The 121,896-nt window shown below is 45.2% G+C and overlaps 3 protein-coding genes across 5 annotated transcripts; all 3 read right to left on the reverse strand.

Moving 5' to 3' along the window:
• Window positions 1-11,505: 11,505 nt before the first annotated feature.
• RRAGC (Ras related GTP binding C) lies at window positions 11,506-51,431 on the reverse strand. The gene is made up of 7 exons (XM_033957046.1): window positions 50,898-51,431; window positions 22,658-22,861; window positions 21,855-22,054; window positions 16,414-16,528; window positions 15,844-15,986; window positions 14,156-14,304; window positions 11,506-13,643 (listed from the first exon to the last, which is right to left on the reverse strand). The coding sequence occupies exons 1-7, from the start codon at window positions 51,222-51,224 to the stop codon at window positions 13,489-13,491; spliced, it is 1,293 nt and encodes a 430-aa protein (XP_033812937.1). The 5' UTR covers window positions 51,225-51,431; the 3' UTR covers window positions 11,506-13,488.
• Window positions 51,432-53,891: 2,460 nt separating this feature from the next.
• On the reverse strand, window positions 53,892-78,271 carry MYCBP (MYC binding protein). Its single transcript, XM_033956187.1, has 5 exons — window positions 78,126-78,271; window positions 68,606-68,678; window positions 60,274-60,322; window positions 56,655-56,784; window positions 53,892-55,307 (listed from the first exon to the last, which is right to left on the reverse strand). Exons 1-5 carry the CDS (start codon window positions 78,138-78,140, stop codon window positions 55,263-55,265), a joined length of 312 nt encoding a protein of 103 aa, XP_033812078.1. The 5' UTR covers window positions 78,141-78,271; the 3' UTR covers window positions 53,892-55,262.
• A 4,694-nt stretch (window positions 78,272-82,965) lies between these two features.
• On the reverse strand, window positions 82,966-120,826 carry RHBDL2 (rhomboid like 2). Of its 3 annotated transcripts, none has more exons than XM_033956184.1 (8): window positions 120,640-120,826; window positions 101,004-101,249; window positions 100,240-100,388; window positions 90,843-90,955; window positions 88,952-89,052; window positions 88,606-88,666; window positions 87,050-87,111; window positions 82,966-83,184 (listed from the first exon to the last, which is right to left on the reverse strand). In XM_033956184.1, the coding sequence occupies exons 2-8, from the start codon at window positions 101,217-101,219 to the stop codon at window positions 83,005-83,007; spliced, it is 882 nt and encodes a 293-aa protein (XP_033812075.1). In that variant the 5' UTR covers window positions 101,220-101,249; window positions 120,640-120,826; the 3' UTR covers window positions 82,966-83,004. The 3 variants fall into 3 exon arrangements, with proteins under 3 accessions (XP_033812075.1, XP_033812074.1, XP_033812076.1); XM_033956183.1 differs by having other exon boundaries at window positions 101,004-101,253; window positions 120,640-120,825; XM_033956185.1 differs by having other exon boundaries at window positions 83,047-83,184; window positions 86,956-87,111; window positions 101,004-101,253.
• Window positions 120,827-121,896: the final 1,070 nt, after the last annotated feature.

The following is a 121,896-nucleotide window of genomic DNA, read 5'->3' on the forward strand; positions in this document are numbered from 1 at the left end:
GAGAGGTTTCAAAAATGGTGAAAGAAAGCCAAGCGTGCTTAAGAGGGAAGCAGAGTAAAGATGTCAAGTTATCCCTGTCATCTTCTCAGCAGCATGAAGATACATGCAAAAAACACAATTTGAAGTGTCTGTATACAAATGGTAGAAGTCTAAAAAAAATAAAGTAGGAGAGTTAAGTATACAGTATAGCACTGAATGATGAGGAAGATATAATAGGCATCTCAGAGACCTGGTGGAAGGAAGACAATCAATTATATCACAATGATAGAGTAGATCAAATTGGGGAGGGGGAGGTTTTTGTGCTATATGTTAAAAAGAGAGTTGAATCAAACAAAATAAACATTCTGTACAACACATATAGCAGTATGGCATCCATATGGATAGAAATTCCATATGTGAAGGGAAGGAATATACGGGTAGGGTTATACTACCGTCCCCCGGGATCAACAGTATAATCATGGGCGATTTCAACCACCCCAACATTGACTGGATAAATGTTACCTCAGTGAGTGCTAGGGAGGTAAAAATTTGTATGCTTTAGTGTTTGAGTCTTAGCAATTAATGAAATGTAATAAGAATATGCAATAACCTGTTGTCCTAAGTAGGATAATTGATTATTTAAATTAAGACTATAAGTAAAGGAAATGAGCTAGGGGTGAGTGACATGATTTAAATCAAATCTTTCTGGACTAGCGATTTAAATTGATTTGATTTAAATCAAATCCACTCTGTCTTCAACTGAAATGTCCTTTATGGCACTATTAAATCTTTGCGTTTTCAAGTGCAGATGGTATAACAGAGGAAGATATGAAAGTTTTGTTTTTTGAGGGGTTGTTTTTTTAAAGAACTTATCTTTTCTACTGAAAGGCCTGTAGCAGTAGCTCTCATCCCAGCCCTTGGGGCAAGTCTAATCAGTCTGGTTTCTGGCATAACTATGATAAATATGCATTTGACATATTTGTGTATATTCATTGTGTACATCCTGAAAAGTCAATTGGCCAGGCAGCCTGCGATTACTGGACTGAGAACACTGATTTGGGAGAAGGAAAAAAAAAGGTAGAAAAATAAAGTTTCTTTGGCTGAGAGACTTCCTTATGCAAACACGAGCAGTAGGTAACTGCTGAAGGCAATATTTTTAGCCTTCTCTACCTTGAAATTCAAGGTCGGTTCGCTTAGAAAAATATACATAATAAAATAGGACACATAAAAACAAATACTTCAAAAGCATTCCATAACAAGAGCTCTATCAGCTAAAAAAAAAAAAAAAATCATAAGCCTACAGCATAGTCAAATACAATAACCCCAGATTTTATAAGCTGGGCATCCAAATTTCTGACTAGAGAGCAAATTTGGACAAGTAATTTATCGAATGCCAGTTGCGTGTCTAACTTACTTCCCCACCCCCCTTTTTACAAAGGCAGCGGGTACAAGTGGATTAATTTTTCACTCCATCAAAAATTACAAAGACAAGGGGACACTCAATGAAGTTACAGGGGAATACTTTTTAAAACCAAATAGGAGGAAATATTTTTTCACTTAGAGAATAGTTAAGCTCTGGAACATTTTTCCTGCCCTCGGTTTTCTATCCGATAACCAATTCCTAATCCACAACTGAACTTTCCCACCTATCCCATGACTCTTTAATTTTCTCAGGATCCTCTCATAAGGAACTTTATCAAAAGCTTTCTGAAAATCTAGATACACTATATCAACTGGCTCACCTTTAGCCACATATGTATTCACACCTTCAAACAAGTCCAGCAAATTGGTGAGGCAAGATCTCCCTCGGCTGAACCCATGCTGACTCCGTCTCATTAAATCATGTTTGCCTACGTGTTCCACAATTTTATTTTTTATAATTGTTTCTACCATTTTGCCCTGCACTGAAGTCAGGCTTACTGGTCTGTAATTTCCTGGATCTCCCCTGGAACCCTTTCTAAAAAAAAATCGCATAATGTTTCCTCAGGGGGAGAATCATGAGACATCTCAATTCCTTGAAGGAATAAATGCACATCAGCAGGCCTCTTTCAATGGAAAGAAGTCTCTGAACAAGAGGTCATGGGAGGTTGATGAAGGGGTAGACTTGGTTGTAAAATGTATATGTTTCCTTAATGGAAACTACACTTTTCCCTCCGTATTCGCTTGGGATGCGGGCAGACCATAGGCGTGAATATGGAAAAGCCGCAAATAACGTTTTAGAAAAAGCCTTCCGTTTTTATTATTGGAACCGCGAATAACTTTTCTACACCGATTTCTGGGCAGGCAAGCAAGCAGCGATTTCTGGGCAGGCATGCTGGGAAGAAGCCTTTCTCTCTATGGATGCTGGGAAGTAGCGTTTTTCTCTGTGCACATTGGGAAGCATGGAAGCAGCGAATCTGTGGGAGAAAGCATGGTAGCAGCGATTTTCAGAGTGAATGGTAAGCGATATACTTTATCGATACAGTAAAAGGAAAAATAACTTTAATGATGATGTAATTTTTGGAGGCGGAGTCAGTTTCTGAAAAATCGCGAATAAGTGAATCTGCAGATACGGAAACCGCGGATACGGAGGAAGAAGTGTAGATATATCAACCATCTGTCACCACTGTTTCCAATGGAAAAATATTTTTTTAAAGACTAGATAGAATGAGGGCAGATAAAGAGGCAGAGCCCATTGATAAACCTGCCAAGTTAAAAGCATCAACAATCCAATCAACATCCCCTAGTCAATACTCCCTCCGAGGACTGACCAGGTGCATGCAAATATTTTTTCATGCGAGTGACAAGTTCTGGAAAATTTGTTGGTTTTTAGATCTGAAAGTATTTTTGTGAGCAACTATATAAAATCTGCGAGCGATGCTCCCAGAATGTATGAGTGATTGCTCACATTCTCCGCTTAGAGGGAACATAGCCCCCGGTGACACAAACAGAATAAAAATCAAACTTACTACTAACCAAGGCAATTTCAACTATTTCTGAAATGCAGTCAGATGGGTATATTTTGAAAGACATCCTTTGTGTGTAGGGTTTAAAAAAAAAAAAAAAGCTTTCCTATCCTCTGTAGTTACTTCCAAGTTTATTTAAAAATTTGTTATACCGCTTATCGTAATTCTAAGCGGTGTACAAGTATCATAAAAAAAGGAATTACATATACAATTATAAACAAAGTATGTAAGAGAGACTAACTGATGTACAATACACAAGAGGGTTAGGGGAGAACTCCATTAAATCAATAGGAAAGTAAGCCAGGTAAGGATGGAACAGTAGGAAATAGGGATCCTGTCTGAAGAAGTTTAATTGAGGTGACTTTTAAGTTTCAAAGGCGTCTCTAAATAGAAAGGATTTCAATTTTAACTTGAAATGATCGAGTAGGGGTTCTTCTCTCTAATGTAGATTGGGATAAAGTTCCAGAGTGAAGGGGCAGTTACAGAGAAATTGTCCGCTTATCAGGAAGGTTTCATAAAAATTTGATTAATTGCAAATCAAAATTCTAAGTGATATGCAATAATATTAAAAACAGGGAATTACAAGTTTAAAATAATCAACAAAGCCAAAACACTTAGATCCTCTTTTACTAAGTTGCGTTAAGGATAACATGCACATGTTAGCATTTATCACTCGCAAAAAAGCATAGCGCACCTTAGAAAAAGAGGGGGTTAGATAAAAATAGACGAACGAGAAACAAAAGGGAGAGATGAACTACAATAAGGTCAGAAAAGAGAACAAAGAAGGAAAAAACAAAAACAAAAGGGGAGTGGAGAGGAATCAGTCAAAGCTGCCTTTACGAATTCCAGGATGGGTATCGGTATCAGTGCTCAAAAGCATCTCTATATAAGAAACATTTTAAAGCTCCTTTAAATTTATCTAAGTTAAATTCCTCTGAGATGGGGGGGGGGCTGGAAGCTCCAGATAAGGGGAGAATTAGCAGCAAACAATGTTGTATGGCAAGTACAAAAAGTCTTAAGGGAGGGGACAAAGAGTAAATTTTGGAAGGAAGATCTAAGAGTTCTAGAGGGCTACCAACCAGATTCATGTTAAGGGCTGGTCTGGTCCACTGCATGTAGGGATTTGTAGGCTTGCTTGGATTTGTAGGCTTGCTTTTCATATGAAATGTAATGAGAACTACAAGTCCCTGCATGCAATGAGATAAACCCAGAACTGGATCAGAAAAGTCTGGCGCCAGCTGGCAACTTTTATCTGTATATAGAGCGAAAACTAGGTCTCAGATCTAACTTGATTACAAGGTATGACCCTCAGGGGCAAAATATAGCATTTTAGAGGAAATCTATTTATCCACTAACAAGTCAAGAAAGAGGTCCTCAAAGGAAGCAGCATGACCGAAAGTAAATCTTGCCTCAAGTCTGCTACATTTTTTGGAAGGCATGAATAAAGATGTGGATAAAGGGAAGCCGGTTGATATAATATATGCAGATTTTCAGAGAGCCGAGAAATTTAAAAAAAAAAACAACCACCATGGGATAGGATGCAATGCCTTACGATCAATCAGGAACATTAAAAGAAACAGAGGGTAGGGTTACACGGCCGATTTTCTCAAAGGAGGAATATGAATAGTAGAGTACCCCAAGGATCCATAGTAGATTGCTGCTCTAACAATTTATAAATGGTCTGAAAATGGGGAAAACAGCTGATCAAATTTTCCAATGAGAGCAAATTATTCAAAGTTGTTAAAATGCTTGCAAATTGTGAGAAACTGACAGTGAACAGACAAATTGATAGTGGAGAACCGGTGGATATTGTATACTTGGACTTTCAAAAAGCGTTCAACAAGGTTCCACATGTAAGACTTCTCAGGAAATTACAAGGCCATAGAATAGAGAGAGATATACTAAGATGGATAGACAGATGGCTAGAGAACAGAGAACAGAGAGTGAGCATAAATGGGAAGTTCTTAGAATGGGAAAAAGTGACTAGCGGTGTATCCCAGGGCTCGATACTTGGGCCCATCTTATTTAATATTTTCATCAAGGACCTAGAAGAGGAAACATCCAGTGAAATCATCAAGTTTGCAAATGACAAAGCTATGCCGGGCAATCAGATCGCAGAAGGACAGCGAGGAACACCAGAGCGACTTGAATCAATTGGAGAAGTGGGCAGATAAATGGCAGATTAATTTTAATGTGGAAAAATGCAAAGTGATGCATTTAGACAGAAAAAATAAAGATCACAAGTATAGTATGTCAGGTGTAACTCTGGGAAAGACCGAACAGGAAAAGGACCTGGGTGTACTGATAGAAGGGACCCTGAAACCGTCGGCGCAATGTGTGGCGGCGAAGAAAGCAAATAGAATGCTAGGCATGATAAAGAAGGGAATTACGAATAGATCAGAGAAAGTTATAATACCGCTCTACAGAGCCATGGCCAGACCGCACCTGGAATACTGCGTCCAGCATTGGTCTCCATACCTAAAGGATATAAAACTGCTAGAGAGGGTGCAGAGACGAGCAACGAAGCTAGTGAAAGGTATGGAGAACATGGACTATGAGGAACAACTTAGGAGACTGGGGTTGTTCTCCCTTGAGAAGAGAAGACTTCGAGGGGATCTGATCGAGACTTTCAAAATACTGAAAGGATTCGACAAAATGGAGCAGGGAAAGCAGTTATTTACAATGTCCAATGTGACACGGACAAGAGAATATAGACTGAAGCTTAGGGGGGACAGGTCCAGGACGAATATCAGGAAGTTCTGTTTTACGCAGCGAGTGGTGGACGCTAGTGCTGCCCGATTCACAATTCGAATCGATTCACCAATTCGAATCGATTCAATAAAAAAAATTTTTAATAAAAATTGGCCTCCCGATTCAATGACTGACCCTTCCCTCCATGCCTTCCTAAATCAGGAGCGGCAGCACTGCCTCTTGCTGGATGTCCACTTCTGCTGCCGCTCCTGCTTTAGGGGGCGAGGGTCAGTCAGGAAGTGCTGCATAGGCCTTTTCAGCGTCCTCCGGCTTCCCTCCCTGTATTACCTTTAGCTAATAAAGCAACCTGTTTTGATCAAGTGACCAGTGCCGGTTTCAACATTTAAGTCCCCCTTTTATTGCGCTGTTTCACTTTCATTTTCATAGCGCTCAGCCGAACATGCTGGTTCAGTTCTGCTCAAGGTAAGGACGCCTTCCCTGTATTATCTACCGGTCTCCCATCTTTTATTTCTTGACTTGGTTACCTTACTTTTTTCTTTTCAGCGTTATTGCCATTAAACAGTATTTTTCAACTGAGGTTTTTATATTTTCTGTGATGTCCCAGTGTATAGTTTTAACTTCTCTGGTTAACTTGGGCTTCTTTATCTGTTCCGGTACTGGTACCATTTTCTAATCAGTCTAACTCATTGTTCTGTCTGGTTTGTTTTCCCGATGGTTGAGTTGTTTTTTTAGGTTTTGCTTTTGGCTCCGTTCCCACTATGGGACCATCTTTCTTTCATTATACTCACTGCTTCATTTGGTCCATTTAGCTTTCCTTCCGCCTTAACGTATAATTGTACAAGTTACTCTGTTGTGCTCTGCTGGTCGTTTAATATTATGTTTTCCACAGACTGTATGGATATTTCATCTGGTCTTGTGTTATATACACTTCAGATTCCTTTTTAACACCATGTACATTTGTGTTTTTCAATTATGTATTAACATATTTTTTAACATATGGATTTATCTCATATTTCATATCATTTAATGTTGACCATTGATTTTAGCATTGAGTTTGCTACACTTTACTGGTTAGATGCTATAAAAGGGGTGAAGAGGCTATAAAATAAACCCATCAGGATATTTGGGGGGGGAAAAAAAAACACCCAATTCGGCAGGAAAATCGATTCAATAGGCTGAATTGAATCGAATCGAAAATTTTTTTCCTGAATTGGGCAGCACTAGTGGACACCTGGAATGCTCTCCCAGAGGAAGTAATTGCAGAATCCATCGTTCTAGGATTTAAGGGTAAACTAGGAAGTACTTTTTCACTCAAAGGGTGGTGGATATGTGGAACGCACTTCCAGAAGCTGTGATAGGCCAGAACAAGTTACATGGCTTCAAAGAAGGTTTGGATAGGTTCCTAGAGAACAAGGGAATTGAGGGGTACAGATAAGAATTAAGGATAGGGATAGGAGTAGAGATAGACTATAAAAATAGTCAAGGACCACTGCTCAGGCAATGGGCCTGATGGGCCGCCGCGGGAGCGGACCGCTGGGCGAGATGGATCTCTGGTCTGACTCAGCGGAGGCAACTTCTTATGTTCTTAACTAGATGCACATCTCCTTAAGAGTGGCATAGAGTGATACGGGTAAGGGTAAATTAGATGCACATCTCCCTTGAGAAGCATACAGTGATATGGGGACTAAAACTATGCCAGGGTACACCTGGCGGGGCCTCCGCGTGTGCGGATCACCGGACTTGATGGACCCAGGGTCTGATCCGGAGATGGCAATTCTTATGTTCTTATGACCCTGCAAGAGTGGGAAACTGAACATCCAGATGACAAATTAAACTTAACACGGAGCAAGTGCAAAGTGATGCATGCAGGGAAAAATATCCAAAAATTATAGTTCCACATTAAGGGCTCCTTTTTCGAAGGTGCGTTAGGGCCTTAACGCGTGGAATAGCACGTGCTAAAATGCCCCGCGAGCAGGCGGTAGTTTTTCGGCCAGCACACGCTAATCCGGTACGTGCGCTAAAAATGCTAGCACACCTTTGTAAAAGGAGCCCTAAGAGTTACCACCCGAGAAAGATCTAGATGTCGCTGTGGACAACACACTGAAATCTTTTGCAACAAAAAAAGCAAACGTCGAAAAGACATCAAAAACTATCACAATGCCTTTGCGTGGCTTCACAATACAAATGCACCTCATGTACTAAGTACAATACTGGTCGCTGCATCTCAAGAGATGGATTTAGGAATTAGGGAAGGGTGGCCAGAACAATTAAGGGGATCTAAGGATTCCCATATGACAAAAGGCTAAAGTTGTTGGAGCTCTTCTGCTTGAGAGGGGGGGGGGGCACGATAAAGGTCTACAAAATGCTGAATGGAGCAGAAGAAGCAAAACACTAATCAATTGCATTATTGATTGTTGCAGTTGTCAGAGACTCGCCGTATCTGATAGGTAGAACCAATAAGAACATAAGAACATAAGCGTTGCCTCTGCCGGGTCAGACCAGGGGTCCATCGTGCCCGGCAGTCCGCTCCCGCGGCGGCCCCCCAGGTCCATGACCTGAAAGTGTTCCCTACCTAACCTAAAATATCCATACCCTATTCGCTCAATGTCCTGTAAGGTAAACCTCTATCTGTACCCTGTTATTCCCTTTGCTTCCAGGAAATCATCCAGTCCCTTTTTGAACCCCAGAATTGTACTCTGTCCTATCACCTCTCCGGGAAGCGCGTTCCAGGTGTCCACCACCCTCTGAGTGAAGAAGAACCTCCTTGCATTCGTTATGAATCTGTCTTCTCTCAGTTTTTCTGAATGACCTCTTGTTTTAGTTGTCCCTGCTAGTCTAAAGAATCTGTCCCTCTCCACCTTCTCTATGCCTTTCATGATTTTATAAGTTTCTATCATGTCCCCTCTCAGTCTCCGCTTCTCCAGGGTAAAGAGCCCCAGCCTGTCCAACCGTTCGGCATATGAAAGGTTCTCCATACCCTTTATCATCCTCGTTGCCCTCCTCTGGACCCTCTCGAGTATTGCCATGTCCTTCTTGAGGTATGGCGACCAGTATTGGACGCAGTATTCCAGATGTGGGCGCACCATTGCTCGATACAGTGGCAGGATAACTTCTTTTGTTCTGGTAGTGATACCTTTTTTGATAATGCCCAACATTCTGTTTGCTTTTTTTGAGGCCGCTACACATTGTGCCACCTGCTTCATTGTGTTATCCACCAATACCCCCAGATCTTTTTCTTGGCTGCTTCCCCCGAGTACCCTCCCTCCCATCGTATAGCTGTACATGGAGTTCCCCTTCCCTATGTGCAATACCTTACATTTCTCCACATTGAAGCTCATCTGGCATTTTTTTGCCCACTCACTCAGTTTGTTCAGGTCGCTCTGCAGTTCTTTGCATTCCTCAACAGTTCTGGCCCTGCTGGAGAGTTTTGTGTCATCCGCGAACTTGATAACTTCGCACTTTGTCCCCGTTTCTAGATCATTAATAAATATATTGAACAGCAATGGTCCCAGCACTGACCCTTGCGGAACACCACTTGTGACCCCTATCCAGTCAGAGTAGTGCCCCTTTACTCCTACCCTCTGTTTCCTGTCCGCCAGCCAATTTTTGATCCATCTGTACACGTTCCCTTCCACCCCGTGACTCCACAGTCATCATGCTGTGGCTTTCTTCAGGGTATGGGAGGGAAAAAAAAGTTTGGCCAAAAGGTACATTTGGGGAAAGCTAAACCTTATCCCTGGGACAATCAAGTAATTGCGACCTGGATTGGCCACTGCTGGAAACATGATACTTGACGAGATGGTGATTCATGTTCTAGGTGGGTGAAGTCTGGAGCAGGGCTTCCCAAATTTATCATGGCGATCTCACAGCAAGTTTGGTTTTCACTCAATGAATAGTTAAGCTCAGGAACTCATTGCCAGAGGACGTGATTACAGTGGTTGGCATATCGGAGTTTAAAACGGTTTGGACAAGTTTCTGGAGGAAAAGTCTAGAGTTTGCTATCGAGACAGATGTGGGGAAGCCACTGCTTCCCTGTGATTTGTAACATGGAATGTTGCTATTTGGGTTTCTGCCAGGTACTTGTGATCTGGACTGGCCACAGTAGGAAAAATGATCATGGATTTTATATACTGCCATTCTGTGCGAACAACCAACGTAGTTAACATATATTATATGCAAGTACTTTACAGGATACTGGGCTAGATGGACTATTGACAAGACCCAGTATGGCTATTCTTATGCTCAGGAAATGCACAACAAAACCAATTTGTAGGGACATTAAACCCAATTTAAGCACACTAGTCTCATGCATACTCATCTGTGAATATCCCAGAATAGACTGAGGAACTCCTGGGTTTGGAACCTTTTCTGCATTTTGGTTAAGGTGGCAAGAAATAGCACAAGACCAGGAATTCATCTACACCAAACTTTCTCGAGCCGGGGCACACTAAAGGTAGTGGCCACGGCTTGAGGCACTCGGAAGTGGGCGGACGTCACCGTGATGACATCATGCATATTGGCGACATCATCACGTTGACGTCCACGCATGTGCAGAGGCTCTCCAGATGGGCCCTGAGACGCCAGTAGGGGGCACCAGCAGGGAAGAGGGCCGGAGAGGAGAGGCATGGCGCCAGCTGATTGCCTACAACTAGTTTCTCAACTAGTTCAAGCTAAGTACCCTCTAAGTCTAACGAGTATCAACCGAGTACCCCAACCACAGACCTCCCTAGGCCCACTCAGATCCCATCCCCTTTACTAATTGTAATGCAATTTTTTCCATTCGTTTTTCATATAATGCTGTACATTTAGAATTTATACAGCACATATAATTCTCAAAACTGACACATTTCAATCACCATATTGAAAATAAAACCATTTTACCTACCAGCGATCCTCTGCAGGCTGCTGTAATTAGCTTTAAAAAGGTGAGACTGGGAGGCCAGGGGGGAAGTTGGAGGACACTAGAGAGAAGGGGGAAGCATGCAGGCCTTCGGTGAATCAGACAGCGCTGGCGCCGCACTGTGAATTGAAGTCAGCTGGCAGACGCCTTCCTCCTCAGTGTGCTGCGGCACACTTGGAATCTCAGGAGGCACACGAGTGTGCCCTGACACACAGTTTGAGATACACTGATGTACACAGAAATTCCATCATTGCCTTACAAGCACAACCTCATATAAACACACCTTTGAGGTTTTCACCCTTGTTGTTGACATCAACTCCTGGATTGTAGCATCTTCATTTATACAAATTTATATCCCAGCACCTAATCAGTTCTTCTCTTATCTGCCACGTTAATCACTGTCATCTGATTGATCTCAGCTCCTGATTGCACAGTATTCAGAGTCTGTTTAAATTGCAGAATGCCAGCAGCAGACGCTTCTCCATGCTATTAATAGCCTATGATACTACTCAAAACAGTTGGAAAGATGGCCAGCACATCTTGGGAGTTCGGCGGGCTGAGTCACTAAGCTTCCGCAGTTAGATGGGAAATAACTAAAAATGATTGTTGCTGTTTTCCGGGTCTCACCGTGGCTGAAATGTTGGTTCTACCTACCCAGATGCAGCAAGACCCGGAAAACAGCAAACAATTATGACGCCAGCTGCGGTATCCTAAGAGAACAAAAATTTAAATGAAAATTTATGTTGTTTCAGTAAAGAGATAAAAATACTTACCTTGCGATGCAAACAAGAGTCCCTCCCATCTCAGTCACTGATAAGAGTCCTTTCTTCACTTCTGGAGTCTCGGCCCCATGTCATATTTTAATGCAAGATCACCTGCAGTTTGCTATTGGTCTTACCTTACCCATACTATGAAATCGAAATAATGGGTCTCTCCATTTGCACATTCCTTGTGTAAACACACACCACGTGAGTAAATAAATTTATTGGTTCCCCTTATTATACACAGTTCAGTGAAAGAAAAGTCTATAAATATAAAAGCATCAGCTTAGTTTTTTTTTTCTCTTGTGGCTATCGTTGTGGTCCAGGTAATTACCGATGCAATCATAACTGAATAAATCAGTGGCAAACAGCTGCAGAGAACGCTCAAGAGGCAGTCCCACTGGCAAGTGGAGCCAGCACTATATACACACACACATTTTGCAGTGGTACCTCTGCACTTAAGTGGGGTGATGACTGTTGAATATACAGGTGCTTATATCTTTAAAAGTTGAAGCAGTGAAGTGTTAGAGATATCCTCCCCTTTCACAAGATTGATAAAGTTAGAAAGCAGGATTTAAAGGAAAAAAAATGCATTTGGAATAAGAATCACAGAGTATCTAGTGGTCAAAATAATTCCAAGTTTGTATCGCTTACAAAACATTACATTAAAGTGGAAGGCAGAAACAAAACCAAACTCCCAATGTATGAAGAAACCACTGCATTAAGGCATCATAAATACAGAAAAAAAACATACAGGCAGCCAACACGGCAATGGCGTACAATGGCTGCTGTGTGACTTCCAATGAGTCTGCAGTGCTACTCAAACATTCCTGGAACTTTTCCAATAATTTGGCATCTATCTGTCACATGGGATAGGGATCACTGGCAGGTTGGGCTGGAAGAAAAAGATTTCACTTTCTTCAACACGGCTTTGCTAAAGACTTATGGACAAGACTTTTCTGAGGCGGGGGTGGCTGTATGATGAGATCATGAACTAAGAAATCCCTAATTGACATTGTTAAAGAACTAAAAAAAAATTCTAGACAAAAAAACACAAAAATCCTTAAGTAGCACCTTTTATGAGAGGGCAACTTGCAAAAACGCACTTTTTTAAAAGTACACTGCCTGCCACAATAGCCAGGTACACTAAGATTCTAAATGTACAGCATTTTGAACCTTTCTACCTTTGAGTGGAATAGCGTTATTTATTGTGGGACAAGGATAGAAGATTTTGACTACAGTGGGATATGATGCCTCAAAACCCATCTTTTCTAGAGAAAATTAACTTTTTTCTTCTTATTTATTCCCTTTTCCTAAGAGGAGTGTACCACATTACTGCTGCTCCCCATCCATGTGAAACAGTACAAACATTTCTTTCCCTTTTTATGCTTAAACTTTATCTCCAAAGTCTTAAAACCAAACATTCTGCCTTCCCTCAACGAAGAGGACAGCAAGGTTCAGTGGTGCTGCATCCTGCACGCTCGTTATTGAACGTGGGTGATGTTATCACAAAAAAGTTAACAGCTTAGTTATCGCTGGCCATCTGCAACCTGTGTTTGCCCTACTGCACGGTAAAGAATGAAAACATTTAACAGGAATTGCCTTGGAATGCTTTCTAGAGGGAGAAGAAAGGAACGGGCCTCGGTACCAACCTTATGTACAAGGTTGTGAGTTCATATCAACTGCAACAAATACAAAAACAAAAAAAACACACCCACTAAATTTCTCTTTAAAGGTAAAGAGTTAAAATGCAAGCATAACAGATACTTTCCAGACCAAGCAAATTAAAAAAATTATTTTGATGCGATATGAAACAGTATTTCACATTATGCTCAGTCTATAAGCCATGCCTTACTTTCTTCCCTTGCTGCCGCAACCAGAACAGATGCTTTTTGGTCATTTTTCAAGTCAGACCTATGACCTTAAGAGATGATCATCGTAGGAGAAGAAAAGGGAAAGCTTATATTCTCCAAGCATTCTCAGTTTACAGACTATGGGCTTCCAGTGTCTTCAGATGTTTCATGTGTATGAGACCAGTTGGTCAACTTTGACTGTTGCGTCTATACTGCAAGTACTACGGACTGCAGCCAACAGCAGGTAAGCTGCATAAAACTGTCACAAAGTTGAGTTTGTCACTACAGCTCCGGCTTTGGGTTAAAAAGACAGTCGGTCAGTGAGAATAATTGTCTGGCTAAACCACATTAGCCGGTGTGCCGTTCAGAGTCACTGCATTCAGGTTCGGGGTGCTTGCTTGGTGGTGACTGAAGGTTCTGTGGGAAACGACACCGACTTCAAAAACTTCATGAATGGCTTTGCGGAAACAATGGAAGTTATAATCTATCAAACCTGTGCAAGAAAAAAACAAAACACAAAAAAACCACTCACACACCCCAAAGACATTTGTATACAATAAAATAAGAATAAGCTTTAAGTGGGGAGGGGTAGGAAAGGTTTTGAATAGGGTGACAACCTAGATCAGGGATAGGCAATTCCGGTCCTCGAGAGCCGGAGCCAGGTCAGGTTTTCAGGATCTCCACAATAAATACGCATGAGATAGATTTGCATCTCAAGGAGGCAGTGCATGCAAATCCATCTCATACAGATTCATGATGGAAAACCTGACCTGGCTCTGGTTCTCGCGGACCGGAATTGTCTACCCCTGATCTAGATGAAGAAGCCATTAAACAACTGAGATGCAGCTGCTCTTTTCAATAGCATTCTTGCAGCTCATCAAGAAATCAATATTCAACACCAGCAATGATAATGAGCAAACAAAGAGAGAGTTTTAAAAGGTGTCTATGTTTCTCTTAAAATCTGATCTACTATTAACACTATTCCAGTGCAAACAATGCAGTTACCTTTACGTTCAAAGCTTTCTTCCCTAAGGATGCAGACCAGTGCAAGAAATTTTGTCACCTCCTTTAAATAGAGGACTGTTGTATTGTTCAACTTAATGATTGCCATGGACTCCTTGTCGTAGGCGCTGCCGCTGCCGTCTTCCTTTAAGCTATGTAAGAAAAAGAAAGAAAAGTTTTTACATTCCTACAGAAGTCTGATAACCTTTAGGTATGCGTTGTTTTAGTGAAACAGACATCCTTTGAAAAAAGTGTCTGTCCATTTTTCTTGGAAGCTCACAATAAGTCAGGAGGATAAAAAAAAATAAAAAATTAGCTTTTCTTCCAGTTCTAGTTGCCATATTCAGATATGTTCAAGCCTTTAAACAAACTAGTTTTCCTTTACAGTGAGCTGAAAGCCAAATGCAGTTCCTGGATCCAGCCAACTACAAGCTAACAGCAACAATTTACAGCCCCCTCCAAAAATAAAGGTCCATTTTTGTTTCAACACCTATTGACCGTCTCAAAATTGCATTTTTCATCCAGGTTCCTTCTGCAGTGTGGCACAACTATAATGGCAAGGCTAGGCAAAGCAGGGTGGAAAGGAATGCAACTCTGTAACCCCCCCCCCTTCAAGGCATTTGTGAAAGCTCCCAGCATCATAGTCCCAGATGGGGGGCAAATATTGAGCAAGCTGGAAACCAGAAAAAAAAAAAAAAAAAAAAAGGAGCAATGCCAGGAGCTTTGCAGGTATCTGGGGTTTATTATTAAAGGTTAATATTTGTAGGGCACTGCAAGTGGGAGCAGAACGTTACAACTGTATTTATTTATATTTCTTCATATACCGCCCATTAATTGTCTAAGCGGTTTGCATTCAGGTACTCAGACATTTGTCCCTCTCTGTCCTGGTGGACTCACAATCTATCTAATATACCTGAGGCAATGGAGGATTAAGTGACTTACCCAGGGTCACAAGGAACAGCATGGGGCTTGAACCCACAACTTCAGGGTGCTGAGGCTTTAGCTGTAACCAGTAGGCCATGTTTATAAACTAACCCCTTCCCTTTTTTTTTTTTTTTACAAAGCCATGTTAGGTTTTTTGGTTTTTTTTTAATCGTCGGCAACAGTGGTACTAGTCCAACGTTCAAAGAATTCCTACGAGCATCAGAGCTAATACCACCGCGGCTGGCAATAAAAAAGCCCAACGCGGCTTCATAAAGGGGGGAGGGGGGGTAAGTTTGAACAAACCCTAATGAAGTCTGAAAACGAAACTCGAATCTAAGTTTTTGACACTATATTCTATTCTTCAATGCAAGGCTCTAGAGGGTCAGTGGTTCTGTCTATTCATACTCTTGATTTTCCCTCTCTCCTTAAAGGATGACAAAGGGATGGTTTCCCGCTGTTATCTGTGGAGACAGTGACAAATTCTGTCACCGTGTCATTCTCTACATTACTCACCATTGTAAAGCACTGTTTCTACCCTCCCCCTTCCACCTCTTGCACAATAGAGACCCAACCTTATATATGCGTACATATACTGAACAACGATCATTACAGAAAATAAACTAAAGATATCTGTAGGCCCAGTGGTTACATCTGCCACCTTGCACGCTCCCTACTTAGGGGTCCACAATTTCTAAGCACTTGTTGCCATCTTATGCGTGTGTAAATAAAGAGAGTTTCCTTACCCTCCAAACATTTGGTCTACTCACCCATATATACACGATACATCAATTACAACATCTATCATATCGCAACATAATTCATAGGACTGCATATCCACTGGTGAGCTATCCGTCGCTATGTAGATTTTGCTGACGACATCAAAAAGGAAAGCTTTTTCAATACCCGAATTCTACCAACCAAAACAAAAGGAGCAGAAGGAGAGGGTCAAATAGCATATGTTGAATACATCAAACTAAGTTATCTTGCATGCTGAGATCGAGTCACAGTAGACAAAGTCTCAAAACATCCAAATATCCCATGGTATTTCAAACTAGTTCTGCTTCATTCTGTCTTGCTTTGAATTTTTATGTGGTGCTGTGGAGTAACGCAAGTGCTGGGATCTCAAGAGGGGCCAACATTCATTCTTTAACTCTGAACGAATGAAAAGGCAAAGCCACGGGCTCTCCGTGTAAACCTCGATCTAAACACACACAAGGATTCAAATCAAACATATTAGCCTCTCCACTAATAACTAATACCATCATGGTACACTGATCCAGAAGCGAACTGAAAAAAAACGAAAAAAAACAAAACAGCTGTTTAATCACCACACTTACTGAAATAAATATGTTGAGCAGATTTTCCAATGTCGGAAGCTGTGGGATGAGCTTCTGTACTACTTTGCTGAATGCTTCAAATATTGAGTGGTCATAGATACTAGTCAGATAAAAGCTGAAAGATAAAAGGGTGTACTTTTAATAATGGCTGCATCAAGGTCAAATTTTCAGGTTCCATCGTTCATCATCAAATATGAAAAATTAAGAAGTACACTTCTCCCTCCGTATTCGCTGTGATAGGGAATTAACAGACCCACGAATACAGAAAAACCGCACATAACTTTTTCATATGTTATTCACTTTTTTTTTGTTTTTTTTTAATTAAAACCATCGTGAATAGGATGAAAGCGCAAATAACATGGTGGGAGACCCAGCCTGTTACTGAAGGAGAGGCAAAACATGGTGAAGAAAGTGCCGGGAATCGGCGGTTTTCTCTGTAAACGCTTGGAATCAGCGATTTCTCTATGCAAGCCGACGGAATTTGGGGAGGGAGGAGCCAGCAAGCTAAAACCCGCAAATAATCGAAACCACGATTGCTGAAATTGCGAATGAGGAGGGAGAAGTGTACCCAATTATAGTCCTCAGCGACTAAGAACTAAATCTGAACAGCTACTAAGAGCGTTTTTGCTTTCGTTATAAAAAGCAAAGTGTTTTAAGAGAGTGTTTTCAAATGCTTGGGGTTTGATTTGAGCTGGCCTATGTGGGCTGGGTTTAAAAAAGGTTTAGGACATGCTTCTGGAGAAAAGTCCATAAAAAAACAAAACAAAACAGCAACACACTTAAGCTAGACCTTGGGAAAGCCACTGCTTATCCCTGGGTCAGCAGCATAGAATGTTGCTACTTTTTGGGATCCCACCAGGTGCCTGTGACTTGGATTGGCTAGATGGACCTTTGGTCTGACTCAGTATGGAAATTCTTAAGACAGCAAGGGCTCCTTTTACGAAGGTGCGCTAGCGTTTTGAGCACGCGCTAGCCAAAAAACTACCACCTGCTCAAGGGGCGGTGGTAGCGGCTAGCACGCGCAGCATTTTAGCGCGCGCTATTCCACGCGTTAAGGCCCTAACGCACTTTCATAAAAGGAGCCCCAAATATACAGAAGTAATATGATCACCAGAACTGCCGCGCCACACAGTTTCTTCCGTTGTTCTAATATTTTAAAAGTAATTTTTATTCATTTGGCCTCAGAGCCGCCACTCCCGCCCTTGGAACAAACTTTGTTCACGCGGGACGCTTTACGTGTGCGTGACCTCACCGGCCTTTTACTTTTTACTATTCAACATCTCAATCACTTTGTGAATAATTTTACTTAACATTGTCCAAAGAATTTTTATTTATATATCTTATTCCCCCATAATTTTAGGGTCCAATCATTATATTTATATCACTTTCCACTTATCTTATTAATGACTTGGGAGGGCTGGATCCGACATGTTTGGCCATAGCTGTTACGAGGATCCCACCAGAGTCACCGTCGTCACCCGACTCGCTACAATTTAAGCTCACGTAAAGCTTCCCACATGAACAAAGGGCGGTGGAGTGGTGGCTCCGAGGCCAAATAAATAAAAATTACTTTAAAAATAAGAAGCTGTGTGTAGCGGCAGTTCTGGTGATCATATTACTTCTGTATATTTGATGTCGGGTTGCTGGAAAATCTGTAGTTAAAAAGGACCATCTTTAATATTGAATTCATAAGACATGACACATCAGCTATCAGTTTCTGAAAGTCAGCAAAACCCCTTTTCCAACTTCTGTCAGCCAACCTCAAAATCATTCTAGGTTCAAAAGCACAACGGGAATTTCTTCAGTCTGCAACAATTCTGTTTTTTAAAATATGTTTTGATGCATACAGACCAAGACACAGTGACCATTACCAGTGATTTAATAGGTCAGAAAACCAAATCCATAATGGCACTTCATGAACCCTACCACAGGTTCTTCAAAGTACAGAAGGCAGACAAGGCTTGAGTTTTGTGTCTAGTATTATATGTGTATATATCTAGGACGATGGATTTAGTATAAAAGTGTGCCTATAAGTAGGATAACTTATGTGCATATAAGTAGGATGATCGATTATGGCATAAAAATGCTGGTATTAACACATCACAGAAGCTCTTTGTAACTCTGCACTGTAACACCTCTACAGAATCTCATGTATTGTAACATACATTTATTTATTTTTATGGTTTTATATCCCATCTTCCCAGGGGAGTTCAGAATGGGTTACAAGTTTACATACATACATAAAGTGTTTTTATACAAGATGTTGGCAAGCCTGGCATGGCAGGACATTGTCTGACAGAGATGGCAAAAGAGTCAACAAAGCATGGCAAAACCCAACATAACATGGTATAGTGAGATTATAGTATGACAAGCATTGTATGACAAAATATAGCATGGCAAACATAGCATGACAAAAATTGTATTACAAGCAAGGTCGACATAGCTTGGCAACCATAGTATTATATATACAAAACATGGCATGGCAAACATAGCATGGTATATATATTTTACAAGTGTGGCTAACCTAGTATGACATGACAGTATGGTATGTTACAAGGTAGAACCTAGCGTGGTAGACATGGGATGGCAAACACTGTGTAATGGGCATAGCATGAGAATGTAGCACAGTAGACGTAGTGTGGTAATCATGGCATGAAAGATACAATGTATAGTATAGTAGAATGAGAAAGGTGACCGTATGACGAAATGTGGCAAACCATTGTCTGACAAAGCGTGGTGTGGTTGAACTTAGTATATAGTAGACAGAACAGTGGGATCTTGCACAGTGGAGGCTGCATATTATACCACAGGAAGCGACTTGGTAGGGTAGAGCATTATATGATAGGTAATATAAAGTGCAACAGTTAACGGTATGGTGGGCAAAGCGCATCAGCATTTGAGACTCGTGACAGCGAAGGGCTGGTACTCTTCTTTGTAAGGTTTGGAAATTTGGGTAGGTACATTCTCAAGGGAAGAGATGAGTTTTTATTGCCTTCTTGAAGTTCAGTATACCTTCTAATAATCATGCAAAGAAATGCAGAGTAATGCATTTGGGGATTAATAATCGGAAGGTACCGTATATGCTGGGAGGTGAGAAGCCGATATGCACGGACGGGGAGAGGGACCTTGGGGTGATCGTGTCCGAAGATCTAAAGGCGAAAAAACAATGTGACAAGGCAGTGGGCTGCTGCCAGAAGGATGCTGGGCTTTATAAAGAGAGAGGCGTAGCCAGTAGAAGGAAGAAGGTGTTGATGCCCCTGTACAGGTCATTGGTAAGGCCCCACTTGGAGTATTGTGTTCAGTTTTGGAGACCGTATCTGGCGAAGGATGTAAGAAGACTTGAAGCGGTCCAGAGGAGGGTGACAAAAATGATAGGAGGCTTGTGCCAGAAGACGTATGAGGAGAGACTGGAAGCCCTGAATATGTATACCCTAGAGGAAAGGAGGGACAGGGGAGATATGATTCAGATGTTCAAATACTTGAAAGATATTAACATAGAACAAAATCTTTTCCAGAGAAAGGAAAATGGTAAAACCAGAGGACATAATTTGAGGTTGAGGGGTGGTAGATTCAAGAACAATGTTAGGAAATTCTACTTTACGGAGAGGGTGGTGGAGAGGAAAACGGTGACTGAGTTCAAAGAAGCGTGGGATGAACACAGAGGATCTAGAATCAGAAAATAATATAATATTGAACCAAGGCCAGTATATGGCCGTTTGCGGGAGGATTGGCTGGAGAGGACTTCAATGGCTGGGAGGTTTAGATGGGATGGAGTAGGTTTTAACGGAGATTTCGGCAGTTGGAACCCAAGCACAGTACCGGGTAGAACTTTGTATTCTTGCCCAGAAATAGCTAAGAAAAAACTTAAAAAATTTTAATTGAATCAGGTTGGGCAGACTGGATGGACCATTCAGATCTTTATCTGCCGTCATCTACTATGTTACTATGTGGGTAAGTAGCTTGTTCCAGAGGTGCGTGTAGGTAGTGCGTGTAAGATCTTTTCCAGGCACTCTCAAGGCTGAGGGAAAGTCCCAAGGGCGTGCGTAATCGTTTTTCTTCTTGCAAGCGGAGTGATCATTTTGGGGTGTAGGTTAGTAATTTTGTTTGCCATATAGGCTGGTACCATGTCATGGAAGAGTTTATAGGCCATTACTAGGCCTTGTTTATCAATCCACAGCCAGAGGGTAGCGCAGGGGTGATCAGGTCTCGTATGTGAAGATTTTTCAGGAGTCAGATGGCGGTGTTTTGTATTCGTTTTAGTCGATGGGCGTTTTTTTTGTAGTGAGCCCATTTAGGAGCATGTTGCAATAGCCCATATGAGGACAAAAACATATAGTAGCTGAGCGAAGTCCATTGTCTGATTTTTCATAGCTGCCAGAGGTAATAGAACGAGATGGACACTACTTGGAAGATATGGTTAGAGAGCGAAAGGTCGCGGTCGATGATCACCCTAAGGCTGTATTATTTTGTCTTTGGTCGTTAGAGTGGCAAATTCCCAGGAGATCGACGGACGTGTAAGTTTGGGGTCATATCTTCTTATCCAGAGGGGTTCGGTTTTTGCCACATTTAGTTGCAGCTTGTTTTGGGTCATCAAGCTTTTTATTTCTGAGAGGCAGTTGTGTAGTTTGGAGCGTCTCGGTTTAAGCCTAGCGGTAGGTACATTTGTATGTCGTCAGGAAACGAGTGGATCTTTATTTGGTATTTTGAGGCAATGTCTTATCACCAGTCTGATATAGAGGCTGAAAGCCAAAGAGGATAGGAGGACGCCCTGCGATACTCCATTTTTTTTATTGGTTTAGGTCGCAATAGAGTAATTTAAGTAGGACACTTTGGATACTATGGCTCAGGAACAAAGAAAACCATTGGAGCGCTTGATCATTTATTCCAATGGCTGAGAGTCTGGCAAGGTCAATGGTATCGAAGGCGGCACTGAGGTCTAGAAGGACCAGTAGCCCATCGTTTTCTTTGTCTAGTATGTTCCTGAATCCAGATTGTTGTGGGAAGAGGGCGTTCTGTCTGTTGACAAAGGCCAGGAGTTACGATAATACAGTCTTATCAAGGATCTTGGAGATGAAGAGAAGGTTGAAGACTGAACTGTAGTTGCTGGATTCATTCAGATCCAGTGTAATTTTTTTTTTTTAAGACCTCTACAGAAGCTCATATATTGTTAACACCTCACAGAAACTCTTTGTAACTCTGTATTGTAACACCTCTACAGAAGCTCGTGCAAACTGCTCTGAATTGATTCCCCAGTCATTAGTAGCAGTATAGCATCTTTCAATAAACATAAACAAAAGGGTGCCTATTCCAACACAAAGATCGTTAACACCATGACATGCGTCTTCTGAGGTTTCACAAGATTAAAATCAAGGTAATATACAACTAAAGGCTATGAAAAAAAATGTACTCTTGTTTCTAGATGCACAATGGACATCACTCACCTAAGGTGGAGTTTTTCTAATCCAGCATCTGCAAGATCATCGTTCGCCCTCTGATGAATGTCCCTTTGGGTCTCTATTTTATGATCATCTGACAAGCCATCAACTTTGTGAATGAAAACCTCAAAGTTCATGTCAGGGTTTACTTTGTAGGCTTTAGAAACGGTTATGTGAAGTCTCGTCAATGCTTCCATGTAGTCATCCTGGGAAAGTGCATCATTAGGACATACAAATATTGGAATAAGCATCCCATCCCCCATTAATCTTAAAAGTAGTTACAACTGCTTGAATGAAACCTGGTTTAGACATTGCCTGTGACATACAGGGCTGTGATTTAGTCTTATTTCAATCCAAAATAAACTACTTAAGTTAAGCACTATTTCTGGACTAGCCAGTGGCTAACATAGTAAAATAATTAGGTAGTTGTTACATTCTTTGCTTATTCGACTTTCCCCAGAAGGCTTCTCTCTAAAAAAGCAACATACTTATTGATAGACGAGAGATTTAGGCCACCCAATCTTCAGAAGCCCACTGAAATTAAGCAGCCATATCATTGGCACCACTTGCGATATATTTAAACACATTTTTAAGCTTGGTTTTAAATCGTGGACTCCTTTGCATTCATGCGTTAGGGTCTAGCTTAAATCTTGTATATTTTTTTTCTTATGAGATCATTAGACAAATATGGAGACCAAAGCCATAACCTGTAAACTTCTCGACATCAATAAGTAGCAAAGAAAAGCATTTAGCCATCTCTGCACAAAGAATCCTACAGATTAAGTTCTCTATATTCATATCCACCATACCTGAGCATCAATAACATATATTAACGCTCCTGTTCCTCGGAAGATCATTTCATAGTCAAAAGTTGGATCAAAGAAATCTACTTGGCCAGGAAAGTCCCATATCTGGAAATTCACAAAGGAGCTGTTGGAAATGTCATCCTTGTAAATTTTATTGGTGCTCTCCAAGAAAAGTGTCTCATTGGGTGACATTTTGTGAAAGACTACCTAGTGAGACAAGAAAAATAAGATGCAGGATTAATTCGTTTCTCACAATAAACCAAAGTCTCCCATATTTCTCCAGCTCAGGAAGCAGACTCTAGATTTGTAAGCAAAAACACACTTGGGCTGGATCATGCGAAGAACATTTTCAAACTGCAAATTAGCTCTCTCAAGAACAAGACGTTGCACCCAAAGCTAAAAGAACTCGCTTTCCAGGAGTTACACACATTCATGAATGTTTGTAAGTTTGAATCCAACACAACAACACAAAGTTAAGAGTTATTAGCTAGACATACATGCACACATGATCTCACAATCTTCTCTCTTCAGAAGGAAAATCGAGACCAAACCTTTAACATGGGGATGTGTTTATGCTGTAAATGGTGATTAAGAAACCGATCCACTTGAAAGGCTAAGTTTGAGAAACTAATCAGGTGTCAAAATGAAAAACACCGAGGAAAGACCAGTTTTCTTCTATCAATGTCACATCATAAAGAGATGATGGAGACAAAGTATGTATCTGAATTTAAGAAAGCCTGGAACAAGCACATGGAATATCTTAGGGAGAGAAGCAGATAGTGGATGCTGCAGATGGGAAGACTTTAAGGGCCATTTTGCCTTTATCTGCTCTCATGTTTCCATGTTGCATGCATTTGTGGTACTCATTATACTGCCGTGCCCTGAAAAAAATAATACGTGGTCTCCAACACCAAAGACAAGACTCACTATTGTGGCTCAAGCTGCAAGTTCATCAAAAGCCCCTTAATTCTTAAAGGGCTCATTCACTGTGATTCCATGAAAATTCTGGAGATACATTTAAAATACCAAGGCATTTCACAAATACTAAGCCTAAAAACACATTAAGAAAAAGTAAAACAAAAAGATTTGTTTTCAAACTAGCAGCCTGGTCAAAAAGGTTGCCACCTATCTCCGATAGCACTGTGTGTGCTTAAGACTCTAATTCCCCCCTTCCCACAAAACCACGCAAGAGGTTTTTAGCACCAGCTGGCGTGCTGAACGCTCTGCGCTGCTCCTACAGTCATAGAGTTCCTATGAGCATCGGAGCAGAGCACTGAGCGCACCGACCGGCACTAAAAACCTCTTGCATGGTTTTGTAAAAGGGGAGTAAATAAAAGAGAGATGGCTAATACTTATTTTGCAGATGTCTAAAAACCATGAAACAATGAGCATGCTTAAAAAACACACAGCTTAGAATGCAGTACAAGCAAATAAGCAACCCCGACAAATATTAAGTTATCATTGAAATTCAGATATGCAAAACTGTTTTTTTGATGTGTGTTGTTTTTTTTTTTTTTAAATCTTGGTTTATTTATTGAGATTATAAGCATGCAATGCAAAGAAAGAAAGATTAAAAAAAATAAATCACAAGATAAAGAAAAATTCCAAAAAGGAAAAGAGAATGTGGGGAACCAATAAGACAACTCCGTCAGGCTACACTGCTCAGTTTCAAGATAGCTGAAATATTCTCTTTCAAATACACTTCTCCTTCCGTATTCGCTGTGATAGGGGATTAACAGAAACACGAATACAGAAAAACCACAAATAACTTTTTCTTATGTGATTCGCTGTTTTCTATTAAAAAACATCGTGAATATGGTGAAACCGTGAAAAACATGGTGGGAGACCCGACCTTTTCCTAAAGGAGAGGCTGAAGAAAGTGCTGGGAATCAGCGATTTCTCTATACGAGCTGATGTAACCCATTGGTCTCTGGATTCATCTGCAGCTGTTGCTAAGGAAACCGCGAATACGGAGGGAGAAGTGTACCTTAACTTTTACTAGTTATTTCTATAGTGCTACTAGATGTGCGATTTCTCTTGCATTTGCAAATTTCAGAACATATTGTTGACCTACTTCTCTAGACCAGTGTCTCAAATTTTTTTAGCTCTGGCACACTAAATGGAGCACGTTTTTCACAGCACATTATAACTGAAATTATAAAATTGCAAAACCAACAAAAAATTTAATGAATTTAAAGTTCTTTAAGCTATGTTTGGGTAATTGTAACAATGGTGAAACTAAAGTAGATAGAATTGCTAATTAACGTGATAGATGTGCTTGTTTTTGAGTGCAAATTAACTCACAACATGGCTCGATAGTTGACACGCAAACGCGCATTTCATCACCAATCATCTGCAGTCGTTCTCTTCTTTTTTTCAAATTTCTATCGGAGCTGAAATTCCATGTTTACAAAGATAAGATGATCTAAACCAGGGGTGCCCAATACGTCGATCGCGATCGACCGGTCGATCGGGAAGGCAATGCCAGTCGATCGCGGAGCTCATCCCGAGTTCCGTGATAGACTTGTGTTGCCGTCCCAATCGACCAGCCGATCAGCCTTCCTCTCCCCAAGGTTCCCCACCGGTCATCACTTCATGCACACTCATTCTTGCTGCGCCCTTCCTGCCCGACTGGCAGAACCCGTCTTCCGACTGGGGGATGATGTCACTTCCTTTGGGAGAAGGCGGGAGGGAGGTCTAGGGAAGTCACGACCCTGGAGAGCTGAGCGCCGGCTTCCCCTGGTGGAATCGACGGTCGGGGGCAGGAGGTGCTCTGCCCAAAAATGCCGAAGCTGCTGCTGCTGCTCTGTCGTCTTGAGCCTGAAAATGGGAAGTTGAGCGTCGTGCTAAAAAGAGACTGGAACGGCTCTCACGGAAGACTGGCTTTTTTTCTTTTCCTCGGCCCTGGAGGTCCGGAGATTTGGGCCTGCAGAAGCCTCAAGCTGACCAGCATTCCTCTCCCCGACATCAATTCTGACATTGGAGAGGAATTTCTGGGCCAGCCAATCGCTGCCTGGCTGGCCCGGAACTTCCTCTCCGACATCAGAATTGAAGGGGAGCAGAATACTGGTCGTGCAAGGCTTCTGCATGGAGAGCTTGGGAGGCAGTGGCTTGGAGGCCTGTTCCCCGGTGGCGACGGCAAACCTAGTGGCTTGGGGGAGGGCAGGGAGAAAGAAACAAAGGGGGCAGGCAGGGAGACAGAAAGAAAAAGGGAACAGGGAGACAGAAAGAAAGTGGGCATGGAGAGAGAGAGAAAGAAAGAACAGGAGGCAGGGAGAAAAAAAGAAAAAGTTGGGGGAGAGAATGAGGTCTGGAAGAGAGAAAGCATATAGGAGGCTGAAAGAAGGGAATAAATATTGGCTGCAGGAGTGGGCTGAAGTCAGATGTCAGAAGAAGTGCAGCCAGAGTGAAGTGAGAAGAAGTCAGAAGAAAGTGCAACCAGAGACTCATGAAATCACCAAACAAAAGTAGGAAAAATGATTTTATTTTCAATTTAGTGATCAAAATGTGTCTGTTTTGAGAATTTATATCTGCTGTCTATATTTTGCACTATGCCTCCCTTTTACTAAACCGCAATAGCGGTTTTTAGCGCAGGGAGCCTATGAGCGTCGAGAGCAGCATGGGGCATTCAGCACAACTCCCTGCACTAAAAACTGCTATGTGGTTTAGTAAAAAGGGAGGGGCTATATTTGTCTATTTTTGTATGGTTGTTATTGAGATGACATTGCATAGAGTCATCTGCCTTGACCTCTTTGAAAAAAACCCGGAATATGAATGATAATTAACATTTTCTCTGCCTTTCAGTGTGCTTTGTGGGGGTTTTTTTTTTAATTTTATTGTTGGTAGATCATTTTGACTTGATCATTTTAAAAGTAGCTCGCAAGCCCAAAAAGTGTGGGCACCCCTGATCTAAACAGTAACAAAGCCTTGATTGCTTTGTTGCTCAATAAAAAATAAAAATTATTTACCGTTGGTTTTCAAGGATCAATCACATCAAAGAATGTGCTGGTCTAGGCGGTTGTTTCCTTACGCACACAAATGCTCATAATATTGACTCTTGCATACATGATAACCATGTCATCTATTCTAATGTAGACTTATGAAGGGAATTTTTAAAAATACAGTAAAAATTCTGGAATCTCTCATGGCACACCCAGAATCTCGTCGGGGCACATCACTGTGCCTTGGCACACAGATTGAGACACTGCTCTAGAGCAGAGGTTCTTCACACATGGTATGCGTACCCTTAGCCGCTTGTTGGTGGTGCGCACTGCGCAGGTCTCCCACCTCCCTTCCTGCTCAATAGCCACCAGGGCTCCCATACCCTCTTTCCTGCCTGCCGGCCTCCAACGAAGACGCTGCCCACTGAGGATCCCATGCCCTCTTTCCTGCCCGCTCCCCTCCACCAAAGCCAACCCAGAAGGTTCCCTATGATGTCAGAGCCAAGGTCAGGGAGAAGCCTTCCGGGTCAGCGGAGGATCTCAGTTACCTCCTTTCAGCTGGGCTGCTGCTCCTTCCAGCCTTCAGCGGCATAGACCCCTGAGAAACCCCACTATTTACCCTTCTCCATTGAGAATACTGACCATTTAAACCTACTCTGTTTTCTGCCTTTCAACCCGTTCTAAAAATCAATAATAGGACATTACCTCCTACCCCATGACTTTCTAATTTCCTCAGAAGTCTTTCATGTGGCGCTTCATCCTAAAACCTTTGTTACAATCCTAAGAAATTAACGTGCTTTTCTTATGAATAGCTCTCCGATGCCCTCTAGCAGGCTGATCAGCCAAAAGAGAAGATGCTTATAGATTTGAAGCACCTTCATAAGACAAAACTCAGGCAACACCAACAAAAGGAAGAGGGGGGCAATATAGCCAAAAAGGATGGTGGAAACCTAGATGTGCAGAATTCTCCCACGATGCATGAAGAATCATAGTAGAGAAAAGAAAAGTTTGTATTTTATTTTTCCATAAAATCTCCTATCTATACCCCTTAGTAGATATACTAAAATACAGTAAGGTAGAGAATGAAAATGAAAATCCTAACTTCAGCCAGCTGTCCTCCCTTAGGCTTGATTTCTCCATTATCCCTCATGTCAGGGTCAATCCCACCAGCTTACCCTTTATCTACTGGCGCGGTGGATGAAGCTACAGCTTCAGTACCCTGGGGTTGTGGGTTCAAACCCCGACTTACTCCTTGTGACCCTGGGCAAGTCACTTGATCCTCCATAGCCCCAGGTACATTAGATAGATTGTGAGCCCATCGGGACAGACAAGGAAAATGTTGAGTACCTGTAAAACCACTTAGATAACCTTGATAGGCGGTATATAAACACCTAATAAAACTTGAAACTACTGTTCACTCCAAGATCAATCCAACCCTCATCTCCTTCTCGGCTCTTCAATTCTCTCACTTTACTTTGAGTTATGCTCAATAAATAGATACTCCAGGGAAGAAGGGTACTTGAGCAAGCAGACTAATTGGAGGGAGGGTTCTTGAGTGGGCAGACTTGTTGGGCCATCGGCCCTTTTCTGCCATCATGTTCTATATTTCTATGTCCCCAACACAATCCTGTCTCAAAACACCCCTAGTTCTCCATGTTCCTCCTGTCCCACAGGCTCAAAACCCCTCATTTCCCAGTTTCCTTACTTTCAGCTTGTTTCTCTGTCTCCCCCCTCCCTAGCTCTACCTCTGTACTCCCTGCTCTTTCAGTTCCACCTTTGTTGCATCCTTCTTACGTCTGGCCTGCAGGAAAATCCCTACCGCAGAAGCCTCCCTTCTTCCGCCCAAGTTGGTGGACACTGTTGTCCTTTCCTCAAGTCACCATGTGGAATTCCACACAAATTCTGTGCTCTGAAGAACTCCCGTATAAGTAAGCAAAATCAGGAGCTAGACATGCCTCAAAGTATAGGGGAAATAGCTGCCACTAGTGGGGTGGTGGCAGGTCTAGAAGAGAAACAGAATGGAAAATAAGAAGGGATATGTTAACAATCCTTTAATAGTTACTTCCTCCTCCTACGGACATACAGCATTATAATTACACAGCTAAACTCTAATAGGGAACTATATTCAAGAGACTGATACTGTCAAAGCTGAATCAGTGGTCAGGAGATGCTTGACTTGTTTTGCATATACTGAGGATTTGGAGAATGCCAGAAAGGAAATGCATACTGTCTTTGCAGGCCTAACATCCACTTAAGAGAACAAGAAAGCTGAGAATGGAAGATGCGCTGAATTTGGTCGAGACAAAAACACTTCTCCAAAGCCCATTTGGGACACTAAAGGGAAGATTCTCTAATGTTCACGGTAAAATCTGATGGGTTGCTGTGGCAGCCGTTATTGTAATAATTTCAAAAAGACGAGCCATTCTCAAAAAACCATGCATGCAAATGAGGTTTACGGAGGTTTGAGAAGCATCGCAAAATTTACATGTGATGAGTTGCTGGTGATAGGGATCGGTACATATGCAGAATTCACTACAAAAAGAGGCGTAAATGTGTGCATGTGCCAGGAAAAACAACGTCTAGGCACACCTATCATGTGTATGCCTTATTGGAGGGGAAGTGCAAGTGTCGCCTTTCCACAAGCGCACGCCTTTAATATAAATGTGTTCAAGAAGCAGGCTTTTGATTTCCCCCGCCCCCCCCCACAAATTCCCACAATCCCCCCACAATTCAAGTAAATCTTGTAATTTTTTTAAGTCAAATTTTATTATGAGCTACAGCCAGAAATACACGCCAGAGACGTGCTTTGCACAGTACTGGCACCCCTGGTCCAGTCGGTGATTCTTGGTCGCCAAAAGCCAGCACCGCGCATGGGGAATCACACGGCAATGATGGAGAATTGCCCAGAGTGCACCTTTGAATATTAATGAGCCCATTTCACTACCTTTTTAATATTTATGATCTTTTTGTAATACATTTGCATGGCAGAGTTGGAGTCTACACAGATAAATTAGGCAGTAAATCAATTTCAAGCGCAGTTTCACCAACGTCTTCATCGGTCTATTTTTTATACTTCTATCTATAACTCTATATTTGTTTATTTTTATTTTAAATTTTCAATACTCATCTCTTTCATGAAGCATAGCAGGGGTTCTTCGTTCCAACATAGGCTACATTTCGCCCAAAGGGCTTTATCAAGGTATTTCCCCTGACAATATAAAAGAGGTATATCAGGAATTTGACGGATAGGCTAAAATAATGACTCAAAGGTTTCAAGAAAGAGAGTACCCAAAGAAATCCATTAGGAAAGCTTACCTTCGGGCTAAATTTGCCCAGAGGTCCTTACTTATTCAAGAAAAAATGGTAAAAGATACAGATGATAATCTGATTTGTGTACTCCCTTAAACAGATATAAGTGGGAAATTCTTCCAATGTATTAAAGACCATTGGTCAGTATTGCAGCTTCATCCAAGTCTACAGCAATACCCGATTGTATCTTATAAGAGAGGACGGACTATAGGGGAAATATTATCTCTTCAGAAATTTGTGAAAAGGGGTGAAGTAGAGAAAGCTGACCAAATTTTTGCCCATAAAACCTGCGGGCAATGCCAATGGTGTATGCAAGCTATAGTGGGTCCAGAATGGACCCACCCAGGTACGAAGAAGGTCTTTAAATCAAGGATAAACACTTCATGTGTGAGCACTCAGGTAGTATATATTATCCAATGCCCGTGCGATTTGGTATATGTAGCTAGAACAAGCAGGAAAATCAATGTTAGGCTTACTGAACACAAATCTAAAATCAATACCGGGAGTCTGGATGCACCCCTTGTCCAACATTGGCAAGTGTTGAGGCATAAAATTACAGACATGATGGAGAATTATAGACTATATTGAAGTAGGGTGGAAATTATGTAGAACATTTAAATTTTAAAGAACAGAAATTGATTTTTTCACTAAATACTGTTAAACCACGGGGTCTTAACATGGAAGCAGAATGGATGTCATTAGTTTAAATAGCTTTGAAATCTGATTGGATGCGTGCTACGAGATCATTACGTTTAAATTCTTCTTAAAAAACGCCGCGGCCATGTTTGCTAAGGAAATCTGACGATACAGCACTCATGGAACCGGCATAATTAAGGTATTTGAAATAGCACTATAGGTTTAAATGTGCTTATTTAAATATATCGATCTTAGTCTAGTAAGGTTACCTCTTGAGACTTTTAAGTTATGCTCCTGAGGGATAAAACTGTTTGAAAAATAAATGCGGCTGAGTTATATTTACTGATATACCTCTTTTATATTGTCAGGGGAAATACCTCGATAAAGCCCTTTGGGCGAAACGTAGCCTATGTTGGAACGAAGAACCCCTGCTATGCTTCATGAAAGAGATGAGTATTGAAAATTTAAAATAAAAATAAACAAATATAGAGTTATAGATAGAAGTATAAAAAAATAGACCGATGAAGACGTTGGTGAAACTGCGCTTGAAATCTACATGCAGGCTACACCGCTGAGGTCTTATAGCGGGACTAAACCGTAAATAGCTAAGGTTGTTTGTGTTCTCTTATATTAGAGTTGGAGTCTGCCAGGAAGCTCGGGAAAGACCACGGTGAGTCGTTTTGATAATCGGCAGCTAAAATACATGCACGCTAAACCAGCTGGAACCGGGCGAGTGACCATCATTGAGGGCACAGTAAGTTTTGAGAATCTTCCTCTTTGTACAAGAGCATCTTCCAGACTCTAAGGGCACCTTTTACTAAGCTGCGATAGCGGTTTTAGCTCGCGCTGAATTGCCCCGCGCACTAGACCTTAACGCCAGCATTGAACTGGCTTTAGTTCTAGCCGCGTAGCACGGGTTTAGCACACACTAAAATTCTGCATGCGCTAAAAACGCTATCACAGCTTAGTGAAAGGAGCTCTAAATTATTTCCCTGGGATTGCAATGGGGTCTCCTATTCAACTCTTGATAGAAAGTCAAGCAAAGTCTAAAGAAAACATCTTTTAATGTTCAAAGACACAGAAATCACCAGCTGCGAGCCAGATCAGGCAATAGTTTGCTTTAACACAACTGCACAAGACTAGGTTTATACCTCCACGTGAGCTACAGTGAAAGGGGTTGGTTTTATACTCTGAGGGAATTCAGTAAATGGCGTCCAAGTTTAAGCGTTGGGATGATCCGCAATAAAGGGTGCTCTGCACAGAATGACCTATAACTTAGCATGCATCTAGGGTTGGATTCTGTTAATGGCACCTAAGTCTGCAGCGTCCAAAAAAATGGATGCGGGCTGCGTGTCAATCACCCTTAGGTGCCATTAACAGAATCACGGCTAATGGCGCCTACATTGCAGGCATCTAAATTCTTTAGTAAATCAAGCCTAACGGCGCCTAAGTTCTGCTCCACCTGTAACCACGCCCACTTAGGTGCAAGGCGCCATTAGGAGACCTGCTGGAGATGCGTTACTGGTGCCTCTTTTTTTAACCAGTTTTTAATTGGTTTTAAATGATGTGGTCAATTACTGCGTTGCTTAAAGACAATTAAAACAATTAAGTTAGGCAGCGGTAGGGTGCCTAAACTGGAACAAATCAACCAAAGGAGAACTCAGACTCTATTTACCCACCCTCCAATCAAAGGTACACAGTGCAAGAAGATGTATGACAACAAAACTTGATCACCTCATCTCCAACATGCTGACAACGACCGACTACAAATCATTTTGAAAAGAAATCAAAACCCTGTAATTCAAAAAATTTATCGAGAAATCCTAACACATCTCCATGACTATCCTCACTCTTGTAAATTTCCCAGCAACCTCTCAACCATGTGAACAGCACCCTAATTTGTAATTCTCCTGGAAATGTCCAGTTATCTTCTTCTGTATTCACAACTTCTGGTGACCAATACAGAATCTGAAGGATTATAGCTTGAATTTTTTTTTCCGATCCTGTCACGCAGTTCAAATGAAAAGCACAAAACTCCTTTTATCTAAGGTTGGCATTCCAAAAGCCTTGCCAACAGCCATGCTCGGGTTCAAAGGTTAGCAGTGGAGCTGTAATACTGGGAGAGCATCATCAGTAGGGCGGGCTCTACCAGATAATAAAAAGAGGCTTCTTCTGCCAGGTACTTGTGACCTGGATTGACCACTGTTGGAAACAGGATAGTAGGCAACAGAGACCCTTGGTCTGACCCAGTATGGCTATTCTTATGTTCTTATCAGTGCAGTGTTTCACTCATCTAATTGTGCAAGGCATCTGCAGCATGCTGGTCAGCTAAAAGCATTCTCCAAGCACAGTGACATTCACCGAGGACAATCTACTGTCAATTTTTATTGCTTCTTCTGCATCTACCAAGGTTCCCCTGACACCCTGAGGGAGAATGCTAGTCTGTTACAATTGGTCCCATCCATTTTTCATAGCCTTAGACTTCCGTGTAGTATTTTGCAGCTGAGAGACCCCCTCCCAACCAGTTTCAAGCAAAGCTCCTCTCCACCCATAAAAGTGTGATCCAGTGGTCTATTGCCCCCCCCCCCCTCCATCCCTTCCTCCCATCCATCACAGGTCCTGGTGGTCCAGTGGTCCTATCTCTGGTTAAGCCAGGCCCATCCCTCCAAGCCCAGAACTGCAAGGTATTGGAGGAATAGAAGTCACTAATGTAATGTAATATCTAACTTATGGCGCCATTTATAGAATATGGCCCCTAGTGCCTAACTAAATGTAATCGCATTGGATTTGGATTTTGCAATCAAATCAAATATTTTAAATAAACTTGAAACTTTACGCCTGCCAAAAGCTGTGCCCAACTAATAGCAGTTAGGTACATAAATAAACAGCAACATCGTACCTAAACTAAAACTTAACCTTATATACCGGGTCTTCAACCAAAGGAAGCCCGACACGGTTACCAATAAATTTAAAAAATAAAGTAAACTGAAATACAAAAGAGTTAAATTTTCAAAATGTTTAGTGAATAAAAAAGGTTTTAGAAGTTTATGGAAGAGTTGGAAGGAACTGAGACACCTCAAAATTAGGGGAAGTTCATTCCATAATTGGGAAAATTTAAACGCCAGAGAGCTGCTAAAATTCTTAACTCCTTGAATTCCTTTCCTAGAAGGAAGAGAAAAAGTTTAAATTGATGAATGCCCCTGACATGCTAATGCCCCTCCCATAGCCACAGCCACAGCCACTTTGGAGTTACGGCCATAAAATTTAGACGCACATTTATTCAATTTTCTATACCGTTCTCCCAGGGAAGCTTAGAACAGTTTACATGAATTTATTCACGTATTCAAGCATTTTTCCCTGTCTCCCCCCCCTCCCCGATAGGCTCACAATCTATCTAATGTACCTGGGGCAATGGGGGGGGGGGGAGAATTAACTGACTTGCCCAAGATCACAATGAGCAACGTGGATTTGAACCTGCAACCTCGGGGTGCTGAGGCTGTAGTTTTAACCACTCTAGAAATCAAAATGTAGTAAAAGTGAGCCAAGTATGGGACAATCAAGCCATTGTGACATCACTGATGAGGTTGTTCTTATTGGTGGAATGAGGCTTTATGATGTCATCAGAGGCTTATTTATTCCATTTTCCATATTGTTCTCCTAGGGGAGATCAGAAAATTTACATGAATTTATTCAGGTATTCAAGCATTTTTCCCTATCTCCACCCCCCTCCCCCCCCGGACAGGCTCACAATCTATCTAATGTACCTGGGGCAATTGGGGGGGGGGATTAACTGACTTGCCCAAGGTCACAATGAGCAACGTGGGTTTGAACCCTCAGGGTGCCAAGGCTGTAGCTTTAACCACTGTGCCACACACTCCCCACATATAATCGAATAGGGCGTAGGGCAGGTCCATTCAGAGCTCCTAATGACTGTCAATTAACACCAAGTATTGATTTTTTAACACCTGATTAACTCAAGTTTTCACACGCAATCCGTTTCCTAATTTTCATTCACAACTTCTGGTGACCAATACAGAATCTGAAGGATTATAGCTTGAATTTTTTTTCCGATCCTGTCACGCAGTTCAAATGAAAAGCACAAAACTCCTTTTATCTAAGGTTGGCATTCCAAAAGCCTTGCCAACAGCCATGCTCGGGTTCAAAGGTTAGCAGTGGAGCTGTAATACTGGGAGAGCATCATCAGTAGGGCGGGCTCTACCAGATAATAAAAAGAGGCTTCTTCTGCCAGGTACTTGTGACCTGGATTGACCACTGTTGGAAACAGGATAGTAGGCAACAGAGACCCTTGGTCTGACCCAGTATGGCTATTCTTATGTTCTTATCAGTGCAGTGTTTCACTCATCTAATTGTGCAAGGCATCTGCAGCATGCTGGTCAGCTAAAAGCATTCCCCAAGCACAGTGACATTCACCGAGGACAATCTACTGTCAATTTTTATTGCTCCTTCTGCATCTACCAAGGTTCCCCTGACACCCTGAGGGAGAATGCTAGTCTGTTACAATTGGTCCCATCCATTTTTCATAGCCTTAGACTTCCGTGTAGTATTTTGCAGCTGAGAGACCCCCCCCAACCAGTTTCAAGCAAAGCTCCTCTCCACCCATAAAAGTGTGATCCAGTGGTCTATTGCCCCCCCCCCCCCTCCATCCCTTCCTCCCATCCATCACAGGTCCTGGTGGTCCAGTGGTCCTATCTCTACCCTTGGTTAAGCCAGGCCCATCCCTCCAAGTCACTTTGGCCTGGTAGTCTAGTGGATGCCCAACTCATTTCCTAGACCCTCAGACCCTGTAGAAAGGGCTGTGGTGCCCACTTTCTCCTGCTTCTCCAGGCACCATCCTTAAAATGGCATCACTCTGTCCTGCCTGGTATTTCCCGAAATGAATTGGGCGGAGAGAGTAGTATAGTGGTTAAGGCTTCAGCCTCAGTACCCTGAGGTTGTGGGTTCAAACCTACGCTGCTCCTTGTGACCCAGGGCAAGTCACTTAATCATTCCCCCATTGCCCCAGGTACATTAGACAGATTGAGAGCCCATCAGGATAGACAGGGAAAAAGACTCGAGTACCTGAATAAATTAATATAAACCACTGTGAGCTCCTCTGGGAGAACAGTAAAGAAAATAAAATATATAAGAACATAAGAAGTGCCTCTGCTGGGTCAGACCAGAGGTCCATCGTGCCCAGCAGTCCGCTCGCGCGGCGGCCCATCAGGTCTAGGACCTGCGTAGTTGTCTTCTGTATGTACCCCTCTATCCCTTCAATCCTTTTTTTTTTTTTCTACCTTATCTATATCCTTCTAACTGTATCCTTCTTCATCCTATATCTTCCCTATCTATATCCCTCAATAACTTCTTCTTTCAAGAATATATCCAATTTCTCTTTGAAACCTTGTAAAGTACTCTGTCCTATAACACCCTCCGGGAGTGCATTCCAGGTATCCACCACCCTCTGAGTGAAGAAGTACTTCCTGGCATTGGTTCTAAACCTGTCCCCTTTTAGTTTCTCCGAGTGCCCCCTTGTTATTGTAGTTCCCCGTAGGCTGAAGAATCTGTCCCTCTCCACATTCTCAATGCTCTTCATGATCTTATATGTCTCTATCATGTCTCCTCTGAGTCTCTGCTTTTCCAGGAAGAAGAGCCCCAGTTTCTCTAGCCTGACTGTGTATGAAAGGTTTTCCATACCCTTTATCATACGTGTAGCTCTTCTCCGGACCCTCTCAAGTATCGCCATATCCTTCTTCAGGTACGGCAACCAGTACTGAACACAGTACTCCAGATGCAGTCGCACCATCGCTCGGATACAGAGCTGCTAGTATTTGCAAACACTGATACTGCTATATATGTACTAACCTGCATATCACGCTATAAACGTTTGTACTCAGATATACATATTCAATTATTTACATCCATATATATTATACACACATCCTAGTATGGGGTCCTACAACATTTAGAAGCGCAGCTTTCGCATTTCCTTTGATAAGTTAAAAGAAAAATATTAGTACTTATCAAGCAGTACTAATATTTGTAAAACACTAATTTTGTTGCTTTCATAATATATAATATGAAATGACTTCAAGAGAGATGCAATTTCCTGTTAACGCATCGCAAATAAGTTTACTAGAAACTTTTTCTTTTCGCCTTGTCGCTACTGCAGTGATCTCTTGGAACTGGTCAGTTATAACCCATCAAATCACAATGCCAGCCTGTTCTGCTACAAAAGGCATGCCTCTGAAAAAGGTTCAAAGTAGCTCATGCTTCCTGAGCACTGGAAAAGGTGAGGAGGTCTCATTAGCAGTAGATATCTTAATCACTTGAGCATTAACTGTTGCTAGCAGCAGCTACCTATCACCTTGAAGCTACTCAAAGCAGAGATCCGGGATGCTTCTAATGCATAGATACCCTTCAAACAAGGTGCAGCCACACAGTGGAAGCAGCCAAACGAAATCACAGCAAGGCTAATGACAGGTGCTACCAGGAAACAGCCAACAGACTATTTCAGAAACCTACACAGCTCTCCTTTCACCTGATTTCCCAGCAGCTATACAAGCTGTTTTTTCACCTTTCAGACTTCCTGCATTTTCAAGTACCCCATCTGGTGCATGCACAAAAACCCTCATTGCTAAGCAAAACTTACTCCACAGACTAATGTCTCTTGGTGGACTGACAAGTTTAAATAATACTCGTAAATAATAAGAACATATCAGCTAAAACCGAAATGGCAATGCATTGAGAATCTAGTCATTTTCCCCTGTAGAAGAAAACAATGTTGTTCTTTTCACTGACTAAATGTTCTCAGTAAAAACTTATTTATAGGAAAATAAGGACTTGGGCTTGTTTCATTAATGTTATTTGGTTAAGATATGTATGTGCATGCATATATAGAAAGCAAGTTTGCAAGTCTTTAGGTGCCCATAGTCTCAAAACTGTTTCAACCAATCCCTAAGTAAAGAAGTTGATAGCCTCGACATAGCAAAAAAGCACAGCACAACATCTTTCTGCAAACTATAATGTCCAATTAGTATATGCAGAATTTTTTTTTTTTTCCAGATTCAGTGAATATGGCAGGTGCAATCTTTAAACATCCTTTCAGTCAATACTTCGTAACACCACCTTTGGCAGAAATGACACTTCCAAACCATTTCCTGCAACCAGCTAAGTCTTTCAAGTCTTGCTTTTCTTAATTTATTTTTTTCTCCCTTTCTTCCTTGCAGAACAAACTCAAAGGGCTAGATTCACAAACCGCAGGTCTGATGAATTCATCTCTAGATGGTCTGCGCATGCGCTGGAGCTCTGGGGCCGTCATAGTTTGTTTGGGTTTTAATCCGCTTCGGGTTAAAACCATGGGCTTGCACTGGGGCAGGCAGGCGTGTTCGGGGCAGGCAGGCAGTTGCGATCGGGAAGGAGATGTGAAGGAGATCAGCCGGGGCTGGTGGCGAGAAATGCAGCCCCACTTTTAACCTGCGGGTTAAAACCACGGGCTCACGGTGGGGCATGGCCGAAGAGAGCAGGGCGGCATGGCAGAGGCAAGGGAAGAAGAAAGCAGGGCAGCATGGCGGAAGAGAGGAGAGCGGCAGAGAGCTGGGCGCTTTTTGGGTAGTTTCAGGGCTGCAGGGCTGGGATTTCAGGCAGAGAGCAGGACGTCGGAAAGGCGGTGAGTAACTGGTCCCCAGCAGTCGCTTCTTTTGATTGGCCAGCCCAGTCGGTGTTCCTGAAGTTTTCTTTTGTGAATCGCTTCCTTCCTATATTTGCATGCCATTCCCCCTCATTTGCATGCGCAGATCGGATCGGGCAGGAATTGGATCGGGAGTAAGGTTAGTGAATGGGAGCGGGGTCGCAAAGTGATCGGTTTGCTTTGTGAATCTAGCCCAAAATATTCTTACATCTTCTTGCATGCACTGCATATTTGAGATCTCCACACAGATCTTTACTAGCATTCAAGTCTGACAATTGCAAAGGCCATTCTAAATCTTTGACTTTCTTCTTCCCTTTAAAGTATTTCATGATTGATTTTGAGATATGTTTGTTTGGATCATTGGGCGTTTCCTTAAGACAATCTCTCTTAAATGATCTGTGAAACTTTGGCTTCAAGGATACCTTGATTATTTAATTGACTCCATTCTTCCTTCTACCCACACAATACTTCCAGTGACAATGCAAGGTAGCAAGTAATTTACTTTCTTTAATGTTACATAGTTGTTTCTTAAGTGGCTGGGACCAAACAGTGCAACACAAGAAACAAAAAGAAGACTCAATAAAAACATTAAAATGCAAATGTAAGTCTATAGTATTTATTTATTTATTTTTATTTATTTATTTGGATTTTTATCCCGTCCTCCCAGTAGCTCAGAACGGTTTACAAATGAACATACACAGTGGGGAGTAACTAGACATATAAGTAGTACAACAGGTTTAGTGATTGGATTTATAGATTTTGGAGAGAATTAAATACAGGGAGAGTATAGCAGAAAGAGAGAAGGGGGAAATACAGTAGTTTAGTTTAAGGAAAGTTATATGCGTTTAGGTACAATTTGTTAGTGGGTAGAGTAAGAGAGGGTTATACTGGAGTTCGGGAAGGTGATAGGAGAGTAGGGGGCGGGGCGTAAGGGGGGGAGAAGACAGAGGAGATCTTTAGTTGAAGAGGAGGGTCTTTACCGATTTACGGAATGTTAATAATGAGTTCTGTTGTCTAAGTTGGGGGGGGGAGTTGGTTCCAGAGGTGTGGAATGAAGTGGCTGTAGGATCGTTTGTGGGCGGTTTCTGTGAGCAGGGATCTTCCGGGGGGGGGGGGGGGTGCATAGGCGTATCTCTGACTTTGAGCGGAGGGTGCGAGTGGGGTTGTAAATGTAAATGTACATATGTGATATTCCAACCGGGGGTCCAGATGATGTAGGGTACACAGATAGAAGAACAGACTAAAAATAGTGTACTTGTCTTTGAGCAGGTAACTGAAAATGTATGTACTATAGACTACCATTTGCATTTTTAATGTTTTTATTGCGAAGAACGAATAATAAATCAACTTTCAGAACATCTACATCCACAGTCTTTTGTTTTTAGCGTGGGACCAGTTCAATTTTCATTTAGTCAGTCCAAAGCATTTTGCAAAAGAAAGCCTCGATAAGTCCTTTAGAACTAGATGTGATTTTCTGATAAAGTCATAGAAGATGCTATTCTCCAATGCAGATCGTTGTTCTATAAGCAAACTTATACCATGGATTCTGTGGACAATTCTTTAGTTTCAGCTAAATTTTTTGGCAGGTTACTTCCTTTATTTTGTAGAGCTGACCAGAATTTTCATGTAATTACTGTATATACTCAAATACAAGACGATCCCAAAAAGAAGGAAAAAAGGTTGACTTGAATATAAGCCGGGGGAGAGAGATTTAATATTCATGTGCCCTGCCAGGATCTGCACCCAGCCCTCCCTCACTCCTTGCCCTACCAGACTCTCCTCCCTCTCTCACTGCCAGGCTCTGCACCCTGTCACACCTCTCTCCCGATGTCCTGCAGGCCTTCACTGAGCTTGCCGCTTGACCTAGTGATCCAGTGGTAGGCCAGGACAGGAAAGATCCCTCCTGTCTCCTGTCCCAGCTGACTGACAAATTCTTTTACCTCCCTCTTGCCCTCCCCCCCCCCTCCCTGGTACCTTTTTGAATCCCTGGTGGTCCAGTGGTGTAATGGGCAGGAGAAAGCTTTCTGCAGTCCTGCCTCATGCTGAGCCCCTCACTGAATGGCTGCTTCGAGTTCTCGTGGCCCAGCAGTGTACTGGACATGAGCAAGCTCCTGCCTGGCTCTTAGCTTTTCCCCGAATGGCTGCAGCCAGTTCTCATGAGTCCCGCAAGAACTGGTGGAAGCCATTCAGTGAGTGGCTCAGCGCTGGGCAGGAGCGCAAAAAGCTCATTCCTGCCCGGTACACCGCTGGACCGACAGGGATTCAAAAAGGTATGCGGGGGGAGGCGGGAGAAAGGTTAAAAAATTGTCAGAGTCGTCCGGGACAGGAGGATCAAGTTTTAAGTTCAAGTTTCAAGTTTATTAGGTGACTTGATCAATCGCTTAATCAAATATTCTAAGCGATGTACACTTTAAAATTTACAATTATTAAATATAAAAAAAAATAAAAACAATACAGTACATACAATTACTTAAAAAAATGGGTAAGAACTCTTGATTTTAACATTGATAAACATGGGAAAGGAGGGATGAACTACAATTCATAAAGTAAAGAAGAAACATTGAGGGAAAACACAAAGGGAAATAGTTAACACAGGTATCATATAGGAAAACATGATACTGAAACTAAAATTATGTTGTAAAAGCATCTTTAAAAAGGAAGGTTTTAAGTTCAGTTTTAAATTTTCCAAGCTCTTTTTCCTCTCGTAAAAAAATAGGGAGGGCGTTCCATGTTTGCGGTGCAGTACATGAAAAAATAAATTGTCTCCTTGTATTGATAATTTTTAATGAAGGGATAGATAGCAGATTTTGTTCGCTAGAACGTAGAATTCTCTTTGTAGAATATGGAATAAGAAATCTATATAAAAATGCAGGGGTCTTATTAATCAGAGTTTTAAAGATAATTAAACATAATTAAACATAATTTATAAGTAATTCTGTAATTAACAGGGAGCCAATGAGCCTCTTTGAGGAGTGGTGTTACATGATCAAATTTTTTTGAATTGGTTATTAATTTTATAGCTGTATTTTGTATGATTTGTAATCGTTTAATTTCATATAATGCAATTCCTTTAAATAAAGAATTGCAATAATCAATTTTAGACATCACCAAAGAGTGAATCAATATTGTAAGTGATTTGGGACAAAGAAATTTCGAAATGGAACGAATTTTGCGTAACCTATAAAAGGTGATTTTCACAATGTTACTGATATGGTCATGGAAAGTAAGTTTAGTATCAAAAATTACCCCTAAAATTTTTGTATTTTTGACTAATTGTAGGGGAACATTATGAATAGAAATTGGAGCCACAAGAGGAAAACTCTCTTTCCAGGGAAATAGCATAACATTGGTTTTATTGATATTGAGTGCCAATCTGTTTTTATCTAGCCAATGATGTTGTACTTGATCTAGTTTTTCATTAATGACCAAAATTTCACTTTGATTATTATTATTTAAGGGGTGCAATAGTTGGATATCATCGGCATAGGCAAAGACATGAAATCCTATGGATTGGCATAAAGTCAACAGAGGTGCCAGAAAAATATTGAAAAGCAAAGGTGAAAGAATAGATCCTTGTGGAACCCCATGTGAAATTTGAGATGGGAGGGATGACGAATTATTGAAAATAACTGTAGATGTGCGATCAGTAAAGTAAGAAGTGAACCAAGCTAGAACTTCATCTGTAACCCCAATAGATTGAAGTCTAGCAAGGAGCAACTGATGATCAATTGTATCAAACGCTGCTGAAAGATCAAGAGAAATTAACAGCACTGATTGATGATGATCCAAAAAATATTGAATTGAAGTTGTCATACCAATAAGGGAGTGTTCTGTGTTATGGTGTTGTCTAAAACCGGTTTGATTCGGGTGAAACACATTGGTTTGTTCTATAAACTCTGAAATTTGATTGAAAACAATTTTTTCTGTTAATTTTGCCAAGAATGTGATATTAGAAATTGGTCTATAATTAGACAGTTCTTCTTGACCTACATTTTTATCTTTAATTATTGGGCGGATATATGATTTCTTCCAATCCGAGGGCACCGTATGATCTCTCCTGTCCTGGCCCACCAGGTCATATGGCAGACACCCGGTGGAAGCCTACAAGAAATCCGTAGGGGGGGGGGGTGCTGACCTGAATACAAGATGCACCCGTTCTACACCACTCATGATTTTTAAGTTTGTAGACTTCAATTATATCTCCCCTGTGCCATCTCTTTTCCAAGCTGAAGAGCTCTAACCTCTTTAGTTTTTTCTCATGGGAGAGGTGCTCTATCCCCTGTATCATCTTGGTTACTCTTCTTCGAGCCTATAAACAGATTTTATGCCACATTGGTTTTTTCAGGCACATTTTCCTAAAGCAGCAGTGCCCATTTATAAGCATTTGCTTGTGATCATGAAAACTGATGCATAAAGGCTAATTAAGATGTGGAAAAGCACAGTTACTTACCGTAACAGGTGTTATCCAGGGACAGCAGGCAGATATTCTCACATGTGGGTGACGTCATCTACGGAACCCCAGCGCGGACAGCTTTTCAAGCAAACTTGATTGAAGTTTCAAGCTTGCTATGCTGCACCACGCATGTGCATGCCTTCTCCCTCCACTAGAGGGCGCATCCCCACCTCGTGGTCCTCAGTTCCATAGCCAGCAAAGAAGCCATCCCCGGGGAGGAGGGCGGGTTGTGAGAATATCTGCCTGCTGTCCCTGGATAACACCTGTTACGGTAAGTAACTGTGCTTTATCCCAGGACAAGCAGGCAGCATATTCTCACATGTGGGTGACCTCCAAGCCAACCAAAAAAAAAGGGCAGGTGGGAGGATGGCAATTTAGGAAAACAGATTACGCAAAACCGACTGGCCAAACCGGCCGTCGCTTCTGGACAACGTATCAGACAGTAGTGGGAGGTGAAAGTATGAATCGAAGACCAAGTGGCAGCCTTGCAGATGTCCTCCACCGGAGTAGACCGGAGGAAAGCGACAGAAGCTGCCATCACTCGGACTTTATGTCCTGTGACCCGACCATGCAGCGCGAGACCAGCCTGAGCGTAGCAAAAAGAAATACAAGCAGCCAACCAGTTGGACAAGGTGCGCTTGGAAACAGGACGTCCCAACCGATTAGGGTCGAAGGACAAAAATAATTGAGGAACCTTCCGATGAGACTGAGTGCGTTGAAGATAAAAAGCCAACGCCCTCTTACAGTCAAGCGTGTGAAGCGCCACCTCGCCAGGATGTGAGTGGGGCTTCGGAAAGAACACCGGAAGAACAATGGACTGATTGAGGTGGAAATCAGATACAACCTTCGGCAAAAATTTAGGATGGGTGCGAAGAACCACCTTGTCATGATGGAACACAGTAAAAGGCGGGTCCGCAACCAAAGCCTGCAGCTCACTAATCCGACGAGCGGACGTGAGCGCAAGTAAGAAGATCACCTTCCAAGTGAGAAACTTAAGATGAGATTTGTCAATAGGCTCAAAAGGAGGCTTCATCAGCTGAGCCAAGACCACATTGAGATCCCAAACTACAGGAGGAGGTTTCAAAGGAGGATGAACATTCACAAGACCCCGCATGAAACGAGTCACCAGAGGATGAAGAGAGAGAGATCGACCCTCAAGATGCCGATGGAAAGCAGCAATAGCACTGAGATGCACCCGAATGGAAGTTGTCTTCAGCCCAGACTTGGACAAATGCAACAAATACTCCAGAACCGAAGACACCGGAAACGAACTCGGATCCAGATGGTGCGAGGAACACCAGGATGAAAATCTGGTCCACTTCTGGGAATAACAAAGCCGAGTCGAGACCTTGCGCGAGGCTTCCAAAACCTCCCTGACAGACTGAGAAACAGAAACCGAAGTCAAGGGGAAAGGAACCAAGCCGTCAGATGTAAGGACTGAAGATTGGGATGCAACAGCGAAACCCCGATTCTGAGACAGCAGAGAGGGAAAAACAGGCAGAAGCAGAGGCTCCCTGACACTGAGTTGAAGAAGCAGGGAGAACCAGTGTTGACGAGGCCAACGAGGCGCAATGAGAATCATAGTGGCTCTGGTCGACTTGAGATGTACCAACGTCCTCAAGATCAGAGGGAAAGGAGGAAACGCATAAAGGAACCTCCCTCCCCAGTCGAGAAGAAAGGCATCGGCCTCGAGACGGTCCGGGGAGTACATCCGAGAACAATAGAAGGGCAGTTTGTGAGTCTCCGGGGAGGCAAACAGATCCACCTGAGGAGTCCCCCAGCAGTCGAAGACCTCGTGCAGAACTCGGGAGTTCAGCGACCACTTGTGCGGTTGGAGAAGACGACTGAGTTTGTCGGCCAGACAATTCTTCTCTCCCTGAACGTAAACCGCCCGAAGGAAGATGTTCTGGGAGACCACCCATTCCCAAAGGCGCAGGGCTTCCTGGCACAGAGACCAAGAGCCCGTCCCCCCTTGCTTGTTCACATAGTACATTGCCACTTGGTTATCCGTCCGCACGAGGACTACCTGATCGTGCAGCAGGTGGCAGAACGCTCAAGCCGCTAGAAAAATGGCACGAAGCTCCAACACATTGATGTGACAAAGACGATCCTTCGCCGACCATAGACCTTGAGTCCGCAGACCGTCGAGATGAGCCCCCCACGCGTACTCCGAAGAGTCCGTGGTCAGGACCTTGCGATGCGAAGGGACGAGAAAGAGCAAACCCCCGGAAAGATTGGAAGAGTTGGTCCACCAACGGAGCGAGCATCTCAAGGAAGGAGTCACTCTTATAGGACAGGAGACTGGGTCCCGATCCTGACGTCACTGGGAGGCCAAGGTCCACTGAGGAAGCCTCAGGTGCAAGCAGGCGAACGGAGTGACATGGACCGTCGATGCCATGTGGCCGAGAAGAATCATCAGGCGCTGTGCCGATACTGAGGGCAGCAGCGAAACCTGATGACTCAATCGAAGCAGGGCCTCCAACCGAGGCGGTGGGAGGAAAGAACGGAGGCGAACCGTGTCCAGCACGGCCCCGATAAACTGAAGGGATTGAGCCGGGCACAACTGAGACTTGGGAAAGTTCACTTCGAACCCCAGACGTTGAAGGAAGATGATAGTCTGTCGGGTCGCTGAGATAACCCCCTCCCTGGAAGAGGCCTTGATCAGCCAATCGTCCAGGTAGGGAAAGACCTGCAGACCCTGAGAACGCAGGGCCGCCGCGACCACCACCATGCACTTCGTGAAGACTCGAGGGGACGAAGCCAAGCCAAAGGGGAGGACCCGATACTGAAGGTGCCATTCCCCCACCTGGAACCGTAGAAACTTGCGGAAGGCGGGATGCATCGGAACATGAATATAAGCCTCCTTCAGGTCCATAGAGCACATCCAGTCCCCTTCGTCCAACAGCAGGTACAGGACCGGAAGAGACAACATACGGAACTTCTCCCGGACAAGGAACTTGTTGAGCTTCCGGAGGTCCAAAATGGGGCGCAAGTCCCCGGTTTTTTTCGGGACTAGAAAATAACGGGAGTAAAACCCCCGTCCCCGTTGATCTGGGGGAACCCGCTCCACCGCCCGAAGGCTCAACAGGGCCTTGGCTTCCGAAAGAAGAAGGGGACGCTGTGCTCGGTTTGACAGAGACGCGTCCGGCGGATTGTCCGGCGGCGTAGTCATGAAGTTTAGTGAGTAACCCTCCAAGATGACACAGAGCACCCAAGCGTCCGAAGTGATCAAAGTCCAGGCCGAATGAAAAATCCTTAACCGACCCCCGATGGGAAGCGGGGTCGGTGAGAGCACGGAGGGGGCCCGCCCCCATCCGCTCAGCATGTCAAAAAGACGGCGCCGGCTTAGACGCCCCTTGCGCTGGAGGCTTCTGGTGCGGTGCCCTGGCCTGCTGAGGCGGACGCCTGGGAGGAGGCCTGGAAAATGCCGGCGTAGACTTTTGCGGATACCGCCGCTGCGGAGGTCTATACGGCTTCGGAGCCGCCAACTTGGCCTTAGGGCGGACCAAGGAGGCGAGAGAGCGCTCATGCTCTGACAGGCGTTTTGTCGCCGCCTCCAGCGACTCATCAAAGAGTTCCGAGCCGACGCATGGCAAATTGGCCAGACGCTCCTGCAGATTCAGGTCAATATCCACAGTGCGCAGCCACGCAAGACGGCGCATTGCCACCGCAAAGGCGGAGACCCGTGAAGACAATTCAAAAGCGTCATAGATGGCGTGAAAGAGGAACAAGCGCAGCTAAGACAAGGTCTCCATAAATTCGCCAAAGTCTTTCTTATGCGAATCCGGCATAACCCCGTGATAACGTGGCATCGCCTTCACCATCTTGCGCAGGTAGGAAGAGAAGGTGAAAGTGTAGTTAAGCACGCGGTTAGCCATCATCAAATTGTGATAGAGGCGGCGCCCAAACTTATCTAAGGTCCGCCCCTCACGCCCAGGCGGAACCACAGCCGAGACCCGAGAAGGCTGGGACTTTTTCAGAGCCGACTCCACCAGTAAGGACTGGTGGGACAGCTGTGCCTTCTCGAAGCCCTTACAGGGGACCATGTGGTATTTTGACTCCATTTTTGAGGGAACCGCCGTGACCGCATAAGGGGAGTCCATGTTCCGTAGAATGCCTGATGTAAAATCTTGTTTAAGGGCAGACGCGGAGACTCACGTGGGGGATATGGCAAATCTTGCTCCTCCAAAAATTCCTTTGAGTATTGGGACCCAGACAAAAGGTCAAGGTCCAACGCCTTCCCCATGTCAATGACAAATCTCGAGAAAGAGGAAGGTCTCGAGGTCGGGGAAGGAGAGCGAGAGGCCCGGCCCGTTAAGAAAGATGGAGAAGCCTCACAGGAATACCTGGGTTCCTGACCGGTACCAGACTCCGAGCCCCACGAAGCCACACCACAGGACTTTGTCGGGGGTCGGTGACCTCCGATGCCCCGAGGAATCCCTCGGGGAAGCCCCCGGGGTACGAGGCACCAAAGCAAGCTCCATTCTCCTCGGGGAGGAGTCCCTCGATCCCCTGCCCTCCGAGGAACGCACAAGCCTTGGGTTGTCCACCCGGAGAGCCTTCGTTTTCCTTGCCGGCAAAGAGCAACCCCGCCGCCGAGGCGACCCCCAAGGGCGCTTAGGCTTACGGGAACGATGCTTCGCCCGAGGCCGACTCGAGGCCGAGGATCCCCGGGAGGACCTAGACGAGGAAGAAGAAGAGGAAATCCGTCGAACCCTGCGCACCTTGTCCCGAGGCCGCACACTCCGCTCAGGCTAGAGGTCGAGGGCAAGGTCGGGATCGTGGTCGGGACCCCCGGAGCCGAGGCCGAGGCTGTCGAGGCTGCCGGGGCCGAAGTCGGCTGCAGATGGGCCAGGGCGCAGGACAGCTCCGAGGCGATCATCGCCCGGAGCATGTCCTGAAAGACGGGTATTGCCATCATAGATGGCATGTCCGAAGTCGGTGGGTGCTCCCTCGAGGGCGACCTCGGTAACGAGTATTCCCGCGGGGCACCCGACTTGGACACCCGGGGCGGGGCCAAGGACGATCCACCCGCCCCCGTCGAGGATCCCGAGGATGGCTTCTTCGAAGACCCTGGAGCAGAGGACTTACCCATTGTCGGCTTCGAGGTCAATTTCAAGGAAGAAGTCGGCCGCGGCGAGGTCGAGGGAGTCGAGGCCGAGGTCAAGGCCGGGGCCGACGTCGAGGCCTTCCCCGCCTCGGGATCCACAGCAAAGAGCTCCGCCATACGGGCACACCGGCGGCGGAGAGCACGAGGTTGAAACGTGGAGCACCGAGGGCAGGAGTCAGTAGGGTGATCTGCACCCAGGCAAAGCAGGCACCACCGGTGGGGATCGGTGATAGAGAGCAACCGATCGCACCGGGTGCCCTTTTTAAAGCCCGTCAAGGGACGGGACATGAACTCAAACAAGGGCCGGGAATGAGCAAGGTCCCGCGGCCGCAGCTGCCGGGAGCCCCCGGAGCCGAAACAAAACTTTTTTTTTTTTTCGACGATAACGAACACACGAACTAATAAAAACAACAAATCACGCACAGCGACCGAGAAAACACACCCAGCCGCGGTGTCAGAAGGCAAAAGGCACGGAGCTCAAATTCCACAGGGCTTCTGGCTCCGCGGAAAAAACTGAACTGAGGACCACGAGGTGGGGATACGCCCTCTAGTGGAGGGAGAAGGCATGCACATGCGTGGTGCAGCATAGCAAGCTTGAAACTTCAATCAAGTTTGCTTGAAAAGCTGTCCGCGCTGGGGCTCCGTAGATGACGTCACCCACATGTGAGAATATGCTGCCTGCTTGTCCTGGGATAAGATGAACCTGTGAACTCCGAGTGGCAAGGAGGCTAGTTCCTATCACCCAAAGAGTAGCTGAGCTATAGTTAAGAAAGAAGCAGCTTGCCAATGGAGACCCAACCTCTTCCACCACTGCCATTGTGAGGAAATTAGAAGCCAAGGAGTCAAGGTGATAGAATTTGTGGAGAAAAAGGTAGCCTATATGTAAAAAGCCACAAACAACCCCTCCCCTCAGATACATAACTTAAACCCTCTTTATAGAGAAATGTACACAACCAATAGAACACTACTCAAACCCCATACCCACTCTCCTCTCCCACACATTCTCTGCTACTTTTGAGACATTTGACTACAGCTGTCCCCTCCAACATACCCAAGTCCACAAAGAAAGAAGGGGGAACATGCCATTGTGTCACACTAAATTTGGCATTTGCAAGCTTGTTTTCAATCTTTTAAAACCAGCTAATAGCAGCTATGCAATAAAAATTCATAGAATGATTATATTTTTACTTTGTAAAGCTTGCATCAGCTTCTATTCACTGAGAGCTGATGCACACAATTATTTGTGTGGCATATAGGAATGTATGTATGCAAAGGGAAAGTATGAATATAAAATGCAATATTGATATTTATTTCTATATATTTGTAGGTGGCTGTATATAAATGCATATATAAAAGAGAGCGAGAGCACGGGGCACACATGCAAATATAAGCAGAACTTAACTATGGCATCAGAAAAGTAAAAGTTCACCAATTACTCTTGCATATTAGATTTTATACAAAATATGACATGAAAGGGGAATTGAGTTGTTTTTTTCTTTTATGTTGAGTGTGCATGCCTCAAATCTATACCTTCTTGTTTATGAACTAGATTGTCTGGGAAGGACTACATAGAGATTAAGCATGCTCCTCTACAGTGGATATAGGAGCCCAAGAAGTGCTGTGCTCATGAATACGTTTTATGAGGGCTCGGGAGTGCACACACCACGGGAAAGCTGCTCACATGTACATGCATTGTATGAGAGTTTGGGAGGGGATGGTTAGGAAGGTATATCCCTATAAATATGTACAGTATAATCACGTTATAACGACTTCAAGGGACCTGGTAAAACGGTCCGTTATATCCAGAGTTGCATTTTTTAAAACTTTATTTAGGGCAACTTGAAACAATGTAAATCGATGAACAACAATCACTGCACAAGCATATCAGCAACATGAACAACAAAACTCAGCAAAACATTGGTATGGCACGAAATGATTGCAAACCCGAACACTGTATTGGAAAGAAAAATACTGTCACTTTTTTTCTGGGCTGCATTTTGAGACTATATCACCGGCATGCCACGCGCCTGCATGTCCGTTATAGCCAAATAAAACTACAGCTAAAAGTGGCTCCGGGGACCAAAATAGTTGTCCGTTATATGCGATGATTTTCTGCATGTTTATAATGGTGCTTGGCCGGGACCGGCGGACCTTGTTCGCTATAGGCGAGGTTCCGTTATAACGAGATTATACTGTATACACATTCCTGGTTGGAGGTGCACATATGATGTACGAATATCTTGTACGTCAAAATAAACACAATGTATCATATGAGAACCTGAGTGGGAATGTATACAGGGGGTGGATATCCCTGTGTATAGAATATGAAGATCACCAACCAGACACTAATCCAGTGGTTCTCAACCCTGTCCAGGGGACTACCCCAGCCAGTCGGGTTTTCATGATATCCCTAACGAATATGCATGAGAAAGATTTGCATATAATGGAAGTGACAGGTATGCAAATCTCTCTCATGCATATTCGTTAGGGATATCTTGAAAATCTGAGTGGCGGGGGGTCCCCAGGACATGGTTGAGAACCACTGCACTAATCTGTGCATAGAAGTTCTAGGCAGGGGTAGGCAATTCCGGTCCTCGAGAGCCAGAGCCAGGTCAGGCTTTCAGGATCCCCACAATAAATATGCAGGAGATAGATTTGCATCTCAAGGAGGCAGTGCATGCAAATCCATCTCATCCATATTCATGGTGGAGATCCTGAAAACCTGACCTGGCTGTGGCTCTCGAGGACCGGAATTGTCTACCCCTGTTCTGGGCAATGCTAAGGGGGTGGGAGGAGAGGAGAGAGAGAATGTTCCTATACCAGGGGTAGGCAATTCTGGTCCTTGAGAGCCGGAGCCAGGTCAGGTTTTCAGGATCTCCACCATAAATATGCATGAGATAGATTTGCATCTCCAGGAGGCGGTGCATGCAAATCCATATTCATGGTGGATATTCTGAAAACCTGACCTGGCTGCGGCTCTCGAGGACCGGAATCGCTTCCCCCTGTCCTGGCAATGCTAAGGGGGGGGGGGGGGAAGAGAGAGAAAATGCTACTATCCATCCAAGGTTTGCTTCTTTGCCTGTATGAACGTGCTGGGTCCTACTCACTTTCTGGATGGAGGACTTGCCGCTGCGCCGGAGCCCCATGAGGAGGATGCGGGGTTTGCTGTCGGCGGGGGCCGCGCTCTCCTCCATGTCCACCTCCTCCACCCCGTAGCCGAAGTCCTTGGGGAAGGAGTCCACGGCGCCGTAGCTGCCCGCCAGCGGCTCCTCGTCCCCGTACGGTAGCGACATGGCCCGCGCCGAGGGCCAGCGGCCGAGAGCGCGAGGAGCGGCAGAGGAGGCGGATGCCACCCGCCAGCCGAAACACCTCAGCCGCCGGCACAGTCCAACATGGTGGACCGCCGGGCACGCCCTTTGCCCCGGCGTCGCCATTGGTGGAGGGGAGCGGGGCGCCGCTCCCGATTGGATGCTGGCCTACGTCGGTCAGGGCGCCGGAACAGCCCAGAAGATAGGTTGGCCGGCGGTCATGTGTTTCAGAATCACCTGACGTGGGGCGGAGAAGCAGAGCGCCCACTGCAACTGAACTTTGACCCTCCGCGAGGAGCGGCTAAGAACTCTGAACTGGGAGCAGCTTGCTCGCGCCCGCTACTTTTGCTTTCGGTTCTGTGTGCTTCAGCTTGATGCTTAGATCCCGGCGCTTGAAAGCTCATTTCGTTTACGTGGATACATAAGGGAGGGGCTATTAGTCAAGTGTTTCAATTGAGCAAAATGAGCTCTCAGGGTTTTAGTGAGAACAAGATTAAAGCATTGATAAACTAGCCACCTGCCCAGGACCCAAACGTGATTAGGGAGCCTCTCGTTTCTACCAAGTCACTGGCTCCCAGAAACGATTTGTGCCTTAGTAAGTCAGCTGCTGGCAGAAGCATCCCACCCTGGGCAGACCCTATTAACACACTGCTTGTGCCCTTACCCCACCCACTAAATTACAACCAAGTTGAGGGGGGAGAGAGATGCAGAAATGGAGGGCTTCTGAGGGTGCTTGGACCTAGGTACCAAAGCTGAAAGAGTATGATCATGTGCCACAGTTAAGAGGGTTGGCTAGAGCCGTATGAACAGTGGTGGCAGTAGCGAGGTAGTTCACCCTACCTCCTCTTCAACCCCACCACCTCTCCTTCCCACACAGCCCTTGCCTCCCCTGTATCTTTTTGACTGCCCCAGCATGAGGTTGCAGCTTGAATCAGCATTGGCACACTCTCTGACATCACTTCCAGGACCCACGCCTAGGAAGTGACATCAAAGGTCAAACCAACATGGGCATGCTGCTGAAGCAAAGTTAAAAAGGTACAGGGAAAGGGAAGTGGGCACCTCTCACCCTTATTATACCACTGAGTAGTGGGTAAAACAGGGGGGGGGGGCTATGGCAGTAGCTGCCATGCTCCTAGACTGGGAGGGCCTGAGAGAATTAACCCTGCTTTTTAGAAAAGTATTGTACCCATTCCAATGGGGAATGCATAATAAAGTACAAGGGGGTGCTGAAAAGTTCTCAGCCCACTCAATTTCCTGAAAATAGTTTTATTTTATTTTACAAACTGCTAATTTGCAGAATCATAAGGCTATGTCATGACATTGTTTCAGATTATTGATTGAACCATGTGTGTGAACCAAAAGTGTAGCATTTGCAAGTGTGGAACTCTGAACTATCATAAAGTTCCTATTCGGGCAGAAGAAAACTCCAAAGGAAATCTATGAATGTACTATGCAAACTTTGAATGACAAATGCCCATCATACTCCAGTGAAGAAATGATGTGTAAACTTCCAGCATGTCCATGACCAAAGAACAGCTAAAACAATTACTAAGAGACTACAGCTATGCAAGTAATGTTTTGAGTGTATAATCCACAAGCAGCTGGATATGCAGAAGCTATCAGCCAAGTGGGTGCCCAAATGTTTGAATGCTTACTAGAAACCATGTTGAATGGACTCTTCCATTTTCAGCGAGCTAGTGCCAATGTTTTACAATTAATTACTGTTAATGAAATGGTTACACTACTATGTGCCTAAGCCAGGGGTGTCAAAGTCCCTCCTCTAGTGCCGCAATCCAGTCGGGTTTTCAGGATTTCCCCAATGAATATGCATGTGATCTATTTGCATGCACTGCTTTCGTTGTATGTTAATAGAGCTCATGTATATTATTTGGGGAAATCCTGAAAACCCGACTGGATTGTGACCCTCAAGGAGGGACTTTGACACCCCTGTCCTAAGCCAACAAGTCCATGCAATGACAGCACTCGGGTTCTATAAGGCCAAGCAAATGCAAAACCCAAAAGTCATCAGGAAAGGTCATGGGCACAGTGTTTTAGGATCAGGAAGGTGTTGTAATGACTGACTGTCTGCTAAGGCGCCAAACAGTTAATGCAGAATACTAATGTAGGCATTGAAAAAAAGAAAAGAGAGGGAAGCTGCAGAAAGGAGTAGGTTTTGGGTTTTTTTTTACAAGACAATGCACCTGCTCAAAAGGCTCACAAAACAATGGATATATTTTTTTTACACAATTGGGGTTTTAGTGTATAAACCATCTACTCTACTCACCAGATCTTGCTCTATGTGCCGTTTTAAACCTTAAAAAGAATTTGAAAGGATGACAGGTTTCAAGTGATCCAGAGGTGATTGCAGCAGCAGCAGAGCAGAATTTCAGTGACCACATTTGGAAGGGTTACAGCAATTGCAGACATTATCTGCCAAGTGGGTGGAACTTAGGGGTAAATATGTAGATAACTTGTAAGTTTCATGATACTATGTCATTTCCCTTCTTGACTGGGCTGAGAAAGTTTCAGCATCCCCTCATCATAGGAAGTCATCTATTCCGAGTAGAGAAGTAGCTTTGAGAGTAATGAAAATGGGTTGGATAAAAATGGTATGATATGAGAGTGTTTCTTCTGAATCAAGCAATCTAACGGTGTCAAGCAGGGACACAGTTAGAGCACTTGATTCAGAAGAAACAATCATTCTTATTTTAGCTCGCTTTTTTTATTTGCATGATCGAATCAAATACTACAATATTGAGAATATCATATTGAAGCTAAGATTTTTCATAATACAGCCAAAAACATGTACATGTTGCAATAAAGACATTGAACACCATAGGTCACCTTCTCTGTAGCAAATCAACTGAGGCAGGCAGAAAACAGTAATTGTGAAGTTAGGATTTTAGATTTTGAAGAACAGCAAGGCTGTGATTCTGTTTAAGAAAATACAAGTGTGACAACATGGGAAGCATGGCAAGGACTGGCCTACAGCGTATCGAGGGGTTGGATGCAACTGAATGGATAGTAGGAGTAGTAGTATTAGGATATACTCTTGAGTGTGACCACTTCGATTAAGGAATATTTCAGCTGTGTTCCCATTTTAAACTCCTTTACTAGGAAGCAAAACGTTGTTACTACTGGAAAATAGCAAATTCTATGGTCTTCAAAATCCAAAAACTTGGACCCTGTTCTATGATTACTACTATATGGTATGTGGAGAAAACTAAAGGGGTCAACACACACAAAAAATTTTTAATGGAGTAAAAAGGCTATCAATTTGCACAGTTTTTCTGAAAAATCATAATAAAACCAGACATGGGTACTTTATAACCAGGAACGGGACTGTAGTGGGAGCTGGGAGTTAAAAGCAGCTTCAAAAAAGTAGGCTTTTAGCCTATATTTGTTAGCTGCTAAGGAGTAGGTGGTGGTCAAAAGCAGTAGATAGATTGAGAAGGATGAGGATAGAATAGATGCCTTTGGTGGCAAGGATTGAAGGAAGGAAAGGTGGCGGTTGAGAACTCAAGGTTAAACACAAAGCTTCCAGTAGAAGCAGTAAAACCAAATATACTAATATTAAAAGTAGGCAATTTTAGACCAAGAGAAATCCACAACTCTGAGTGAGCTACACTGTGTTCAAGCTAGTTCCATGAAAATAATCCGCTCACGTTAAGACTTGCAGTACACTCTTGATTATCCACCTTCGCTAATCTGACCATCTGACATATCCAAGAGCCCCCACCGTGTCATCACATCCCCAGCAAGACATACAGCTTCTCTTTCCATTTTACAGTGTAACAGAGGAAAGTTTCATACTCGAGACAATGTTTTGGACCCAGGACCTGCTTTTACTGCCTTTGTTTATGTTTGAGGGAGTTACTGTTGTTTTCCATATTATCTGACTTTCATTTATCCAAAAATGGGTCAGTCCCATTTAAGTGAATAATCAAGAGTGTACTGTACTTTGCTTTGCTAGATCTTCAGACAGATATTACTCAGTGAAGAGCCAATACTTTGAAAACAGCTTGTGTTGTATTGCATCAAAATTCCCCACTATTTATTTACGCCCCAAAGCAAAAGAAACAGTTATTACACAATATACAACACATACAGCTGTACAGGGTCAGGTGAAGTGTTTCATTAAGCGAGATGTTCTAGGAGGCAGCCTTACTCAGCGTGCTTGTCTTCTGTAGTTGGGTCATACTCAGCAAGCTAAAGAATTTAAGAACAGAGCTGGTTAGATAATTTCAAAAAATATATATACACAATAGTAAAGAACAAAAAAAAAGCAAAATTTATAAAGGAAGTTCATAGTGGAATCAAATCCTATAAAGGAAGGAAGCACCTGAAAGTCAAGTTTCTACTTACTGGAATGGCTAGGCAGCTTATCTGATAAAAGGCAGATGAGTCTGCACACATCCTTCATAAATAATATTTCATGTCCTCCCTACACCAAAAGTTTTAATACTTCAGATGGTACAAGGATATCATGATGGGATTTGTTTGTATGCAGTTGCATGCATGAACCAGAAAGTATGTGCCATTAGTTCTATGTAGACATTAGTTCTTTGTTGGACAAGCCCACTAAAAGGGCTTGTCCAACAAAATCCTATGATTACTAATTACCAACCCATAACTTCTAAAATGCTCAAAAAGATCTGCTATAATAAAAAGTGTCCTATATAGGGAAAAAAAGAGATGGTGCAATGACAACCACAGATGTGAATGGCAAAGGCAGGTGACACACTAACCTCTAACTAGGACTGCTGTTATTGTAGTTTAACCCTATAGTCAAAAGGCAGTTTAAATTAAACATGCTAGGGCTTAGGACAAAAGTTTGAGAAGAGGGCCCAAAATCTAAACAGCAGGCTGCATGTCTTCCATCTTCAAATGAGCTTGATGTTCCTTATAGTAATCTAAACGTTTTGACTCCCAACTCCTTTATTTTTCTACTGTCCACCTCCAACTGATGGCTTTAAATTTTTGTCCTGGATCTAGGACAAATTTTATATATTAGTATACAGTGCTCCCCCAGTCATTCGCGGTCGGCGATTCGCGGTCCCAGTCATTCGATGTATTTTTCGACCTTGTCAAAGCAGCTCCCGATTGGTGAGGCCCGATTTTATTGCAGGAAGAGGCAGTCGGAGCATACCGGGAGTGATTTTGTTCACTCGCCAGCACTCTGGCTGCTCTCTCCCGTCTCCCCCGCTAAAAATCATATTCGTGTTTTTTCAAGATTCACGAGGGTTCCTGGAACGGAACCCCCACGAATATTGGGGGAATACTGTATAATATGATAGATCTAAGGTTTTATTCTGAAGCTGGAGTCAGTCAGTACATCTTTACTGACTCCACCCAGAACTGATTCCAACTCCACAGCCCTGCCTTAAAGCATGGGGAACAAGCGCAACTGCCTTGTTTGCATCCCACTAGTGCTACCCTGCCTCCAACCCTATGAACAACATTAAGAAAATGCAGCAGATATATCTACTTCTTTGAAGTGCCTGCAGCTACTTTTGAATGTTTTTATATAAACAGGGTATTTGTGTGCAAAGTTACCCTTGTCTTAAGCTCTCTGTTTTCTTCCAATATAACTTCATATTTCTGTTTGAGTTCTGCCAACTCCAGCCGAAGAATCTCCACATCTGGCGTCTCAGGACCAGAAGCTCCTAAATGGTGTTTCAGAAAGCTAACCACTGAAGTTAAGAATCCATTCTCTGAAAAGTTATAGTTTGGTTTTGGTATTTTGCACCATCAAATCTTGACAAAACATGGAATAAAGCAGTCTTAAAAACGCATCTTTCGGCAATGTGACTACAATGGTAGTCTATATTTCTTAGCCAAAACACAGATTAAGTAAGAGCACAATTTACATTTCTGCAGCAAAAATATCTGGATGAGTTGAGAGGCTGGTTGAGTAGTATTATTGAATAGGGAGGGAGAGATGGGGGATTATTATATTCAATTAAAATGATTTAAATTTTAGATTTCTTACATAATATTTAAAATATTATAGAATATTAATTTGTAATGAAATGTTAAACTTTATGCTTAAATGAGAGTTAATCAAGTGTGTATCTTTAAGTTCATATGAGTTTAATTGCTACACTTGTAACATAAAAAAATGAATAAAGAATAAAAAAAAAAAAAAAAAAGGAAAACAGAGATGCAAATGGAAGAAAAATAGAGACAGTAAAATGAGGGGGACAAGACTTTTTTTAGATATATTAGTGATAGGAGGACATGCAGAAGTGTCATTGTGAGACTCAAAACGGTGAAGCTGAAAGATATGCTTAACAAATCTTTATATTCTGTGTTCACAGCTGAAGCACCAGGAACAGGACTGTAGAAAACAAAAGCAAATAGGACTGGAGGTATGGCAGACCCTGATCATTTTCAGAGGACTGTGTTTGAGGAGCTTGCTAAACTAAAGGTAGATAAAGCGATGGAGCCGGATGGAGTACATCTGAGGGTACCGAGGGAACTTATGAAAGTTCTGGTGACTCCACTGACTGACCTTTTCAATGCTTCTCTAGAGTTGGGAGTGGAGATGGGAGGATGTGGTCCCTCTCCACAAAAATAAAAGTAGGAACTACAAGTCAATAAATCTGACTTCTGTGGCAAGTAAATGAAAGGAAATGTTTTCAAAACAGAAAACAGTAGTGTTTCTGGAATCCATTGCATTAAAGACCCAAAGCAACATGGATTCACTAGAGGCAGGTCTTGTCAGACAAATTTGATCAATTTCTTTGACTGGGTGACCAGAGAATTAGAGAGAGTGAGAGCACTAGATATGGTATATTTAGATTTTAGCAAAGCCTTTGTGCCTTTGTGCATCTAATAAATAAACTGAGTGCCCTCGGTATGGGCCCCAAAGTGATGGACTGGGTCAGGAACTGGTTGAGTGGAAAGCGAGAAAGTAGCAGTCAATGGAGATCACTCTTAGGAAATAGACGTTGGCAGTGGTGTTCAGTTCTTGGGCCTGTTCTTTTTAACATTTTTGTAAGCGATATCGCTGAAGGGCTGACTGGAAAGATTTGCCTCTTTGCAGATGACACCAAAATCTGCAATAGAATACATACCCTGATGGTGTGGAAAACATGAGGAAGGCCCTTAGTGAAGCTTGAGGGATGGTCTGAAATTTGGCAGCTAAGAAATGCAAGATCATGCATTTGGGCTGCAAAAATCTGAGGGAACGTTACAGTTTAGGGGGTGAAGAACTTGTGCACGAAAGAGGAGTGGGTCTTGGGTGCCATAGTTTCAAGTTTTTATTAAAATTTGATAAATCACCTATCCAAATTCTAAGCGATGTACAAAGCATAAAAGGGTTTTAACAAGATACATAAAAACTCACACATTACAATGTACATGATCCGAGAGGAAAGGGGGAAGAAATACATTTAACGTACATTTTATTGTACACTTGTTTAAGATTTAAAATGAATAAAGAATTTAAAATGATAGGACAGGAAGACACTTTAAAAAAAAAAAAAAAAAAAAAAAAAAAAGGATAAAACAGTATGGATGGGGAATAGAAAAAGGAAATTTAAAAGAAAAGTTAACAAACCTGTCTATTAGTTAAGGTGATCTTTAGTGGCTAAACAAGTTGAAAAGGTGAAGGCAAAAGCTAGAATGATGCTTGGGTGCACAGAGAGATGAATGGCCAATAGGAAAAAGGACGTATTGATGCCCCTGTATAAGACTCTGGTGAGATCTCATTTAGAATATTGCGTTCAGTTTTGGAAACCACACTTTCAAAAAGATATGAACAGGATGGAGTTGGTCCAGAGGAAGGCAGCTAAAATGGCTGAAGGTCTAGACTCTGCATACGGGGACAGGCATAGATCTCAATATGTATATACTGGAGGAAATGCAGGAGAGGGGAGATATTAGAGATGTTTAAATACCTATGTGGCATAAATATACATAAGGCAAAATTCTTTCAATTGAAAAGAGTCTCCAGAGTGAGAAGGCATAGAATGAGGTTAAGAGGTGATAGGCTCAGGAGTAATCTAAGGTAATTCTTAAAAAAAAAAAGTAAGGGTGGTAGATGTATTGAATAGTCTCCCAGTAGAGGTGCCTGTCCAAGAAATTTTGGACAAGCATGAGGGATCTCTTAGGGAAAGGCATAGATAGATCAGTGTATCACAAACTGTGTGTCATGGCACACGGGAGGAGGAGAGGCGCCAGTGCACTGCCTACAGGGCATGCAAAGAGAGACACATCCTATAGGCAATCAGGCAACGCCTCTACTCTCCAGCCAGTTTCCTTGCAGGTACCCCCCACTGCCAGCACAGGGCCCGTTGTGTATGCGCCGACGTCGACGTGATGACATCACGCACTTCCAGGTGTCTCGAGCCGCGGACACTAGGTTTAGTGTGCCCCAGCTCGAGAAAAATTGCGAGACACTGAGATAGATGCTGTGGATGGGCAGACTGGATGGGCCATTTGACCTTTATTTGCCATCCTATTTCCAAAATAACTTTGAGAACTAGGGCCCATAAAGACTTCTCTGAATTACAACTGTTTCTTTAGTATAATCTTGCTACACACTAGCAGGTCAAAAATCAAAACTCCATCAGCATTTCCCTAAATACCACAACCAGCATTTAAAAACACAAACCCAAAACATTCAGTACCAGCTAATATCTACACTGAATCTGGGTACGGCAGTGACCGCTGCTGCTGCTGCTGCTGCTTCTAGCCAAATAGCAATCTGGAAATACTTAAGACAAAATGCTGTCCTGTTTTTAGTGAGACAGTCAGTAGTGCTGAATACCTGGAAAATGTGTTGGTTCTCTCCAGAAGCATCCCAACACAATTTGGATAGGACCAGATCAACCTACAATGATTTTGAGAGATAATGCTGCTGAAAATCATTCGCCTAGGTAGCAGTTGCTGCTCAGGAGGATACTGGGTCCTAGAAAGTTTAAAAAAATAAAAGCGCTTCTTTTCTGCACAGAAGGTTTAGTTTAGTTAGTTTAGATGTTAAATGACTGTGCGTTAAAAATACAGCATAACCTATGAGCCATCCAGCTATAATATCACACATGTAGGTGTCAGACAGGTGGAGGTGGTACTAAATGGCAAGAAAAAAAAGTGAATAGTAGAAAAAAAAAATCACACAAATTTAGTACAGTTTATGTTTTTCCTTTGGGTAATACAAGGAAAAGGATACTCCAGCGCATTGTTTGGTTTTTCTGGCTCTTCATACAAGGCCACCAAAACTGCAAATAAAAAGAAAACAAAAAAAATCCATACATTAGAAATCCACTGAGGATCGGTTCTTTTTTTTTTTTTTTTAAATTCTTTATTCATTTTAAAACTTTCATCAAGTGTACAAAAATTGCAACTCAATAATATAGATTTAAACACTTGTACATCTTATCATTATATCTTATAATTGTAAATATAACCCTCCCTCTCCCCTCCTGAAATCCCTCTAGTACTTTTTATTTTTCATATAATAGAAACCCTCCCCCCTCCCCACCCTTATCTTACATATTAAATATAGAAATAGAAATATTAGAAAAATGGCATCAATCATGACAAAAGGACGTTAATGGTTCCCAAATTTTAATAAAGTTTTTATAATTTCCATTTTGCACCGCTATTGATCTTTCCATTCTGTATATGTGACAAACTGAATTCCACCAAAATTTAAAATTAAGCCTACTATGGTCCTTCCAGTTATTAGTAATATGTTGAATGGCTACTCCGGGCAAAATCAATAAAAGTTTGTTATTACACATTGATATCTGACTCTTTTTTCTCATAGACATACCAAAAAGCACAGTTACTTACCATAACAGGTGTTATCCAGGGACAGCAGGCAGATATTCTCACATGTGGGTGACGTCATCTACGGAGCCCCAGCGCGGACAGCTTTTCAAGCAAACTTGATTGAAGTTTCAAGCTTGCTATGCTGCACCACGCATGTGCATGCCTTCCTGCCCACTAGAGGGCGCATCCTCACCTCGTGGTCCTCAGTTCCATAGCCAGCAAAGAAGCCATCCCCGGGGAGGAGGGCGGGTTGTGAGAATATCTGCCTGCTGTCCCTGGATAACACCTGTTACGGTAAGTAACTGTGCTTTATCCCAGGACAAGCAGGCAGCATATTCTCACATGTGGGTGACCTCCAAGCCAACCAAAAAAGGGCAGGTGGGAGGATGGCAATTTAGGAAAACAGGTTACGCAAAACCGACTGGCCAAACCGGCCGTCGCTTCTGGACAACGTATCCAGACAGTAATGGGAGGTGAAAGTATGAACCGAAGACCAAGTGGCAGCCTTACAGATGTCCTCGACCGGCGTAGACCGGAGAAAAGCCACAGAAGCTGCCATAGCTCGGACCTTATGCCCCATGACTCGACCATGGAGCATGAGACCAGCCTGAGCGTAGCAAAAAGAGATACAAGCAGCTAACCAGTTGGACAAGGTGCGCTTGGAAACAGGACGTCCCAACCGATTAGGATCGAAGGACAAAAACAATTGAGGAACCTTCTGATGAGACTTAGTGCGCTGAAGATAAAAGGCCAACGCCCTCTTACAGTCAAGCGTGTGAAGCGCCACCTCGCCAGGATGAGAGTGGGGCTTCGGAAAAAACACCGGAAGAACAATGGACTGATCGAGGTGGAAATCAGACACAACTTTAGGTAAAAATTTAGGATGAGTGCGAAGAACCACCTTATCATGATGGAACACAGTAAAAGGCGGGTCCGCAACCAAAGCTTGCAGCTCACTAATCCGACGAGCGGACGTGAGCGCAAGCAAAAAGATCACCTTCCAAGTGAGAAACTTAAGATGAGATTTGTCAATAGGCTCAAAAGGAGGCTTCATCAGCTGAGCCAAAACCACATTAAGATCCCAAACTACAGGAGGAGGTTTCAGAGGAGGATGAACATTCACAAGTCCCCTCATGAAACGAGCAACCAGAGGATGAAGAGAGAGAGACCGACCCTCGAGATGCCGATGGAAAGCAGCAATAGCGCTGAGATGCACCCGAATGGAAGTCGTCTTCAGCCAGGACCGTGACAAATGCAACAAATATTCCAGAACCGAAGACACCGGAACCGAACTCGGATCCAGACGGTGCGAGGAACACCAAGAGGAAAATCTTGTCCATTTCTGTGAATAACAAAGCCGAGTCGAAACCTTACGCGAGGCTTCCAACTTGTCCCGTACAGACTGAGAAACGGGAAGCGAAGTCAAGGGGAAAGGAACCAAGCCGTCAGATGTAAGGACTGAAGATTGGGATGCAACAGTGACCCCCGACTCTGAGACAGCAGAGAGGGAAAAACAGGCAGTAGCAGAGGCTCCCTGACACTGAGTTGAAGAAGCAGGGAGAACCAGTGCTGACGAGGCCAACGAGGCGCAATGAGAATCATAGTGGCTCTGGTCGATTTGAGATGTACCAACGTTCTCAAGATCAGAGGGAAAGGAGGAAACGCATACAGGAACCTCCCTCCCCAGTCGAGAAGAAAGGCATCGGCCTCGAGACGGTCCGGGGAGTACATCCGAGAACAATAGAGGGGCAGCTTGTGAGTCTCCGGGGAGGCAAACAGATCCACCTGAGGAGTCCCCCAGCGGTCGAAGACCTCGCGCAGAACTCTGGAGTTTAGCGACCACTCGTGCGGCTGTAGCAGACGACTGAGTTTGTTGGCCAGACAGTTCCTCTCTCCCTGAATGTAAACCGCCCAGAGGAAGATGTTCTGGGAAACCGCCCATTCCCAAAGGCGCAGGGTTTCCCGGCACAGGGACCAAGAGCCCGTTCCCCCTTGCTTGTTCACATAGTACATTGCCACTTGGTTGTCCGTCCGCACGAGGACTACCTGATCGTGCAGCAGGTGGCAGAACGCTCGAGCAGCCAGAAAAATGGCACGAAGCTCCAACACATTGATGTGACAAAGACGGTCCTCCGCCGACCATAGACCTTGAGTCCGCAGACCGTCGAGATGAGCCCCCCATGTGTACTCCGAAGAGTCCGTGGTCAGGACCTTGCGATGTGGAGGGACGAGAAAGAGCAAACCCCCGGAAAGATTGGAAGAGTTGGTCCACCAACGGAGCGAGCGTCTCAAGGAAGGAGTCACTGTTACAGGACTGGAGACCGGGTCCCGATCCTGACGCCACTGGGAGGCCAGGGTCCACTGAGGAAGCCTCAGGTGCAAGCGGGCGAACGGCGTGACATGAACTGTCGACGCCATGTGGCCGAGTAGAATCATCAGACTCTGAGCTGATACAGAGGGCTGCAGCGCAATCTGGCGGCTCAGTCGAAGCAGGGCCTCCAACCGAGGAGGGGGGAGGAACGAACGGAGGCGAACCGTGTCCAGCACGGCCCCGATAAACTGAAGGGATTGAGCCGGGCACAACTGAGACTTGGGAAAGTTCACTTCGAACCCCAGACGTTGAAGGAAGATGATAGTCTGTCGGGTGGCTGAGATAACCCCCTCCCTGGAAGGGGCCTTGATCAGCCAATCATCCAGGTAGGGAAAGACCTGCAGACCCTGAGATTGCAGGGCCGCCGCGACAACTACCATGCACTTCGTGAAGACTCGAGGGGATGAAGCCAACCAAAAGGGGAGGACCCGGTATTGAAGGTGCAACTCCCCCACCTGGAACCGTAAAAACTTGCGGAAGGCAGGATGCACCGGAACATGTGTATAAGCTTCCTTCAGGTCCAGGGAGCACATCCAATCCCCTTCCTCCAACAGTGGGTACAGGACCGGAAGCGACAACATACGGAACTTCTCCCGGACAAGGAACTTGTTGAGCCTCCGGAGGTCCAAAATGGGGCGCAAGTCCCCGGTCTTTATCGGGACCAAAAAATAACGGGAGTAAAACCCCTGACCCCGTTGGTTGGGGGGCACCCGCTCGACTGCCCGGAGACTCAACAAGGCCCTGGCCTCCGAGAGGAGAAGGGGAAGTTGTGTCCGGTTGGAAGGACACGCGCCGGGAGGGCTGTCCGGAGGAGCCTCCATGAAGTTGAGGGAGTAACCCTCCGAGATGACACGGAGCACTCAAGCAACGGATGTGATCTGAGTCCAGGTCGAATGGAAAGCTCGTAGCCAGCCCCCGATTGGAAGCGGGGACGGCGACAGCGCGGAGGGGGCCCGCCCCCATCCGCACAGAGCGTCAAAAAGACGGCGCCGGTTTGGACGCTGCTTGCGCCTGAGGCTTCTGGTGGGACGCCCTGGCCTGCTGAGGGGGTCACCGAGGAGGAGGCCTAGAAAAAGCCGGCGTGGACTTTTGAGGGTAACGCTGCGGGGGAGGTCGGCAAGGCCTCGGAGTGGCCACTTTGGCCTTGGGGCGGACCAACGAGGCAAAGGAGTGCTCATGATCAGACAGGCGCTTGGTAGCCGCTTCCAGGGACTCATCAAACAGTTCCGACCCCACGCACGGCAAATTTGCCAGGCGTTCTTGTAAATTCGGGTCCATATCGACAATGCGCAGCCACGCAAGACGGCGCATGGCCACGGCAAAGGCGCAGACCTGGGACGACAACTTAAAGGCGTCGTAGACTGCATGAAACAGGAAGAGACGCAGCTGGGACAAAGTATCAATAAGCTCACTAAAGTCCTCCTTATGGGAGTCAGGCAGGACCCCGTGATAACGGGGCATAAATTTGACTAGTCGCCGCAGATAAGAAGAGAAGGCGAAGGCGTAGTTGAGCACTCTATTGGCCATCATAGAATTGTGGTAGAGGCGGCGCCCAAACTTATCTAGCGTCCGCCCCTCACGCCCGGGCGGAACCGCTGCAGAGACGCGAGAAGGCTGGGATTTCTTCAACGAGGATTCCACCAGCAAAGATTGGTGGGACAATTGGGCCTTCTCGAAGCCCTTAGAGGGAACCGTGCGGTACTTCGATTCCATCTTCGAAGGGACAGCCGTGACCGCATAAGGGGACTCCAAATTGCGCAAGAACGTATGATGGAGGATCTTGTGCAAAGGCAAGCGCGGAGCTTCCCGCTGAGGAGAGGGCAAATCCTGTTCCTCCAAAAAGTCCTTCGTATATTGAGACCCCGAAAACAGGTCGAGGTCCAAGGCCTTCCCCATGTCCACCACGAACCTCGAGAATGAAGAGGGCCTCGAGGGTGGGGAAGAGGAGCGCGAGGCCCCAGCCGCCATGAAGGACAGAGAAGCCTCCCGGGAGTATCTGGGTTCCCGCCCAGTGCCAGACCCTGAACCCCACGAAACTGCACCAAGGGACTTCGTCGGAGTCGGAGATCTCCGACGACCCGAGGAGCCCCTCGGGGAAGTCCCCGGGGTCCGAGGCACCGAGGTCCGCCCCCTCCTCCTCGGGGAGGAGTCCCTGGATCCCTTCCCTGCAGGGGAACGCAGAAGCCTCGGATTATCAAGGCGGAGTTCCGAAACCCCGAGGTGCTGCATCTCCCGGGTCGGCGAGGAGCAACCGCGCCTCCGGAGACCCCCGAGGACGTTTGGGTTTCCGGGACCGGTGCTTCGCCCGGGGCCGACCAGAGGGCGAGGACCCGCGGGAGGACCTCGACCAGGAGGAGGAGGAAATCCTGCGGACCCGGCGCACCTTGTCCCGAGGTAGCACACTCTGCCCAGGCTGGTCCACCGCCGGGGTCGAGGTCGGGGTCGAGGCCGGGACCACCACCGGAGCCGAGGTCGGGGCCGAGGTCGAAGCTACGGTCGAGGACGACTGCAGGTGAGCCATGGCACAGGACAGCTCCGAGGCAATAAGCGCTCGGAGCATGTCCTGGAAGACCGGTACAGCCATCATAGATGGCATGTCCGAAGACGGCAGGTGCTCTCTCGAGGGCGACCTCGGCGAGGAGTATTCCCTTGGAGCACCCGACTTCGACGTGCGGGGCCGAGGACGACGCCCCCGTCGAGGAGCCCGAGGATGGCTTCTTTAAAGACCCTGGAGTAGAAGAAGGAAGTGAGGACTTACCCACAGTGGACTTCGGGGTCGAGGAGGCAGGCTTCAACGAAGAAGGTCTCCGCGGCGAGGTCAAGGGAGTCGAGGCCGAGGTCGAAGCCGGGACCGAGGCCGACGTCAAGGCCTTCCCCGCCGCAGGGTCAACACTAAAGAGCTCCGCCATGCGGGCGCGCCGACGGCGGAGCGCTCGAGGCTGAAAAGTCGAGCACCAAGTGCAGGAATCAGTCGGGTGATCCGCACCCAGACAAACAAGGCACCACCGGTGCGGATCGGTGATGGAAAGCAGCCGATCACACCGGGTGCACTTTTTAAAGCCCGTCAAAGGACGGGACATGAACACGAAAAACGGCCGGGAACAATTGAGGTCCCACGGCCGCGGCTACCGGGAGCCCCCGGAGCCGGAACGAAAAACTTTTTTTTTTTTTTCGACGATTTCGAACACACGAACGAACAAAAACAATAAATCAAGCACAGCGACCGAGAAAACAAACCCAGCCGCGGTGTCAGAAGGCAAAAGGCACGGAGCACAAATTCCACAGGGCTTCTGGCTCCGCGGAAAAAACTGAACTGAGGACCACGAGGTGAGGATGCGCCCTCTAGTGGGCAGGAAGGCATGCACATGCGTGGTGCAGCATAGCAAGCTTGAAACTTCAATCAAGTTTGCTTGAAAAGCTGTCCGCGCTGGGGCTCAGTAGATGACGTCACCCACATGTGAGAATATGCTGTCCTGGGATAAAGTACAGTATCATAAGTTAATGCTACGTGATTTTCTAATAAACAATTTACTTGATCCCAGATTGAGTTCCAAAAGGCTAAGATATGGGGACAATAAAACAAAAGATGATCTAAAATCCCTATATCCAGATTACAATGCCAACATCTATTAGACAAAGAACTATTTAACTTTTGCAATCTAACTGGGGTCCAAAAAGCTCTATGTAACAAAAAAAAAACCAAGTTTGTTTCATAGACGCTGACATTGGATAATTGCAGGAATCAGAACTTTAAGTGATGTAATTACTAATGGTAAGCTGCTGGATTTTACACAATTGCAACATAAATTTGGGCTTCACAAATCACAATATTTTCGTTGGTTGCAATTGAAGCAGGCCATTCAGGCAGGGTTCCCTGAATGGAAAAATTTGAATACTCAACCTAGCATAGAATTTTTATGTTTTCAGGCGGACTTTCTGGGACATCAGGCCGCACACTGGTATAAAACTATTAGTGAATTGGTTAAAAAAAAAAGCCTAAAAATACTCTTAGGGATATTTGGAGCATTGAGATTAAGCATGATATTTCAGCGTCTCAATGGCCACAAATTTGGTCTTGGAGAATGAGAGGATCGGGTCTAATATCAACATTTTCTCTTCTTGGGCATTCATTTTCAGTGCTGAAGATAAAAGGGCAAAGGGACAAGTTTTCAGTATTGGCAGTTAGTAAGCCACATTGTATCTTCAAGGAATAAGGATAAGGAAAGGGGGAAAATGGTAGCAAATCAATCATTAAAACAACTCCTATTTTAATGGGATCCACACCAACTACAGTATATAATGGACTAACAGAGATTCCACCGACTCATGGCAGGAATACGGCTTATCTAAAACTGGTGAGCTCTATAGTTTTAATGCAGGTAGAAAACAAATTATAAGCGCCCATATTTCCAACTTTAAAATACACAAAAGGATTCCAAACATCAAAGTTGTACATGGCTCCTGGGTACTTCTCAAATGCTTTGCAATACAGACCATGAAGGGGGGAAGAGAAGAATCCTTTAAATTCCTAGTCATTTTTTGCTGTGTGCTGAAGTCTTTCTGGTTGAGCAACCTGGATACATCTCACATGCAATCCATGTATTTTTCAAATAAGTATTCTTTAAAAATTATTAAATTCCCTTACATTTTCTTCTTCCCTTCACAGGCTTTTACATTTTTCAAATGTTAGATCAGTCCCAGTAGCAGGTTTATGATGAGTTATGCCTTAATATGCAGACATAAAATTGTTTAGCCTGTAGCTCATTGAGGGCCAGACACCAAAGCTTCATCAACAGCTAAGGATGGTGGCATTAACTGGGTAAATGAACCAGGGGTGGGGATATAAAATAGGGGTAAAATCCTTAGGTTTCTTTTCAGACTTATACTCCACATTTCTCCAAAAGGATTGAAAGCAGCTAGAAGCATGGTGGCCATGGGGTCAGTTCAAAGCAAGCTGGAAGTCAAAAGGAAAGCAGCAGGAAGAAGCTCACATTCAGACTTTTTTTTTTTCTCTTGTAGCTTACTAGAAAACAAATTTTATAAATGTTATTTAGCTTCATTTTTTAATATAATTTTATTGCTGCGTCTATATTTCTAATTGGATGGTCGACACCACCAGCTAAACAAAAAGGGAGAGCAGCATCTCATGTTTTGCATTCAGCTAAGATGATTAAGTTAGGTCATGTGCGATGTCAGCACTCTAATCGGGAAACCATAGCTAAGAACTATCAAACTAACTAATAATGAAACTTTAATGCCAATAATGTACTTCATTGTGAAGTTTATATCTAGTGTAACAGAAAAAAAAGCATCTTCTACCAGAAAAGTACCGTTGTTAAAGACTTATTCCTTTTACCTTTGGTGAGGGTATCAAGTACACCTGCCTTTTCCAAGTATCTTCTAAATTGTTCCCTTTTTGAATCGGCAGCCTGAAGAGACATAAAACATACATGTTTTTGGAATAAATGCACATAACAGAAATATTTATATTTTTTCAAAACGGGAGCTTAAAGCAGAATGTAATCAAGAAACCTAGGTTTTTGCAAGGAGAGCTCCCCCCCCCCCTTCATACACATTTGGGTTATAAGAAGCTAGTAAATAAAATGCATAACATTTTTAATTCCCAGTTGTCTCAGGTGTAGCCAAGAAGAGATTACAGCCAAGAGAAAATACCACCTTTCACAGCGATCTAAAACCCATGTTTGCTTATTTTTCATTCCCATGTTAAAAATCAATAACCAAAATCCCTACAACTTATCTAAGAAAAACAATTTGAAGGTTGTAGTAAATGTAATTCAGGAGGGGCCTCTTAGTCTAGGATGCCTGCATGTAAACGCCTCTTGTATGTGCAGAAAGCACAGTTACTTACCGTAACAGGTGTTATCCAGGGACAGCAGGCATATATTCTCACATGTGGGTGACGTCATCTACGGAGCCCCAGCGCGGACAGCTTTTCAAGCAAACTTGCTAGAAGTTTCAAGTTTGCACACTGCACCACGCATGTGCCTGCTTCCTCGCCCACTAGAGGGCGCGTTCCACCTCGTGGTCCTCAGTTCCATCACTAGCAAAGAAGCCATCCCCGGGGAGGCGGGTGGGTTGTGAGAATATATGCCTGCTGTCCCTGGATAACACCTGTTACGGTAAGTAACTGTGCTTTATCCCAGGACAAGCAGGCATGATATTCTCACATGTGGGTGACCTCCAAGCCAACCAAAAAAGGGCAGGTGGGAGGATGGCAATTTATGAAAACAGATTACGTAACACCGACTGGCCAAACCGGCCATCGCTTCTGGACAAAGTGTCCAGGCAATAGTGGGAGGTGAACGTATGAACCGAAGACCAAGTGGCAGCTTTACAAATGTCCTCCATAGGAGTAGATCGGAGGAAAGCAACCGAAGCTGCCATCGCTCTGACCCTATGCCCCGTAACACGCCCCAAGAGCGGGAGACCAGCCTGAGCGTAGCAAAAAGAAATGCAAGCAGCCACCCAGTTGGACAAGGTGCGCTTGGAAACCGGATGTCCCAGACGATTAGGATCAAAGGACAAAAATAATTGAGGAACCTTCCGATGAGACTTGGTACGTTGGAGATAAAAAGCCAACGCCCTCTTACAGTCAAGAGAATGGAGCGCCGTCTCGCCAGGATGGGAGTGGGGCTTAGGAAAAAACACAGGAAGGACAATGGACTGGTTCAAGTGGAAATCCGATACAATCTTTGGCAAAAATTTCGGATTCGTGCGCAAAACCACCTTGTCATGATGAAAGACCGTGAAAGGTGGATCCGCAACCAAAGCTTGCAACTCACTAACTCTCCGAGCCGATGTGAGAGCAATCAGAAAAACCACCTTCCAAGTAAGGAATTTGAGAAGAGACATGTCCATAGGCTCAAAGGGAGGTTTCATCAGTTGAGCCAAGACAACATTCAAATCCCAAACAACAGGAGGAGGCTTCAGAGGGGGACAAACATTGATTAGCCCCTTCATGAACCGTTGCACCATAGGATGAAGCGAAAGAGCACGACCATCCAAGTGCCGGTGAAAAGCTGAAATGGCACTGAGATGTACCCGGACAGATGTCGTCTTCAGACCTGAATTAGACAAATGTAACAAGTAGTCTAAAACCGAAGACAGCGGGACCGAATCAGGATGCAGATGACGCGAGGAACACCAAGATGAAAATCTGGTCCACTTCTGGGAATAACAAAGCCTGGTCGAAACCTTGCGCGAGGCTTCCAAAACTTCCCTCACCGGCTGAGAAACCTGGATCGAAGTTAAGGGGAAAGGAACCAAGCAGTCAGGTGCAAGGACTGAAGATTGGGATGCAACAGCGAACCCCGACTCTGAGATAGCAGAGAGGGAAACACAGGCAGAAGCAGAGGTTCCCGGACACTGAGTTGAAGAAGCAGGGAGAACCAATGCTGACGAGGCCACCGAGGCGCAATGAGAATCATCGTGGCCGTGGATGACTTGAGACGTACCAACGTTCTCATGATCAAGGGAAAAGGAGGAAACGCATACAGGAACCTCCCCCCCCAGTCCAGGAGGAAGGCATCCGCCTCCAGACGGTCCGGGGAGTACATCCGTGAACAATATAGGGGTAGTTTGCGAGTCTCCGAGGAGGCAAACAGGTCCACTTGCGGAGTCCCCCAGCGGTCGAAGACCTCGCGCAGGACTCTGGAGTGGAGAGACCACTCGTGCGGCTGAAGAAGCCGACTGAGCTTGTCTGCCAAGCAGTTTTGGTCTCCCTGGATATAGACCGCCTGTAGGAAGATGTTTCGGGAGATTGCCCACTCCCAAAGGCGAAGTGCCTCCCTGCAGAGGGGCCAAGAGCCCGTCCCACCTTGCTTGTTGACATAGTACATCGCTACCTGGTTGTCCGTGCGAACTAGGACTACCTGATCGCGAAGGAGGTGGTCGAATGCACGAACCGCCATGTAAATGGCTCGAAGTTCCAGCACATTGATGTGACATCGACGGTCCTCCGACGACCACAGACCTTGGGTCCGTAGCCCGTCCAGATGGGCCCCCCACGCATACTCCGAAGAGTCCGTGGTCAGGACCTTGTGAAAGGGAGGGGCCAGAAACAGCAACCCCCCGGAAAGATTGGAACAGTCGGTCCACCAACGGAGCGATCGTTTCAAAGAAGGAGTGACCGTAATGAGACGGGACACCGGATCGCAATCCTGACGCCACTGGGAGGCCAGAGTCCACTGAGAGATTCTCAGGTGCAGTCTGGCAAACGGGGTGACGTGGACCGTCGATGCCATGTGGCCCAGAAGCATCATCATGCGCTGGGCCGATACCACCTGAAGCTGCGAGACCCACCGCCCCAGCCGAACCAAGGCCGCCAAGCGAGGCTGCGGGAGGTACGCACGCCGGCGCACAGTGTCCAGCACTGCGCCTATAAATTGAAGGGACTGGGCCGGCTGTAACTGTGACTTGGGGAAATTCACCTCGAATCCCAGTCGTTGAAGGAAGGCGATAGACTGTCGGGTCGCTGAGATAACCCCCTCCCTGGTCGTGCTTTTGATTAGCCAATCGTCCAGGTAGGGGAAAACTTGAAGCCCACGATTTCTCAGGGCCGCCGCGACCACGACCATGCACTTCGTGAAGACTCGAGGGGACGAGGCTAGGCCGAAAGGCAGGACCCTGTACTGAAGGTGCAAGTCCCCCACCTGGAACCTCAAAAACTTCCGGAAGGCAGGATGCACCGGAACATGAGTATATGCCTCCTTCAGGTCGAGGGAGCACATCCAGTCCCCTTCCTCCAAGAGAGGGTATAGAACCGGGAGAGACAGCATTCGAAACTTCTCCCAGACCAGGAATTTGTTGAGCTTCCTGAGGTCCAGTATAGGGCGCAGGTCCCCGGTTTTTTTCGGGACCAGAAAGTAGCGGGAGTAAAACCCGGTCCCCCGCTGATCTGCGGGAACCGGTTCGACCGCCCGAAGCTTCAACAGGGCCCGGGCCTCGGCCAGCAGGATGGGAAGCTGGCCCCGATTGCAAGTGGAAGGTCCCGGAGGCATATCCGGTGGCACAGACAACAAATTGAGAGAGTAGCCCTCGGAGACGATCCGGAGCACCCAGGCGTCTGATGTTATTTCGGTCCAGGCTGGGTAAAAGGACCGAAGACGCCCCCCTATAGGCAGGGATTCCTGAGCGGTCGCGGAGGGGGACCTGCCCCATCCGCCCAGCCCGTCAAAAAGAAGGCGCGGGCTTGGAAGGGCCCTGCGCCGGGGCTTGCGTTTGTCCCCCTCTGCCCCTCTGAGCCTGGCGTCTAGGTGGCGGTCTGGAAAAAGCCGGAGTAGACTTTTGGGGGTACCGCCTCGGGGGAGGGCGGAAGGGTTTCTGCGGCGGGGGTCTAGGCTTGGGCCGGACCAAGGAGGCCAACGAGCGCTCCTGCTCAGACAACCTCTTGGTCGCCGCCTCTAATGACTCGCAAACAATTCGGACCCCACACAAGGCAAATCTGCAAGGCGGTCCTGCAGGTTTGGGTCCATGTCGAGGGTGCGAAGCCAGGCCAGACGGCGCATGGCCACCGCGAAGGCCGACACCCTCGAAACCAGCTCAAATGCGTCGTACAAGGCGTGAAACAGGTACAACCGCAGTTGAGACAGGTTGGACATGAATGTATCAAAACCTGCCCTCTGGGAGTCCGGTAGGGAGTCACGAAACTGAGGGAGGTCCTTCACCATACCCCGGAGATAGGAGGAAAAAGTGAAGGCATAATTTAACACCCTGGTGGCCATCAGGGAATTGGAATAAAGGCGACGGCCAAACTTGTCCAGGGTCCGGCCCTCCCTACCAGGTGGAACCGCCGCAGAAACCCGGGAAGGTTGTGACTTCTTAAGGGCAGATTCCACCAGCAAAGACTGGTGAGAGAGCTGCGCCTTGTCGAACCCCTTAGCCGGCACCGTCCTGTATTTGCCTTCCATCTTGGACGGGACGGACGTGACTGTAAGAGGGTTTGACAAATTTTTTAACCAAGTCTGCAGGAGGACCCTATTGTATGGGAGCCGAGGAGCCTCCCTAGGCGGAGTTGGAAGGTCCTGCTCCTCAAGGAACTCCTTGGAATACTGGGATCCCACCGAGAGGTCCAACCCGAGAGCCTTGGCCATGTCCTGCACAAAAACCGAAAATGAGGACGGTCTAGCAGGCGGGGAAGGAGATCTCGACTTTCTCGCCGAGGAGACAGGAGAGGCCTCGTGCGAATAATACAAGGGATCTCTCCCTGACCCAGAGCCCCACGATGTCTTCTCCACAGGCCTCGAGGGGGTAGGAGAATGCGTCCGCCTCGACGAGGCCCGGGGCGAGGACCCCGGGGTCCGGGGGACGAGAGCCCCCTCCCGTTTCCTCGGCGAGGAAGAACGGGACACCCCTCGCGCCGGGGAGCGGAGAAGCTTCGGATTGTCCATGCGCAACTCCGACACCCGCAACGCCTCGCCCCCGATCGGGGAAGACCGACCGCGCCCTCGAGGAGAACCCCGTGAGCGCTTCGGCTTCCTCGGCCGGCGCCTCGACCGAGTCCGAGTCGAGGGCGAAGACCCCCGGGAGGACCTCGAGGAAGACGACGAGGAAATGCGGCGTACCCGACGCATCCTGTCCCGGGGCCGCACGCTACGCTCCGGCGGATCCCCCGAGGTCGATGGTAAGACCGAGGCCGAGGCGGGCGGAGCCTCGACAGCCGAGACCGAGGTCGGAGGAGCCCCGGTCCCCGAGGTCGAGGGAGCCCCGGCACCCGAGGCCGAGGTCGCCGAGGCCGAGGCCACCGAGGCAACAGCCGCCGGGGTCGAAGCCCGTTGCAGCTGTTCCAGGGCCCCCGACAGCTCCGATGAAATGAGCGCTCTGAGGAGGTCCTGGAAAGCCGGGATCCCGACGAAAGTCGGGAGGTCCGAATCCGGGGCATGCTCCCTGGAGGGCGACCTCGGTCTCGAGTGTTCCCTCGGGGCGTGCGCGGGTGGAGCCCGAGGCGGGGCCGAGGACGACCCACCCGCCTTGGTCGAAGCAGAGGACGGCTTCTTTGCAGACCCTGTAGGGGATGGAAAGGAGGACTTACCCGAGGTAGTCTTCGTTCCCGAGGTCGACTTGGAAGTCGAAGGGCGAGGAGAGGCCGAGGGCCCCGAGGTCGTCGAGGCCGAGGTCGAGGCCGGGGCCGAAGCCGAGGCCGACGTCGAGGCCTTCACCACGGGGTCCGCCACAAATAACTCTGCCATTCTGGCCCTCCTGCGACGGAGAGCCCTGGGCTGAAAGGTGGAACAGCGATTGCACGAGGTGGTAGGGTGTTCCGGGCCCAGACAAATGATGCACCACCGGTGGGGGTCTGTAATGGAGAGCAGCCTCTCGCACCGGCTGCACTTTTTGAAACCCGTCACAGGACGGGACATCAACGACGAAACTGGCCGGGAACGATCGACGTCCCGCGGCCACGGCTTCCGGGAGCCCCCGGAGCCCAACGAGAAGAAAAAAATATTTTTTTTTTTTTTTTTTTGAAAAGAAAAGAATAAAGAAACACAGAAAATCGAAAAGCACAGCGCCTAAGAAATCAGACGCGGTGTCAGGAAGCAGGCGACAAAAAAGTTTTTGGAGCTCACAATCCACAGGGCTTACTGGCTCCGCGGAAAAAAATGAACTGAGGACCACGAGGTGGAACGCGCCCTCTAGTGGGCGAGGAAGCAGGCACATGCGTGGTGCAGTGTGCAAACTTGAAACTTCTAGCAAGTTTGCTTGAAAAGCTGTCCGCGCTGGGGCTCCGTAGATGACGTCACCCACATGTGAGAATATCATGCCTGCTTGTCCTGGGATAATGCCTGGACTTTCACTGGTAAATGTACACTTACACACACTTTAAGGGGCAGCTATGCAACAAGTGCTTAAGTGGCATAGCACATACAAACAAGGGAGCATTTACTCAGGCGTAACATGGGAGAGGCACTAGCAACGCTGTCACATTCACAATTTACAGGATGCAATAAGTTATATATACCTTTGCCACTTTTAGGCACAGAAGTCATAGCATGACAACTGCAGGCACATGAATGTAAAGAATGCCCACGCTGGGCTCCATTAGTATTCTATAGGTGCCCAGATACCATTATAGGCTAAACTCCTATCACACATCCTCAGGGAACCTAAATGGAGATATTTAGTTGTAGAACTGCCCAAATGATGAAACACCTTGCACCTAAATATAGAAATCCTGCAAAGCAGCAACAGCCAAAGTAGATTAAGGATCAATGTGATGAAAAGCAGATTGAGCAAGGATCTTGGACAACCAACATCAGCTGGGCATAATTAAGTAAGACTAGTATCCTAGACTGATTTTCAAATGGCATAACCTGAAACCAATTTACTTGGACTATGTCCAAAGACATGGACCCTGCCTTTATTAGAGAAAAAAATAAGTCTGGTTACTATATTAACAGATGCAAACAAAGAAAATTGCTAAATTAAATTAAAACTAAATATTAGGCTAATAGCGTCCTAAATTATACTACTACTTAACTAAGATATCAAGAAAAAACAAGCAAAAGATATTTTATCCAGACAGTTATAAGCTAATTTTTCTTCAGACCCCAAATATGCAGATGTTACTCAACTTTTAAGATTCGAATACAGCATCCAAAGCAGTCTCCTTCTTGGCCTCTTGACCAGTAATAACCTATACAATGAGGGAAGGTTTAAAACTCCATTGTGTGACCCCTCTCCCAAATGGGAGCACCATGCTTTAATGTTCTAATGAGCTAAGTTACATTGGACTTTTTTGTTATACAGAGTTTGGAAACTGAATTAACGTTTTGAATAATGGACATGATAATAATGGGCAGCTACCTCTAAACAAGTATATCTACCTCACTGGTCTTCAACTTTAATCTTGAAGCATTGATAGCACTACAACCTTTTGCTAATTAATAATTTTGTATAAGCACTTGCACTTTATATATATTGTTTAATATTATGATTTGTGCACAAGTGAGATTCATGATGGTGCACAGCGTAACTTGAAAAAGAGTCTTGCTTCACACGTTAAGCTAGGAGCTTTGGTTTTCCAACGCACCATAGTTTGGACTGTAGCACTGAGATCTCACTATGCCAGGGCGTGATGGAGATGCCAGACTACAAGGAAAGGAAGGAAGGAAATGCCAGGCCATGGAGGTGAAGAGAAGCCAATTTATGGGGAAGGGAAGGTGACAAATGTCAGACCAGGGAGGAAGGGAAAGAGATACCAGAGCATAGAGGGGGAGGGATAGATGGAAGGGAAGGAGAGAAAGAGATGGGAGGGAAGGGAAGGAGAGGAATCAGATGCTAGACCATTGGAAAAGAAGGAAAGGAGATGCCAGAGCATGAGGTGAAGAGCATAGAGGGGGAGGGAGATAGAGCCCAGGGCATGGAGGAAAGGAAACAGATGCCAGACCATGGTGTGCATTGGAATGGGAAGGAGAAGGGAGAGATGCCAGAGCATGGGGGAGAGAGTGGAAACAGAAAAATGAAGGGACGGAGAAAGAGGGTGGAAGCTGGATGGAGAGTGAAGAGACAATAAGGAAAGCAAAAACCAGAGATGATAAAAGGTAGAAAAAAGATTTTTTGTTGCGTTAGAATAAAGTACTGTAGTATAGTATTGTAGCTGTATTAATAAAGATTTATAAATAGAAAATGGAAAAAAAGTAATCTTTTTATTGAACTAATTTTAATTCTTTTTTTACTAACTTTAGGAAACCAAAATTCCCTTCCTCAGGCAGTGGGGAAGCTCCACTGATCCCTTTTTGTATCGCAGGGGGGGAGGTTGTTATCAGCCCTAGGTGTCACAAATCCTAGGTACAACACTGTCCAATCCCCTCCCCATAGAGCAGGGGTGTCAAAGTCCCTCCTCGAAGGCCGCAATCCAGTCAGGTTTTCAGGATTTCCCCATTGAATATACATAAGATCTGTTAGCATATCATAAAAGTAGTACATGCAAATTGATCTCATGCATATTCATTGGGGAAATCCTGACAACCCGACTGGATTGCAGCTCTCAAGGAGGGACTTTGACACTCCTGCCATAGAGTATTAGGGAACTTCCAGATCTACAAAGCAATTTGAATCCAAGTAAAACGGGTTGTCATACGGTGGGCTGTTTTGGGGCTGCCTTTTTGAGGTAATTGGGCAGGATAATTTAAAAAAAAAAAAAAAAAAGCATCTTACAACATTGCATTTCCTTCTTACTTAGACTTTCTATCAGGAAAAGATTAACAGCAGATATTGCACTTGGGACACTGGTGTTTACAATGGCCAAAGAGTTCACCTATAGCAGGGGTAGGCAATTCCGGTCCTCGAGAGCCAGAGCCAGGTCAGGTTTTTAGGATATCCACAATAATATGCATGAGATAGATTTGCATCTCAAGGAGGCAGTGTATGCAAATCCATCTCAAACATATTCATTGTGGATATCCTGAAAATCTGACCTGGCTCCGGCTCTCGAGGACCGGAATTGCCTACATCTGACCTATAGAATGCAAGCTCTGGCCCACGTGATCCTCGAGGCGACGTCACAGCTGCAGTTTTACATCAGAACGGACGGGGTCGCTATTTAAACTCTCCCTAGCAACAGGTCAACAAACGCGAGGGGCTGAACCGCCACTGACCCCGACAGGGGAGGGGAACGGAGAGGGGGCTCCCAGCAGGTTTAGGGAATTAAAGCTCCAATTCCACAGCCCCTCCCCCCCCTTCGCGCGCGCAAACGAAGCCACCGGACTCGCTGCGCTCACGCGCCACCCCGGCAAACGTTGGAAACGCGGCTCGCGCGCCGCTCCTTCATTTCACCCCATTCTCTCTCCCCCCCCCCCCGCTTCGGTTGAAGGGAGGTGAGAAGTGCGAGACCGAACGAAAGCCGGAGCCAGACTCACCTTGTAGTGCGCCATGCTTAGACTCCGCAGCTCCCGGCCGACGCTCCTGCCCCTTGCTCTTTCACACCCGGCCCTTCCTCTGCGCCTGCGCGCATCACGCCGCGCAGCCTCGCCGGCCAATCGGGGGCTCCCGAGTCCCGTTGCCGTGGAAACGAGCGCAAACTTCCGCTCCCTCGCCCGAGCGACGGCTGCGCAGCGCGCTCGTGCCGTTTGCCCGGCGCTCGCGCGCGCGAGATCCCCGCAATTAAGGAGAGGAAGGGAAGTTGCAAAGCAGAGATGAACCAGGCTCTGGAGCAAAAGGTAACAGGTCGGACGGGGCTCCTCAGACCTCGCAACTTACCGGGTAAGAATATGCATGAGACAGGTTTGCATTTAAACTGATATCGGGACTGTCTCCAGATTACTTTTTTCCTCATTTTGTGGTGCATAGACCTGTGTTTCCCAACCCTGTCCTGGAGGACCACCAGCCAGTCGGGTTTTTGGGATAACACTAATGAATATGCATGAGAGAGATTTGCATATAATGGAGATGAAAGACATGCAAATCTCGTCCATGCATCTTCATTAGGGCTATCCTGAAAACCTGACCTGGCTCCGACTCTCGAAAACCGGAATTGCCTACCCCTGGCATAGACCATCAGGAGAAATTAGAAACTTCTACTCATTTGCATATCCAAAAATTAATGGGTGTAGATATAAGACCTTCTTAGATAGGACCCTAGCAACAATCTTGGTTAGGTAAATGTATTCAGCAAGCTATGTTATCCTATTGCTGTTTTCGGAAATTAATTAAGATCTCTTTGTTCTATAAGTTTATTATTTAGTGAGTTTTATTATTGAAATTTATTTTACAAATACAGTATTTGTATTTTTTTACTGTATTGTATTTCGCTGATTGTCCAGCTCTTTTTAGTGTAAACCGCCTAGAACTTTTGGTTATGGCGGTATAAAAGAATAAAGTTATTATTATTAACTAGCTTTATAGCCCGTTACATTAACGGGTGCTAGAATATGTATGTATGTGTGTGTGTGTGTGTGTGTGTCTGTCTTTATTTCTTTCTCTCTCTGTCTCCTTAGCCGCTTTCTGTGCTCCCCCTATCCAGCAGTAGGCTTCTCTTCCTTTTTTTCCCCCCCTGTCCATCAGCACCTCTTCCTGCACCCTGTGTCCAGCAGTAGGCCTCCCTTCCTTTTTCCCCCACTGTCCATCAGCACCTCTTCCTGCTCCCCCTGTCCAGCAGTAGGCCTCCCTTCCTTTTTTTCCCCCCCTGTCCTATGTACTACCTGAGTGCTTTAGCTGTGCTGCCTTGAAGGAAGGCCGCCAGCGCCGCTTTGTGAAGGCCTCCTCCTGGCAGCCATTGCTCCGCACCAGTGCGCGCAGCTGAAACCGACTCCTCCTGTCAGCCGCCGCTCCGCACCGCGGGCCTGAAACCAACACCGCGGCCTGCAGGCGCCGACAGCGGGCTGGAAATAGCGGACCGGTGTTTTGGGGACAGTCTTCAGTGGCTTGGAGCCCTCCTCCCCGCAGTTGCCGCCAGCGCCGCAAGAGGGAGCGGGGCCTGGGCGGGGCGGCTAGCAAAAGTACAGAAGCAATCACCCATACCTTCACTCCCAAAACAGGCCTTCCTGCAGTGCTAACCTCTTGGGATTGCTGATGGAGGGAGGTGGAGCAGTGCCATCTCGTGAGGGGTTAAGGGAGCAACACTGCCATATGGGGGAAGGTGGGAGCTATGGGGAGGAGAACAGCGCTATCACATAGGGAGTGATTGGAGCTTGGGGGGCAAGACAGCGTTGCATAATGAGGGGTGGTAGGATCTGGGGGAGGGGATCGGGAGCAGCATTGCAAAATGAGTGGTGGGGGGATCTGTGTTGCAGGATAAGGGAAGGAAAGCAGCACTTTGAGGAGTGTGGCAAATGTGGGAGGGAGGGTAGCAGTACAAAAAGATGAGGAGTGATGGGAGCAGGAAGGGAGGAAGACATAGGAAATTGCAAGTTGAGGTAGAAGAGCAGCACTTTGAAGAGTGTGGGAGCTGAGGGGAGGGCGGAGAGGAGCAGTGCAGAAAGATGAAGATTGATGGGAGGAAGACAGAACTGCAAGTTGAGGGATGGTGGAACAGGGGGAGAGGAGCAGCGTTGCCAGATGATGAGAGCAGCACTTTGAAGAGTGTGGGAGCTGAGACATTGTAGAGGAGGCGGTTGAGCTCCTGGAACTGGGTCCGGCAGCCCCAGCAGAGACGGAGCAGCCGAGCGAAGCGCATTCTGCCGACAGGCAGGGTCCTGCTCCAGCGTGTCGCTCGCGCACAGCAGTGGGAGCAGCGCCGCCATCGCCGCTTCTGGACACTGCGGGAGCCCCCGCGCCTGCGCATCACCCTGGCACGCGGAAGCGAGCGGCAGTTGGTTGCAGAGCGCGCGAGGCCAGCTTTTCAGCCCTTCTCGAGGGGGTGGGGCAGGCTGGTGAGGAGCTCGGAGGCTGCTGCTGTTCTTCCACCGTGTCGCGGTGGCTGGCTGCGGTCCCGGCTTGTGGAGGTGATCGGCGGCTGGCTGCAGTCCCGTCTGGAGTCCTGGTGACGTAGTAAGCGCGCATGCGCACTCGTGCCACCACATCCCGACGGATCAGGGAACACACGGTGCGAGTGCACATGCGCGCTTAGCGTTTTATTATTATAGATGGGACTCTGCTATGTTCAGATTTCTCTCTTTACATAGTGGACTAAGGAGTGCTGGGCTGTGGGCCTAATTGTGTAAAGAAACCCACCCACAAGTCTTTTCTTCCTTTCAGGTAGTTCTATAAATAAAAGTAGAAGCTGACTAAATGAAATTATAAAGGAAAGTTTTTAAAATGCATGGTACAGGGTTTGGGTTGGATCTGGAGGAAGCCGCAGTGGTTTGCACTAACATGAGGCATTATTGATTGTGAGTTCAAATCCTACCCTGCTCCTTGTGACCCTGGGCAGGCCACTCAATCCTTCATTGCCCCAGGTATATTAGATAGATTGTGAACTCACCATGATAGAGAGGGAAAATGGTTGAGTGCCTGATTGTAAAGTGCTTAGAAAACCTTGATAGGCAGTAAATAAATATCTTAAATAAATTTATTTTTATTTTTCAGAGCAACTGAGGGAACATGAACATTCCTCCAACCAGCCTGGCAGTAGCATCTTTGGCCCGGATTCTCAAAAACCCACTGAATGTTAGTCGCTGGCGAGGGCCTAGATCGTGCCTGCCAGTGACTAACTTAAGGGTTTTAATTGGTTCTAAATGGTGCAATAATTGGTCACACCGTTAAAAACCTATTAAAACCAAATCAAAACATGGACCAGCACAATGATGTCACACATGCACGTGTGCATTTGATGTCATCACAGCGATGGCCTCACATGCGCAAAGGCTTCCAGATGTGGCCTCTGAACTCAGGATTTTCAAAACCCCTGACAAACTACCAGGTTTTGGAAATTCCTCCAGGCGCCTAGAAAGGGTTTTCCTGGACTTATGGTAACCCTAATCAAGTGGCCATTCTCTAATTTGTTGAGTAGTGGTGTACAGCTATGCAGTGAACCCTCTGAAGGTGAATATTCAACAGTGAAACACAGTTTTTTGGTCTTTTTATTGCAAATAATCCATGTACTATACACAACTAATTTGTAATACTTTAAAATTGCTGCTATAACAACTGTTTTGCTACTGAAAACACCTGAGTTCTAGCAGGATGCAAAGATGTTTAAAGGTTTTTTGAGACTACAATGGTCCCTCCCATCTCTTCCATTTACTTGGTCCAGTCTTCAACTTGCAGAGATTCTAGAACATATATAATCACAGTGTTTATGCTCCAGACTTATTAAAGTGTTCTGTCATAACAAGGGTTACCATATGTCTGGGGAAACCCAGACATGTCCTCTATATAGGGGACTGTCCAGGTATCCAGACGGGTTTTTAAATAGTGGAGTCTGTCCAGGTTTGGCAGGGCCAGCTTACAAAGAATCCAGTGGCTCTCCTACCATCAACCTGCCCCGGAAGCTGCCTCTATGCAAGTCTCAACTCCGCAGGAACAGGAAGTTGCTGCAGAAGTTGCTGCAGAAAGGCAGGCCGACATATTGCTGAGCTGCCAGTAGCCTGAAGAAAATAGAATTGCAGCACTGAGAAGGTAAGAGAGGGAGAACCACCGGATTCTTTGCAAGCTGACCCTGCCAAACTAGTTTCAGGGGGAAGTGTCCTCATTTTTTTCATGCCAAAAATATGGTAACCCTAGTCATAATCAATTATGGAGATTATCAGGAGCTCTAAGGCCAGAGGTATCCACAAAACAGTGATCAAAACAGAAAAAATCTTTAGAGTCACAACTCAGCCACAGAATACAGTCAAACATGGTAATATTGCATGAGATGGTTTTAAGAAAGGTTTGGACAATTTCCTGGAGGAAAAGTCCATAGTCTGTTATGGCGAAAGACATGGGAGAAGTCACTGCTTGCCCTGGATCAGTAGCATGGAATGTTACTACTCCTTGAGATTCTAGAATCTTGTTTCTCTGAGATTCCGGAATTTTGCTGTTCCATGGGATTCTGTATAGAATGTTGCTACTTTTTGGGTTTTTGCTAGGTACTAGTGACCTGGATTGGCCACCATGAGAACGGGCTAGTGGGCTTGATGGACTTGTGGTCTGACCCAGTAAGGCTATTCTTAGTTTCTTATGAGGTTGCGGTTCCTTACGAAGTGTCTTAACATCTACATTAATTTTGTTCTGGTTGAGGTTTAAGGAAATCATTTAGAAGGTGGAATCATTAGGACAATCCATGCGGCCTGTAGTTCAGCTTTTCAAGGTCTCTCTGTCAGTGTTATTCTCTTTTCCTCCACGCTACCATGCTTCTCTTCCCATCTCGGGCTTAGCTCATGGAGCAGGTGACAGAAAAATGTTGAAGAATATGGCAAAGAGCACACAGATGAAATAGGCAGCAAGAGCGATCCAGAAGCGGGGATCTTTGATCAAGTTTTTGTCAAAGCTGCTGAAGACCACGTAACCAATGGTCATTCCAGCCATACCACCAGCAATGTGGGCCACAAAGGAGACCTTCAGGAAAAGAAAGGTCGTTAGACAAAGTTTGTGAAATGATAAAACATTAAACCAGATTAGATTTTGCAATAGCAAGAACCTACTACTGATCAATCGCCAGGCGCTTTTTTCTCTGGTCATCACTCTCTTTCGCAAAGTGGTGGTGGTTAGCTGGAAATAGCTACCTGCAGCAGTAACCATACTAATGACAGGATTTAAGCAAGCTTGGGGGGGATACGATGTCAGGCGGGCATGCCAGGGGGAAAAGGAGCCAAGAGGCGTTGCTTAAGAGAGATAATTGAAACCAGTAGGGAGATTTCAGGTAGAGAATGACACGGTGACAAAATTCATCACCGTCCCCGTGGGAAATAATCCCATGTCATTTTCTAGTATCTATTTCAACCTCAGTCCTTCTACACCAGCAATCTTCAAAGCAAAGCTTGCGGATCAGTGGTTGTGGCCATTCATACTCTGATTCTTATGTGAGCCAAGGATAATGAAGCCATTGTGACAATCACTGATGTGATTGGCTCTTAGGAACTGGTGGAATGAGGCATTATGACAACACAATATCTGCTCTGGATACCAGAGACTGTCATTCTGTAGTGTCTGTTTCAACCTCAGTCCTTCTACACCAGCAATCTTCAAAGCAAAGCTTGCGGGTCAGTGGCTGTGCCCAATTATACTCTGATTCTTCCCTCTCTCCTTAAAGAATGACATGAAGATGGTTTCCCGCGGGGACGGTGATGAATTTTGTCACCGTGTCATTCTCTAATTTCAGGCCTCAAGAGTCCTTGAATCAACAATCTTGTAAGGGAATTTTCAAAACGTAGAGTTTCCATTTAAAAATTTTGGACCAGCGGGTTCCCATGAACTCAGCAGCAACATGAAAGCGAGTGTGTCACTTTCGCAATGAAATCGCCACATGATTTTCCTATCCCCATCCCTGCCACCTATTTTTACTCTAGTTATTCATTTTATTTCATTTTTAGAGTCTTAGTGAGAAACGCAGCTAAAAGTGTGCATGCAGTCATCCAGGGCATGTACCTCTTAGCTGCTTTCACAGGGGGGGAAAGGTAGCTTTCACGGGTAAACATGCTTTCACCAAGGTAAATCTTTGGATTCTTGCTGTCAAGAAACAAAGGTGTAGGGTCTAAACTCTAAGTGAACATTGTAACCGACACAACCAGGACAATAAAACTCTGTACAGCTCAATTTTCAGACTCTCCATAGTGCTTAAAACCAGGTAATAAAGACCAGGGTTGTGGAGTCTGAGTTGGTTTCGGTAAAAACATACCAACTCTAGCTCCAGCTTCAAAATAAACAAGAAAACATCCTATATAATAAAAGGCTAACTCGCGCATGCGCACTTCTATTTGCGTGTTCCGTGCGCTGTAGGTCTGTGGCCGAAGGAGTGCGCATGCGCGCGAATACGTCACCACCCGATCGCCTCCACAAGCCGGACCGCAGCCAGACGACGATCTCCGTTCCTCCTGCCGCCGCCGATCTCCGTTCCTCCTTTGCTGCCCACTCCCTTCTCTTCCCGCGGGCCCTCATGGCGATTCCAGCAGCATGTGCATCAGTCTTCACACGCTGCTTCGGGCCCTTCTACTGCCCTGATTTGCTCTGCCGCGTCTCTGATGATGTCATCAGGGACGTGCCTGAGTAAATTAGGCAGTAGAAGGACCCGAAGCAGCGTGTGGAGACTGATGCACACACTGCTGTAATCACCACGTTTGTAGTCCGGACCGCGGGAAGGGAAAGGGGGAGGGGTAGAGGAAACGCTAATGCTGCTGCACAGGGAACGCAGCCAGATGGACCGCGGGAAGGGAAAGAGGGTGGGGGGAAGGAGGGCTTCGAGGGAGCCGGCTGTCGGCGGAGGGCATAAGCGGGCCCAGGACGGACTTGCTCCAGCTCTACAATCCTGTCCCTTAAATTCCCTGGCCGCCTAAGTTATTTTAATTTGAAATCTGCCGCCGTCGCCGCGACTCCTCTTTCATCTTCCAACATAATATAAGTGCAGCTCATGAGAGGAGCTGCGGCGACGGCTTTGAAAACGGCTCCCTTAGTTCTTTGCTGGATTTTTTTTTTTAAGTTTAAAGCTGCCGCCGTGGCTCCTCTCACGATTCCAGCCTGTGTCAGAGAAGGCTTCCGACGCAGGCGGGATCGTGAGAGGAGCCGCGTCGGCATCTTTAAACTTAAAACAAAATCCAGCAAAGAACTAAGGGAGTCGTTTTATGTGCATGCTGCTACGAAGGAACAGGTGAGGGGGAGGGAAATGCTGATGCTGATGCACAGGGAGCAGGCAGGCATGGCAGGGGGCACACAGCAATCATGGGCAGGGGATCACAGAGCAGGCAGGCATGGCTCAACAAGGGGAGAGGGAAAGGGGGCTGCTTTGGGGTGAGGGGTTTGCTGGGCCAGACAGCAATCATAGGGGGCAAACAGAAGGGGGCCACGGAGCAGGCAGGCATAGCACAAAAGGGGGCAGGGGCATTGGGAAACGGGGCTGCTTTGGGGGGAAGGGTGTGCTGGGGGCACACACCAATCATGGCGGGGAAGAGAAGGGGGCCACAGAGAAATAGGCAGGCTTGGCGCAATGGAGAAATACAGGCAGGCAGGGCGCAAGGCAGGGACACAGACAGAAAAAATGACAGACAGACAGCATCCAAGCACAGAGAGAGAAAGGAAAAAAAAAACCAGTCGTCTACTCTAGCACCCATTGGACAGGGGGAGAACGAAAGAGATGCTGATGGACAGGGGGGTTGAAGAAAAAGGAACGGAGGACTAATGTTGGACAGGGGGAGAAGGAAAGAGGTGCTGCTGGACAGGGGGGAGGTAAAACAAAGGGAGAAGGGCTGCTGCTGCATAAGGAGAGCAGTTAAGGGGTGGTGGTGGACACAGGGGAGGTAAACGGAAGGGAAAATGGACAGGGGGAGCAGGCATGGGGTGGTGATGGACAGCCAAGGAAAAAGAAAGGCAGAATGAAAAAAGCGGCTAAGGAGAGATAAAGAAATAAAGACAGACACACATACATATGTTCTAGCACCCGTTAATGTAACGGGCTTAAAGACTAGTAAGATATGTTTATATAAGTATAAAAGAATAAATTTACTATATCTTTGTCCTGGATCTAAAGTTGTATTTACCTGTATTTTAGAACCAAAACAAAAAATTTACCCCCACCCCACCCCTTTTTACAAAACTGTAGAGTGATTTTTAGCGCTGGTAACACTACGAGGGTGGGGGGTGTTAAAGCTTAGCAGTCCTTTCATCAAGATGTGGTAGGGGTTTAACGCGCGTAATACCGTGCGTTAAACCGCCTGCCGCGCTAGCCACTAATGCCTGCATTGAGCAGGCGTTAGTTTTTTAGCTGGCTGCGGGGGTTAGCGCGTGATGAAATGTCTGACGCGTAAACGCGGCTTGATAACAGGACCCCTTAATATCTAGGATTGCTAGATTTTCCAATCAGAAAATCCAGATCCGCCCCAGGCCCGCTCAGTTCCTCCCATCCCCACCCTACTCCCACCCCCAGTCCTGCCCTAGCCCCGCCCCCTGCTCTCGTCGAGCAGGGAGGACGTCCGTGCATGCGTGTGTGCATGTGACATCATCGCATGGCACATGCACGGACTTCCTGTCTGATGCAATTTGAGGAGGCTTTTCAAAACCTGGGTTTTGAAAAGCCATACGGACCCCCAGACGTCTGGTAACCCTACTAATATCAAGAAAATCAGAGTTGGAGTCAGACAGTAGAAAAAAAGAGGCGTCAAACTCGAAGGTTTTATGTACCAGTTCCAGAGCCCTGATAAAGACAATTCAGACTGCATGAACCCAACAGCTCCAAATGATAGCCTCTGACTCCGTTTCTTAGCTGTAAACTTACTGCTGGCCCAGTAGCTTCTGCTATAAATCTTCTGTACAGAGCAAATCCCATGTCTGTTCCAACTAGAAGGGGGGAGAGAGACGCAAAAGTCAGTATTCAACAAAACTGTAAGTTGTTTTTGCTGCTAAATGCTTTGGCCCCGATAGTCAAAGTTGGCGATTTGTACTTATATCCCGCATAATCCAAAGTTCACAATAAAATCATCATAAAACATGAGCACATCAAAAGCACAGGTTGTCTCAGCTTTCCAAAACTAGCAGCAGTTTCCCAACACTAATATTTATGAAGGAACACCAAAACCACGCGTAAACAAAATGGTCTTAAGCTCGTTCTTAAATAACCCCAAACTAGACAGAGCATGGGCCCCTGATGATATAGTCCAAAATTTAGGACCAGCTGCTTTAAATAAAGACTTTCTATCAACCTCCAACCACACAAAATGATGGTGTAGGGCAGGGGTAGGCAATTCCGGTCCTCGAGAGCCGGAGCCAGGTCAGGTTTTCAGATCTCCACCATGAATATGTAGGACAGTGATTCCCAACCCTGTCCTGGAGGAACACCAGGCCAATCGGGTTTTCAGGCTAGCCCTAATGAATATGCATGAGAGAGATTTGCATATGATAGAAGTGATAGGCATGCAAATTTGCTTCATGCATATTCATTAGGGCTAGCCTGAAAACCCGATTGGCCTGGTGTTCCTCCAGGACAGGGTTGGGAACCACTGATGTAGGAGATGGATTTGCATGCACTGCCTCCTTGAGATGCAAATCTATCTCATGCATATTTATTGTGGATATTCTGAAAGCTGACCTGGCTCCGGCTCTCAAGGACCGGAATTGCTTACCCCTGGACTAGATCAGGGGTAGGCAATTCCGGTCCTCGAGAGCCGGAGCCAGGTCAGGTTTTCAAGATCACCACAATGAATATGTAGGAGATGGATTTGCATGCACTGCCTCCTTGAGATGCAAATCTATCTCATGCATATTTATTGTGGATATCCTGAAAACCTGACCTAGCTCCGGCTCTCAAGGACTGGAGTTGCCTACCACGGGTGTAGGGGATGGGGAATTCTCTTTGAATGGGATGACATTTCCCCTGCTAAGCACCCTTTTTACACAGGAAATTTTTAAAGCAGCTAAAGATACTTTTCTGTACTGACATCTGTGCTAAATACAATGCATGCACTCGTGAGGGTGATTTGTAGCACACACTTGGTACAATTTAGGGCATAAGACACGATATCACATTTTAGCATGCACAGAAATTTCTTCTGTGCATTGCTCCTCCGATAAACATATGTTAAAAAAAAGAGGAAAATTCATCTAGTTGAACGCATTCCAGACGGGATCTAAGACATGCCCACACTGCCCTAAAAGAGAGAATTTGGGAGTTGTCCTTCATGTCTTTCAGGTTGGAAGGGAGGAGATGGATCGGTGGAACAGTAGATTCTTGAGACACTGCGTATAACTGCAGAACATTTTCCAAAGGGGGGGGGTATTTTCAAACCACAGGGTGAGCTTTCATTGAAAACTATACTCGAATATTGGTGAACTCACCTACAAGAATGATGAACAGCAATCGAAAGACTCCAAACAAGGGCACCATTTCCTTAAAATTCTGGAAGACAAGAGGGGGAAACAATTTTAAATAACCAATCCTGAGACCGCCATCGCAAGAAACTTGAAACACAAGTTATTGTATACATTGATTATGAATGTGTATGTAAGCCATCTTGGTTGATTTTCAGGAAGGTGGCATATACATATTTTTAAAATAAGTTAATAAAATATGCATAATAGACATTTTAGATCTAAACGAACCAATATGAAAGCATTGGGTCACGACAGCTTTCGAACAAAGTAGAATTAGAAGAGCTCCCTTAATCTTTGGGGGTATCCTTACCACAATAACATTCATAAAATATCCTCCCATCAGGGCGTAGACCCCTCCTGAAGCACCTACAAGACCCATAAGAGGATCAAAGATGGAGCTGGCCAAGGAACCTGTGAATGCAGAAAATTAAAAGCCTGAGGAAGTTTTCGTTAAAAATATTACAAATAAAGTGGCAGTTCAAGCTTTACTTTACGAAACTTTCTGATCACCACTGTCAAACCACATTAATCAGTTCACCACCACGAATGCACCAAAATGTGATATTCTTTAGTGGTCTGGGTTAAATTTTCCGGTGCCCACAGCTTCAAGATTCATAGACATCTAGGATGTAATTAAGCCGCAGTCCAGTTCCGCGTCCTTTTGAGTCGGTGTTAAGTTTTACTGCTTACGACTTACATTTGGCTATTTTTATATATCTGTTGTTCATCAGTTTAATGAAGCACATGTACTAAGATTATGTAGGACCCCTGATGCAGGCAAACGTGCTGAAATGCATCCCGTGTCAGGTTTCTGTTCCAATTTGATGTATTATCCTGTATCTTTCTGTTAACACTGTACTCTCTCTAGACACGACTTCACTGTAAACCGTTTCGAACTTAGGGTATAGTGGTATATAAGAAATAAAATTATTATTATTATATGTTGGACTCTTATAAAGTCCATTTGCCAGTTTGATTATTTTGGTCATGTCTGCTCTTTTTGTACTGTAAAACTACCATTATTTGGGGAAAAAATGTGTGTGGGGGGGTTCCAGCTCACTGTTAATGACATCACAGCGATATAGACTTTTGCCTGGGGACCAATGCTATCACAAGCTCCATCCAAAGCTGTAAACTGATCGCAAAGAACTTCCCAAAGTGACTGGAGTAGGGTTACCTAGATCCAGGCCCTCCCAGTTGCATCCATCCCCACCCCGTTACGCCCCAATCCTGCCCTAGCCCCGCCCCCGAGGAAGCTTTTCAAAACCTGGACAAAGTGCCGGGTTTTGAAAAGCCATCCAAACCCCCGGACATGTCCTCATAAAGGAGGACATGTCTGGGGAATCCGGACGTCTGGTAATCCTAGACTGAAGGTGTGTTTTAAAGCTGGGGATGAATAGTTTGAACATTCATACTGACTGCAAAAGTCTGATATATTAATTATACCATTTGAATGGCACTTATTTTACTCTAGATAAGTTATGTCCTTGTTTTATTTTATTTTTTTAATCTCTATTTTACTGTAAAACTTATTTGATAAACAGTTTATCAAAAATAAAGAAACTTGAAACTAGGTCTGGCGTCTCCATAGCTCAGGGCCCTGAACTGAGACAGTGGAATTACGTGAATGATCGAGAAATCTTTCTCTGAATGAAGGAACTACTAGCCGATTTTGATTGAGAGATCTTCGTATTCCTCTGAGCTTCAGGGCATTTATTACAGCATCATTGCTACCGCAGCCTTGTCAGTGGGGCCCTCAGGTGGCATGGGCAGGGGAATAACTCATGGGCCTGAACAAAATTTACATCAATCTTGGATTTGGAAAAATGCGAGTAATAAATCTAATATCCTCCCCCATTCTTTGTCTCTCTTATCTTTCTATATACACCATCTTTGCTTACACCCTGTCTACTAAATGTTTTATCACATATTATGTTGGCATTGTAATGTAGAATACCATGCCACACTTTGTATTGTAATTTGAATATTTTTACTGCTGTAATTGTTGCTTATGTTTGACGTATTCTTGCTGTACGCTGAGTTTGCGTGAATTCCTTCAAAAAGGCTGTGAATAAATCCTAATAATTAGAACAACATTAACGATTCAGAAACAAATCACTTTCCAAAAGGCTTAGAGGGGCAGATAAATTGCCCGGAAGGCCAAGTCAAGACAAAAGGTAGGATAATGAAAGCATACAAACCTCCGATGACCCCTGCGAGGTAGACCAGCCCAATCCGAAGGCCCTTATGAACCAGCTCCAAGGGGATGCCCAGCACGAGCTGCAGAAACAGGTTTCCCAATATGTGCTGAACTCTGCAAGAGAGCACACCCCACCCCCCAGGAATTAAGCATCTTCGCAGCTAGGGAGCACACCAATATCACGCCTAATGAAAGAAGCGCGAGGAGCACGGAGAACGCTCTGTTTCTCTTTGAGCTAAAGAGTTCCTAGCCTTCACGGAAGACCATTCTGCAGCAAAAAGAATGTTAACAGTGAGTAATTAATTCACGGAAAGGGTCCAGCCCAGAAAGAATGGTTCTGATGCATGGTAATGCAGTTCTACAGCAATCTGGATTTAGGTGGCAGCTCGATTTTGGATATCTGTGCCATCTTGCATGAGTTCCTGCAGTTTGTACAGAAAAATGTACTTGCAGCTATGCATTCTCCGGTCGAATGGTGGCCATGATTGTGATTAGTAGCACAAATTTACACCCCCTCCAAAGAAGGCGTAAACGTCTATTTGTATTCTACTACAGTGTATCGCAAACTGTGGTACGGAGAGATTCAGGGTGTGCCATGAGACGCCAGCAAGAAGGAGAGGTGCCGGGTAACTATCTACAGCAAGCGGCAGGGTCTATAAGCAATCAGTCGGCGCTGGCACCTTTCCATCCAGGGTCAGCATGCTTAAGGCCCCATCTGAAGGGCCTCTGTGCATGTGCGGGTGTCGATATGATGTTACACATGCATGTCATGTCAACATGCATGCATGTCCGGGGGCCTTCCAGCCACGGCCCCAGGTTTAGTGTGTTGTGGCTTCAAAAAATTTGCGATACACTGCTCTACTACTGATAATGACAAACATTTCTATAGCTACTAAACTCTATAGAGGTCATTTTATATAAAGCTCATTAGTTAAAATGTTATTATTCCCAACATAGTACATCAGGACTCAAAGTTGCTCCCAGGCCAGTGACATTCCTCTCATTACTCAATCAGACCCCCCCGCCCTATCCCAGTTCCCTCTGAAGAAGCCACATGCCCTCCTAAAGTCATCCCCCCCACTAAGGTTACCATATTTTCTTCTGCAAACCCCCAGATACATGACCCCACCTCATTCTGCCTCCACCCCCACCCTATTCTGTCAGAGCCCTGCCCAGTTCAGCCTCCAGCCCTGCCCACATACAGCTTCTCTTCCCCGACAAGCTCCAGCCACGTCTAGAGGGCCCAGAGTATATGCGGATGTGTTCGGCATCATCCATGCATGCTCAGAGGCTGCAGGAGCTTGTCGGGGCTTTCCGAAAACCCGGACAAAGGCCAGGTTTCGGAAAGTCCATCCGGAAGCCCGGAGAGTCCTCCTGAAAAGAGAATGTGTCTGGGTTTTCCTGGATATCTGGCAACCCCACCGTCTTTGAAGGCCTTTCATCAGTATCTCTGGAGGTCCAGTGGTCTTCAGGCAGGTGCGATCCCCAGTTGCTCCCGCTCTGATGGCTGCAGTTTCCAAAATAGTGCCCCCTAGCGATGCTACTGGTTCACTGGTAGAACACCGCTTTCAAAACGTGTTATTCATTTACCACAGTGATCGGCAACTTGGGGGGACGTTATGCCGCAGGTTGCAACTTCCATGGTGAAATCAAGGTCGATAAAAACTCACTTTTTACTGCACGTTGATAAGGTCCCCCCTAAATGGGGAAAGAGAAAGGGATTGGGACGTGTATGCAGTGGCGTACCTAGGGTATGTGGCACCCGGGGCCCATCATTTTTTGACACACCCCCCAATCTATATGAAAAATATGATTTTTAGTAACAATCCACATCGCACAACAAGAGTGTACCTAGGAAAAGGCAGCATCTTAAACACTGCAGTGAGCACTAGAACACCAGCACATACATTGTAAAACTAAACAAGCCAGATCCCGCACAGTTAATTGATCCTGTAGTCAATGCCAACTGAAAACTATGTTCTTTTCATACACACAGAACAGAGATACACCCTCGCCCAATATGGAATAATCACAAACTAAAAATAGAAATATGTAGACAAAAGTTAAACTGAACCGCCAAGAAACCAGACCCTGGATATAATGCAACACCACAAAAACAGTAACACATGTCCTCTAATACAGTGCAAAATATAAAGACAGTAGATGTAAATTTGAAAAAACTGATACATAACAATCACTACTTTACAAATTAACAAATAAAAATAAAACAAATAATGAGAAATAAAAAAATACCATTTTATTGGACTAATCCCCGTAAGCTCGGTCCCCATCCCCGCAAACCACCTGATTCCATCCACACAAGCCTTCAATTGTTTATATTAAAGTATAAAAAGAAACAATATTCTGTACAATTGTCAATTTATAAATCAGCATCTTCTCCCCACTCTCTCTTCCCCATTTCCCTTCAGCGTCCTCAGCCCACTCTCTCTCCACTTTCCTTCAGCGCACGCACATAAAAACAAGCAAGTAATTTATATCATTTTCATTCTATTCATTCATAGAAATTAAAGTCTAAATAATGCCAGTCACATAAAAAACATAATTTTACAAAAATAATTTCCTGCACCTGCAAGAATTACTAGATGTCTTTCAGCAGCTCCCCTCCCTCCCTCCCTCTTATCTTTGTGGCCAAGTCAAAATGATCTACCAACAATAAAATTTTAAAAACACAAAGCACGCTGTACGCAGAGAAAATGTTAATTATCATTTATATTCCGCGGGTTTTCAAAGAGGTCAAGGCAGATGACTTTATGCAATGTCACCTCAGTAACAACTATACAAAAATAGACAAATATTCCCCCTCCCTTTTTACTAAAATGCGATAGCGGATTTTAGCGCAGGGAGCTGCACTGAATGCCCCACGCTGCTCTCAACGCTCATAGGCTACCTGCGCTAAAAAACGCTATTGCTGTTTAGTAAAAGGGGGCCATAGTGCAAAATATAGACAGCATATATAAATTCTCAAAGCAGACACATTTTGATCACTAAATTGAAAATAAAATCATTTTTCCTACCTTTGGTAATTTCTTGAGTCTCTGGTTGCACTTTATTCTTCTGACTGTGCATCCAATATTTCTTCCCTTCTTTCAGCCTCCTGTATGCTTCCTCTCCTCCAGACCTCATTCCCTCCCCAAACCTCATTCCCTGCCCCTTCTTTCTTTTTCTCTCTCTCCATACCCCCTTTCTTTCTGTATGTCTGTTTTTCTCTCTCTCTCCGTGCCCCATTTCTTTCTTTGTTTGTTTCACCCTGCCCCCTTCTTTCTTTCTCTCTCCATACCCTCTTTCGTTCTGTATGTCTGTCTTTCTCTCTCTCTCTCCGTGCCCCATTTTTATTTGTTTCACCCTGCCCCCTTTCTTTCTTTCTGGCTCCCTGTCCCCCCCCATTTCTTTTTTCTCCCTGCCCTCCCCTATGCCACCACCATTGGGAAAATGCTGCCACTGCCGCCATCGGGAACAGGTCGGCGCCGAGTTCGCCCTGCTTCTCTTCCCCGCAGGGCCGACCAACTCTCGCCACCCGACGTCAATTCTAACGTCAGAGAGGACGTTCTAGGCCAGCCAGGCAGCAATTGGCTGGCCCAGAACATCCTCTCCGATGTCAGAATTGACACGGGTGGCGAGAGTTGGTCGGCCCCACAGGGAAAAGCAGGGAGAACTTGGCGCCGGCCTGTTCCCGATGGCGGCGGTGGCACTCAAGTGGCTAAAGAGCCGCAGTTTGCCGGCCTAGGGAGAACACTGGAGGATGGCCAGCTGTGCACCCCCTTGAGATGTAAACCTGGGGTGGACCGCCCCCCCCCACCCCCACCTTGGTATGCCACTATCTGTACCTCACTCCCTCCCTATGACCAAAAATTCTCCTTTCTTCTATTCCCTGTGTACACAACCATCTCTTTCCCTCCTTTCCTCTCTCCCAAGTCCACGCCTTCTGTGTCCAAAAACCCATTCCCTCCCCCACCTCAGCATCTCTTTCCCTCCCTTCCTCTCTCCCAAGTCCATGCCTTCTGTGTCCAAAAACCCATTCCCTCCCCCACCTCAGCATCTCTTTCCCTCCCTTCTTCTCTCCCAAGTCCATGCCTTCTGTGTCCAAAAACCCATTCCCTCCCCCACCTCAGCATCTCTTTCCCTCCCTTCTTCTCTCCCAAGTCCATGCCTTGTGTCCAAAACGCACTCTCTCCCCCCTTTTGTGTTCTGCATTTGCCTCCCAGCCCATCTTTGCAACTTTCTCAGCAAAAAAGAGCTCGAGCCGCGAGGCTTGTCTTCAGTTTCCTGCCTGCCCTGCCACGCACAAATAGCCGACCGGAAGTATTCTCCGACGTCAGCGCTGACATCGGAGGGCAGGCTTTGCTTAAGCCCTCCCTCCGACGTCAGCGCTGACATCGGGGAAGACTTCCCATCGGCTATATGTGAGCGGCAGGGCAGGAAGGAACAGAAGACGAGCCTCGTGGCTCGAGATGTATTTAACTCCGCGGGTCCCCCGTCCAGCTCTCTCCTGTGCACCCCCTTGGGGCGTGTACCTGGGGCGGACCTTCCCCCCCGCCCCCCTAGTTACGCCCCTGCGTGTATGCCACCTTTTTTTGTCATTATACAACCACACTCAAAGCGGTTAAGAACATAACATAAGCAGTGCCTCTGCTGGGTCAGACCAGAGGTCCATCATGCCCAGCAGTCAGCACACGCGGTGGCCCAACAGGTCCAGGACCTGTGCAGTAATCCTCTATCTATATCCCTCTATCCCCTTTTCCAGCAGGAAATTGTCCAATCCTTTCTTGAACCCCAGTACTGTACTCTGCCCTATTACGTCCTCTGGAAGCGCATTCCAGGTGTCCACCACACGTTGGGTAAAGAAGAACTTCCTAGCATTTGTTTTGAATCTGTCCCCTTTCAACTTTTCCGAGTGCCCTCTTGTTCTTTTATTATTCGAAAGTTTGAAGAATCTGTCCCTCTCTACTCTCTCTATGCCTTTCATGATCTTGTAAGTCTCTATCATATCCCCTCTAAGTCTCCTCTTCTCCAGGGAAAAGAGTCCCAGTTTTTCTAATCTCTCAGCGTATGAAAGGTTTTCTATCCCTTTTATCAGACGTGTCGCTCTTCTCTGAACCCTCTCTAGTAACGCCATATCTTTCTTAAGGTACGGCGACCAATATTGGACGCAGTACTCCAGATGCGGACGCACCATCGCCCAATACAACGGCAGGATAACTTCTTTCGTTCTGGTTGTAATACCCTTCTTGATTATGCCTAGCATTCTATTTGCCTTCTTAGCAGCCGCTGCGCACTGTGCTGTCGGCTTCATTGTCATGTCCACCATTACCCCCAAGTCCCTTTCTTGGGTGCTCTCCTTCAATAATATCCCTCCCATCGTATAGCTGCACCTCGGGTTTCTGCTTCCCACATGTAGTACTTTACATTTCTCAACGTTGAACTTCATCTGCCATCTCGTCGCCCATTCCTCTAGTTTGTTCAAGTCTCTTTGCAATTCTTCGCAGTCCTCTTTAGTCCGAGCTCCTCTAAATAGTTTGGTGTCATCTGCAAATTTTATTATCTCACACTTCGTCCCTGTTTCTAGATCATTTATGAATATATTAAATAGCAATGGCCCAAGCACCGAGCCCTGTGGGACACCACTCGTGACCCTCCTCCAGTCCGAGTAGTGGCCCTTCACTCCCACCCGCCAACCAATTTCTGATCCATCTATGTACATCTCCTTCCACCCCATGGTTCTTCAGTTTCCGAAGTAGGCGTTCGTGGGGTACTTTGTCAAAGGCACATATATACAGGAGCTTATTTTGTACCTGGGGTAATGGAGGATTATTTATTTAAAAAAACTTATATATCACTAGTATTTTAGCCCATTACATTAATGGGTGCTAGAATATATGTCTGTGTGTCTTTATTTCTGTCTCTCTCTCCCTCCCGCTGTCTGTCTCTCTCCCTGGCATCCTTTGTCTGTCTCTTTCTGTGCCTGCCCCTGTGTCTTTCTTCTTTTCTTTCTATATATCTGTTTCTCTCCCTGCCTCCTATGCAGCAGCATTTCTCTCCCACCACTTCCCTGTGCAGCAGCCACAGCAGGATTCCCTCCCCCTCCATTTCCCTCCCCCCACACCACTTCCCTGTGCAGCAGCAGCATTTCCCCTACCCCCCCTTTCCCTTCCCGCGGTCTGGCCGGCTCCCTTAGTCCCTTACTGCCCCCCTCCCCTCTTCGCTTCCTGCGGTCCCGACTAACCTTTCGGTTCCAGCAGCGTCTGCAGCACTCTAGACACTGCTGCTTCGGGGCCTTCTACTGCCCAGCAAATCAGGGCAGTAGAAGGCCCCGAAGCAGCGTGTGTAGAGTTGAATCGGAAGGTTTCAGGACCCGCAGCCCTTGCCGGACCCGAAGCGAGCTCTGGGTTGTTTTTGTTTTGGTTTTTTTTACGTGGGCCCAGCCGGAGCAGGAGAAGCCTGGGAGGCAGCAATTAAAGTCCGTTCCGGCCCCCGCTGACGTCGCCCTGGCCAGTTCACATCCTTAAGTTCAGACTGCAAGAGCCGCCACGTCCAACAGGCTCCGTGCCGCCGCGTGCATGCGCACTCCTACCTGCGGGTCCCTACAGCTCACGGAAAACGGGAGCACGCAGGTGGGAGTGCACATGCGAGCTTAGGGATTTATTATATTAGATTTAACACTAAACGGTTTTACATAATTTACATGCACAATATTTAAAATAAGCATTTAACAGACAAATACATAATAAAATGGACATACAAACAATCCTCAGAAAAGTACCATGATATGAACAATAAAGAGCATGGATAATTCATCGACTTTACCAGACATAACTAAATAAAGTCATCTACGAATAGTTGCGTCTTAAGAAGTTTCCTAAACCTACCTTTTTCACAACAATTTTGTATCTGACCCACCAAGGCGTTCCATAACTTAACTTCTCCTGCACAGCAGAAAGACATTGTGCCGGTCTCAACAAGTCTTGGGTTCACAGATGTCTTCAGTAAAGCTAAATTCTCGGAACGCAAAGATCTTTTTGGTGTATAACTGAATATATTACTTTTAAGCAATTCTGGGATATCTCCATACAAAAATTGATAGCAACTTTACTTAATATAATCCTTCTAGACCAGTGGTCTCAAACTCGTGGCCCAGGGGCCACATGCGGCCCGCCAGGTCCTATTTTGAGGCCCTCGGTATGTTTATCATAATCACAAAAATAAAATAAAACAGTTTCTTGATCATATGTCTCTTTAGCTATAAATTACAATCTATATATATATAAAATCGGAGGTGTGTATGTGTGTGTGTATGTGTGTATGTGCCGCGATCACGCAAAAACGGCTTGACCGATTTGAACGAAACTTGGTATGCAGATCCCTTACTACCTGGGGTGATATGTTCTGGGGGTCTCGCGGCCCACCTGCACACATGGGCGGAGCTACAAACAGAAAATCAGATTTCACCCATTCATGTCAATGGAAAAAATGTAAAAAGCTGCCAACGCAAAAACGGCTTGCCCGATTTGAACGAAACTTGCTATGCTGATCCCTCACTACCTGGGGTGATATGTTATGTGGGTCTCGCGGCCCACCTGCACACGTGGGCGGAGCTACAAACAGAAAATCAGATTTCACCCATTCATGTCAATGGAAAAAATGTAAAAAGCTGCCAACGCAAAAACGGCTTGCCCGATTTGAACGAAACTTGCTATGCTGATCCCTCACTACCTGGGGTGATATGTTATGTGGGTCTCGCGGCCCACCTGCACACGTGGGCGGAGCTACAAACAGAAAATCTGATTTCACCCATTCAAGTCAATGGAAAAAATGTAAAAAGCTGTGGGACCGATTTGAACGAAACTTGGTATGCTGATCCCTCACTACCTGGGGTGATATGTTCTGGGGGTCTCGCGGCCCACCTGCACACATGGGTGGAGCTACAAACAGAAAATCATATTTCACCCATTCAAGTCAATGGAAAAAATGTAAAAAGTTGTGGGACCGATTTGAACGAAACTTGGTATGCAGATCCCTCACTACCTGGGGTGATATGTTCTGGGGGTCTCGCGGCCCACCTGCACACATGGGCGGAGCTACAAACAGAAAATCTGATTTCACCCATTCAAGTCAATGGGAAAAATGTAAAAAGCTGTGGGATCTCCAGTTATTTTACTTAGCAACCTTGACCCACCAAAACTTTGCAATGGCACAAGGCTTTGTGTAAAGAGGTTACTGTCCAATGTAATTGAAGCGACTATCTTAACCGGAAAGGGACAAGGTGAAACCGTATTTATCCCGAGGATACCACTTATTCCAACAGATCTTCCTTTTCAGTTTAAGAGATTGCAAATTCCAGTGAGACTTGCATTCTCTATCACAATCAACAAATCACAAGGACAGACTATTACATACTGTGGAGTGGATTTAAGATCCCCCTGTTTTTCCCATGGACAACTCTATGTTGCTTGCTCAAGGGTAGGTTCACCCAAGAATGTATATGTTCTTGCTCCTGGAGGTGAAACTAAAAATGTTGTTTATAATCAAGTTTTGTGTTAGTAATATTTCACATTATTATTTGAATATTGTACTTTTTATAAAGCTGTAAAAAAATAATTTATTTCACCACTATAAAGTATCTTTTTTTGAATCCATTTACAGTGTTATTGCTATAATTAAATACCTGTGCAATGCCTGGGCATCAGCTAGTATTATTATAAAGACTTAGCCAAAAGGAAAGATTTTTAAGCTATAAAGAGTTTTACCTCATGCAAAATTGTCATTTCTTTAATAAGACATTAACTTTTTTTTCTGCGGCCCTCCAAGTACCTAAAAATCCAAAATGTGGCCCTACAAAGGATTTGAGTTTGAGACCACTGTTCTAGACCACTCTCCTAGTCTGCAATAATGAACATACAATAATGCAATTAGCAGCCAGCAAACAAACAGGCATGTTCACGGCCCTCAAAATGTTCAGTTTATCTTTGTTTTAAAGAACATTTAAGCAATTTTTCTGTGCTTTTCTCATGTTTTCCACCTGCTCAATATTAGACTGGATCCACATAAGGTCCAGTGGCTTCCACAGCAGGAATTAGCCCCGGATATTCAATCCTGGTGTCCCGATATGTCTGGCATTGAATATCCAGGTCTAATTCTGCCCGCGGCGGTCAGCATTTTAAAAGTGATATATCGTACGCATGCAAGAACGTTTTTGTGCATGCAAATTGATTGTGCGCATATTCATTTGCTTATGCATCTCTATACATACAATTTGTTCAGTGTGGGGGTTTTTTAGGTGCCCATTCGGATCAAATGCTTACTCAAGAACATTGTTCATCGTGCCCGTTTCTGCAAATGATCCATAATCAAAAATGTTCCTTCTGGCCAATCTGCAAGCTTACCCAGCATGCACCAACATGTACGAGATGAACCTCCAAGCTTCCTCCCTCTTATCCGGTCGGTAAGTAAAAGGACTGTTCCAGACCCCCTCGCTGAGAGTAATCCACTGCTTCTGTGGCATCCAGACAGCGTAATAGATAAACACCGCAAGCTAAAATGAGACACACACAATCAGCAAACTCAATGAGCCAGTGGCAATGACTAAGGGCTTCTTTTACGAAGCCGTGTTAGCGGCTTTATCGCAAACAATTTTTTAGCGCGCGCTAGCCAAAAAACTACCGCCTGCTCAAGAGGAGGCTGTAGTGGCTAGCACAGCCAGAAAATTAGTGCCTGCTATTATGCGCGTTAAACCGTAGAAGGAGCCCTAAGAAGCCAGTATCGGGGTTTTCTGGCACCGTGTCTGAAATCTTTCTTGACAATCATACTACAATACCATAAAGTTGAATAAGAACTTAGCATGTCATTTTCAAAGCCTTTTCCATGGATAAAACAGAGATTTACCCACCCACCCATCCACCACCACCACTGCAAGCAACTAAAACTTGGCCACAATGGGTCTTTATGAGATTCTTATGTTAATCAAGTCTTTAATACAGTTTTATTTATTCATTCTTAATTTCTTATTGGTCCATTCCTTGGTCCTTCACATTTTTTGTTATTTCTAATTAAGAACGACACAAAACAATGAACGTCATCAGGGTTTTGAATGGTATGTTAAATGACTCAGAGGAACAGGGAGCTCCGAGAAGTAGATCGTTGACCGTACCTCAGCTATGCTGATCGAAATGATGAATATGGGTGGAGGAATGCAATTAGCTCGTTCTAGATAAGTATCTCTGGAATCTTCAGGAAGCATCCACTTGGAAATGGACCTGTGGACCTTGTCGCACCAAGCGCAAGCTTGGCATGGTCTTTCGTCTTCAGGGGCCTCCTCATCTTCTGCCTTCTCATCAGAACCTCTGTTCATGCTTTCTTCCTCCATGACGTGGCTCCTGTACTGGAAGACTAGGACCTGCCTGGCAAGAGATGAGTGAATTTCATGTAACACAAACACAGTTTATCAGACAGAAGCAGAAAGTTTTAAAGGTGTTGTACACTAGCCTTGTACCCCGGAGGCAAAAATGAAATTATGGAGGTGGACCTCAGCCCGACCTCCCAATGGTTGTTTCAGTGTTTTATAAAAATGTAACATTAAGAACTGGAAGGTTCTCTGTGGTAGTGCTGAGAACAGGCCTGCAGAGGGACCTGGGTTCAATTTCCAAGTCATGTCTCCCATTCCCTGAGCACTGAGACAGGGACCAAGTTTGTCCCCATCCCATCATGCTTTGGCTAGATTTAGGACTCGGTGATTACAGGATTCCAGAAAGCGCTCTGGTGGGTAGCCCCCTCCCCCCACCTCCAACTACCACATTTTGCAAAGGGAAATTTTGTGGTAGTTTATCTTAGAAAATGTGACTGCAGTCTCACATAAAATTTAAAAACAGCAAACACAATTTTTCAGGGGGAGGGAGGTATAAGAAAAAATAGGAACAAAATTGTAGGAATAGCAATCTGAATTTGATAGTGTACATTTGGTTCATTAGCAAGCCTTGTAAAATTTAATGCTACATAAAATCATTTTGTGGATGAAAACATCTCACCCGGCAGTATTGGCAGCAACTGCACAATCTCCCTACTTTATTATATATAAAGCATGGGACCCCATAAAAAAAAAGCAAAAATTTCTAAAGGAGGATTGAATAATAACTGTTGGCCTTGCTTCAAAAAAACAAGAACTTTTTTCCCACTTACTAGTTTATTATGACTCACTTGTTGTTTGTACACACTGGAATCACTAATCCTTCTAAACCGAGAAGGTCCTCCAACCACATTGCTACCAGTAGGGGGTGCTGTTTCAATATTTTGTTTTTCAATCTCTAGAAAGCAGGTTCCCTGAAGTCCTGTAGAGATGGTTTTGTCCCTCATTGTTGAACATGCAATAGTGAAACAGCACCACCCCCTGGCAGGACTGTAGGTGGAGGACTCCCGCTCAGTTTAGAGAGGATAAAGACTGGAATTCAATCTGGTATCAAATTTATAGCCTTCTACCCATTGACAAATCTGTACCTATTTCTTACAAAATTGATATACTCTGCTCCTCAGCTGCAGACCTGATATTTATCAGATATTCTCAATCTTTTGACATGACTGCCCTTGCAACACGCCTCATCATTCGCTATCGGAAAGGTAACTCGAAAACTAAGTGCTCCTTTTACGAAGCCACATTAGCGGCTTCTGCGTGCGTGACTTTTCATCACGCGCTAACCCCCGCACTAGCCTAAAAACTACCGCCTGCTCAAGAGGAGGCGGTAGCGCGGCCGGTGGTTTAGCATGCGGTATTACGCACGTTAAACCGCTAATGCGCCTTTGTAAAAGGACCCCTAAGTGCACAGCAATGATGGAGCCATTCATGCTTAATTGGGAAGTATGAGGAAGGTAGAGCCTTAAAGAATCACACTCTCAAATCTATCTTGGCGACTTGGGCACCATCACATGGATTTTGTAATAGCATCTGAAAACTCCTGTTATATTATCCACTAAAACAAACAGACGAAAGAAGAAGCTTCTCGCCTTAAGATGCAAACAGTACAACAGAAAGGCAAGGGAGGCGTCCAATCAGCCAATAAACGGTCTTTATTCGAACAGAGGATCCTAGTTTTGGCGTGTGTAAAACACCTTCCTCAGGGGACGCTGACGCTGAAATCACTGCAGCGCGCTTAAAAGATGCTGATAATTAGTCTCCCCCCAAAAAAGAGGCAGACGCGCCAAACTGGCCGCAGTTTTACACACGCCGAAACTGGGATCCTTGTTGGGACCATGTGTTCGAATATTGGCTGATAGGACGCCCCCCTTGCCTTTCTGTTGTACTATAGTATTCTTAATTTATTAAAAATCAAACAAACAGAAAAAATCATTTTAATTCTCATTAGCCCACAAATTAACCTGGATAATGTTGATTAACCATGTGTTAAAAAGTTCTAGTGCACGCTAAATGCTAAGGCCTCCATTATATTCTATGAACGCCCTAGCACTTAGGGCTCCTTTTACGAAGCCGTGGTAGCGGTTTAATGCGCCTAATAGCGCGCGCTAAACTGCCGGCCGCGCTAGCCGCTACCGCCTCCTCTTGAGCAGGCGGTAATTTATCGGCTAGCGCGGGGGTTGGCGCGTGATTAAAAGTCACGCGCAATAAAGCCGCTACCGCGGCTTCGTAAAAGGAGCCCTTAGCGTGCGTTAAATCAGCACACCTTAATAAAAAGGATCCCACAGTTTATTAATATAAATAAAATTTTGAAGAAATGTCCACACACCGAGAAAGTGCAAAAGTAACCTAAAATTTAACCTTTTTTTTCTTTCTTTTTTTTTTTTACTGTTCACATCCTTATTAGAAAAGCGATTTGTTTGCTCCTCTGTGGCGACCCTTAACCTCAGCTCTGAAATGCAGAAGCTTTTGCATTCTACCCTCAGCTTCAGCACCAGCAGAAAGCCTGCACTTTACCAGCCTGGGGAAAAGTTACGTATGCCTTTATTTTTGGATTAAGATCACTCCTTTACAGTGGTAGCAGTGGCGTACCTAGGGTATGTGGCACCCGGGGCCCATCATTTTTTGACACCCCCCCCCCCCCCCTCATGTAAAATTTTTTTTTTTTTTTTTTTGCAATAACCATGAAATGGAAATAAATGGTCAGAATAGAAACAGGCAGTGAAAATTTTCTTTTTTTTTTTTTTTTTTTTTTTCCAAAGTATTTTTATGAGAATGGCAAAAGGTCCAGACAAGCAACCATGGTCTGTACAGAAACTTATACATTATCAAAAAGAACACAGAATGAGAGTAACAGCAACAACAAGCATGAACAAGCCTCTCCCAAGAGAAAATTGCCAATGAGAGGCATAGCAATACACAACAAAAGGCCAAAACTTGGGGCAAGCAAACAAATCCCACCCCAGAACCCACAAGAATAATAAGCCGGACTAGACCCTCAGCCATATTTTATAATGAAAAAAAACCCCCACAAGCAACAACACCCAGACCGCTCACCAGACACACCAATCCGCACAACAAGCACCCAAGAAACACCCAGCCACCACCCAGACAAAACTACCAGACACACCTACCCCACCAAGCCCAGACCCAACCCCCCCTCCCCAGAGAGTGCAAGCGCAAAGTGGACCGTGAAAAGGGCAGCTGCAGAAGTGGAAAGCCCCAGATAAGTAGGTTAGCTAAAGAAAGCCCACAGATAGAAGAAATCAGGATAACAGAAGTTCCAACAAATGCTCCCACAGAAAATTTTCTTTTATTGAACCTCATTTATGTAACCATTATTCCAAACATAACATAACATAAATTATGTCTGAATTGTCATGACATCAGAAGTACATATGGAGTAGTTGCAGGTGATGCTTGGGACAGTTCTGATTATGTTAGTTTGGTTTTATGTGTTTTTTTAATAGAAGGGTTTTTATTTCTTTTTTTAAGGTTTTGTAGTTTGTGGTCGAGGTCAATAGGTTGTAGAGTTGGGGTCAAGTGTTGTAGCTCGAATGGCTAGGAGGTTGTCGAACAGTTTTTTTCTTTTGACGTTTTTGGTTGGAGGGTGTGTGAATGGTGCGTGAGTTCTCCTATGTCTGTTTGAAGTGGATTGAATTATTTAGCTGAAGAAATTAGTTACCCCCCCCCCATTCCACACACATTAATTCTCTTCCATTTTTGTTCCCATTATAAAAAAACACTGATAAGTTCCCAGGAAAAAAAATACATTAAAATAAGAAGTGAAAACAAAGGCCCCTACAGATGAGAACATAACATAAGAATAGCCTAACTGGGTCACACCAATGGTCCATCATGCCCAGTAGCCCATTCTCATGGTAGCCAATAGTGCTGCCCGATTCAGAGAAAAATATTTCATTCGATCCGATTCACCCTGTTGAATCGATTTTTCGATTAGATTCACTGTTAATGACACCGCTTTTTAAGTTTAAACAAAGTATAACAATAAATTTCACAACAACAATAAATTTCACAAAGTACTTAAAAAAAAAAAAATCACATTTTTTCCATTAAAGCAGTTCTGGAGACATTTGCTTGAACAGTCTTTTTTCCCAGTCCATAAGCAAGCAATATGAAAAAGATTTCCTTAATTATCTACTCAAACATTTTTGCTATTTACTTTCATTGTACCTATACTATTATTCAGTAGAAAAAAATGGACTTAACTGTGCAGGAAATGAATCTCCTCATACACCCACCATATAGTGCAAAAATGTGCAAAGGTCTGTTTTTTTCTTTCGATCACTACATAGCCTAATGCCACACAAGCAGCGCTGTTACAAACATATTCTGAAGGTCAATGCTAAGGTTGACAAAGTTTCCTTCCTTGGACCAGAAGGAGATACTGACAAACCACTGGAAGAGATTCTAAAACAACTACCCAGAAATAACACCCAAAGACCCACTCAGTGTGTGAACCAGTTGAGTGGAGTGGACTAACTGGGGGTGGAATGGGCCCAGAGTTTGCTCAGCAGAATTTCCCAGACTACCTCTTCCTCTCAACACACTGACATGCTACCACCACCACCAACACTAGGAACACCTCACCGAGTATGCCAGCAATGCTTATAAACTTAATAAAACACATTATTATATTTTCTTATAAAGCATATATTTTAACTGAACTCAGCCTTGCCATTCACAAAAATAGAAAAGTTCCCATTTCAAGCTGTCTCATGTACACTTTTCAAATCTAACATATTGTAATCACAAAACAGAAAATAAAATTATTTTTTCTACCTTTTGTTCTCTGATCAATATTCAAATCTTGTTGGTCCCAGGCTCTTGTTGTCTTGCTTGCCAGGGTCTCCTTTCTCCGTGCTAACCATCCGTCTGCCATCTCTGTTCTCCCCTTCCGTTTCCCTTCCCTCTCCCGGAGATCTGGCATCTTTCCTTTTTTTTGTCTCCATCCACAGATTCACCTTTTCTCAACTCCCCACCACCCCAGGATCCACCATCTCTCCCTTTCTGTTCCCAACTATCCTCCTATCCAGTATCTCTATCCCCCCTCCACACCATCCCCTGTTTCCAAGTTCTCTCCCTTTCTGTTCCTTCCCTCCCTAAATCCCATTATGCACCATCTCTCTCCCACTCCTCTGTTTTTAGACCCATTATTTCTAACCCCCAAAGTCTGGCATATGCATGTATCTTTGAACCCCCCCTTCCCTCTCTCCCTCTGTGTACTTTTACACCAGGACCCCCCTCCCCCGAAGGTCTGTCCCCCCTCCGAAGGGCTACACCCCACCCCTGAAGACCTGCACCCCCCGAAGGACTTTACCTCCCACCCGAAGGTCTGTCCCCCTCTGAAGGCCTAAACCCCACCCCTGAAGGACTGCACCCCCCCCGAAGGCCTGCACTCCCTTGAAGGTCTGCACCCCCCAAAGGCCTACACCCCCCCCCCGAAGGTCTGCACCCCCCTGAAGGCCTGCCTGCCCCCCTTGAAGGCCTGCACCCCTTGAATGTCTGCACCCCCCCCCCGAAGGCCTGTCCCCCTTGAAGGCCTGCCTGCCTGCCTGTCACCCCCTCCCCCTTGAAAGCCTGCTTGCCTGCCCGCCCGCCCCACCCTGAAGGCCTGATGCCCCGACCCACCCCGAAGGACCGCTCGCCCCCCTGGCCTCCCCGCACCACCTATGAACAGCCGCAGCAGGATCGCGAAGTCAGCGTCGGGTACCAGCCCTAAGGGGGTGTTCCCGGCCTTGCCGTTCAGTCCCCCGCCACCCCCGAAGGACCGCTCGCCCCCCTGGCCTCCCCGCACCACCTATGAACAGCCGCAGCAGGATCGCGAAGTCAGCGTCAGCGATCCCTGCTGCTTCCTGCGCCACGGTCCCGCCCCTCCTCTGACGTCAGAGGAGGGGCGGGATCGCGTCGTAGGAAGCAGCGCAGGGATGCTGACGCTGACTTCGCGATCCTGCTGCGGCTGTTCATAGGTGGTGCGGGGAGGCCAGTGGGGCGAGCGGTCCTTCGGGGGTGGCGGGGGACTGAACGGCAAGGCCGGGAACACCCCCTTAGGGCTGGTACCCGGGGCGGCCCGCCCCCCCCCCCTAGGTACGCCACTGAGTGGTAGATCGAGGTAAATTGTATTCAGGTTCTCTCCCCAGCAAAGGGTGAGAAACCTTAGAGGCATGTCATATAAAAAAAAAATCTTTTGAACTGAACTGAAAGACAGAGCTGGTGAGAGAACCAGAAATGATGATCCCTGTTACAAAGTCACTCTTGTTCAGTATTTGAATGAGTAACTTTGTGGAAATGTAGCAAAAAGACTGCAGGGTACTGTGTTAGTATTGGAACATAAGCACATAGATCAGTCTTAATGGAGGAAAAAAAGCCTCAGACAGGGGCCCGCCCACCTCCACAATGGTGGAATAACGGTGTTCGAGCGGTCACTTCACTGGCTAAAAACCTCCTAGCAAAAATGGTTCAAACAATGTGCTTTTTTTCCTCCATTAAGACTGGTCTATGTACTTATGTTCCAATACTAACACAGTACCCTTTTTGATTCTCCATTTTTGTGAAAGTGTATTGTTGACTATCAGTGGTTTTCACATATCCGAGTCATTTTTGCAAAAAGACTGCAGGACATTTGAGAAGGATTTTGCTTGCTTGGTATCTGGCAGTTTCTTTCTTCGCTGCCTCTATTTCTAGTGGTTTAAACTGTAAATCTAAGCTACAAGACATGTTCACTCAATTAGGAAAGACATGTCATCATTTTAAAACCAGCATCCGTTCTTTCTCCTTTTTTTGTCATTTTTTTTGTTTGAAGCAACACACACAAAAACAACAAAATGTCATTTTGTTTCGTGTCCGTTTTAGTGTGCGCTAAATTATTTTACCACATGTTAAAGTGATTTAGTGCGGGCTAAACCGACAGCAATTAAACCACAGATTGCTCCATGCCAAGCCTTCACTGGAAGCCATTCCTTCTGTGCCGGTCTCTGTTTACACAGGAGGAAAATACACCGAATATAACAAGGTCAGTGTTCAAATGCACTTGGGTGGCCAGGCGTGGAACTGATCCCATAAAAGATTTTTTTAAAAATCCAGACCACTTGAACACATTATTTATTTATTATAAAATTTTCTATACCGTTTAAAACGAAACGGTTTACATAATTTGCATACATAATTTTAAAGCAGCGACATGATAAAATAAACACACAAAGAATCCTCAGAATTCATGACTACAAAATAATGCCATAGCTTGCATACTAAAGACCTTGAATAGTTCATCAATTCTGCCAGGGAGGAAAATTATTTTCTAAACATGCCTTTTTCACGGCAATTCCGTATCTGACCGACCAGAGAGGTCCATAACTTAACTCCTGCACTGCAAAAAGTCATTTTCCCAGTCTCGACAAGCCTTGGATTCACAGTCGTCTTCAGTAACGCTAGATTCTCAGAGTGCAGTGATCTTTTTGGTGTATAACTAACCCCCTCTTTTACTAAGGTGCAATACCGCTAACGCGTCCATAGACTGACATGCATGTGTTAGCGTTTAGCGACCGCTAATTGGTTAACGCACCCTAGTAAAAGAGGGCCTAAGTGTATTATTTCTAGACATTTAGAATTATCCATCCAAAAATGGGGCCGTGCTATTTAGACCTAAACGTTCATCTATTCTAATGGATGATACTCAGCTGCTAAGAACATAAGAACATGAGCAGTGACTCGGCTGGGTCAGACCAGAGGTCCATCGTGCCCAGCAGTCCGCTCATGCGGCAGCCCAACAGGTCTAGGACCTGTGTAGTATTCCTCTATCTATACCCCTCTATCCCCTTTTCCTTCTGGAAATTGTCTAATCCCTTCTTGAACCCCAATACCGTACTCTGTCCTATCACGCCCTCTGGGAGCGCATTCCAGATGTGCACCACCCTTTGGGTGAAGAAGAACTTCCAAGCACTTGGTTCTGAATCTATTCCCTCTTAATTTTTCTGAATGGCCTCTTGGTCTTGAAGTTTTCAAAAGTTTGAAGCATCTGTCCCCATTTTTGCGTTTACGAATATATACCAGTTTACACACATAAAACTCGCTGGTCTAAGCTCCCCCACCCCCACCCGAAACGTACACACACTCTTGTAGAGTGTTAGTTGGCCTGTACAGAGGTGAATTTTAAATGGAGCCCAAGCAGAATTATAATTTGTGTGGATAATTTACAAAAATCCTTTCCCTGGCCTCGGTGGCATAGTAAGTGGGGTGGTCCGCCCTGGCGCCATAATGGGGGGGCACTGGCACCCCTCCTCCTCTCCGCTCCCCCACCTCTTCCCATACCTCAGGTTGATGTCAACGACGTGCTCTTCGCAACCCCGTCAGCTCTTCCGCTGATGTCACTTCTGGGTGCCACGCACAGGAAGTGACATCAGAGAGAGAGCCGACGGGTTCACAAGGAAAACATTGTTGACTGCCACAGAGGAACAACTTCAACTAGGGGTACAAGGGGAGGGGGATGTGCAGCAGGCAGAACCGGGGAAGGAGCGGGGGGGGGAAGCACCACCGCCCCGGACGCCTCTCACCCTTGCTACGCCACTGCCTGACCTCATATACCAGCACCCACCATTAGGACATCTAGCAACACTTAAGCCCGCTTAGGTGCCTCTAGGAGTGATTCTGTTGATTGACAGCTGTGCTGAGCGGTGCCTAGGAATTACTTTACTGGAGGATCCAATTTAAATGTGCATCTTCTCCCTGGAAAAGAGGAGACTGAAAGGGGACATGATTGAAACATTCACGGTACTGAAGGGAATAGACTTAGTAGATATGGACAGGCTGTTCACCCTCTCCAAGGTAGGGAGAATGAGAGGGCACTCTCTAAAGTTAAAAGAGGATAGATTCCGTACAAACGTAAGGAAGTTCTTCTTCACCCAGAGAGTGGTAGAAAACTGGAACGCTCTTCCGGAGGCTGTTATAGGGGAAAACACCCTCCAGGGATTCAAGACAAAGTTAGACAAGTTCCTGCTAAACCAGAATGTACACAGGTAGGTCTAGTCTCAGTTAGGGCGCTGGTCTTTGACCAAGGGCCGCCACATGAGCGTACTGCTGGGCACGATGGACCACTGGTTTGACCCAGCAGCGGCAATTCTTATGTTCTTATGTAATTTTCAAAATCCTATATGGTATTTTTTTTCTCCTTTGGTTCCTGTCTCATTTAATTCACAAGAAATCTCTAATTCTAGGTGCTCTCAGAGATATAAACGTGACTTTCCCACTGATAGGCTGCTATCTTAATGCATTCTGCTTCCTTTTTTCAATCAAGTTCCTTATATTCAACTTGATGTATTTGATCTGTTCTATGTATTACTTCTTTCCCTGCCAAGCCGGTAATTTCTGCATTATATTGTAAATGCTTCCTGTCTTTATCTGTTTTTAAGTCCATTGTTCTAATTTGTATTTTATCTGTATCCCATGTATTAGCTCACCTTGTGGTGAACCGCTTAGAACTTTTTCGGTATGGCGGTATATAAGAATAAAATTATTATTATTATTAAAAGAATGAAAACTATGGCCAACTTTTGTCGATCATTCTCTTTTTTAATTGGAGTTCTCTCTCATCTACCCACTTTTCGTAAAGTACCGAAGACATATTTATTTCAGAAATTTACTAATGATCCTTCTTTTTCAAATAATCAGTCATAAAAGATGAAATTCTGGCCTAAAAGATATAGGGCTCCTTTTACGAAGCCGCATTAGCGGTTTAAAGCGTGCAATAGCACGCGCTAATTTGCCGGCCGCGCAAGCCGCTACCGCCTCCTCTTGAGCACGTAGTAGTTTTTCGGCTAGCGCAGGGCTTAGCGCGTGATAAAAAGTCGCGTGCAATAAAGCCGCTAACGCGGCTTCATAAAAGGAGCCCATAGTTTCTGCTCTAATCTCCTGTATAATTTTATTAATATTTTGTTAACCGAGTCGAGCCCTCCTTTTGGGATGAATCGGTATAAAAAAAAAAAAAAAATGAAAGATTAGATTAGATTAGAATCAGACCCTTAATCCCCAACCAGTGGGTCTGCTGGGGATATTAACTGGGCAGTACCGCTGAATATTCTCTCCGACTTCCATGGCACTGTCTGATTAATGCTGGGGTGGTTGGTGTCCACATACCGAACTGGACCACACAAAAAACAGTCCCAGTAGGTGCACGGGTATCAACACTGAATACTGGCTAACATCCGCACAATTTTCAGGTCCACTAAAGGTCCTGGATATTCAGAGTGCCTTTTACAAAGCCTTTATCGCATGCACCGGATTAGAGCGTGCTATAGCGCGCGCTAGCCGGAAATCTACCGCCTGCTCAAAAGGAGGCAGTAGCAGCTAGCCCGTGCGGCAGGTAAAAGGAGCCCTCAGCGTCTGTATCCGGATATAGACCTCTACTCAATATTGAGGTCTTATCCGGCCCATGGCTGTCAACAGCTTTAAAACCGCGCAGGCATTGCCCAGATGGTTTTTGAGTGCCCTTGTTTCTTCAGCAGAGTTTGTTGCTTCTAATATATTGATTACGGTAAGTTACCACCCCACCAATTCTGCTGCCCAAGTAAACCTTTGAGCATTGCTAAGTTCCTGAAATATGCAGCCGGCTAAAGAGAGACAGGCATCGATAGTCACACAGATTAAATGTAGGTGTGGAGCGACTGAAACTAAGCATATTGGCCTCGCTGTGTCTGTATTGGTTAATGGACTGGCACCAAAAACGTCAGCAGTGCAAGACAAGCAAGCAAGAATCCAGAGGACTGTGGTAAATGTGGTTTCCTAGAGCCAGTCCCATGTTACTCAACAATTCCCGTTGAGTTATTTTCAAAGAGAAGGTCCTTGCCCTTTCCAAGCTGCAAAGAGCAACTCCACCCATTCTCCCACTGTTCCTCACCAGCAGCCACAACTAAACTGGGAGAGAGGCATGGGCAGTCCTAAACGTGGCATGCAGCTTCTGTTTCATGCAACCAGATCGCCCGGTGCGGCCCCACCCTGCTAAGCGAGACACAATTTCTGAAACACCCATTAAGTGAAGGAAGAACAACATAATTCATTTGTCCCTTCCCCCAGGACCTTACAGCATCAGTGCTGGTTTGTTTCTATATAAGTCTTTAGAAACAAGTCTTAAGAGTCTCCCAGTCAGATAGACTACACACAGGGGTGTCAAATGTCGGTCCTCAAGGTCCGCAATCCAGTCGGGTTTTCAGGATTTCCCCAATGAATATGCATGAGATCTATGGGAATGCACTGCTTTCAATGCATATTCATTGGGGAAATCCTGAAAACCCGACTGGATTGCGGCCCTCAAGGAGGGACTTTGAGACCCCTGATCTAAGGTTTGACTCTGAGAATATTAATTTAGGATTAGATACATTTATTGGTTTATTGTCTCTCTGTTATAAAAAACAAACAAACCCATGCATACCTGCAGGGGTGTCAAATGTCAGTCCTCGAGGGCCGCAATCCAGATCCCTGCCTTAGATGGATGGGTTGGGGGGAGGGAGTAGTTTGTACTTCTAGATTTTGGCCAGTCAGCATATGCTGTGCCAGTCCATAGACCTCTGTATTGCAAGGGGATTTGCATGCATTTACTAAACCGCGATTAAAACAATATGCATAATTCATTGTGTATATCCTGAAAACCTGAGGACTGGGTTGAAAACCTCTCTGAACTTCCTTGGTATTTCCCCATAGCTTAGACCAGTGGTTCTCAACCCTGTCCTGGAGGACCACCAGCCAGTCAGGTTTTCGAGATAGCCCTAATAAATATGCATGAGACAGATTTGCATGTAATGGAGGTGACATGCATGCAAATCTGCCCCATGCATATTCATTAGGGCTATCTCCAGGACAGGGTTGGGAACCACTAGCTTAGACCACTTTAATCTCCTTCAAGATGTTCATTAAGACTTTCTGCCATTTCTTTCCATTGTACCTTTGTCAGTCAGCTACAGTTTTTCCGTATAACATCATTTCTTTACAAAAACAGGCTAGATTAATTAATGCAGAAGTCCCGCGCAACCTCGCAGACTTATTACAAAAATACTTTTAGATAATATGTATTTTGGGGCAGAGTTTGGGGACTATTATCATCATCTTTATCATTACACAATACCAGCCTTACATTTGTCTGATCTCAGCCATGAGTGCTTCCTTCTCCAACCCACCCCTGAAAATAATTGAAATAAAAGTCAGGGACTTTCCTATTATATCCAGAAGAGGAAGAACATTAGGAAGAACCACCCTTAAACCCCAGAATCTGTAATTAAATAGTTTTATGAAAGTCACCTTGGTTTCTTGAACTTTGCCTGGGTCCATTCATAGACTGAATAACAGCTGAAGTAGAGAATGACACGGTGACAAAATTCATCACCGTTCCCGTCCCTGCGGATAACTGCGGGAAACCATCTTCATGTCATTCTTTAAGGAGAGAGGGAAGAATCAGAGTATGAATGGCCACAACCACTGATCCACAAGCTTTGCTTTGAAGAATGCTGGTGTAGAAGGACTGAGGTTGAAATAGACACTAGAAAATGACATGGGATTATTTCCTGCGGTTATCTGTGGGGACGGGAACGGTGATGAATTTTGTCACCGTGTCATTCTCTAAGCTGAAGTTCTAACATGCACAACCGCATTAGGTTCTATAATAATAATAATAATTTATTCTTGTATACCGCCATACCGGGGAAAGTTCAAGACGGTTCACAAAAAGCAGAACATAAAATGCAGATAAAAGTACAAGCAGATAAAATACATCAGGTTAAAAAAAAACAACTTAATAAGTTAAAACAAGATGCGTTAAGATACCAACCTATTGATAGTGTCTTTAACAGTTTTCTGAAATCAAAATAGCAAGAAGCCTCTAACAAAATTTTTCCAAGCCATATATTCAATTTAGCAGCCTGAAATGAGAGAGTTCTTGCAAAGAACTTCTTGGAACGACAAGATTTTGTAGAGGGATATGTAAACAGGTGCACTCCGCGTGTGTTCTTGTTAGAGTGATTCAAAGTAAGGAACAAGATACCCAGGTGACCTACCAAAAACTGATTTATAACAAATACAAGAGAATTTAAACAAAATTCTAGATTCTATCGGTAATCAATGAAGTTTCTAATAAAAAGGAGTAATGTGCTCCCATTTTTTTAAACCAAAGATAAGGTGAACAGCAGTATTCTGAATCACTCTCAATTTTTTAAGAATTTTTTTGTAGGCACCTAAATCTAATATAATAAAATGGTAAGCCGCGCATGCGCACTTCCTATGCGTGCGTCCGTTTTCTGTGAGCTGTAGCGACCCATAGGAAGTGCGCATGCGCGGCTTACGGTCTGGCCTCACGCGAGGCAAGACAAGAGCGCATGCGCGCCCTTCCCTGCTCTCCACCTGCGGAGCGGCGGCTGCCGGCCGCTAGCACCCCCTGCCCTCTCCGTCACCTCCCGGCTCCAGCGGTGTAGGCAGCACTATAAACACGCTGCTTCGCGCCCTTCTCTGCCGATTTCCTCTGTCACGTCTCTGATAACATCATCGGAGACAGACGCGGCAGAGGAAATCACCAGTAGAAGGCCGCGAAGCAGCGTGTTTAAAGTGCTGCCTACGCGGCTGGAGCCCTGAGGTTTGTCGGCGGTGGGAGGGTCAGGAGCAGGCCGGATCGACAACGGCAGTAAAAGAAGGGGGAGGGGCCGAACAGAGCAGGGAAGAGAAGGTAAGAGAAGGGAAAGGGGGAGTGGGGGAAAATGCTGCTACTGCTTCTACACAGGAAAGGGGGAGGGAAATGCTGTTGCTGCTGCATAGGGAAGTGGGATGGAAATGCTGCTGCACAGGGAAATGGGGAAAAATGACAGACAGACAGCGGGAGGGAGGGAGACAGAAAGAAAGAAAGACACAGGGGCAGGGAGAGGGACAGAAAGACAGACAGAGAAAGGGGGCCAAAGAGAGAGAGTCAGCGGGAGAGGGAAAGGGGGCTGCTTTGGGGGGAGGGGTGTGTTTGGGGCAAGCAACTTTGCTCTGGGGGGGAAGACAGAAGGGGCCATGGAGAGACAGGGAGAGGGATAGGGGGCTGCTTTGGGGGGGAGGGGTGTGCTGGGGAGAGACAGAAGGGGCCATGGAGAGATAGGGAAAGGGGGCTGCTTTGGGGGGAGGTGTGCTGGGGACAGACAGCTTTGCTCTGGGGGGGAAGACAGAAGAGGGCCATGGAGAGACATTTTGGGAGGAGGTGGGTGCTGGGGGTAGACAGCTTTGCTCGGGAGGGAGGGGGAGACAGAAGGATGTACAGCGGCCAAGGAGAGAGAGATAAAGAAACACAGACAGACAGACACATCTATTCTAGCACCCGTTAATGTAACGGGCTTAAAGACTATTATATAATATTGCAGTAATCAAGAATACTTAAATTGAGGACTGTACCAATACACGAAAATAAGTTTCATCAAAATATTTCTTAATGGTGCGAAGCTCCCAAAGCACCGAAATACATTTCTTAAACAATAAATCAGTGTGTTGTTCCAATGTGAGATGTTTGTCCAGAGTCACACCCAGTACTTTTACGGATTGTTCTATATTGTGGTCCAAACCATTCACATGAATCATTGTTTCTTTGATCTTATCGTTGGGAGTTGCTAGAAAGAATTTAGTTTTTTCCGCATTTAGTTTCAATTTAAAAGTGGTCATACAGAGTTCAATCTGACTTAAAATGGTCACTTAACGAATTTATAAACTCAGACGACAGATAGGTTAACGGGATAACTATAGTAACGCCAGTTAATTGTGTCGCAATCTAAGAAAAAGTCTTAGTGCAAGGCAACAATGTCAGTTGGGCTCTATTTATAACTAAACATATTTAGCTAATTGAAACAATATATCTCTGGCAAATGAAATGATAAAAAGTTTGGGGACAACTTTCCTATGAGGAGAGGCTAAAGCAGCTGGGGCTCGACAGCTTGGAGAAGAGATGGCTCACGGTGATATGATGGAGCTCTATAAAATAATGAATGTCTTGTAGTCGAGGGATGCCATCAGTAGATTGGCGATTTGGTTGTTTAGTTTGGCTGCTTGAATGGCCAGGAAGCCATCATTTAGTTTTTTTCCGTTTGACCTCCTTAATTGGGGGGTATGAGAATGGGGTGTGAGTTTTCCTATGTCTGGTTGCGGTGTTGTGGATGAGAATGACATGTTCCCGCAGGAATTCAATTTCTCCGTCCTGTCCCCATGAGTTTTCTCGCTATCCCTACCCCATTCCAGTAAGCACTGCCTTAACCGCAATGTCTCGAACACTTATGATTTTAAAGTGTTTGAGGCTTGTGCAGATGAGGACGGAGCTTAGGCATTGGCGGAATGAGGCATTATGACATCACAATCTGAGCTCTAGAATGTTGCTACTTAGGATTTTGAAGTGTTTGAGGCTTGTGCGGATGAGGGCGGAGCTTAGGCATTGGTGGAATGAGGCATTATAACATCACAATCTGAGCTCTAGAATGTTGCTGCTTAGGATTTTAAAGTGTTTGAGGCTTCTCTGGATGAGGGCGGAGCTTAGGCATTGGTGGAATGCGGCATTATGACATCACAATCTGAGCTCTAGAATGTTGCTACTTATGATTTTCAAGAGTTTGAGGCTTGTGCAGATGAGAACGGAGCTTAGGCATTGGTGGAATGAAGCATTATGACATCACAATTTGAGCTCTATAATGTTGCTACTTAGGATTTGAAAGTGATTGAGGCTTGTGTAGATGAGGATGGAGCTTGTAGGAATGGGGCATGGGCAGGAAAAGAACTCAATGGGATGGGAAAATGAGTTCCCACAGGGACAGGGAAAAATTTGTCCCTGTGTCATTCTCTACTTGGGAGAACAGTATAGAAAATTGAATAAATAGTGTGAAGAGTTTCAGCCTCTGGTAACCAGAGCTGGTACTGTGACATCATAATGTCTCATTCCACCAATAAGAGCCAACCTCATCAGTGATGTCACAATGGCTTGATTGTCCTATATTTGGCTCACTTTTATTACATTTTGATTTCTAGAGTAGTGGAGTGTAGAGAATAAAGAACCCACAAAATATACACAAAAAAGAGGCAACCGTGATAGATGTGAATATCCTTCAGATTTTAAAGAAAGATTAGCAACTCAGGAGCAAACGGACCTCAAGTGTAGAGAATGGCATGGGGACAAATGTGTTCCGTTCCCGCAGGGACTCAATTTCCCTATCTTGTTCCCACATGTTTTGTCCCTGTCCCTGTCCCATTCCTGTAAGCTCTGCCTTAACCACACAAGCCTCAAACACTTATGATTTTAAACTGTTTGAGGCTTGTGGAGATGAGGACGAAGCTTGAAGGAATGGGGCAGGGACAGGACAGGAAAATGAATTTCCAAGCGGACGGGGAAAATTTTGTCCCCATGTCATTCTCTAATGCAAATCACTTGTTCACTCTTTCCAAAATTACTAGGACTAGGGCTATGATTTAAAACAAACCGGAGAAAATATTCCTTCACACAATTAACACAAAATATGATTTTTAAATTAGGGCAGTCGTTCTCAACTCTGTCCTCGGGATGCGCACAGCCAATCAGGTTTTCAGGATGCCCACAAGATAAATTTGCATGCAGGTTTATTGTATGCTAATTTATTGTGCCTATCCTGGAATCCTGATTGGCTGGGTGTGTCCTGAGGATTGGGTTGAGACCCCTTGCTTTAAGTATCTTAAAAAATGCTCCACATTTATAGAGACTGGGGGGAGGGGTAAATGATATAATGACATGGGACAATTTTGTCCCTGTTCCCTCGGGATCTATCTCCATTCCTGCAAGCTCTGTCCTCCTCATCTGCACAAGCCTCAAACACTTATGATTTTAGTGTTCCAGGCTTATACAGATGAGAACAGAGCTTGCAGGGATGGGACGGGTCAGGGATGTGGAGATCTCTATCCAAAGGGGTTTCGTGTGTCAGTGGAAAAAATGCTCAGTCAATAGGTCTTTGTGGGCTTTTGGCAAGGGAAAAACAGGCTAGCAATTGTTGATCGTTTGGTGAGAACAAACATGACAAGAAGTAAGGGTAAGCTGTCATTTGAAAACAGCACAAAAATGATGACCTTTGTTGTTTTATTCTGTGTTTTCAAAACAGATTAACATACAAATAGCAATACTGAGTCAGACCAGTCGTCCATCTAGCCCAGTATCTTTTCTCCACAGTGGCCAGTCCAGATCACGAGTACCTGGCAGAATCCTAATAGTAACAACATTCCATGCAAGCAATGGCTTCCCCCATGTTTGTCTCAATAGCAGACTATGGACTTTTCCTCCAGGAACTTGTCCAAACCTTTTTAAACCCAGCTCCGCAAATCGCTGTTACCACTTCCTCTAGCAATAAGTTCCAGAACTTAACTGTTCTTTGAGAGAAAAAAATGACTTCCTATCTGTTTTAAATATATTTCCATGTAATTTCATTAAGTGTTCCCTGGTCTTTGTGCCTTTTTGAAAGAGTGAAAAAATGGTTCACTTTTACCCATTCTACACCACTCAGGATTTTGTAGACCTCAATCATATCCCCTAAGCTAAGAAGTCCTAAAGTCTTTAGTCTTTCCTCATACGAGAGGAGTCCCATCCCCTTTGCCATCTTGGTCGCTCTTCTTTGAACCTTTTCTAATTCCGCAATATCTTTTTTGAGCTATGGCAACCAGAACTGAATGCGTTACTCAATGTGGCATGCGTTACTCTGTATGGCACCATGGAGCCATACAGAGGCATTATAATATTCTCGGTCTTATTTACCATCCCTTTCCTAAGAATTCCTAGCATCCTGTTTGCTTTTTTGGCCGCCACCACGGCACACTGGGCAGAAGATTTCAGAGTAGTGGTTACAATGATGCCCAGATCTTTTTCTTGGGTGCCGACTCCTAAGGCGGACCCTAGTATCAGGTAACTATGATTTGGATTTTTCTTCCCAATATACATCACTTTGCATTTGTCCACATTAAATATCCTTTTATCTCCTATACATAAGAACATAAGTATAGACCAATGGTCCGTCTTGCCCAGCATCCTGTATCCAACAGTGGCCAACGCAGGTCACAAGTACCTAAGAACATATAAATTGCCACTGCTGAGTCAGACTAGTGGTCCATCATTCCCAGCAGTCCGCTCACGCGGCGGCCCTCTGGTCTAAGACCAGCACCCTAACTGAGACTAGCCCTACCAGCGCACGTTCTTGTTCAGCAGGAACTTGTCTAACTTTGTCTTGAATCCTTGGAGGGTGTTTTCCCCTATAACAGCCTCTGGAAGAGCGTTCCAGCTTTCCACCACTCTCTGGGTGAAGAAGAACTTCCTTACGTTTGTATGGAATCTATCCCGTTGCAACTTTAGAGAGTGTCCTCTCGTTCTCCCTACCTTGGAGAGGGTGAACAACCTGTCCTTATCTACTAAGTCTATCCCCTTCAGTACCTTGAATGTTTCGATCATGTCCCCTCTCAATCTCCTCTGTTCGAGAGAGAAGAGGCCCAGTTTCTCTAATCTTTCGCTGTACGGCAGCTCCTCCAGTCCCTTAACCATCTTAGTCGCTCTTTTCTGGACCCTTTCGAGTAGTACCTTGTCCTTCTTCATGTACGGGGCAGAAACCCAAATAGTAGCAATATTCCAGAATCTCAAAGAGTAGAAACATTTCAGAGCTGAGATCGTGATGTCATAATGCCTCATTCCAACTTTATCAGTGATGTCACAATGGCTTGATTGTCCTATACTTGGTTCAGATAAGAATAGCCAAACTGGATCAGACCAATGGTCCATTTTGCCCAGTATCCTGTTTCAACAGTGGCCAATCCAGGTCACAAGTACCTGGCAGAAACCCAAAGTGTAGCAATAGTCCAGAACCTCAAAGATAAGCAAGATTCCGTGCAGAATCCCAAAGAATAGCAACATTTCACACTGTCTATATGAGGGGAACTTTGGCACACCTGAGTGCCCAAAAGCAAGTTAATTCAAGAAAACATGTAGTTTAAAAGTTAGGCACTAATTTAACATGAACTTTTAACACAAAAATTGGGTAGATCCACAGAATGGTTCCAATGCCTCCCAATCTTTAAATACACAGGGAATCACTGCACTGCCCAGTATGCAAATGTCTGATATTTGCCCCTCCTTCCTTTTGCAAAACGCTTTCATTTTTCCTCTGGTTCTGATTTTGACACTTGCACTTGTTAGGAATTTTTTTTTTTTGCGTTCAAGACTTTTCTTTCCCCTTCCATTCTAGAAAGCAACTATCCTGCAGTTTTTTTATCCAGCTAAAAAGAACAGGTTTCCTGTTGCCATTCTTCCAGCTGCACAAGTGTGTGTCACCGGGAAAGGTCAAATGGGCTCCTAACCCCGGATGAATGCATTCAGACTTACCCGGGGCTTCTTTCTCAGTGTCTCAGCCCGGGATCCTTGTTTTACTCAGTCTCTCTCAGCCCTTCTTGGGAACAGCTACAGCTGAATGGGGAAGAGCAGGGCCAGGAGGTTTGGGAAGTTCCTCTCCGCTGATCCCTCCTTCCTGCTCCATTCCTCCCAAGCCCAGAAGTTTGGTCGAGCTGAGGTCCGCCTCTTGGGCGAGGCTTGAGCCGGGGGGGGGGGGCAGTTACACAGAGATTTGCTGTTGTAGACTAGAGGTATCTCATTTCTCATTGCCGGTACTTTATCTAAGATGTGCAATGTAATCTGAAATTATACGTGCTTATGTTTGCTCTTGTTGCATGATGTGCATTTAATGTCATTTATAGGCATTCCCAGGTTAAGAACGAGTTACGTTTTTAAAGCTGTTCCTAAGTCGGATTTGTACGTAACTCAGAACTTAAGATTCCTGCTGCTTCCCTCTGTTCCGAGTTGACAAAAGGGCCAACTGTCCCTACCAGGGTTCCCTCTAAGGTACAGCATGCACAACCACACTGATCTTAATGTGGCCATGCGTCATTCTTGAATCTGCTACTGGAGAAGGGTAGGAGTCTCTGCCACTGGAAATGCTGCTCAGTGAAATCAAATGAAGCCGTGGCCACGTTCTTAAGTAGCAACATTCCAGAGCTGAGATTGTGATGTCATAATGCCTCATTCCACCAATGCCTAAGAGCCAACTTCATGATGTCACAATGGCTTGATTATTCCTATACAGGCAGCCCCTGGGTTAAGAATGAGTTACATTTTTAAAGCTGTTCCTAAGTCGGATTTGTACGTAACTCAGAACTTGCAGATTTTAAGATTCTTGCTGCTTCCCTCTGCTCCCAGCTGACAAAAAGGCCAACTGTCCCTACCAGGGTTCCCTCTAAGGTACAGCATGCACAACCACATACTTTTCTTAATGTGGCCATGCGTCATTCCTGAATCTGCTGCAGGAGAAGGGTAGGAGTCTCTGCCACTGGAAATGCTGCTCAGTGAAATCAAATGAAGCCGCGACCGCGTTCTTAATTACAAGCAGTGGCGTAGTGATGGTGATCGGCGCCTGAGGCGGTGGTGCCCCTCCCCCTCTGCCGCACACAGGGTGCCCCTTCCTTGTACCTTTCTAACTTCGGCGTGAACAGCCACCGACTTGCCGCCCGCATTGGCTTCGGCGTTCTTTATGATGTCACCTCCTAGACGCGTGTTCCAGAAGTGACGTCAGAGAGAGAGCCGAAGCTG

The sequence above is a fragment of the Geotrypetes seraphini genome, chromosome 8 (assembly GCF_902459505.1).
Source record: "Geotrypetes seraphini chromosome 8, aGeoSer1.1, whole genome shotgun sequence".
Lineage (NCBI taxonomy): Eukaryota > Metazoa > Chordata > Amphibia > Gymnophiona > Dermophiidae > Geotrypetes > Geotrypetes seraphini.

What these genes read in the sequence shown, in the direction of transcription:
- RRAGC (XM_033957046.1), bottom strand. Translation starts at nt 51,224, where the DNA reads ATGGCGACGCCGGGGCAAAGGGCGTGCCCGGCGGTCCACCATGTTGGA. An exon ending in GCAAGTCCTCCATCCAGAAA is followed by an intron (nt 22,862 to 50,897) that starts GTGAGTAGGACC and finishes TTGTCTCACTAG; the next exon opens with GTAGTCTTTCACAAAATGTC. An exon ending in TATATGTTATTGATGCTCAG is followed by an intron (nt 22,055 to 22,657) that starts GTATGGTGGATA and finishes GCACTTTCCCAG; the next exon opens with GATGACTACATGGAAGCATT.
- MYCBP (XM_033956187.1), bottom strand. An exon ending in AAACCAAACAATGCGCTGGA is followed by an intron (nt 56,785 to 60,273) that starts GTATCCTTTTCC and finishes TTCAGTGGTTAG; the next exon opens with CTTTCTGAAACACCATTTAG. An exon ending in ACAGAGAGCTTAAGACAAGG is followed by an intron (nt 55,308 to 56,654) that starts GTAACTTTGCAC and finishes TAAATTCTTTAG; the next exon opens with CTTGCTGAGTATGACCCAAC.
- RHBDL2 (XM_033956184.1), bottom strand. Translation starts at nt 101,219, where the DNA reads ATGGAGGAAGAAAGCATGAACAGAGGTTCTGATGAGAAGGCAGAAGAT. An exon ending in TTTCGATCAGCATAGCTGAG is followed by an intron (nt 100,389 to 101,003) that starts GTACGGTCAACG and finishes GTCTCATTTTAG; the next exon opens with CTTGCGGTGTTTATCTATTA. An exon ending in CAGAAGCTACTGGGCCAGCA is followed by an intron (nt 83,185 to 87,049) that starts GTAAGTTTACAG and finishes CTTTTCCTGAAG; the next exon opens with GTCTCCTTTGTGGCCCACAT.